This window comes from Artemia franciscana, chromosome 20 (assembly GCF_032884065.1).
Source record: "Artemia franciscana chromosome 20, ASM3288406v1, whole genome shotgun sequence".
Taxonomy (NCBI): Eukaryota; Metazoa; Arthropoda; class Branchiopoda; order Anostraca; family Artemiidae; genus Artemia; species Artemia franciscana.
The window spans coordinates 27,910,687-28,054,865 of record NC_088882.1 but is presented as its reverse complement, the minus strand read 5'-3'; the positions used below and the strand labels follow the sequence as shown (position 1 = coordinate 28,054,865).

The window sequence follows — 144,179 nt, the reverse complement described above, 5'->3', positions numbered from 1 at the left end:
GAGATCAGAAGAAATAGAAACCTGCAATAACTCAAACTCAAAACAACTAGAAATAACTATTAAAGAATAAATAGAACCCAAAACGACCATAAATTAAATAAACAATCATATCAAAAAACATACAACAGGTACTAATATAAATGAATTTGTCATTTAATTGAAAAGTTTGTGTTTTACCAAAATATTTCAAAATATGCAGCATTGTAACAGGGCCTATCAATTGTACCAAAAACCGTGAAAGTGTACCGCTTTAACAACACTGGTGATACAATTAATGCTAAATAATTCGATTCCGTAGGGTAAATGTTTATTTATGATAATATATGTGTCTGGTTACATTAATTTTTTCGATGATCATTAAGTCGATTTGCTGTTATTACCTTCTGTCATTTTTTGTGACAACTATTACTTGCTATTATTTTTTTAATTAACTTGTAAATGAAAACGATTGGATATACCTAGGCATAATTTTTACCTTCTAATAGTTCCAAAACGCCCAGGTTTCCAAAACTTTAAAATAATTTTGAAACTGTACATCGTAAAAATGATGACGGGAAATTCTGAGCTGATTGAACAACTGGAAACCATGTTGGTTATAACAACTATTTAATACTCTATTAATCAGTCCTATTAAAATAGCGTAATTTAGTTTTGATGCAGAAAGATTTTTTCAAAATTCCCAAGAAAAATTCGAAGAAGTATTCTGTAGAAACAATAACTGAAAATTCTGAACTGGTTGAATGACTGGTAAACGTGATAAATTTTGCCTGTAAATTGAAACTTGGCGAAAGCATTTCTATTAAGTTGCGTAATTTAAATTTTAGTACAAGAAGAACTTTTTGTTCAAAAAATTCAAAAAAGCTTATTCAAAAAGGTTAATTCAAAAAAAGCTTATCTTAAAACAGTGGGTGAAAATCTGACCTGATTGAACGAGTGAAAACATTGTAAATTCTGTCTCCAATATAAAACTCAACGTAGAAAGTCCTATTAAAATTATATAATTTAGTTTTCAAAGGGAAATCTAGGTCCTTAATGTTATGTAATTCAAAATACAATGCCTTTTTGCCCCGTCAGAATTTTCCTCTTCCCCTCCCCCAAAAATCCTAAGCCATATATAGAAGCAAGACGCGCAGGGGAAGGATCTTTAAATCAGCACACCTTCATGAAAGATTTGAATATTTGTTTCGGTTCCTCTTGTACTTTCACATAACTGAATGTCGTTTGTTTTTGTTTTTTTCGATGTTCCGCCCTCTCCCTCAGAGGACATTCCTGCGAATTTCCCTGGTTTCCTTGCAAATTTTCAAATGTATTTTAAGGAATATTGAAACTTAAATGAAATGACAGCAGTCTTCACATTGTTGCAGTTTCATTAAAAATCTCATAGAGATTAAAAGGGTTATTCAAGCACGGAAGGAAAACATACAATCCCTGCTCATTAATTCAAAGGGACAAAATCACTAGCGTATGAAAAGACCCCCCAGTGGAAAAAACGCGGAGTTGTGTTTTTTAACAATTGGGAAGGCGGATCTAAGTTTTCCTAAGGGAGGAGGGATTTATTCAAATTTGAATAGTTTTGATTGGTGTTTTACGCTAGAAAAAAAATCATGTATGCGGGAGGCTGTATAATATATGCAGAAGCACACATAGAACTTAAAAGGAAGTATATCTTCAACAATATATTTTATATATTTTTTTTTCTTTAACTGTGTCTCATACTCATAACAACCGCAATAGTTCCGATTAACAGATTTGCCATATGCCATACACTGTTGCCATACATATTGCCATACATATTGCCATATTGCCATACATATTTGCCATTTTGCCATACACTGTATGTATGTTGGGGTGAAAGTGCTAGGTAGCGCAGTGGCAACATAACCAACCTTATGTTTTGCCAATGGCATTGGAAGACAAATCAGTGACAAACAAGACTTAAAAATAAAGCACTTTTCCTTAAAGAAATAACAGGCTTCTTTGAGATCCTGATTCTTTTCCTTTTTTATACTGGGGTGATAAGTAAAATTGTCACTAGTCATACTTCTTGGAGGGTGTGGGGGCCATACACAGTATTTTTTCTGGAGGACGGATGTAAAAACATTCAAAAACGTACCCAGAATGTGTTTAAATTTATGTTTGTTACTTTTTTAAGAGTCAGACCAAATGGTGGGCTCAAATCCCATAACTTCTTATCCTGGATGGACCTGGGAGGGAGGATGTGGTGTATTTTATTGATTCGTCGGTCCTCCTTAATGACTAATTCGGTTTTATCAATAGCTAATATAATACCTTTTTCTTTTATACTAATTAGTTGAAAAAGCTTTCTGAAAAAGAAGTTTTTCTAAGAAAAGTAAAGGCCGTATTAAACCTAAGATCATAAAAAACAAAGATCTATAACCATTCAAACTTTGCGACCAGAAATTACTATTAAAAAGATGAAACGAACAAAACAAACAGAAATCTTTTACTATTCACGAATAAAAAAGCAGAAAAACGAACAGAAATTAAATAAACAAGCATAGCTAACAAATATACAACAGGTATTAATATAAATGATTAAATAAATCCTGAAACAAGTAACATTAAATTGAATATGCAAAACAAGCTTAAAACGAACAAAAATCATTATAAGCAAGAGTTTGGCCACTGTTCCCTTCTCTAACTATAAAAGTGCGTCATTGGCGCTTTACTGAAAACGAATTGTATTACAAATATTTTCTTTTGTACTTCATTCAACACTGAAAAAAAAAGAAATGAAAATTACAGTGAAATAAAATTTGAAATGATGAGCTTTCAGCAATTAATAATGTACAGTTTAAATTTATTAGTTCTTTACAAGACCGTTCAAGACACATATGGTCTTCACTACAAACAAGAGTTTGGCTACTGTTCCCTTCCCTAACTATAAAAGTGCGTCATTGGCGCTTTACTGAAAACGAATTGTATTACAAATATTTTCTTTTGTACTTCATTCAACACTGAAAAGAAAAGAAATGAAAATTACAGTGAAATAAAATTTGAAATTATGAGCTTTCAGCAATTAATAATGTACTGTTTAAATTTATTAGTTCTTTACAAGACCGTTCAAGACACATATGGTCTTCACTACAAACAAGAGTTTGGCAACTGTTCCCTTCCCAAACTATAAAAGTGCGTCATTGGCACTTTACTGAAAACGAATTGTATTGCAAATATTTTCTTTCGTACTTCATCCAACACTGAAAAAAGAGAAAAGAAAATTACCGTGAAATAAAAATTTGAACTGATGAGCTTTCATCAATAATTAATGTACAGTTTAAATTTATTAGTTCTTTACACGACCGTTCAGGACACATATGATCTTTACTGCAAACAAGATTTTGGCTACTGTTCCCTTCCCTAACTATAAAAGTGCGTCATTGGGGCTTTACTGAAAACGAATTGTGTTGCAAATATTTTCTTTCGTACTTCATCCAACACTGAAAAAAGAGCAAAGAAAATTACCGTGAAATAAAATTTGAACTGATGAGCTTTCAGCAATTAATACTGTACAGTTTAAATTTATTAGTTCTTTACAAGACCGTTCAAGACACATATGGTCTTCACTACAAACAAGAGTTTGGCTACTGCTCGTTTCCCTAACTGTAAAAGTTTAAAGCCTACAGCGCATTTGGTACTTTATTAAAACAATTATGTTAAAAATATTTTCTTTTGTAGTTATTACAACATTGAAATAAAAATAATAAAGCTTATGGTGCTTTTAGCAGTTAATATCATTATATACCAAATGTTCAGTTTAATTTTAATAGTTCTTTTCAGGACACATATAGTTTTCAGTATAGCACAAATAAAGTAATAGGCCTTATAATTTTACCTTTAGGGAAGGGGGTAGCAGCCAAGCGATAGAACATTTTGAACAACTTATCAGCCGCCTAGCATGGGGGATTTCAACAGTGCTAGGCAGTCTTAACTAATGAATGATATTTGACACTAAACCTTGGGGTTTTGCAAAAAAAAGAAAACAAAACGAAAAAGGAGTATTAAATTAAGATGTTTATTTATAGCCAATCACTTAATTTCATTTGAAATGTTTGCTGAGAAAATTTTTATTAGCCTAATTTTGTTCTTTGTTATTGATACACTTCTGTTGTTGTTTAATTAAAGGAATGATAATTATAGCAAATTCATTATAAGCCAAACAAGGTGATACAACAAGGGTATTCAATAATACACGTGCTAAAAATAATATAAATATTTATTTTTGTTTTCTCCACTTTTTCAAGAAAACAACCCAACTCAAGCAACCAGCCCTTTCTTACAGTTTAAACATACTTCTACAAACCGGAACAATCGTTAGTTTCTGTGTTGCATGTAGGAACTCCCCTGAATCCTGCAGGATCATCGGCCATCACTAAATTTATTTCTTGAATCCAAAATCAGTTGGAACACTGCAAGAATTTCGGCCAGATTCTCAAATCCTAAATTACATCAAACAGTGGAAACGAATTGCAAGTAAGGAGTGACTCTGGCCAATAATAACCGAACAGTCATTTCAAATATGTAATATCAATCAATTTTAAGTATTCCCATCAAGAGCTACGAGCCTGAAAGAATTTGCCTGATTTTCAAAAAGGGGGGAAGAACCCCCAAAAATCAAGCGACTGTAATAAAAGTCATTAAAACACTTGCTAGATTTACCTTATTAGGGATCCTTACTATAGACGTTCAAAGCTACTACCAACAAAAACATGGAATTTAGTATTTATTTCCCAGAAAAAGATCACGGATTTTAATTTTTCCCTAGAGGTAATTGCATGGAATCAATAGTCATAAAAGATAAAAAAAGACTCGTTTGAAACGATATTAAAATTTTTAGCATCCTTTCTAAGTAACCAAACGATTTTACCACGGGAAAGTGGCGTTTTCTTTCATTTCATGGCATTCATTACGTTTTTATCCAAAAGAGGACCAATTTACTATCGATTGAAAATTCCGAGATAACCAATCGAATTAAAATTATTGATTAACTATTTATTAACCTCCCAGTAGCAGAGGAATCAATTTGACAAGGTAGCATATTCTCATGAAAAGTCACAAGATTATTTAAGATAAGTCGTCAATATACACATTTATCTTAATGCTTTATTTAACTAAGTTCACTTGATTTTCCAGAAATCACATTTAGTGATATATATATATATATATATATATATATATATATATATATATATATATATATATATATATATATATATATATTGAAAATAAAGATAAACATCACAGTGAACTAAAATCTTGGAGTGCAAATCTTTAAGCACTTAAAGCACTGTATCATTTTATATCAAACGCTCAGTTTAAATTGATTAATTTTTTTTTTCAAGGGACTGTTCAAGACACATAGAGTTTTCAATAAAATGCAAATGATTACAGTAAGCTTTACACTTTTAGAGTTAGGGGTTGGGGCGTATCCTCTGTCGTTCTCGAGATATTGCTGAGGTGGCTTTTTGGCAACTATACACACAGTGCCTGTTGATTTAGTTTTAAGCAGCGTTTAAGTTTTAAAGCATAATTGACAAATTGATTGGCTCGGGGGGGGGGGGGGGGGCTGATATACCCAATATTCCTAGAGACATTGTTACTGGACCGTTCGACTATGTTGAAGAAAAAGGCGGTCTCTTATTTAGATTGGATGTATTTGAAAAATTAATGGGCTTGGGAGGAGGGATGCTTGCCCTTCCATTACTTTTGACTCTTAAAAGGAGAACTAGAACTTTTAATTTCCAATCAAAATAGCTGCTTTGAAAGTCTCAATGATATTTCTGGATATTATAAAGTGGTGCTGCCTGTGATATTGCTTAATGCCCTTTTGAAAACCTGCATGCACATAGTTTTTTCGTTTAATTGAAAAAATTCATCTTAATACCCTCAATGCTATTAGTTACAGTAACTGTAGTGGTAGTATTAATAGTATGTACCTAGTGATTTGTGGATAGTTCAAACCCACCACAACTCACCCTTAAAGGTTTAGCTTAATAAAGGGAGTCGCTCTTGAGACTTTGCTTTGTCACCTTCTTGAAAATCTATATGCCCGTGGTTCGTTTTGATTTAGTCTAATATCCTAGTCTAATTTCTAAATTCTAATATTGCTAATGTTTCTTTAGATTCTGTTTTAAGCAGTCATGTTTTCTGAAAATCCTACCCACAAAACATTTTTTTGAAGAATCCGACCTCATTGGCAACGACAAAGGCATAAAGCAAGTAGTTCCAGAAGCTATTGGAATCAGACTTAAGAATAATAGTAAGATTTCACTAAATGGGGACTTGGGGGCATATTCACTGAATATTCCCCCAATATTCCAATGAAAAACCATCTTTTAAAATATTAAAAAAAAAAACAGTAGACATTGGCACAGAGCCAGCTGCAAAAAGACCTTTGAGGTTAAGTACCAAAAACGCAAGATTAGCAGTAAAAAGTGGTTTCAGTTATTCTTCTTTTATTTCAACGAATTGCATGGTTTTACCGCCTTTTATTTATCAGTCCTGGTAGAACTTCGCTGAAGTAGGGATGCTACGACTGATTTAAAAAAAAATTCATTTCAGTTTTATTGGTCGTATGTTGTTGTAAGTTTTTTTCTCTTATATATTTATGTTTTGCTGATGACGGCCCTCGGACAAAGGGTCAGGCCAAAATATTCATTCAAGTTAGAATTCCACTGTCTTCCAAAAATAATTTCCTATTGTTCTTTTATTTTTGATGTTTGCCAGCACTACTCATATTAATTTCTGCCGGTTTTTAGTTTGACTCGGTTGTTTATATTTAATTTCTGTTCGTTTTGGTTTACATTTATTTATTGATGGTGATTTGCGATAGTTTTACGTTTGGAAGATTATTTGACTTTATTTTGCTCTTTTTTTGTCTAACGGAGCTCTTACTTTTATTTGAAAAACTTTTTTGTGAAAACAGTTTTTTAATTAATATACTAACAAGATAACTGTTGCTTAGCATTAAACAATAATCGGTGTCACATCCTTCAAGTTTCCTTTGCCAAAATTCCTCTTAGAATTCAGACCTAAGGGTGATTCCTTCTTTTTTCATAGACCTTTTGTCGGCAGGCGGCCTTTTGGCCGAGTCTCAAAGAGGCGGTAGGTTCTTGTGATGTTTAAAGGTGACAAGTTGAAAGTTGTTTTGATGGTTGTTAGCATTTAACACACCTGATTGATACTTTCCGCATTCTAAGCCTCCTGAATTGCAGGCAATTTCTTTCAATAGGAAACCACTTGTCTTTTATTTTTAACAATCTTAGAAATAAAGAAGTTCTTTTGATTATTCATTTGGTAGCCAATTTAAAAAAGGAATCGCGTTTCAGGATGACGTTAGTGTGGCACATATACGAGAATCAGTGGCTTCAATTGTCAATTTGAAATATTGACAGTATTCTCTAAGAAGAGGTTCTGAGAAAAGAAATAAGATCATTCTTAAGGGCATGAAGAGGAGGATATTGGTGGCTGGAGGGCAACCAGTACCCCTTCCATTCCTTCTTATCTGCCCTCCCTTCAATTAAAACTGATCAAAACTTTGGAATTGCCATCTTGTTCAAACTAGTTCATAAAGTCGAATAATAACACCTCCTGTGGTGACTAATCCCTTAAATCCCCTGCGTTATATTGTTGCTGTCAGCTATATAAGTTGCCATTGTTTGTATAAAAGGTTGGTTATTGGGGAAAGGTGGCAGGTTTGATCTTGAATCTCCAAGAAGGCTATAAATATTAAATCAAAACATATAGAAAATGCTGAGGGGGATGTGAAACAAAATCAAAATATTCTTAAAGGGATTGAATTTTGACTGAGTCTACATTATCTTACTGATTCTCCCTTTAAGAACACCTTGGCAACAAGTTTTGCCATTTATTTCAGGTTTTCAGGGAATATATAAAATATCAGATACGAACTTTAGGCGCAGACTAACAGTGATAATTTAAGACGATGTCTTACTTTAACAATCAGTTTGTGACAGTGTTTCCACTTTCTCGTTTCTTAAATCTCTAATAAAGAGCTGACAAATCCCTAGAAATCCCTATCTTCAGTTCCAAAATCCCTAAAAATCTCCCATTTTCTAATTACTCCCTGAACCGCTTCTCCCTATCTCATTTTAACTGTACCATTAAAAGGTAACATATTTTCTAGCTATCACTACCATAATAGAATGTCTTGTGATGCCGTTTAAAGTGCTTTTTAATCATCAGCTAAATACAAATAGCTTCAAATACATTTCAAATAATATTAAGCAAATAGAAAAGAATATGTAATACTGTAATATAGATTACAGTACAAGGTGTTTAATACTGTTCAATCGTAACTTGTAAAACGTAATCAGACCTTATCTTCCCCTGATGTGTCTTCAACATTTTTTGTATGGTGGCTGAAGCTTTCACCATTCTCATGTGGTGAAGTAACTGATCATCTTCACATTCCCCACTTTCTTGGGCCATTTTCATTCCATATTTTGTTTTTAGAATTCCCGCAAAGTTTATGTTTTCAATTTATTCTGACGGTCAGTTTTTACCACTTTTACAGCACTGAAAAACTTCTCGATATTGACATTTGAAAATGGAACAGTGGAAATAAATAATACTGCCGGTTTCAGGTTAGGATACGAATTCTGTTCCGGCAGCATTTTTTTTCACCAATACCAAACACCAGCAGGTCACGGCATCCATTGTTTTGACGTTTTCAATATCGATGAAGCTCTGCCTCCTCCACTCTTGCTCGGTTTTGGTTCCATCCCAAGGGACTTGTCCATACTTCCTAACAAAAGGTAGCAGAGAGGCAGGCTGAAGTGATTGGACTGAAACCGGGTCAACCATTTCTGCATATTTGTAAATGTCGTCTTTGAAATTGAACCTTTTCTGTATCTGGCCTACTGCTTTGATATGGAACGCCCGTGCAGCTTTAAGAACTACTTCGATTGAATCAGGGGGGACGGTGGTATCTGATCTTGACGTACAGAGAGAATCTTGTCCGTTCGGACCCAAGTAAACGCTTTCAAGGGGAAGTTTAAACTTCCGATTGTTCACATCGATTTCTAAAGCACTAGTTGATTTTACATAGTCCTTTTGCAGGAAGTTCAGGAAGACCAATGTTTTAAGCTTTGTTTATACCCCAAAACAAGAAATATTTTGGTTTCAAGAGCTCAAATTGTGCTTAAATTTGAATTTTGGGACAGAAGTGATTGTTATATTTGTAAAGAACATAAAAAGACATCGAGTGGTATGTTCACTTTATTTGTAAGTAAAAAAAAATGAAAAACAAAAAATTTACCAATTATAGTATGAAGGTTCATGATTTTCCCCTGGGTACGTAGGCTTGGCAAAAATACACAATTCATTTATTCGTACATGTGCCATTGTTTTTAAAAAATGGCTGTCAGTTTGTTTGTCTGTTAAAAACTAGGGTAATGAAACGGTAGGAGAGGTGTTCAAATAGTTATAGCCTACCTCTATTATTCACGTCAGTACTTATAAAGCTGGCTACAAGTTCGAGTTCAAGTTTTTTTGATTTTACACAAAAATCGTAATCATACAAGTACTGTGGAGAAAAAGAATCGTACATGCAATGCTTGTCAAAAAAATTTACTACAGTAAGAACAACTACGTACCCTATAAAACTATCAAAATATATTATAACTTTATTTATCTGAACTGTAAAAAATGACATGCTATCTACCAAATAATCTTATGAAACAACAGCCCAAGAATGACAAACCATATGATTTCATCAATCGAGAACAGTCCAAGCTGAAATTATTGTTTGAAGCCCACATGAGCATGGAATTGTTTCAAACAGTTATTTGTTGCTAGTTTGTTACTTAGGACTCCTGTACATCTGAAAATCTGTGTGGTGTTAAAATTTTTTAAGCAACTGAAGAAGTTCTTCTCTGTTATTCCAATTCACAAGTTCAATTCGCAAGGAAACAGATCCTAAATCGAATTATCCTGCTTCACTGATCAAGAAGATGATGATGATGAAAAAATTAAAGGAAACCCCCAAAAAATTTCCCTAAAAGTCCATGGGAGAGGCAAAATCCCTAGAAAATCCCTAAAAAAACTCTTGCCCCTAAAAGACTTAAAAAATCCCCATTTTAGGGGAGAAATCCCCATAGTAGAAACACAGGTTTGTGAGCCTTCGCATCGACTGACTGCCAAATAAATATATGGTCCATCAGCGAATTCTCCCATGGGACAAGTTATCATCAAAGGCCGTCGAGAACTTGTGGTTTGACTGTAAAATTTGACTTCTATGACAATTTGACTACTATGTCAGTTAAATTTACTCTTTTTGATTGCAAGTTTGTCAAAGCAATTGGGTGACACCGCAGGGAGCTCCTGAAATTGCAAATTACTTAAATGATAATTCTCTTGAACTGATTATAGTGTTTTCGAGCACCCCTTTTCCAGAACATCGTTAGTGACTTTAAAAGAGAATCCTGCTCAGTTAAACAGCCCTTGTGTTTGAGGAAATTTTTAAGAATTTGGAGAAAATGTTTTACTTTTGCGTAAAGAGAGGAGCATTGAGGAGGAGGCAGCCCTCACACGGAGTAATCTCTATTTGTTTCAAGTTTTATTGTTGGTCCTTTGAAAAGACTTGTTATTTTTTAATTTAATTTCTAGTTATTTTTCAAGTAATGCTGGAAAACCTGCCTCTCCCTCCACCGGAATTTCCACCCCTAGAAAGATTCTTCCATGTAAAGCTCCCCCGGGAAAATTACCCCTATACAATTTCATCCTTACTGCAAATCTTCCCCAGAAAGTTTCTTGCCCATGATTCCACCTGAAAAACTCTCCTTAGCATACTCTCATTCGAAACTCCAAATGGATAATTTTCTCCTTAGTAGGGGAAATCTCCTTAATTTTCTCCTTTCCCTACAGAAAATCACCCCTATAAAAATATCTGTATACTTCTCAATAAACCAAAACCATGTGTAAATAATGGGCAAAGTCCTTCCCTTTGGGGTTATGGGGCGTCTAGTCTGGTGGTACGCGTACCCCAGGGGGTACGCGAAACCCTCGCAGGGGGTACGCGAAGGTCCCAAAATTAATTTAGTCTACATCTTTAAAACTTGTTTCTGACTCAGTTCCAACATTTCCCTCAAAATCAGATAACATAACCCATTGTACGTAATTTCAGACTCATTTTCAAAACTTTCGCTTTCAGTAACCCGCTAATTTTTCTCCATAGCCGTAAGGTCTCGATTTAAACTCAGCGAGTTCAGTATCTTGTCATCTGTTGAAACACGAAGTTCGTGAATTGTGGTTGCAAACAAAGATGGATAGATTCCTGATCAGGAATAACAAGAAGCCGAATGATGGTACCCAAAACTCTGAACCTGCACCTAAGAAGAAGAAATATGACGAATCATCGGTCAAAGTGCGTCGATATTTGTCAGAATACCTAGGGCTCGGATTTAGTGCGACAAAGTCTGATCCAGTGAATGCACAGTGCGTTCTTTGTGGTCAAGTCTTGGCCAACAGTTCCATGAAACCTGCGCATATGAACCGGCATCTCAGTACTGTGCACCCTTCTCATGTCGGTAAGCCCATAGAGTTTTTCAAGCGTAAACAAGAAGCATTCGCTAGTAATTGTTTGGAAATTGCAAAAGTGGCATCAGTTTCTTCAAAGGCTCTCCGGACTTCGTATGCTGTTTCATATTTAGTTGCGAAACAGAAAAAACCGCACACCATCGCCGAATGTCTGATATTACCAGTACTAGTGAAAGTCAGTGAAATAATGTTTGACACGAAAACTGCTACTGCCCTTCAGTCTATACCTGTGTCGAACAATACCATTTCAAGAAGGATAGAAGACATTGCAAGCGATATTGTCATGCAGGTTATTGAGCAAATAAAGTTGACGAAGATGTTTGCGTTACAGCTTGACGAAAGCACGGATGTGTCAGGTGAAGCCCAGGTGATCGTCTTTGTTCGATATCAAGATTGTTCTGACATAAGAGAAAATATTCTGTTTTGTCAAAACCTACAGTCAAGAACAACAGGAGAAGAACTATTCAAGGTGATTGACAAATTCTTCGCAGAAGGGGGCATCTTGTGGGACTGGTGTCTATCAGTTTGCAGTGATGGAACTGCCGCCCTAACAGGGAAGAATAATGGGCTCATGGCCTGGATAAGGAAGAAAAATCCAAAGGTGAAGTGGTTGCACTGCATCATTCACAGGCAAGCTCTTGCATCGAAAAGGATGAACGCACATCTGCACGAGACCCTCAACGAGGCTGTAAAAGTGATCAACTTCATCAAAGCCCGACCACTGAACTCAAGAATGTTCAAGTTGCTGTGCCAAGAGATGGGTTCAGAACATCAACATTTACTTCTGCACACAGAAGTTCGCTGGTTGTCTCGTGGGAAGATTTTAAACAGATTTTTCGAGCTTCGACAAGAAGTTCATATGTTTCTTCTGGAGCAAAAATCTGCATTCAGTTCACTTTTTGAAAACCAGGACTGGGTCTGCAGGCTGGCTTATCTTGCGGATATTTTCGACAAACTGAATGACTTGAATCTGTCAATGCAAGGTTTCCGGACGGACGAACTCTCCCTGAATTCGAAGATGTGTGCTTTCATCAAGAAATTGGAGTTCTGGCTTAAAAAGTTTCAAAGAAACAGCGTTAGTGTCTTCCCGACCCTTGACAAGTTTGCGGACGATAGTGAAATTGATAACCTCAACAAAATCTGTGATTGTATTCGGGAGCATCTGACAAAGTTGCGAGATGAACTTGTGTCATATTTCCCATCGATTATGAACCAAGATAGAACGCAGGATTGGATCCAAAATCCATTTGTTGAAGACGTGACCTCAAGCTCCGGTCTTAGTGACAAGCTTACAGAGAATCTGATCAAACTTGCCAGTGATCGCGCCTTAGAACTGAAATTCCAAAATGTAACTGTTTCCCAGTTTTGGCTGGAGGTGAAAGGAGAATACAAGGAACTAAGTGAAATGGCCATGTCTGCTTTGTTACCATTCGGATCCACTTACCTTTGTGAAGTGTCATTTTCGGCAATGTCATTGATCAAAACCAAACACAGAAACAGACTGAGTGTACAAAATGACCTTATAATTGACGTTAGTGACATCGAGCCAAGATTTGATAATATTTTAGCAAAAAAGCAGCCTCAAGTTTTTCATTGATTTTGTAAGTACATTTAAGCACCGTCATATTGGACAATAAATCTCCTGTTTTTGAAAATCTGATTTTAGTTAAGAAAAAAGTAAAACAACGATTCTCAAGAAAGGGGTACGCAAACTTTTTGGGCCTTGACTAGGGGTACGCGGACCGAAAAAGGTTGGGAACCACTGCTCTAAGACATAGTTATGAGATCTTCCAACTATGGTGAACATAATGGCTATCTAAAAATCTTGGTCGAAAAACTGTGGTTAAAAGAGAAGTGGGAGGGAGTTTAGTTGCCCTCCAACATTTTCGATCATTTCAAAAGGGCACTGGAACATTAGATTTTCGATCAAATGAGCTCTCTCTGATCTTTTAGGATCAGAGGTTTTATGCAATCATTTCTGGGAAAAAACAACAACAAATAAACAGGCAACTGTGATGTTTCTTCTGGCGAAAATTCAGAAATACACATTTTTGTTTGGTACTGATCGGTTATATAATAGACACTCGGGAAGTGAAGTTCGATTAATGCTACTGAAATTAAACAAAATATGATGAATACATAGTTTAGAAACACATTTGGGCTATATATTTGCACATTAGGGGGTGGGGCTAAAGGAAAGAATATATTAAATGCGTAAACTAACCATTGCTCTACTTAATATATGCTATGCTTTACCCCACCTCACCCCTAGTGTGCAACTATATAGCCCAGATTTAATTGGCATAAACCTAACCAAACTAAAATATCAACTAAATACTCAAATAAGATATACCTACGACTTATTTTTCAACCAAGCCAAAGCTAATTGTGTGGTATAAAGAAGTTGCTTGACCAGTTTCTTTTGTCATGTTCACATCATCCGCGATTGAAATTCTATAGTGTCTATTATATAACCGATAAGAGCATTTTGTTTATTGGAGCTTGAAACCTCTACAATATCATCAATTTGATGATGTGATTTTTATCAAAATAGCTTGATGTTTTGGGGTGTATTCCTCTTTTTCGAAAAATGGGTAAATTTTAGCAGACTCGTAGCTTTTGATGGGTAACAGTAAACTTGATTAATTTTAAGTTTTTAATTATCATCAAAATTTAATTCTTTTGAAGTTTCTGTTATTATCAAGACTCTGCTTCTTAGTCTGTTACCACAAACTGTTTGATGTACAATAATTCTTAAAAAAATGAATAAAAAACAGGTTTTTTCAATTAAAATTAAGGGAAAACATCAAAACTTAAAACGAAGAGAAATTATTACGTGTATGTGGGGATTTTACCCCTCCTCAGTACCCCACTCTCCAAATTGAAGTTTCTTAGAATTTTTAAAAAAGCTTCTAGTTGTTTTAGTTAAATGACCCCCTGTGTTTCAGAAGTCGTTCATAAAGAATTGGGACAAAATTTATACTTTAGCATAAAACACGAGGTAATGAGGAGGGGGAAACACTCTTCATATAGGTAGAAACTTCTGTTCGTTTAAGTTTGAATGTTGTTCCTTACTTTCAATTGAAAAAACTTGTTTTTTATTTAATTTTCGATGTTTTTTTTTAATAATACCAGGAAATCTGGCTACACCTCCACAGAAAATTCTCTCTCTCCCCGAAAATTATCTCTAGGCAATTTGATCCCTGTGAAAATTTGCCCTCAAAAATTACCCTAAACATCTCGACACGTAAAATCGAGTCAGCAAAGAAAAAGTAAGACAAATAAAAATAATTTCGTATAGGAATTCTGGCAAATTCCCCCAGTGTATCATTTCCCCTGAAAAGTTCACCTCCTGGCAACTTCCATTCCTATAGGAAATTCTCCTATGGGAAATTCCCCCAGAAGAATCTTCACACCCCCCTCCCCCATCCAAAAAATATGTGCATACTTCCCAGTAAGAAGTCCCATACGAAAAATCTGAGAGAATTTCATAAATAAAAAAAATATTTCCCAGGGGTTGTTGGGGGTCATATTATCTCTAAGGGTATGGCTATTAAACCTTTCAACTATATTGAACAAAATGGCTTTCTCAACTTTTGAGCGGATCATTTTGAAGAAAAAAGGGGCGCAGGAGAGGGGATAGCTGCCTTCCATTCTTTCTGGTCACTTAAAAAGGACAATAAAACTTTTAATTTTTGTTTGAATCAGGTGTTTTTTCACAGTTAAAAAAAGTTTGGAAGAATAGAAAGATAGGTCTTCAAACCAAGATTAGAATATTGGAAGCTACAGCGATGACGGTGGTCAAATATGGCTCTGAAGCATGGGTGCTCCGAAAAGCAGATGAAAACATCAATTTACTTGATGTTTTCCAGAGAAATTGCCTAAGGATTGTTCTAGGTACCCGGCTGACTGACCGTATTTCAAACAGTAGGTTGTACGAAAAATGTGGTTCAATCCCGCTTTCTAGGGCTATAATGAAAGAAAGGTTGAGATGGCTAGGCCAAGTTCTGCGGATGAAGGATGACAGATTGCCAAAGATTGTCCTTTTTGGCCAGCCGTCTGGGGCAACACAGAAAACAGGTCGTCCTTGTCTGGGTTGGGAGGATGTAATAAATAAAGATTTAAAGGAAATGGAAGCTTCCTGGGAGGGTGTAAAGAGGGAGGCCTTGAATAGATTAGGTTGGAGAAGGAGCGCTCGTAGCTGTGTTGGCCTCAGGCGGCTTGGTGCTGCAGTGAGTTATTATTATTAGTAGTAATAGTAGTAGGTGAATAAACCCTATCCCAAAAGTCTAGGACAATGGTTCGAAACAGTCACCCCCTGAAAAAAACACACATCCGTGAACTTTCTTCTGACAAAATATACAAGATTCCTTATTTTTGCAGATAGGAGCTTAATACTTTTACAGTCGAGTTCTGTAATATTTTGAATATGTTGGTGTGATTTTCATTAAGGTTCTTTGACTTTTAGGGCGTGTTTCTACCTTTTGTGGAAATAAGCTAAATTATTCTAATGATTGCCCCTGAGCTTTGTTGATGGTGATTTCTAATCGAACATTCCCTGTGTCCCTGTCGTCATTTATATATACCCCTGTGCCCCCCGGCGTCTCCGTTGTTGTTGTTTCCCTGTGTCCCGGTCGTCATTTGTGTCCCGGTGTCCCAGTATGTAATTTCTCTTTAAGCGTCGCGGGTCCCGGTGTCCCGGTCGTCATTTGTGTCCCAAAGTCCCGGTGTGTAATTTCGTCAATCAACAAACATGACGTCAGTCGACACACAAACATGACGTCACTCGACACACACACAAACAGACAACTATATATATATATATATATATATATATATATATATATATATATATATATATATATATATATATATATATATATATATATATATATATATATATATATATATATATATATATATATATATATATATATATATATATATATATATATCGAACATCCCCTGTGTCCCCGTCGTCATTTATATATCCCCCTGTGCCCCCCGGCGTCCCCGTTGTAGTTGTGTTCCTGTGTCCCGGTCGTCATTTATATTCCGTGTCCTGGTCGTTATTTGTGTCCCGGTATCCCAGTCTGTAATTTCTCTTTGAGTGTCCCGGTTGTCATTTATATTCCCTGTGTCCCAGAGTCCAGGTCTGTAATTTTTCTTTGAGTGTTCTGGTCGTCATTTATATTCCCTGTGTCCCGGTCGTTATTTGTGTCCTGGTGTCCCGGTCTGCAGTGTCATCTCATAATGCATCATGATTGCCCTTGAGCTTTGTTGATGGTGATTGCTAATCGAACATTCCCTGTGTACCGGTCGTCATTTATATATCCCCCCTGTGCCCCTGATGTCCCCGTTGTAGTTGTATCCCTGTGTCCTGGTCGTCATTTATATTCCCTGTGTCCCGGTGCCCCAGTCTGTAATTTCTCTTTGAGTGTTCCGGTCGTCATTTATATTCCCTGTGTCCCGGTCGTCATTTATATTCCCTGTATCCCGGTCTGTAATTTCGTCAGTCGACAAATATGACGTCAGTCGAAAAACAACTTCATGACGACATACAGCTCAATCCTTATGACGTCAGTCGACAAACATGACATCAGTCGACACACAAACATGACGTCGGTCAACAGACACACACAAACAATTTTTTTTATATATATAGATTAGTATCAAATTTTTGGTTTTAAAATTTTTGTTAATGTTAAAGCTTGTTTGTTTCCACGAACTGGATTTAATTATAGACAATTTTGTTTGCTTATAAATAAAATTCGTTAATATCCAATGATAGTATAATCACCAAATCAAGTGATTTAACACATTTAGGAAAAAACAGATCCTCATAATATTAAGGGTGAATTAGCTTGGAACTCCGTCTGTCACTGGCTTTATTGATGTGACAGCCTGACCCAAGCTAGGATAAACTAGGAGGGTTTGGCGTAAGGTTAGCTACCTGTCCCTGTAAAAAAAGACCAAGAAATGGAAACGTCGACAGTAGCCTTGGATGAATCATCTTCTTCCCTGATGATGAACCTGGTGTGCCCCTGGAAACGATTGTTGACTCTGAAACAACCAACAAAATTTGTTTTTGGGATGTGAGAACTTTGAGTCAGTTGTTAAAGACCGAGCAGGTTCTCAGAAAAATAAAAGAGTTTAATATTGACATACTGGCCATAAGTAAAATTCGGTGGAAATAAATGTGCCAAGATAACCTATTTGTTGTTTTATAGTGGTGATGACACCCGTCATTGGTCCCTTGAAGCTCATAAATCTGTTCTCAAATGGAAACTTGAGAATGATTTGATAATATTAGCTCGATTCGTTGCAGAGCACGCGAAGTTCTCAGAGATCGCGTGCTATGCACCAACATCTGGGGCCGAGGAGGATGTCAATGACAGTTTCTACAGAAAATTACAGGTTATTACTAAAGACAACCACAAGCTTGATGTACAGTGTGTTTTTGGTGATTTAAATGCAAAAATGGGGAGTGATTACCAGTATCGTCCTGAAGTTTTGGAACAGCATTGACTTGGTGACATAAATGAAAATGGCACGTTACTGGTAGACTATGCACTCTGTAATGACCATGTCGTTGGGTGTCCCCAATTTGAGCTATCTGGTGACATGGTTGTCACCAGACGGCTCAAACTGAAATCGGAGAGATCATTGTCTGTTCTTCTGATGGTAGCTCACAAGCCTTTTAAATGTATGTGGATACAGAGAAGCCGACACACAGTACGATCACACGCTTATTGTCGCTCGCTTGGAGATAAAGCTTCGTGCTCCTCAGAAACCCAGTTCAATCCTAATGAAACCATACAATACGGAAAAACTACATAACCACAAGGTACACAGATAGTTTTTTTATGACTCAACAAAATAAGTTTGATACCCTAGTAGAGGTACCAAGTGATCTGGGAAGTACTGAAATGAATTGGGGCACCGTAAAAAGTGAATGTACTACGGTTTCAAGAAGAAATCAAAGAAAAGATGGATCCTGACACCTTGTGAAAGCTGACTGATGGTTATAAGATACTTAGGTAAACTTTACTGCCTTCTGCCACACGGTATACACAGTCAGCTTCACAGCTGCTCTACAAGGGGAAAAACAAAGAAATTAAAAAGACTAATAGGAAGGATAAAAGACTTTTCCTTAAAAAACAAAGCTGCTTTAGCCGAAGAAGCTGTTTGAAAGGGTTTCTTAAAACTGTCTACCGTCTGATCAATGAGATAGTTGGGAAACAGAGCAATATAATCAGTCTGACCAAAGACAAGAATAGAATGATTTTATAAGATCCAGATAAAATCCACGAAAGGTGGGCTACCAGTTTCGAGACACTAATAAATTCACTGAGACCCAGTGACCAAGAAAATATACCTGAAATCCCTTTTTTACGGATCAAAATCAATTAAGACCGACCAAGCTTATCCGAAGACATGTATGTAGCAAAAAGCTAAAAAATGAAAGAGCTCCTCGCATCGATGGAATCTCAGTAGAAATGATGAAGTATTCAATAAGAACAAGGATCTCAGTCTGGCTTTCAGTAATATATGGAATATAAGGAGGGTTTTTTCTGTACAGACCGAGGGAATATTGGTGAAAATCTTAAAACGGGAGACGCAATGTTGTGTGATAAAATGACAAGTATCAACCATCTGCCTGTACCGTTTAAACTATTGGCTCGTATTATTTTGTACCGAATTTGATATGCACTAGATACACATCTGTGAAAAGATAAGCATGGTTTTTGAGCCAGCAGATCATTTCAAACTTGATTTTTGTACTGAGAGCACCTGTTGAAGAATTAAAATAGTGGAATAACAAGTTACATTCTCTCTTTACTGACTTCAAAAAGTTGTTTGACTCTTTTGACCAAGAATGTTTGTTGATAGTTTTCAAGTATTATGGGGTGGCAGAAAAACTAGTGAGCATGATTATTTCCCTAGAAGAAGAGACCGATCGCTGAGTTATGACCAAATATGGCAAAACAATAATTTTTAAAGATCAGTCTGGTGTGTGTCAGGGATGTGTAGTTTTCCCATTTCTTTTTGTAGTTATAATGGACTACCTATTAGAACAAAACTCTGGATATGGCCTAAAAGTAATCAGTAAGCAAATCTCTGATTTCGATTTAGTGGATAACATAGGTTCTTCGAAGATTCTAAACAAAGACGCAATGATAGAAGATGCGAAAAATATCAGGCTAACAACTAACGTTGACAAATCAAAGAGGATGTTGATCAAAAACTCACCGCTTGCTCTTCATCAGAAAAATACAAAGGTAAAGGATGGTGGAATTTTAATCAAATCAATATGACGCTTGGAAGACAGGTTTTCATCAAAAGAATACCCAAAAAAAGAACATATCGACCTTTAGATATATGAAATACACCATTTGGCTTGTTGAATTCAGACAAGTTGGAATAAAACAAAAGAAAAACGAAAAAAGCTGGACTTTGAAATATTTAGGGTAAGATAATTAGCATAAATCTATAAAGTTACTCTCTTAAACACATATTCAAATTTAATCGAAGCTTTGATTTGCAATTTTCCCGAAGTTCCAATTGAAATGTCATCACCAAAACGAATAAGGACATCAGAAGAAGGCGAACTATAGTTATCAGTATGGGCAAGGGAATGCTTTAAATGACAAAGTCTACAGCAATTAATAAGTTCGTTCTTTTTTACTACATGAAAAAGATAATTTTTTTTACTCTATCAAAAACTTAAGTCAAAGAAGTGTTGCAAAATCAAAATAGTTGTTCCTTAGACCATCAAACTTATCATACATTAAAATTAAGATGGGTTTACATTCATATTATCGATGACCTGTAGCAAGCAAATTTGGTTGATATGCAGCAGTATAAAAATGAAAATAATAATTTTAATTATATTCCTACAGTCATCGATTGTTGTAGCAAATAATCTTGGTGTATTCCATTTAAAAATAGAAAACCTAAGAAATTACAAACAGATCATACGGTTTAATAGAACGATCAAAGAGAAACTATGGAAATGTTTTACTCATAACAATACAAAAAATTGGATAGATGTCTTACCCTCTTTAGCTGACAATTTTAACAATTCTTATCATTATTACATCAAATGAAACCAATAGAAGCGAGTAAAAAATGAAATGTGAACAAGATGTACACCAGTTTATTTCCTGATGTAGAAGTTCAAAAACCATCCATAAACAAATTTAATGTTGGTAATTTGGTTAGTAATCAATAAAAGTAAGGATTTTTTTTTATAAGGGTTACATACCACATTACACAACTGAATTGTTTCAAATAGCCGCAGTGAGACATACAACCTCTATAACGTATGAAATGTCGGATAAAACTGGTGAACTCATTATTGGTGGTTTTTACGAAAAGGAACTCGAAAGCTATTTAATAAAACTTTCGTTCTATAAATGGACTCCAGAAAGCTTAAAAAATTGTTAGCGAGTAAAGTGAAAAGTAGAGAAATACAAAGAAAAATATTTTATGAACGTGCCATAGAGCAAGCTGGATTTCGTGAATATGCGGAATAATTGGTTGCTCCAATTGTTGAAGCAGAAGATAGAAATACAAACATTTTGGCTGATAACATGCATGAAAACAACACTAATTTAAGAAGACGATCACAACGACTGAATCAATCTTTAAGCAACAGAGTAAGTTTTCCATCAGGTCCCCAAGCTCACTAAGTTAAGCTATTTTACCCCCAAATAAGATAAATTTGATTGCTAATGTCGATTCTGGGATAGATTACATAAAAAAAACTAGTTTTTTTTAACTGAAAGTAAGGAGCGACATTAAAACTTAAAACAAACAGAAATTACTCCGTATATGAAATGGGTTGTCCCCTCCCGCAATCCCTCGCTCATTACGCTAAAGCTTTTAATTGTTTTAAAAAGCAGAATTGTGGCAAAGAGTCAAACTTTAGCGTAAAGAGGGAGGGATTGCGGAAGGCACAACCCATTTCATATACGGAGTAATTTCTGTTCGTTTTAAGTTTTGATGTCGCTTCTTACTTTCAGTTAAAAAAAAAAATAGTTTTTTTATGTAATTTCTGAATGTTTTTGAATTAATGCATGTTTGATTTTGGCTCTCCACACATAAATTATTAAAATGAAATTTACATATTAATTCCTTTTTTTGGCTAAATGGCTTTCTCTTAGTTTTGATCAGACGATTTTGAGAAATAAGGGATGGGGAAGGAGGCCTAGTTGCCATGCAATTTTTCGGTTACATAAAAAGGCAACTATAACTTTTAATTTTTAACGAATTTTTTTATTAGTAAAAAATATACGTAACTTAAGAATTATCTTACGTAACAAACTTTTATATTCTTTAATTTTTATTATTTATATGAGAGGGTTTGTACGCTCGTTAATACCTCGTTCTTTACACTAAATCGTAAGTTTTCTCTCAATTCTTTAAGAATGACCCATTGAATCAGAAAGCCCGTAGAATAAATAGTTGAAATTACTAAAAATACTATAGCATAAAGAGCGAGGTATTTATCTCCTCCTAAATACCTCTCTCTTTATGCTAAAGTATTTTTAGAACCCCTCATATGCGTAATAATCTCTGTTCGTTTTAAGTTTCAATGCTACTCTTTACTTTCAATTGAAAAAACTTTTCCATGTTTATTTTTTCATTGTTTTTTATAGTAATTTTAGAAAATCCTGCGCCCTTTTCATTGAATTTCTGTTCCCCCATGACATATTTCTCCAAGTAAAGATCCTCCCACATATCCCCTCCCCTCAACCCCACCCCCAAAGCCAAAAAAATCACATGAAAACGACTGTACACTTCCCAATAACCATTATTATATGTAAACACTGGTCGAAGTTTGCAACTTGCAGCCCCTTCCCCAGGGACTGTGGGGGAGTAAGTCATTCCCAAATACATAGTTATTATGGTTTTTGACTATGCGGAACAAAATGGCTATCTCAAAATTTTGATCTGTTGACTTTGGAGAAAAAATGAGCATGGGAGGGGGCCTAGGTGCCCTCCAATTTTTTCGGTCACTTAAAAAAGACACTAGAAATTTTCATTTCCGCTAGAATGAGCCCTCTTGCGACATTCTAGGGCCACTTGGTCGATACTATGACCCCTGGGGAAAAGAAAAATAAACAACAAATAAACACGCACCCGTGATTTGTCTTCTGGCAAAAAATACGAAATTCCACATTTTGTAGATAGGAGCTTGAAAAATTTGCTCCAGGGTTCTCTGATACGCCGAATGCGATGGCGTGATCTTCGTTAAGATTCTGTGACTTTTAGGGGGTGCTTCCTCCTATTTTCTAAAATAAGCACATTTTTTTAGGCTCGTAACTTTTGATGAAAAAGACTAAATTTGATGAAACTTATATATTTAAGATTAGCATGAAAATCTGATTCTTTTGATGTATATTTTAGCATCAAAATTCCGTTTTTTAGAGTTTCGTTTACTGTTGAGCCGGGTCGCTCTTTACTGCAGTTCGTTACCACGAACTTTTTGATGAAGAGCTTTTGAAAGAAATAAATAAGGACTATAATCCTAAACGATTCTAATTTGAAATGCCTAGTTTTTATTTAGAAAATTTTCCATATTTAAAAGAGGTTATAAATGAGTCAGGAAAGGAAAACGAAAGGGAAGGAAAGTCAGGAAAGGAAATGAGAAAGTCAGGAAAACACTTAATCAAAGATAAAGAGGAACGATGAAAGGTGCAAAATCTAATGAATTAAAAAAAAGTCTCACTTCTTAAAAATCTACAGAAGAAGGTTAAAAAATATTAAAGATAACCTTTATCTTGTACAACCTCGGCAAGGAACTGGGATTTTGAATGAATACAAATGATATGATTGAAAAATTATATAGTTTGCTAGGTAGCAGATCTGCTGGAAATACATCTGATAAAGTGAGAAATGAAACTATTAACCTGCTCGATTCAGTATTCTAGATAATATTATTAAGAAAAATGAAAAATATACGAAAATAATAAAATATACTATTAAGAAAAATATATTAATATTGACAACACCTATCTCAGAATTTGAATTTTATGAAGACAAATACTTTTCTAATAAATGGTTTTAATTATTATCAATAATAACAAAATTGAAATCGAAAAGTCCTATACAAGTAATGCGATTTTTGTTCATTGTTTACGTGGGTATATATTGTTGGGAAAATATCCACATATTTGACCTTTATTTTCCAAAAAAGAAGAAATCAAGTAATCAGTTCAAACAATTTGACGGGGAGTGTTGGCCTAAACCAAAACACTTTATGTGTATACTGGTTGTCAAAAGAGCGTAACTCAGGAACGACTGAGTATATTAACTGGGATTTTTCAGGAAAGGGTGAGGGGGATGCAATTGACCAAAAAGGCAATATTTGTAGGCTACTAGTACTGCTACAAATTACGGCCACTACTACTGCTACGACTGCTTCTACTGCTACCACGCTACTTAATTTACAATATTGGGGAGAAATTTGAGCTACATCAAAAGGAAAAGATACTATGTGCATCTGCATTTTCAAAAGAGTGCATATCGAGAATCGATTTGGGTGATAAGTTTAAGCTGTAAAAGAATACTTAAACGGGAAAATCATTTGACCAAAATGCAATGTGTGGTCACTACTACTAAGATTACTGCTGATACTTTTATGCTACTACTACGACCACTTCAACTACTACTTCAGTTGTAACTACTTGTATGGCTAAGATCACTAAGATGAAAATTTCATGAAATATATGAAAATACAGGTTATTTAAAGAATATGTTAGCAGTGTTATAAAACAGTTCGTGGTAACGAACTGTAGTAAGGAGCGACCCGGCTCAATAGTAACCAAAACTCTAAAAAATGAATTTTTGATATCAATAGCTACATCAAAAGAATCGCATTTAAATGCTGATTTTAAATATATAATATCGTAGAATCTTAACGAAAATGACACCATCAGATTCAGCGTATCAGAGAATCCTACTGTAGAAGTTTCAAGCTCCTATCTACAAAATGTGGAATTTTGTATTTTTTGCCAGAAGACAAATCATGGGTGCGTGTTTATTTATTTGTTTGTTTTTTTTTGTTGTTTTTTTCCAGGGGTTATCGTATCGACCAAGTGGTCCTAGAATGTCGTAAGAGGGCTCATTCTAACGGAAATGAAAAGTTCTAGTGCCCTTTTTAAGTGACCAAAAAATTGGAGGGCATCTAGGCCCCCTCCCACGCTCATGTTTTTCCCAAAGTCAACGGATCAAAATTTTGAGATAGCCATTTTGTTCAACATAGTCAAAAACCATAATAATTATGTCTTTGGGGATGCCTTACTCCCCCACAATCCCTGGGGGAGGGGCTGCAAGTTACAAACTTTGACCAGTGTTTACATATAGTAATGGTGATTGGGAAGTGTACAGACGTTTTCAGGGGGATTTTATTTTGTTTGGGGGTGAGGCTGAGGGGAGCGGGCTATGTTGGATGATCTTTCCTTGGAGGAATCTGTCATGGAGAAGAAAACTTCAATGAAAAGGGCGCAGGATTTTCTAGCATTACTATAAGAAAACAATGAAAAATAAACATGAAAAGTTTTTTCAAATGAAAGGAAGGAGTAGCATTTAAACTTAAAACGAACAGAGATTATTACGCATATGAGGGGTTCTAAAAATACTTTAGCATAAAGAGCGAGGTATTTAGGAGGAGATATATACCTCGCTCTTTATGCTAAAGTACTTTTAGTAATTTCAACTATTTATTCTACGGCCTTTCTGATTCAGGGGTCATTCTTAAAGAATTGGGACAAAACTTACGATTTAGTGTAAAGAGCGAGGTATTAACGAGGGTACAAACCCCCTCGTATACAAAATAAAAATATAAGATTATGAAATTTTGTTACGTAAGTTAATTCTTAAGTTACGTATATTTTTTACTAATAAAAACGTTCGTTAAAAATTAAAAGTTCTAGTTTCCTTTTTAAGTAACCGAAAAATTGGAGGGCAACTAGGCCTCCTTCTCCACTCCTTATTTCTCGAAATCGGCTGATCAAAACTAAGAGAAAGCCATTTAGCCAAAAAAAGAATTAATATACAAATTTCATTTTAATAATTTATGTTCGGAGAGCCAAAACCAAACATGCATTAATTCAAAAACCTTCAGAAATTAAATAAAAAAAACTAATTTTTTTACCTGAAAGTAAGGAGCGAAATTAAAACTTAAAACGAACAGAAATTACTCCGTATATGAAATGAGTTGTCCCCTCCGCAATCCCTCAAGGATAGATAGAAACTATAACGACGGGGATATTTCACGTATATGAAATGAGACATCTCCAACACTGATAAAATAAAGATGAAAATAAAATAACCTAAAAACACATCAAATCCAAAACCAAGAAATAGAAACCAACCAATATCAATATCTATAATTGTCGCTAATGTGACTGAGCTAGTAGAAGCAAAAATAAAAAGAAGCAAAAATCAAAAATTTAAATAAAAAGAAGCTAATAGAGCTGCTTCAATGAGTATATCAAAACAACTGGATAAAATAAAACAAAATGAAAACAAAGTTAATTACTCTGTTGCTAAATAATCCTCTTATTTACTACTACTGCTTCACTTTTTGTAGGTTTCTATTTAATCTTGTTCCCTGTTTATTCTATAAAACTTTGTTATCCTCTGAATTTTATACAACGGGTTAATATTTAAATTACCTATGTCTCTATTGAAATACTAGCAAAAATATGTTTTTATTATCAATTTCGATTGCCTCCCTATCCCACCGCATGAATTCTCTATCATTAGAAACAGCCGTGGCATCGTCATGTTGTACGTCATGATCAGGCTAATAGAGCATAACTTCTTTCAAAGCCGAGACAAAAGTTTCAAGAGGCCTACTCAATTTTGGAGCGTTTTCCAATGTTACAATGCTCAATAAGTCGCTCAGCAAGTTGTTCGTGAGTTTGACCAATGTTTGTTGATGAGTTAGGTTTTTTTTTAGTTTTTGTCTTTGTTTTATCAGAGTTGAAGATGCTGCGTTTTATACAGGCAAAATATCCGCGTCGTTTTAGTTTTTATTTTTTCCTTCTAGCTGCCGTAAGTCCGTTTGTTTCTTCATTGTTTAGATTTCTCTCTTTGTTGTTTTTTTGTCAGGTCCGGCCAGTTTGGCTTTAGATCTTTCATTGATCTTTCAATTGCCAAAAGTCAATAGATTAATACTACTGCTGCTACTAGTACTAGTGCTATTAAAATTGATACCACTTTTAATAATACTAATACTACTTCTGTGACTACCATTACAACTATGTAGTTGGAATTTTAAGGAATTCTAAGTAGGAGTGTGAACTAAATGACTGCACGCTGTGTGTATGCAGGTTGTCAAAAAACCGCATAAGGAATACCTTAGGAACAGTTTTTTTTTTGTGTGAAGCTGAAAGTAACAGGGCTTTTTGTGGGGTATGTTTAACTGATCCAAAGACAAGATTTACTTTAATTAATATTTGTCCCTTGTTATTTTTTCCCATCATATTCATTTATAATATTTACATATTACACATCATCGGTAAAAATGTCAACAAACACAAGACACGTTTTGTGTTCTCAGTTGGTCTTGTGTTGGAACAAAATTTGCTAAAACATTTCTTATTTTGACCTGGTGTCTTTGTTCAAAACCAACATAAAAAGTGTAATTACACAGTTAGCTTTTTTCTCTCATTAATGCTATAGTTTGTATGATTTCTATTATGTTTCTCACAGCAATTTGTAGAAAAAATTGTCATCCTTCACGGAGGTTGAAAAGTTAGTGCAGGAAATAACTTGTAACAAAAATTCATAGCTTTTTCATTCAATTCAGAGCCAACTCAATTGCTTTCACTCATACTGCTACAACTGCTAATACTATTACTGTAGGTAACACTACTACTGCTACTAAAGCCAAAAAATTGGCTTTATTAAGGCAAAAAATCGGGGAAATATTGAAACTGTATTGAACTAAATCGAAAAATACTGTGCCCACTCAAGTTGGCAAGAGGACGTGTCACAAAAGCTTCAGCAGGTTGACTGCTATTATCCTTACTACTTCAATTGCTACTACTTCCACTAAAGCTAAGGCAACTACTATTAATTTTACTACTACTAAAACTACTTCTATTGCTATTACTGTAGGGAACACTACTACTGCTATTAGAGCTAAAAGTATTAAGACAAAAAACCTGAGAAATATGGAAACCGTATTGAACTTAATCGAAAAACCCTCTGCCTACATAGATTGGCAAGAGAATGTGTCACAGACGCTTCAGCAACCTTTGATAGAATTAAGTTGAAACTTTCAGCGTGTGTTACAGGGGATGATTAAGAAACCAAAAGTGCACATGTTACTAATGCTACTACATTTATTACTACTACGTAAACTTTGAGTACTAAGGAGGAACTTTCAATGAATATTTAGGCAGATGTTGAACTAAATTAAAACGAACTATGTATATTACTATCAAAACGAACTATATATATTACTATGCGTACTACGAACTAGTGTGTATATTTTCAAAAACATGACAAAGCAATATCCTGAGAACAGCTTACACTAATAAGTTAGACATTTTAGGCTAAGTAGTGGCGGATTCCGAACTAGCGAAAAGGCACTATGCATGAAAAATACTTCCACTACAGTTACTGAAACTACTGACGCTAAGAAAGGAAGAGTTTAGGGGGATTTTCAATTAAACAAAAAACTATAATAATAAACGATAATAATCTATTTATAACCCACAAAATACATTAAACTGTGGAGTAAACACACAAAAAAAGAAAAAAAAACATAAAAGCATAACAACATACAACATAAGTAAATTACCTCACTACAAAAAATGGCCAAAGAGGGTCAAAAACACTAATCATTTGGTGAGTTTTAAGAGATATATCTTTAGATAAATGTTTCAGTCGCGAGGGCGCATCAACGATGTCAAATTTAGAAACGACTGTATGACTCCGATACCACCGAGGGAGACGCAGTAAATACTTGCAATACTTAAAATATCCTGAGCTTATTTTATTTGTATCCTTCTTGCGAAGGAGGAAAGCAAAACCAGAAAGATAAAAAACAGCAGGGCCACAAAAACTAGAATAAAGACGGCATAGTCCTTTTCGGTTATACCTACCACGATTTGGTGAAAATTTTCCGTAACATACCCGCATACTTTTCAGCACGCTGGACGTAATAGCGGAGTAAGTAGACGAAAGTGACGTGGAAAAAGAGAGACCCAACCATTTAATACTTGCTGAACATGGAATAGTTGAAGAACCCAAGCAAAGAGGTGATGCTGGTGGAGGGCTCCCGAAACACAAAAACTCACATTTGGAGGCATTAACTGAAAGGCCTACTGTGGATAGTGCGGCTGAAAGCCGGTCAAAGTTGGTAATTAGACTATGTTTTGTCTGGCTAAGAAGCAAAACATCATCAGCATATGCAACCTGACTAATGCCTAAATTATCATTGGAAAAAATTTACGGTTGAAGACGTTGGAGAGACGAAGCTAAAAAACATTTAAATATGCTCGGGGATAACACGGCACCTTGCCTAACGCCGTTTTTAACAGGAATATACCCCCTTATAGTACCATTCCACTTCACCTTAACTGAAGAATTAGCATACCAATACTTAAGCACGGAAACAATAGAAAGGTTAACACCTGAGGCTGCTAGAGAAAACAAAGCATTTGAATGAATTACGTTGTCAAAAGCACTATATATGTCAACAGTCAAACAATACAGTGGACTTTTTTGAGCAACAGCTTGTTTCATTAGCCGACCCACAATATCGTGAGCTTGAACGCAGTCCATACCTTTTCTAAAACCAAGCTGGAAGGGCGTAAAATTGCACTTGCGAGTTAATGGCCGGTAGCAGTACATGTTCAAATAGCTTACTAACAAAACAAGACACAGTCATTGGACGGTAGTTAGTGCAAGCACTGGGGTCCTTACCCCTCTTGACTACGGGAGATATACAACCGGACAAAAAACTATCTGGCACAACCGAGTGTGCCAATCACATCTGAAACAATAACTGCAAATGCTTCAGCAGTTCAGAACAATCATAAGCAAAAAACTTGAAGCAAAGACCATCACTATCGAGAGACTCAGACTTATTCACTTGCTTAAGAGCTCGGAGTATAACACCAGATTCCACCGATAACACTTGAGATTGGTTGATACGAATTGGGAGGATTGAGTTGACAAGCTTTGTAAAATGATTATGGAGATTAATATTAAATGAAAGCAAAATATTTTTATAATGAAAAAAGAAGTCACATAGCCGAAGAGACGAATTAATTGGAGGTGAACACTTTACACTATTTATAACACGATCCCAGGATTTCTTGTCACAAGGACCATCCCAGACATTCAGTCTCGTTCTACGCAGGGGGAATATTTGTACTCTCGTTTGGCTTTCTGTTTTATTTGATGTACTGCACCAGAAGGAGGACGATTACAGGCTATCCACATACGGAGCCAGAACTTAGATTTTTGTTTAGCCATCTTCACTTTAGGATCAAATTTCCAAAAGGGATTGCGAGTATCCGTTCGCACGCACTCGGAGGGGACAGCTTTTTTAGAGGCAGACTTTAGACAGAACACTATTTACTGATAATACGAGTTGATATCTATCCGAGTTGAAGTTGTGCATACAATAAGTGGAAAGGCACTTTAATAGATGATAATATTTGGGACAATGTCAATACATAAAATGGAACACTGGTATTTTCCCAATTTAACTTTGAGAACCACTTGGGAGAGTTACGTTGCACAGAGCTCGCCATGGAGCAAGATAGTTGGCACGTGATTGGTAAATGATCGTTGTCGATTTTAGAGTCGTCCACATGAACTCTTGATGAAAGTAGAATTGAATCTGACACAATTACATGATCAAGGTTGGAAGTATAAGTAAACAGAAGATCTTTATCAGCAAGATGGAATCCTCCGGGTAGTGAATCGAGAAAGATTTCAGATCGGTCAGAATTAGAAGTGTTCATGTTGCCGGCGAGAATTCATTCGGTATTTTGTTTTGAAAGGTCGCTAAGTAGTGTTCGTAGGCGATTACATGCTTGTAAAAAACTAGACAATGACTGCACAGTCTTTTTATTACAGGGGAAATTAATGTTTATAAATGCAGTATCACCATATTTTATTGCTAAGATGTTAGCGTCACATTGCAATAATAATGGCTGAGTCTTATGTCTGAAATAGATGGCCAGACCTCCTGATGGTCTACCACGGGTTTTCTGGTCGGCGCTCAAGAAGGTATAATGGGTCTGAAAACGCTTTAGGCTATCAACATTCACTTTAGAGTTAAAGTGCTCCTGTAAAAACAAAATATCATTTTCAAGCATCAGTAGATCCTTGTCTTTTGTACCATTAATATTGAGAGACACAAAGCTAAACGGAGTTTGAGCATGCATTTATTAGCATTGTTGAGAGCCGATCAGAGAACTTTGCATTTCAGACCAAATTACCTGTTCCATAGTGCAAATTGCATATTTTGGCGAGGATTGGCAAGGGTCTTCCTTGGAAATCACATGAGGACCAGAGCATCTCGAACACTTGGGATGTGCTGGTGAGCGGGGACAAGCTCCTATCAGGTGATCAGTACTTTAACAGCGAAAGCATCGACACGGAATGGATTGAAAGGGCTTATCGCGAAAAATTTCGTACCTAATATGCATTCCCGACTCCAGTACCGCGCTCAGAGCGGCTTTGTCGATAAACTCGAGGCAAAAAGTGCGAGAATTGCAGATTTGATTAGCACTAATAAGTCCCTCTACTGAGGCCTCAACAGGGATCATTGGCACTTCGCTGGGACATTTGATAACAAGGTCCGGAAGCTTCATGTTCTGGGAAGCGCACTTTACAAGCGAAGAAATAATGTCCGAAGTACAGTTCAATGCAGCATTGGCTCCTACGCGCTTCGATGGAACTTCATTCGGAAAAAGCTTTAAAAAAAGCAATTTATCGGTCTCACAGAGAGAAGAAGGCTCGAAGAAATCAGCCATGTACTCTTTTATCGTATCAGGCGAAACTCCTTTAGCAAGATTTTTCTGTACAAAGCACAGGATAGGACTGTAGAAAAGTTCATCTTCGCACCAATTACCAGTTCCCATTTTCTCCAGATTGAAGGTTCACTTGCGAGAGAAGTAAGGAAAGCGTTGGAGGCTGTTTACCTTGTCCCCATAATTTAAGGACAAGCCCACGGGCACCACGGTACATACAGTAAATATATACATACAGGTTTTTAAAAATGTACATACATCTATGTACATACAGGGTTTTAAATAAAGCATATAAGGAATATTATAGGCAGCATCACTCTATAATAGCTAGCCATATCATTAAAACTATTAAAGGAGCTAATCCAATTGGATATCCAAATTTTTAGTAACTTTTTCAATATTCAAAAGTGAGTGGGGGGTAATCATCCCTCCTCTCAAGCCAATTTACTTTACAAATACATTTAATCAAAATTTTGAGACAGCCAATTTGCTCCACATAGTAGAACGGTTCATAAGCTATGTGTCTTGGGATGTTGGGCATGTAAACCCCCACAGTTATGCAATTTGCAGATTCTACTTTAAAAGTAAATGTTGTTTTAAGGCTTAATCAAAAGGCACTTTGTGCATGATTGCAAATAATACCCCCAGCAATATCTCGAGAACGACTGGAGGCATTATGTAGAAATTTTCAGGGCTACTACTATTACTACTTCTGCCCTTATAAGTTAAATCAATCCAAAAAGTTTAAGTGTATCCAGGTTGTCAAAGAGCATAGATATAATTTCCTGGGAATAGTATTATGGTTTTATTTTTCAGGTCAGCTTGAGGAGGCATAAAATTAAATTTGAGAAAATTTGTGTCTCGAAAAAAAATTATTGAAAAGTATTTCCAACATAACAAATTTCAAGTAAATTTCCAAACCTTTGTCTACAAAACAAGTTTTTTAAAGAAAAGTAAAAAGCTCCATTAAACCAAAATAGGCAAAAAAAAGGTCAAATAATCTTCCAAGCATAAAACTACCATAAATCACCATAAAAAAATGAAACCCAAAAACTAATCGAAATTACAACAACTAGCCGAGTCAAACTAAAAAAAAGCCAAAATTAACCTGTGTAGGGCTAACAACACGAATATATTCCCAATACCAGGAAAAAATTTTGAGTGAAAAAAAAAATAACCATCGATTGTCAGTTTAATATACATATGCTGGTATTTATCCCTTACAGTGTTGATCACTTTTTATTTATTAAAGTAATAAAAAAAATATTTAAAACGTATTTTGTGTTCAAAAGACAGAGTAACAGAGCTTATAGTGTCAAATTCAATTGTGAATTTGTCAAAACACTGTTAGGGTTTCAAATGACGGGTTTAGTATTAGCAATTTCCTCCAAAAATTTTGAGAAAAATTTTCATTGGGTATATTTTTTAGATGATGAAAAGGATTTGAAGTATAAATTTGTTTGGTACCTTCATTTAAAATCGAAAAAATCCTTCCAAATACGGTTTGGTTAATTGGCACTACTGAAGTGGCGCTGGCTCTACTGTATTTTTGGTAGGACAGCCACTCTTTGAAGCGTTTTTCAGATAAGGTAATTTAAGCTCTAAGTTTGGAATCTTGGAAAATAATTTTTCAATGCCCCCATAAGTTGGGATTTATTTTTGCATCTTGTATTGTGTAAGTAAAGCTTAATATATCTTTTGCTACCAACAAGAATCATAAAAAGATCATTCTGTACATTTGACTACTTTTAGTAGAATGGCTTACACTGTAAATTTCAAAATAAACAAGGACAAAAAACTTTGAGTTGATTTCTAAACCCTCAAAAACATCCTTTTCTCAAAGAAATATGTTAAATTTAGCCGAGGGAACAATCCCTCGTTTGAGCCAATGAGACACCCAACACGTCCCTTTTCCTGCTATAAATTCTGTAACAATTGGTAATTTGCATAATTTAAAGCCATTGTCCCAGAGGATGGGGAGTCATTTCATCCTTGAAGATGGGTGGCTTTACCTGTTACACTTCAGTCTTAGCGTAGTGTATCGACATTTTATGAAGATAGCTTAAAAGCTTGGAAAAGCAGTGCAATTATTATTGTTCTAATTTTATTTTATTTTTTGATGAATCCAAAAAAGTATAGAATACGTTACAAACACTCTTGTTTCATTAACCGAGAGATAAACTGCTTCAAAATAACGTTACCTACTTTAATATTCGATTAATGAAAAACGGGACAATTCAGATTAAAATTACCCCTAATGAGTGCTGAACCAAGTTAAGGCAATTTCGAAGTGTACCCCAATTGACCAGACCAGTAAGCTATATTTTGTCGTTTTGAGGTTCAAAGGATTGAGGTATCCTTTAACAAAGCTTTTAACTAGCATCAAAGTCTTTGTCGGTAAAAAATTGAGCCTCAAAACTTGGAATGGTTCTTTGAAGTCACTTTGATCTTAAAAGGAAAGAAATAGCGACTCTGGTACTTTGATATAGAAACCAATGTGCTATGCTAAGTAATCAAAGGGGATTTCAGAACGTACAAATCGCTAAAACACTTATCAAAAGATATATAGAACAGGGTGGAGCTTTAAAAGAGATCAAAGACTGCTCTTTGAGATCTGCTACTCAAAGGAATCAAAGAAAACGCGCTCAAAATGCAATCTGAGACTAAAGCAGAAGAAGGAAAAAGTTTGATGAATTTTCAAAATAGATTTCTCTATCCTCAGGCAATTAGTAACGTAAATCCAACGAATATTCTGTTTGATGTTATCTCCACATGCCGCTGTGACTTAGCAAGAGTCTGTCTCGTTTCTTTTTTGTCAAAGGGAGTATAAAAGAACTATTTAAACTTTTTTAATTTATTTTCACAAATCCAAGGTAAAAGCAATTTTTTCACAGAGGAAAGGAACTTAAGGAAACTCAATTGCTCAGGTAATTTTTTTTTCTGATAGTTGAGGGTCCTTTGTTTTCTTAAATCATTGAGTTCAAGATTAGATTTTTTTTTGGTTGAAAACTTTCGAAAATGAATAAAAAACACACCCTCTAGAGCAAATAAATATATGCAAGAAAATATGGAAATAACTAATAATATACACACAAGCATAAAATACAATGTAATATTAAACAATTAATTTTTGTTACACATAAAATATTATAAAATAAAAAAGAAATAAAACATTCACAAATCTTTGCATACGGACATCGCACATTATTTATTATAACGCAGAGTTTGACTAGAAAAAAATATTTCAAATAACTTAAAATTTTTCAAAAAAAGAATTCTCATTTCTAAAGCAGTATCGACTTTTGGAATCAACGGTTGCTATTTTAAGTCTTAGCACTGAAATGAAAAAAACTAGTGATAATTATTAGAGACAACATTTCTTTTTTTTTGTTAATTTTTTCTACCGGCCAATAGGCATAGAAAGGGTGGTCATTGAAACTTGGGAAAGGACTGACTCAACTGTAAATTGAAAGATCTAATGCCCTTTTTTGAATTGCAAGTGTTTGGAGGGTGGCCAGACCACTTTTTCATGTCAATAATTTACGTCCAGCTTGTGACATCACAAAATATACATAATCAACTTTTTTTTACTTAGACTTTATACTTTAGACTTGACTTTATTAAACAAGAAACGATATACGTAAATCTTATACAAAGGAGACAGGGAAACAACTCGTTTTGTCCCCTTTAAGAATAGAGAGAGAGAGAGAGAAAAAAGAAGGAATTACGCCTTAATAACTCACATTAAGTACACAGGAAAGGGAGAGGGAGAGAGAGAGAGAGAGAGAGAGAGAGAGAGAGAGAGAGAGAGAAGAAGAGGAAAAAAATCGACTCATGGAGACATGGATAGGACTTATAAACTAATTTATATATAAATCACTTTTCATTCAGTCCCCGCTACTATAGGCAGCGGGACTATAGGCACTTTGGTGGTTCTTGAAAATATATTTTTATGATCTGCTAGATTACATCGCAAAATTGTTCTGAGATAGTTTACTTTCCTCAGCTATGAATGTGTTGCATTGACACCATGCACAACAAGAAGGGAACAATTTTTTCAAAGGAAACTAATGGCATTTTCCCAAACCTTACTGGAACTGGAAGTGCTCCCTCATATCATGACCCACATAACCAAGAAAATTTCGAATTTGCGTATTTTACCACTTCAACTGAAAGTAAAGAGCAAAATTTAAACCTAAAACGAAACAAAAGTGTTACACATATGAAGGTGTTTTCCCCTTCGTCAACACCTCGCTCTTTACACTAAAGTTTGAATTTGTCCCAATTCTGTAAGAATTAACCCTGAATCACAAGGGCAGTTTCATTAAAATAACTTTGAGAGCACAGAAAAAAAAAAACTTGACGTAAAGAGCGAGGTATGGACGAAGGGGTGAACACCCATTTTATAACAGATAAATTAATCTCATTTATCTCGTTAAAATATATGTTTTTCACTGTATGAATTATTTGAATGTACATATTGAACTTACATCTGTCAACTATTTGGGCTTAAAGCGAACAGTCGGTGTTGTGCTAATTGTGTGAAAAAAATGCATTCTTAACAGTTGGTAAATTTGAGTGTTCTCGTATTATGAGGATTTTGTAATTTTTAATTGTCTTTTTCTTTATCAAATTGACCTAGGTAGGGTTGAACATAAGCTTTGATTCGTGAGAGGAGCGAAGGAGGCTATGATTACTAGTTTCATATAAAAAATGTGATTAGACCTAATTTAACTAGTCAACATCTGTTTTAGGAAGGGAGCATAAACCGAGTGTTAGTTAATTCCGAAACATGGTAACTTTTAACACCTGCAATGTCTGCTAAATTTCATTTATGAAAAGGGAACACCATTTCAATGGAGAAAGCAGATTATTTTGGCTAGAATTTGGAGATGAAGATTAAATTTAAGTTTAGATTGAAATGCTCCGAAGAATTCGACTTATCTACGTGTTAAATGAAAGGGATGGATAACATTCTTTCCTTATACTATATAAAAATATGTAGAACAGGGAAAATTTGACTATAATCATGAAATATTATACGAGCCCCCCTCCATAATAAGGTCAGATAAAAAACAATTGGCCCTCTTTTGGGCCCCCAGCCCCATGGAGACGAATTGTGGGCTCTTCTAAACCCATCGTAAATAGAATTATTGATATTTTTTGTAAATCTTATTTATTGAACGATAAAAAAACCTACCATTTTTTTCTAGCCAGTGCATATTCTGCATAATTTACTATAGGGGGTCTTTCTCGATAATTCATGGGATCATTTGGCCCTAAAGGAAATGAAATTTTCATTAGGATTTAACGCTAAAATCTTAATTTTTATGCGACATAAGCTTCTCAGGCTGTTAGAACACTGATGCTAACTCTAATCTTTAAAAACCAACATATTCTTTTAGTTTACTATACAGGTCGTTCACGTTAGTTTTGAGGGGAGGTTGAAGAGCTGCTTGGCCTCCTATGAGAGAAATAACTAAAAATAGAACATTTTTTCCGGTTAATAAAAGGGGGAATAACTAGGATCTTCCTGCTTCTAAGAATAATGAATTCTTGTGTTGAAATTTAGCGTTTTGCTGTTCCCTCTAAGAAGAGAGATATGAGGAGTCACTGGTCCTTCCTTAAATTAAAATTCTTCTTTTCAGCATAATAGCATACGCTTTTCACAACTTTAAATCATAAATGATCCAAGGGAGTAAGAAACACTTAAGGGGATGGACATATTTTAGAGCACAAACGTGCATTTAATGATTGAAGTTTCAGTGCTACAGTATGATAAAGAGTATGAAGAGGGGAAACTTAAAGATAAAGGGGGGTATATTCAGTGAGGAATCTGTCAATTGAATTAATGAAATACTGGGCATACCTTCTCTGTGAGCCTGCCAACTACTCTGATTCAATTGAAAGTTTCTGTCCAATTCCAAATATTAGTCTGGTTTTAAGGTAAAGTAAAGGGAACAAAGGGGGTACTTGCTACTGTTGTCCAAGGTTTCCGTCTCGATTTCCCACAGAGTAAAAATTAAAACACCGCTTGAAGCACTATAAGCGTTATTGATACCAGTCCGCTGAGCCGGCTTTGGGCGAAAATACTATCTTGCGGTTCAAAAATTTTCAGAGTTTGGTTTTTCAAAGCTACGAGATGGGATTAAACATCGAAGCCAAACTAATGGATGTTTTTGATCCATCAGACTTTAATCATTTTAATGAACTTCAAGCCTTTTTGGTCTTTAATGCCCACACACAAAAACTCGAGTAATGTCATCCAAACGGCAGAGGTATTTGAGACATTGGGGTGGAGAAGATTTTGCAGGTGCAGCAATGGCTGCACTCATTAAAATAGATAATAAGTAAATTTCATGGATTTGCAACCTAATTTATCGAATAATTCTAACACCAGAGGACAAATTTGTGATTATAAATAAATACATGTGTTTGGTTTGTAAGAAAAAATTTGTCGAGGGATGTGGGCAAATGTCAGTCCGCGAACCATGACCCTTTGACTAATCCTATTTTATCGTGCAGGGGGGGAGGAGTAACTTTCGTTGGTTGGCACATATATCTTGTAATTTAAACGTTAAACAGCAGTATTATCAACTGGTTTACATGCACAATTCCAAATATGATTTGAAATTCATATGCCAGCGTCAGTACGTTTGCAGAAAGTTGATGTTTTAGATGGCGTGTGGGTAAATGGTTTTTTTCATATAACATCATACCCAAACCATCTGAGGAGTTGCTGTTCTTAGAGTTCAAATGGAAGACATTTGAAAATTATTATACGCATTTGAATAAAGTCCATTTCTTAGATTCCTATAGTTTCTTCGTTTTCCCTCCTCAAACTGCACTTTCAAGATGATGAAATGTATGAAATATTAGGGAGTGAGAGCAAATACCCGTATAAGTATATCGATGAAACTTACATAATCCCAATTCCTAATTATCCAGAACGATCACTTACATAATTTTTTTCGGTGTATTAACGAATTTATTATCATGTCTTATATGCAATTTATATTTCATAACTCTCTGATGTTTCAATGGTAAACTTACCTTCTTGTCACAAGGAAGACCAGGGATGGATTCCCCGTCAAGGATAACTTTTGATATATTAAATTAAAGCAATATCTTTTAAGTTTAAAACTTTAAAATGATACTAGTGTTATTTACCTCCTAGCTAAAATAATGACGAAAGTATGAATGGACCGCAGAATTCAGTTTCTTTGGGCTTGAATTGTCTCTTTCTTATAATCCTCTTGAAGGAGTAGAGTCTTTATGTAATTGGACGTCATTGTCTCTTTCTAGATTTCTTGCCACACGGCTTTCCCCTTTTGGAATAGTAAGAAATGAGCTAAAGAATGAAGCAGCTAAATAAATCCTAATGTAATACCACGGTACTAAATAATGTACTAAGCAACTCCTAATGTAATACCACAGCTACCCAGATTAGGGTCCGTTCTTATTCGTTCTTTACTATAGCTCACTCAGTATAGACTAGAGCTCATTATTTGCTATAAAAAATTTATAAGCACCTATACCGACCTTTTTTGTAATGATCGTCCCATGCTAGGTTTTTAGCTACTGCTGCAACCCAGATCTAACTTAAAATTACTAACCGGAAAAGTTTACGTTTTTTCTTATTTGTAATAGGAAAAGAAGAACTTAAGAGAATTGGGCATCAAATTAAACCCAATATGTGCCAAGATTTGTTGTTTGCTAGGTTTCAATCATCTACATAGTCGTAATACCGATTGACAATTACATAATCCCCATTTAGAATTAACCAGAGCGATTTCTCAAATAATTTTTTTAGTGTTTTAGGGAATTTGTGGTTATATTTGTAACTTATATTCCATATTTTTCCGATGGTAGAATAGTAAGCATACCTGGTTGTCGTGTGTGAGACCAGGGTTCGAATCCCCGTCTGGGAGAACTTTTAGTATACTGAATTTAAAACAATATCTTTTAAATGAAAAGTCAAAAAATAAAAAATACTATTTTTAGTTACCTCCTAACTAAGATAATGAATCTAATATGAATGAACCCCGAAGTTTAGTTCTTTCGGGCTTGAGCTGGCTCTTTACTAAAATTCTCTTGAAAGTTTTTCGATCCCTGATGTAATTGGACGTGATCGTCAATTTCTAGGTTGATGGCTACCGCTAGAATGGTAATTGCGATTCTCACTTTCACAAGTTTTGCTATGCTTCATTTCAATCAATCAGCCCTTTATACATTTTAAATGACCTTAATTTAGTAAAATTACTGCTCACTTATAGAGAAACGTGACTATTAGCAGGAAAAAGTCTATGGTTTTTTCTCTTTTTGAATAGTAAGAGACGAGCCTCAAAGAATGAAGCAGATAGACAAATCCAATATATGCAATGGTTAGATCTTCTGATGATTGTCTTTTATTATAAAATCACTTAACACGGGCTAAATGTCAATTTTGACTCCATCAGGGATTGTATATACTTAAGATACTGTCAGAAACATGAATGCTTAGCTTTGTAATATCCTAGTCTTGAAATAATAAACAAAGCAAAATAATATGTTCTATTTGTTTTCTACCAGCTCATTTGAGCAAAATCATTTGTGACAGCAATATGCCTATGGTTGGCTTAAAATCTCTCTAAATGCTATAAAACAGAAGGAATTTTAAAAACAAATATACTGATCAGAAAGAAGAATATTAACATAATTCTCTAAATTTGGCAGTTTTTAAGAAATGTTTTTAGCAAAGCAAGTGCATAAACCTGGTTTTCCTAAAGTGAGAACTTCACTCTGCGGTCTTTGTTTGTGTAAGCCCGGGTTCTTGAAGAAGAAACAGAAAATGCCACCCAAAATAAACAATTAGAGTTCAAAAAATAATTTGGATGAATGTGGTGGCTGTCAGGTTCGACTTGATGACAAGTTTTCAGTTTACCATGTGAAGGTTGTGACAAATGGTTGTGGACAGGGTGTATCAGGGTGTTAAATCATAATATACACTATTCAAAAATGTGGCTGATAGTCTCATATGTTCTTAGTTTTGCCCGGTCTGTAAAATTAGTGGAAATACCAGACTAGGCTCTGACACCACCCAAAAGCTAATTGAAACAACTGTTTCTAGAGCTGTGACGGCCTCGCTTGATCAGTTCCAAAAAAAATCTCAAGCAAGAACCAGTTAGCATGAATAGTAAAATTTCGAACTTGGAAAGCACTGTCGTAAGCAAATGTTCCCTAGCTGAGGTGGAAACTAAAATAGAAGACATAGTTACAAGTAAGCTGATCCAGTCTCATAGTGATAGTAGTGGGAAGTTTGAATGTGACGTGAGAAAGACAGAGAAAGAAAAAACATTAGCTTTTTTCATCAGCAAATTTTGTCATGTGGAATAACAGAGTCTTGTGAAGAGGCTGCTGATAATCAAATTTTTGCTAAGGGCCATCTTTCCCAACGGTCTAGTCTGTTATCTGTCAATGCTCTGTAGCCGACTTGGAAATGCTGTGGAGGCGACTTGGAAACTATTCTCCAAAACAAGGTAATGTAAATGTTATTTCACCTTACATCACCTGCGATGTAAAATGTTAGAATGCTTCAAACACCACAAAATTCCACTAACAGCCAAGAGTCTTGCTGACCATACTTTCTCGCAGAGCACAGAGCTCAATATATATTCTCTTATAATTCAAATGCTGGTATCAAAAGATATACTTCAAGAAATCTGAGCAGATACAAATCATATAAGACAAACCAGCTCCATAGCTCTGTCGATCCAACAGAGTGAGCCAAAAGGAAAAGGGCTAAATAGTATCGACTTAAAAGCCAGTCTGCTGAATAACAAGAAGAACATCCATGACAGTGTTTCCACTATGGGGATTTCATCATCATCTTCTTGATCAGAGAAGCAGGATAATTCGATTTAGAATCTGTTTCCTTGCGAATTGAACTTGGAACCACAGAGAAGAACTTCTTCAGTTGCTTAAAACATTTTAACACCACACAGATTTTGAGTCAGGAGTACAGGAGTCCTAAATAACAAACTAGCAAGAAAGAACTGTTTGAAACAGTTCCATGCTGATGTGGGCTTCAAACAATAATTTCAGCTTGGACTGTTCTCGATTAATGAAGTCATATGGTTTGTCATTTTTGGGTTGTTTTTTCATAAGATTATCTGGTAGATAGCATGTCATTTTTTTACATGTCAGATAAATAAAGTTATAATATATTTTGATAGTTTTATAGGGTACGTAGTTGTTCTTACTGTAGTAGATTTTATTGACAAGCATTGCATGTACAATTCTTTTTCTCCACAGTACTTGTATGATGTTTACGATTTTTGCGTAAAATCATAAAAACTTGAACTTGTAGCCAGCTTTATAAGTACTGACGTGAATAATAGAGTTAGGCTATAACTATTCCAACACCTCTCTTACCGTTTCATTACCCTAGTTTTTAACAGACAAACAAACTGACAGCAATTTTTTAAAAACAATGGTGCATGTAGGAATAAATGCATTGTGTGTTTTTGGCAAGCCTACATACCCGGGGGAAAATCATGAACCTTCACAACTATAATTGGTAAATTTTTTGTTGTTCATTTTTTTTTTTACTTACAAATAAAGTGAGCATACCACTCGATGTCTTTTTTTATGTTCTTTACAAATATAACAATCACTTCTGTCGCAAATCCAAATTTAAGCACAATTTGAGCTCTTGAAACCAAAATATTTCTAGTTTTGGGATGTAAACAGAGCTTAAAACATTGGTCTCAGCATTGAACTTCCTGCAGAAGGACTATGTGGAATCAACTAGTTCTTTAGAAATCGATGTGAACAATCGGAAGTTTTAACTTCCCCTTGAAAGCGTTTACTTGGGTCCGAACGGACAAGATTCCCTCTGTACGTCAAGGTCAGATATCGCCGTCCTCCCTGATTCAATCGAAGTAGTTCTCAAAGCTGCACAGGCGTTCCATATCAAAGCAGTAGGCCAGATACAGAAAAGGTTCCATTTCGAAGACGACATTTACAAATATGCTGAAATGGTTGACCCAGTGTCAGCCCAATCACTTCAGCCTGCCTCTCTGCTACCTTTTGTTAGGAAGTATGGACAGATCCCATGGGACGGAGCCAAAACCGAGCAGGAGTGGAGGAGGCAGAGCCTCATCGATATTGAAAACGTTAAAACAATGGATGCCATGACCTGCTAGTGTTTGGTATGGGTAAAAAAAAGGGTACCGGAACAGAATTTGAATCCTAACCTGAAACCGGCAGTATTATTTATTTCCACTGTTCCATTTTCAAATGTCAATGACGAGAGGTTTTTCAGTGCTGTAAAAGTAGTAAAAACTGACCGTAAGAATAAACTGAAAACATAAACTTTGCAGGGGATTCTAAAAACAAAATATGGAATGAAAAGGGCTCAAGAAAGTATGGAATGTGAAGATGATCAGTTACTTCATCACATGTGAACGGTAAAAGCTTCAGCCACCATACAAAAATGTTGAAGACACATCAGGGGAAGATAAGGTCTTATTAGTTTTACAAGTTACGATTGAATAGTATTAAAAATTTTGTACTGTAATCTATATTAAAGTATTACATTTTCTTTTCTATTTGCTTAGTATTATTTGAAGTATATTTGAAGCTATTTGTATTTAGCTGATGATTAAAAAGCACTTTAAATAGCATGACAAGACATTCTATTATGGTAGTGATAGCTAGACTTCAATCTAAAAAGCCAAAATATGTTACCTTTCAATGGTACGGGTAAAATGAGATAGGGAGAAGCGGTCCAGGAAGTAATTAGACAATGGGAGATTTTTAGGGATTCTGGAACTGAAGATGGGGATTTCTAGGGATTTTTCCGCTCTTTATTAGGGATTTAAAAAATGAGAAAGTGGAAACACTGATCCATGAAGAATCCAGAAGAAGAAGAATCCATATTGGAGAATCTTGTGGATTTTGGGTGTGTTCCAGGGACTTACTGTAGTAACCGAATGGTTACTATTTCCGTTCCTAGCGGGAAAATGGTTACTGCCCAACCCACTGGGAACGAGAATAGTTACTGCCGGCAGTAACCGCAGTAAGTGATTTTCTTACCGTGCTCAAAAGAATGGTTAGCGCAGTAAGTACATAATTCACCTTCTTCAACAAAAATCTCATTCAACAAAAAATAAATATGGACAAGAATGAAGTAATGGAATATGAAGTTATTTGCTTGGAAGAAGGTGGGACAGTGATTTTGCAAAAGAAAGAGGGATCTGAGCCAGGTTAGTAAATCACCATATTTTGGGATCAACATTAAAGGACACCCTGAGTAGTGGGCTATCTATTAGCAAGTAGGTTAAATCAATGAAAAACTTATTATTTAATTTAAAGATTTCCATGTTTTCTGGCATATCCAGGCATAATTATTACCTTAAATTGCCATTTGGAATCATTCTAAGGATTGACTTCTTCCAGGTAACATTGAGGCTCCATTAAATTGCCACATGGTAGCATTTTAAGCATTAACTCCTTTTAGGCTCTGTAAACAGGCCTAGGTGAAGTATTACAGATAAGTAGAGGATTTATGGGCTGCCAAATCATTATTCTGAGACTGTCTTTAATCCTATTGAAGAAGTAGGCTAGGGTAGACTATTCAGAGTCTATTCCAAAGGATGGTAATTTTATCCAGTAAAATTCTAGTTGATTGACTTCTTGCTATCACTGAAATGGGTTAGGTTAGGAAAACGAAACTTTCAGGGATGGGTCTACAGGCTAAAGTATGTCCTGGGAAGGTATTTCAAAGTACACATTTCTACTCATTCTTGCTCTAGAGGGCATTGACATTTGATGACCTCCAAAAATATTTATAGCTGAAGTTACATGTTTCCCATTGATTCTGCCAATCTATCCCTCAACCTTTAACTCCCTGTTAATTGAAGCAACTTTAAACAAAGCAAGAATGGGGGAAAAGGTAACAGGTGACAGAATACATTGGAACTACATAATTTTGGCTATATATTTGCACTTTAGGCAGGTTGGAGGTAAATTATAGTATAGAGATGCATGCTTTTCCCTTGTGTATGTAGGCTAAGTAGAAGGTCACTTGTACCTGATTCTGTCTGTGTTGTTTTTAGTTGGGTGGGAAACATCCAAAGAAAGTTTCCTTTGAAAAGGAAAGGTGAGAATGCCCAAAAGTGAGATTGAATTTGTCAAAGCTTGGAGGTTTGCCCCTTCAGTCTGTTTAAAGGAAAATGGATTCATAATTGAAGCTTTGTTCATTTCAATCTTAAGGGTGACCTATATTTGTGACAATTCATTAAATGGTTGTAAAGGGGTTACTTTTGTTTATTCATTTGTCTTCTTTGTTTTCTAACAATTTTTTTAATCTTTAAATTGATATCCATTTCTTACAAATTTTTATTGATACCAGAGAAGTCCCTTCGTTGTCAAACACCTTTGGTCCTTAGTTTTATCGATTATGAGCAAGCTTTCGATTCTGTTGATAGAACAGCGTTAACAAAGGTCTTATCGTTATATGGTATACCAGAAAAATACATTAAAGTGATTTGCGCTATGTACGAGTATAATACTGCTGCGGTTAAGGTAGGAAATGAGGTTAGCAACTGGTTTTGTATTAAATCAGGAGTTAAGCAGGGTTGTGTTCTATCCCCCTTTATATGGATCATTTTGATGGACTTCGTCTTAAGGAGCACAGGAAAGGCAATTGGAGACCATGGAATCAAATGGGGAGGAAGAACGCTCCTGGACTTAGATTATGCTGATGATTTAAGCATATTAGATGAAAGTGTGAGCAAAATGAATGAATTTTTAGAGGTTTTACGAGTTCAGGGTGCTAAAATAGGCTTGAAAATTAATGTTAAGAAGACTAAGTCACTAAGGTTAGGAATAAGTGAAGATGAACAGGTGACCTTAGGTAACGAAAAGATTGATCAGGTTGGGAGCTTCAGTTACCTTGGTAGTATTATTAGTAAAGATGGTGGGAGCAGTGAAGATGTTAAAAGTAGAATAGCTAAAGCTCAGGGTGTTTTTTCACAGTTAAAAAAAGTTTGGAAGAATAGAAAGATAAGCCTACAAACCAAGATTAGAATATTGGAAGCTACAGTGATGACAGTGGTCAAATATGGCTCTGAAGCATGGACACTCCGAAAAGCAGATGAAAATTTACTAGATGTTTTCCAGAGAAATTGCCTACGGATTGTTCTGGGTACCCGGCTGACTGACCGTATTTCAAACAGTAGGTTGTACGAAAAGTGTGGTTCAATCCCGCTTTCTGGGGCTATAATGAAAGAAAGGTTGAGATGGCTAGGCCACGTTCTACGGATGAAGGATGACAGATTACCGAAGATTGTCCTTTTTGGCCAACCGTCTGGGGCTACACGGAAAGCAGGTCGTCCTTGTCTGGGTTGGGAGGATGTCATAAATAAGGATTTAAAGGAAATGGGAACTTCCTGGGAGGGTGTAAAGAGGGAGGCTTTAAATAGATTAGGTTGGAGGAGGAGCGTGCGTAGCTGTGTTGGCCTCAGGCGGCTTGGTGCTGCAGTGAGTTATTAGTAGTAGTAGTAGTAGAGGCTCATTTGCAAGTTTTCACCTACTTTGTAATCCCTGGTCTCACAATTACATTTAAATTTACTGAAGCTAGGAAACATAGAGCTACTATCTATTTAAAGAAAATCAATGGATATAAGTAGGTTTTATTGTATTTAAGCCCTAGGGCCATGGCAATTAAAGACAAATTAAAGAAGATTAACTTTAAAATACTGGACATTAAATAAGCATGATAGTCACAAACAAATAACAAAATTATACTTCTGTGTTCAGTTTCCAACCTGAGCAACAGTCATAATTTTTTTAAATCTTGCAGAACATTCACCCCAATTACATTCACAAGCTATCTCTCATGACCCACACTCTTGTCCATACATCCACATTTCAGGGAAATAGAAGGACCATCATGCTGGTATTCTTCATTTTTACTTATATTTAATGGGTTTGAAAGAAAGTCTCTATGGCTAAGTCAGTAGGCCAGTAAAGGACCTGGTGGTCCTTTAGCCAGTTAGTGCAATAGGAAGCTAGGGACCAGTCAGCCTATGCTATTGCATGCCCTTCCTTCTTACTGTCCCTAGATTTCCATCTGTACTCATTTAAAGTTAGGCCAATTCTAGCTGAGGTTAGTCATATCACCAACCCCTATCCAAAACAAAATAAACTGACAATGCCAGGAATTAAACCTGCACCCCTTGGACAAAGCATTCCAGTCCAGAGTGCCTACCACTTAGCAAGGAACACAAATTTGACCAGATAATAATAATTATTTTTAAAAAAGTAGAATATTGAAAAAAAACTTGCTATAGTTGTCCCACTACTATCCTGTAAATGCTATAGGCCCATTTTATTTAGACAAATCAATTTAAGAGAGGTATCAACAACACTCCATCAGGGATTGTATATGCTTAAGATACAATCAAGCTATTTGAATGCTTAGTTATGTGATATTCTAGTCTTCAAATAATAAAAAAAGAGAAAAAGTATATGATCTACTTATTTTTCACCAGCTCATTTGAGCAAAATCATTTGTGACAGCCAAATGCCCATGGTTGGCTTAGAACCTCTCTAAATGCTATGAAACAGAAGCAATAAAAAAATTATACTAATCAGCATTAAACTGTCCCTTAAATTTAAACACGTGCATTTAATTCGAAAATGACGCTACTGCTAGTCAGCTTACTGTGCCGCTCCCACTGGCTCTACCGCAGTTAGAAATGGGCAGTTACCGCGCAGTTACTGCAGCTACTGAAAAACCGTCAGCTGGAACACACCCTTTGTAACATTAAAGAAATGGATTAATAATGAAACAGTGAGTTTGAGATCAATGTTTCAAGCCTGTTTCATCCCCCATATTTATGTCATTTTTAAGAGCTCAAAAAGTGTTTAGATTTGAATTTAAGGCAGAAGTGATTAGTCTATTTGTAAAGAGCATACAAAAAGACGGGGTAAAATTCTAGTTAATTGACTTCTTGGTATCTTGGAAAGGGTTTAGGTTAGGAAAATGAAACTTTCAGGGCTGAATCTACAGACTAAGGGTTTTCCCAGGAAGGTAGGCCTATTTTGAAGCAACTACCTCCACTCCTCCCTCTAGAGGGTCCTAACCTTTGTTGACCTTTAAAAATATGTGTGTTATAAAAGTGAAACCTTGCAAAATAGATCTTCTGCTTGAATAAAGTGCAATAAAATTGTTTTCAGCTTCACAGCTTTGCTGAATCCCAATTTGTAAGGTTTCAAAGATATGCAAATACATTTCATAAACTTTGAATAAAACAACAACAGTGATATGGCTCAGAATTCTACCCAAATAAGAGGAATTGGATTTCCAGAACTAAAAACAGAGAAAAAGTAACTGATAACTAAAAATTAAGGTAGGCCTAAAATGTTGTCTTGTCAAAATTTCAATAGGTATAGACCTGTCATTTAGGCAAATTTCAGGGCCCTCTAGAGGGAGAAGGAGTAGAGTTGGGTACTTTAAAATAACTTCCTAGTACATACTTTAGCCTGTAGATCCATCCTTGAAAGTTTTGTTTTCCTAACCTAAATCCTTTCTGAGTGAGCAAGAAGTCAATTAACCAAAATTTTACCAAAATGTATCAAGTGGTATATTCACTTTATAGGAAAGCCAGTTATATGAACTGCTGTAATTTTACCAAAATTTGCCATTTTAAGAGCTCAAAAAGTGCTTAAATATGAATATTGCAATAGAAGCAGTTAGTTTACTTGTAAAGAGTATGAAAAAGGTATTGAGCAGTATGGTCACTTTATTTGTAAGTCAGTAATATGGACAGTCATATTTACCAAATTCATTGCACATAGGCTATACAACTCAGGGTATAATGGTTGCCAGCAGAAAATTTTTCAGAGAGGGGGTGGACAAATGCCTGAATAACAGTATTGGTTTGGGGCACAAGGGATATATGTATTCTAGGCTTTGCTTTAACTTACTTAAAGTACTACTTAAGTAAAATTTTCCATTACTTGTACTTGTACTTAAATAAAAACTCTAGGGTGTACTTATTACTTGATACTTAAGTAAGAATACAAAATACTTATTACTTAAGATACTTTTAATGTACTTGTTTTTCAATTACTTTACCTTTGATGCCAAAATTTTGTGTGTGTGTGCTTTGGCAATGTACAAGAAAACATCACCTTTATATTTAGAGCAAACTCAGATATAGCTTTTGTGTGTGTGTGCATTGGCAATGTACATGAAAACATCACCCTTTAGATTTAGAGTAAACTCTATAGCTCCATGCCCTTTTTTTGGATATGAAATAAGGTATTTGTTTTTGACAAAAAAAAATTATAGTATGATGACACTTGGTTTAATTTTTGTTTAAAAGTTATATAACAAAGAATATGGAAATTATTTCACAGTTTACTGGTTAACAGTGAGCTAAAATCCCTTGTTGTGTGCTAAATGTTGCATACTGTAGTCCATTTGGGCTTATATTTCCAACATTAGTATTCAAGTTTTGTCATCTTGTCAACTGAACCAAATTTCAACCATTTCATCATCTTCAGGACCATATTTATTGGTAAAACAACTGAAGCTATGAATCTTTGCCCATCTAAATGTTGTCTGCAATAAACAAGTCCAGGGAATTCTAGCTGGATCCAATGTAGTGGTATTTTGTCAAATTCATTCCAGCAACTTCAGGTATTCAGACAAATCTGACTTCAGATTTGTCACTTCATTCATAAGTTATAGGCCCTACTTAATTAAAGGAAAACTCAACTTTCTTAAGACTTGAAACCCTCTCCCCCTTGCCTTATTTGATATAGGGTTTGTGATACCAGAACTTGAATCAGGTCTTAGGCATCTTTGGTCTAGTTTTCATTTGGATCTGTTACTCCATTTGTGAGGTATACTAAATTAAACAGAAAGCTTAAATTTTTCAGGAATTAAAACCCACTACCCTTGTTAAATTTGAGCTAGGGTCTTCATCTTTGAACTTGACATGTCTCATAGTCCTTGACACCAAATCTGCCATTCAAAATTTTCATGCAAATCCAACCAGCACTTCTCTGCCTATATGTGATTACACAGATAGATGGACAGACAGACGGATGGATTTTGCAACATCTTAGGTAGCCATGTTGGCTCACTGGATCCAAAAAAAGGAAAACAATAGCATATCATCATCAAGGCATCATCACCTATATTTGGATAGGGGAAAATATCCATCAAGATAGCTTTTTGAGATCTGTATGTCTGTCTGCCCATCTGTGCAATCAAGTATAGTGGGAGAACCACCAGTCAGATTTGTATTAAAACTCAACTATTTGGATTAAAATTGAGCTTAATTAGGGTGATGGGGCTTTAAGTGTTAAAGAAAATCTGAGTTTTTCATTTAACTCACTGTAACTTGCAAATGGAGAGATAAATTTTGATGAAAATTAAATTAAGATACCTTAGAGTATGACATGCATTGAGTTCTGGGATGAAGACCCAAGCTTAATTAGGGCAAGGGAGAGGGGGCTTTAAGTGCTAAAAAGTTGAGTTTTTTGTTTGACTCAGTTCAACTTCTGAATGAAGTAATGGATCTCAATTAAAGTCAAGTCAAAGATGCCAAAACCATAGGACACATAATGTTTGGAGATGAAGACCCTAGCTTAATTAGGGGGAGGGGGCTTTAAGTACTAAAAAAAGTTGAGTTTTTCATTTAATTCAGTGTAACTTGTGAGAGATTGATGGATCTCAGTGAAGAGTGAACCAAAGGTGCCTAAGACCATGACAGACATCAAGTTTTGAGATGAAAACCCTAGCTCAAATAGAACAAGGGGGAGTGGGTTTTAAGTGCTGAAAGCTTTGGGTTTAATTTAGCATAACTTGCAAATGGAGCAACAGATCCAAATGAAAGCTAGACCAAAGATGACTAGGATCAGGGCTCATATCAAGCTCTGATATCACAAGCCCTATCTAAAATAGGGTGAGGGAGAAGGGGTTTAAAGTTTGAAGAAAGTCAAGTTTTCCTTCAGTTTAGTAGGGCCTATAACTACTTCCACCTTAGATACATGATTGACATAAACAGAACGAATTAACTCTCTTTTGGGGAGTTGGGGGGAGGGTTAATTCTGAAAAATTAGAAAAAATGAGGTATTTTTATCTTACAAAGGAGTGATCAGATCTTCTTGAATTTCATCGGATGAAATTTTATATTTAGAAGGACCTCAAAACTCAGATCTTATGTTTTAAACCCCGACCGGATCCAGTGTCATTGGGGGGGGGGGGGGCTCAGAATATCTTGAAAATGCTTAGATTGGAGTGATCAGGATGAAACTTGGTGGGAAGAATAAGCACAAGTCCTAGATACATGATTGACATAACTGAAATGGATTTGCTTGCTTTGGGGAAGTTAGAGGGGGTGTTAATTCAGAAAAATTATAAAAATTGACATATTTTTAATTTAAGTGGGTGACCATTTGTGAGGTATTCTTGAATTTGATATTAAGAAGGAACTCATGTTGCGGATCTCTTATTTTAAACACCAACCAGTTCTGGTGACATTGGGGGAGAGTTGGAGGGGGAAACTGGAAATCTTGGAAAATACTTAGAGTGGAGAGACCAGGATGAAACTTGGCGGGCTTGGTGGTGTCATCAAAGTGTTAATCAAGAATTCATTTTCATACTCTTCTTTTCTTTCACCACACTGAGAGCCAGCAACCTTCAGCTAGCTGCCAAAAGTGTGGATTTTTGCTGCTCCATTTTATTGAGCTTTGATTTTGCTTATTAAGAAAGTCTGCAACTGACTCACTTGGCTTCTTACTTTTAAATTTGATTTTTTTTTTTTTTGATAATGTTTTTACCTATTGAATCAGAGAATGTACTACTTTATTACCTTTTATCTGTTTTAAAGCCAATCCAAAGTCTATTTTCCTATTTTCAATATTTTTTCCACCATTCTGACATGTTTCAGAATAACCCTGTATTTTTTCAAACGTGCCAGATTTAACTGAATATTAATTGCCAGATGTTTAACTCTATGTGCACTGTATTAATCCTGTCATGTGATCTGTCTGATCCAATCAGAAGTTTTTTGACTGCAATTAATTGTTTTGAAAGTCTTTTGAGTTCAAGCCATTGTGTTGAAAATTGGTTCAAATTATTTTTTTGGACTTCAATGGGTGTGTACCAGCCAAACAATATCAATATTTTTTCCATCATTTCCACAGGTTTCAGAATAACCCTGTATTTTTTCAAACTTGCCAGATCTGATTGAACATTAATTGCCAGAAGTTCAACTCTACATGCACCATGTTAATCCTGTCATGTGATATGTCTGATCCAATCAAGAGTTTTTTGACTGCACTTAATTGTTTTGATAGTCTTTTCATTTCAAGCCGTTGTGTTGAAAATTGGTTAAGATTATTTTCTTGGACTTCATTGGGTGTGTACCTGCCAAACAAGGGAAATAGTTAAAAACAATGAAACAGAAAATCTGGTTCTTGATTAAGATTTCCAAGAGAGGAATGACAGGGGACATTTTATAGGTAAGGGAAGGGGTAAAGAAGCCTTCAGAATGGCTTTAAAAAGGTAGCATAGGCTTGACGTCAGATATATATATATATATATATATATATATATATATATATATATATATATATATATATACTTTAGCAGGCAAGGCAAAAACAAAAAAGGTGCATGTTTATGCAATTGTTTTTTTTTTTAATTTTCCAGGGTTAGCATGGTCTTTTTCACTAATTTTACAATGAGAGGAGCATCAGTTTCTGCACAGGCATGATCAAGTCTTAGAAGCAGAGGATCCCAGCCAATTTTTAACAAAATGTGCACTAATAAATAACATTTTTTTTGGAAAGAAGAGGTGCAGACAGATACTTTAAACACCTTCCCAGAACATTATTCAGGCTCTGGATACATTCTTGAAAACTTAATTTTAATAACTACTTTCCAAGATATAAAACAACCTCAATATTTTACCACTATCAAGCCCATAAGACAATGACCAGCCAGTACAATTAGAAAATTTTAAATAATAAAATCAGAATTTCCAGGGGGAAGGAGTTGCACCCCTCCTGAAAATCAGGAACTATAAAGTAATAATGAGGGAACCACAGAAAAGATAGCAAAATAAGGAAAAATTATAGAAAAAATGTCTGTTACCCTGTGGTAGGCTGCCTGCCAATTAGTTTTAACCCTAAAAAAGGGTTTAAACCCTAACCTCATTCTGTGACAAGTGATCCCTTTCCAGTTTTTCTAACATTTTTTCTTGCAGTAAAAAAAAAAAACAAAAAAAAAAAAAATCCTTAGTAATAATGAATAGTAATTAAATAGCAATAGCTTATCAATAACAAAATCATAAGAACCTAAATAGTGATAAAATCAAATCAAAGAATCAGCTTTTTATGGTGATTAAAGATATGTATTTGTTTCTAGTTTGAAGTTAAAAATCCCAAGTTATTAGTAATTTATGATTGTTTTCCAAATCATGCCCAGGCCTAACCAAGATATAATGTGGGGTACTGGCACCTAAAAACCCGGTTAATTGCTGTTAAAATCTGTGGATCAATAACTGTAAATTGATTTTTACCAACCTGTGTTTAACTTTGCGCTTCAAATTTTGGACAAAACTTGAATATACTTAAAACAGTTGTGATGAACAGTATTTTTAGTCAAAAAGTCCTATTTATAGTTTCTACTGCAGAATTTTGGTTGGATGAAGGGGTGTATTATTGTTCATATGGCGAAATTCTCTGAAGCTTTTGATCTTCCATATAGCTGAAGCCAATCACAATCAAACAGTTAGTGTAAACCAAATGTAAGTAAGGAGCAACCCAGCTCAATAGCAGCCAAAACTCTAAAAAACGGACTTTTGATACCAATAGATACATCTAAGAATCAAATTTTTATACTGATTTTGAATATATAACTTTTATCAAATTTAATCTTACCAATCAAAAGTTACAAGCCTGAGAAAATTTGCCTATTTTCGAAAAAGGGCAAAACACCCCCTAAAAGTCATCGATTCTTAATGAAAATCACACCATCAGATTCAGCATATCAAAGACCCCAACTGTAGATGGTTCAAGATCCTATCTGCACAAATGTGGAATTTTGTATGTTGTATTTTTTTTTGCCAGAAGAAAGATCATGGATTGGTACTTATTTGTTGTTGTTTTTTTCCCAGAAGTGATTGTATTGACCCAGTGGTCCTAAAATTTTGCGACAGGACTCATTCGAATGGAAATTAAAAGTTCTAGTGCTATTTTTAAGTGACCAGAAAATTGGAGAGCAACTAGGCCCCCTCCCACGCTCATTTTTCCCAAAGCACTGGATCAAAAATTTGAGATAGCCATTTTGTTCAGTATAGTCGAAATGTCTAATAACTATGTCTTTTAGGGTGACTTAGTCCCTGCAGTCCCCAGGGGAAGGGCTGCAAGGTGTGAACTTTGTCTATTGTTTACATATAATGTTGGTTATTGGTAAGTATACAGACGTTTTCAGGGGGAACTTTTTCTGGTGGGGAGGTCAGGGGGATCAGGTTATGTGGGAGGATCTTATCATGGAGGAAGAGAATTTCCAAGGAGGGGCACTGGATTTCCCAGTATTATTTGAAAAACAATCAGAAACTAAATAAAAAAACAAGAATTTTCAACTGAAAGTAAGGATTCAGGGCATTCAGTTTGATATAATCACCCCTGGAAAAAACAAAAAACTAATAAACATGGATCAACAATCTATGCAAATTTCAAAAGGCTAGAGCTGGAGCCAATGTTCCCAAATCAAGTGAAAATTGAAAAATGATCCTTATATTACCATAAAAGCAGAGATATACCTAAGAAAACTGACTGACCTGTCTCTCTAGATACCCTACTTGAATTATTCAGGCTTATTTTAGATTTGACAAGATTTTTTGCAGAAACTAAATTTCAGCTGGGGGGGGCATACTTGGGTCTGGGGGCAGTTGCCCCTTCTGCCCCATAGCAAATTACTTCCTTTTTCTGTTGTTGTATCAATTATCATAAAAATTTTGTTTTTAGTTTTGGCAGAGGTCACTTTTTATTTAGCTTATTAGTGTTGACTATTTGATAAAATAACATTATCATAATTTGTTGTTTAAGCCTGTTCATATTATTCAGTTGAATTGAACAATCAAAAGAAAGAGGGTCAATTTTACAGCTGGGCTGTAGGTTTAAATTTGATTTTTTTTTTTCTATTCTGTAATTTTTTAAATGTCTAAAGAAGGGATTTTAGGGATTAAAGGGATTTTAATTCATGGGAGAGTATAGTTCTGATATGAAAAAGGTGCATTTTAAATTGTCCATTATGAAATAAAAGCATGGTATCTATGCATGTAGAATGATTTTTAAGTATCTCTACTCCTTTGGTGACATATTCTAAGGCTTAGGATATTGCAAAAGGGCATGTCTACATTTGTTTATATCTTTAGAAGCAAGAAAATTTTCTGTAGTTTTGGTTTGAGCCTGATCTTAAAGATCAAATGCATAATAATTAGCCTAAATGTATTACTGATTAAATAGATTGATTATTTTGCCAGGAATCCTTGATGTATAAATTCTAATCAGTTTTGCTTCATTTTGCACAAAAATTAAGGTGCTCTCTTTATTTGAGACTTTTTTTTCCTAAATGAATTTAAAGGTAAACTTATTCTTACAAAAATAATTCCCTAGAATCAGTGCTGCAACAAGTACTCCAAATTTTTACTTAAATATCCAGTATTAAGTACTCATTGTTTTTTTTACTTAAATATCAAGTAATAAGTACTTTCCAAATTCTTACTTAAGTATCAAATATCAAGTACTTGCCAAAATTGTACTTAAGTATTACTTCAAGTACTATATATATATATATATATATATATATAAATATATATATATATATATATATATATATATATATATATATATATATATATATATATATATATATATATATATATATATATGTATATATATATAGAATAAATACATGGAGTAGTACTTGAAGTAATACTTAAGTACAATTTTGGCATCACAACTGTTTTAAGTATATTCAAGTTTTGTCCAATTCTGAAAGTGAAATTCTGATTTTATTATTTAAAATTTTCTAATTGTATTGGCTGGTCATTGTCTTATGGGCTTGATAGTGGTAAAATATTGAGGTTTTTTGATATCTTGGAAAGTAGTTATTAAAATTAAGTTTTCAAGAATGTATCCAGAGCCTGAATAATGTCCTGGGAAGGTGTTTAAAGTATCTGTCTGTACCTCTTCTCCCCACAAAAAATGTTATTTATTAGTGCACATTTTATTAAGAATTGGCTGGGATCCTCTGCTTCTAAGACTTGATCATGCCTGTGCAGAAACTGATGCTCCTCTCATTGTAAGATCAGTGAAAAAGACCATGCTAACCCTGGAAAATTAAAAAAAAAAAAACAATTGCATAAACATGCACCTTTTTTGTTTTTGCCTTGCCCGCTAAAGTATATATATATATATATATATATATATATATATATATATATATATATATATATATATATATATATATATATATATATATATATATATATATATATATATATATATATATATATATATATATATATATATATATATATATATATATATATATATATATATATATATATATATATATATATATATATATATATATAAATGACCCCCCCTCTACCGTTTTCTGTGAAAGAGTTATAGCTGTAGACCTATAACTATCCTTCAAATAGTATAAAGGTTTGCCATGTTTTTAGCTGGGGGGGGGGGGTAAGAATATGCACTCCCATAAATATATTCCCTAATTTCCACAGTACTGTGTTTTCCTTGGGTATTTATTCGAGTTAGCAAATATCTATGGAATGCCCTTTTTGTGTAATATTGTTGAAAATTTCACTTCTGAAATAGGTACATCAACAAAACTGAATTCTTATTACTATAATTTCATAAATTGTTCTTTTATAGGCACCACAAACAATGTTTTGCTGGTCTTAACAATGATAGAAAACTTTTTGCTTAAAATTTTAAAATGAGATATCATGAAATGTTGGAATAAAAAAGGTAGAACATTTAAACAAATACAAAAAAAAAACAACAAAACAAATTTTATTTTCAAGGCATTTTAGCAGCAAAGTTAAAAGAAGTTGTTATGTTAAATTAATATTATAAGGTAAGAATTTGTGTGTTGTTTTTAGTTTAAAAGGGAAATGCTTCAACAAGATAACTCCTTTTGGACTTAGATGAAGCTTTCTCCTCTTTATTATTCTGTCATGTTCAGTTGAGTCTTAGTTGTCAGTGCAAGCTATGGTCTGGCGACTTTGGGAGCTGACTATTGATATCTTCTTATAGGAATGGGTGATGAGGAGCCAAGTGATCAGCAGATCAATGCTAGTCATGATACCATTTGGAAGCGAATCAACACACTTATAGAAGTGAAAAGAAAAGAAGCAGATATCGCGAACGTTTATGAATTTTGTGGAGAAGCTCAATCCACAGCCTGTGCCCGAACGTCTGCTGTTCTTTACAAAAGGAAAGATGGAATATCACATCTTCGGAGGTCTCGGGTTGAGAACCCGTACGGACCACAAACTGATCCGTCTCTTACCTATGAAACTAATTGGGCCCTTCAGGAAAGACTAGGTGCAGTCGAAGAACACTTGAATATGAAACCTGTTGCAAAAGATATCTATCAAAGACTTCAAAATGTTGAAAATAAACTGTTACTTTTGGAATCAGTAACTCCCGAGTATGGACATAATTTGAGCAAAAAAATTATGAGTGAGAATGTTGCTGAAGCTAAGAATAATGATACTTTAGAAAGAATAATCGAGCTTAAAAGAAGACTAGTGACAAAAAAATAGCTTGTGTTTGATAATTTTATACAGAGAATTTGTTTTTTTTCTGAATTGTGTAGCTGACAAAAAGATTTTTTCTTGTTCATTTTCAAATACACACCCTCTTATCTTTTTAGATTTGGTGTATTTTTAGAGAACAAATTAAAATTATAAATGTCATTTTTTAAGTGCAGACATTGCTCTAGGTGGCTGATTCTATGTAGTAATTAAATAGAAAAAAGAGTTTTTTTTTAATGTAAAGTAAGGAGCAACATTAAAACTTATCAGAAATTATTACGTTTATAAAGGGGATTGCCCCCTCCTCAACACCTCGCTCTTTACGCTAAAGTTTTTAAGTACTTTCAAAAAAATTCTTGTTGTTCTGTTCAAGAATTGGGACAAAATTCGAACTTTAGCGTAAAGACCTAGGTTTTGAGGAGGGGTCAGCCCCCTTCATATACGTAATAATTTCTGTTCGTAATAAGTTTTAATGTTGCTCCTTACTTTACCTTGAAAAAACTTAATAATTTCTAAGCAGTTTTTAAATAATGTGAAGAAATCTGATCCTATCTCTACGGAGAAACTCCCCTCCCTGCGGAAATATCCTCTAGACAATTCAATCCCGGTGATAGTTCTACTACTACTACTACTAATAACTCACTGCAGCACCAAGCCGCCTAAGGCCAACACAGCTACGCACGCTCCTCCTCCAACCTAATCTATTTAAAGCCTCCCTCTTTACACCCTCCCAGGAAGTTCCCATTTCCTTTAAATCTTTATTTATGACATCCTCCCAACCCAGACAAGGACGACCTGCTTTCTGTGTAGCCCCGGACGGTTGGCCAAAAGGACAATCTTCGGTAATCTGTCATCCTTCATCCGTAGAACGTGGCCTAGCCATCTCAACCTTTCTTTCATTATAGCCCCAGAAAGCGGGATTGAACCACACTTTTCGTACAACCTACTGTTTGAAATACGGTCAGTCAGCCGGGTACCCAGAACAATCCGTAGGCAATTTCTCTGGAAAACATCTAGTAAATTTTCATCTGCTTTTCGGAGTGTCCATGCTTCAGAGCCATATTTGACCACTATCACAGGTGAACTGTGATAGTTCACCCCGGATAATTGCCCTTAACAACTCCGCGTATAAAATTGAGAAGGAAAAGAGAAAGCAAGACATATAAGAAGATTTTCTATAGGCATTCTGGCAAATTTCTTGTGACAAGTTCATCTCCCTGGAAATTTTCGCCGTGGAAAACACCACTCAAAATGTATGCATACTTCCCAATAACAAATACTATGTGTAAACAATGGGCTAATTTCATTATTCAAAGATCTTCCCCCTGGGACTGTCGGAATCATGCTATATCCAAAGGCATAGTTACTAGGTCTTTCAACAATGATAAACAAAATGGCTATCTAAAATTTTGATAAAATGATTTTGAGAAGAAGGACTGGGGGGGGGGCCTAATTGCCCTCCTATATTTTTGGTCCCTCAGAACGGACAGTAGAGCGTTTAATTTACATTCGAATGTGCTTTCTCAGGATGTTGTAGACCAACGAGTCAATACGATTACCCCTGGAAAAAAAAACACGCATCCCTAATCTTGCTTCTGGCAAAAAAGAAAATATTAAATTCCACATTATTTTACTGTTAGGGGGTGTTTCCCCTTTTTTCGAAAACTAGGTATATTTTCTCAGGCTTATAACCTTTGATGAATAAAACTAAACTTATAAAGCTTATATATTTGAAACCAGCATAATAGACCGATTTTTTTTATATATCTTTTTGTATCAAAAATCCATTTTTAGAGTTTTGGTTGCTATTTAGCCGGGTCGCTTCTTACTTACAGTACCACGAACTGTTTAGAAAGGTTGGGACTGAAAAAGAGTCCCCAGTTTCTGCGAAAATGTTTGAAAATGAATATTGTTTAAGATGAGCAAAGACTGAATGATGAAAATCTTTGATAGATATTTTAAGTCAAAGTATAGCGAAGAAAAATCAGACTTATTAATAGTCTTTAAATCTCATTAAGTGTTATCGGACATTCAGTATGGAAACACGTATATGTGTTAGAATTTTTGTACCGAAAAAGAAATTCGATGTATCGAATTATCAAAATTTTGGAGCGAACTTCAGGGAAATAAAAACGAAAAGTAACTTGGTGGAGGAGGCAAAAGGAGAACAGAAAATCTCAAAAAAGAGCACAGAATTGAAATCGTATTCTGGAAAAATATATTTTAGGAATCAATTTGTCTAATTGCAGCTTATTAACATCCCAATTTTCTTCTGTCCAAAGAGATAAGAATTTTGATCTTTCGAAGAGATGGATCGTGGTTTTCAAATCCGCATTATAGTCTTATGGTAAGACATTTAAAGGGGATAGTTAGGTGATTCTAGTGAGGCAATATCCAAAAAAAGAGAAAAAATGGCAGATAAGAACTAAAATTATATGCTCTTGAAATTAAAAGACTGGTAGGATAGGGTGTAGTGAATGGAACTGTATTGCACCATTTAATGAATTAAAATTGAATTCGTTAAATTGAAATAAATACAGACGGCTCGAACAATATAATGAAATACCGATGTTGTTCTATTACGGTTTCTGTGTTTGAAAGGGGTAGGAGGGACTGGAGGGAGACTGAGGCGAAAGAAAACGAATTATGCTTCAAAATAATAATTATATCGTGGGTGTTACCAGTAGTACGTAAAAAACTTCAGCTTCAACAATGAACACAGGTGCCCTGTAAAAGGGATTAACACACTATTTACAAAAAAGAAGTATGAATATCCTCAGTTTCTCGGTAAAAAATGAAAATCTGTAAATCCCTGGAAAAAGCTACGAGGTTTGAATAGCCTTAACAAAGAAAACAATGAAGAACTATGAAGAAAGTATAATCTTCAAAGTCTGTGAGTCTAAATCCGAAGCTTTTCAGCAATGTTTAATCAATTGGAATTTTCAGTCGATGAAATTTGGCGCTCATTAGGTAAAAACGTTCAATTTACGCTCCCTCAATGAAAATGTTACTTCGGGTGCCTCGCGACAAATCATTGCATGAAACTTATAACTTGTGAATTCTTAAAACGATAGAATCAGCATGAATTTGCACGATAGAAAAATGGAAAACATGAATTTCCTTGACCAAAAAATGGGAAAGTGGGAAGAAAGTATATACAGGACATCATAAGTGCATTTCTTTTTATTTGAAATGAAACTAAGATTTGAAAATAAATTCCACAGCACACTATGTTCAACAACCGTTTTTGGTCCTGGATCAAAATCAACCAAAATTTTAATATTAAGGGTACGTTAGGTTCAATAATATTTTTTAAATCAGTCTGTTAGTGAATAGTCAGGAAAAAAAATATCAAGATAAAATTACAATGGATTTTTAACCTCAAATTATTATTATAAAATTAAGAAAAATTTCTGTGGGTCACCCTGCAGTGACCCTTTGATCATAGATTGCCGATTCCTGTTCTACATTTCATATTCTCTATATATTTTAGAATACAAGTAAAATATTCCAAAATCCTTATTTTCTTCAGTGCTTTCATTTGTTTTTCTGTGTGTCTGCCCAATTTTTTTATTGGGGGGGGGTCTTGGGGGAGTAAGCCAAGCACCATCAACTCAAACGTGGTCCTATCATTAGCGTGTATACAGCCACTCGGAGAAGATTGACATTGCTGCTAACAATTGCACATGCGCTGGTAGCACTACTGTGGAACAGTGTTGTCAAGTAAGTTTTTCCAATTTTATTTCCTAAATTCAAGCATAAAAATAGATGGCATTATGAAGCTCTCAAGGATCAAGTTTCTTATCAACTTATTTGTCCCTTATCTCAGTTAGGCAAGCCTGGATAAAATAATAAAGAGTTCTAATTAGTACAATCAATTTGGTTAAGGAAAATATGAATTTCTTCGCTTTGTCGAAAATAAGAGTGTTATTCAAGCTCATAGAGATTGTAAGTTATTTTTAATAATATTATATTAATGAAAAGCGACAGGGAAGACGTAATTAGTCAATGTGCTGGGATTTCCATTGTATACTTCTTTTTGTGTTTTCTCTTTAAATTTTTCTAATAACAGTTGCAGTAATTTGTAAAATGGTACTAGTAATAATTTTAAGGAACAATAAAATATTTTCTTAATTACACCATATAACTTTTTGAGTATCCCTAATGTGTCGTAATGATGTTTTTACTATTTTTCTGAAAAGGGGAAAGTTTTCAAATAGAATGACTTGTTCTTTTTTTGCTCAAATTTTAGCAGAAGAAAAAATAAACATTATTGTAGTAGGCTGTTAGCAAACACTTAAAAATGTGACTGAATAAATGTAATGACAGCTTATATAGTTATCCTTAGAGCAATGAGCCTAGAAACACCATACCCCCCTCCCCTTTTGATTGCTACCTATCAGTTTGGTTTTTGACGCCGTCTTTTTTTGCGGAATTTGTTGGAAGGATTAAGCAAGTAAGACGGCACTAGACCCTTAAGGTCCAAACCGGCGGTGCTGATCTCCGTTTCATGGCCCTTCAGCCAGGAAGTGCAATGGGGGGCTGGGGAACAACCATCCTGTGCTTTCGCACACCCTTCCTGCTACCTGCAATCTTCGGATTGCAGGCTATTGGAAGGATTGGAAATGATTTGTTAGGAAAGCTTTAGAGGCCCGAAGTGACAGTCGATTATTACGTTATATTGTATAGAGAGGTAGTTTTTGCAATAATTTCCTAACAATGATTTCTGTATGTTAAAGTTCCAACTTCGCTTGGTACTCATACATCTTAAAAACCTTGTTTAAAAGAAAATAATCCTTGTTCGTCTTGTTTTTTAAATGCACAGAATAAACCTTGCTATAATATCTTCGTCAAATCTAAGCGATGAAAATAAAACAGTCAACATGAGTTTTCGTTTAAAGATATTAAGAATAGGTCTAACTTTGTATCTCTTAAAATATCTCGGGAAGTATTCGTAACCTTGCCCTGCTTGTATTTTTGTGACATTTTGACAGTTAGTTGACATTGATTTTAATTTTTTTTTTACAGTATTTGACTCGGAATACGAATTTGGCTTTTTTTTTCTTTTACTCTATGAACAGTCAACATGAGTTTTCGTTTAAACTTTTTGAGTATCCCTAATGTTTTGTAATGATGTTTTTACTATTTTTCTAAAAAGGGGAAAGTTTTCAAATAGAATGACTTGTTCTTTTTTTGCTCAAATTTTAGCAGAAGAAAAAATAAACATTATTGTATTAGGCTGTTAGCAAACACTTAAAAATGTGACTGAATAAATGTAATGACAGCTTATATAGTTATCCTTAGAGCTATTTTCGTTTAAAGGTATTAAGAATAGGTCTGACTTCGTATAGGAAAATTTTCAAAGTTGCAGAACAAAGCATAGCTCGTAAAAACAGGGGAAGAAAGGAAGGGGTTTTGATCCCAGACCTACACCATGTGTCTCATATTTTAAAAGTTGTTTTCAGACAAACTTCTTTATCTAGAAATCCCCAACAAGTGAGCGCCTTGGGCCAAATAACCATCAGCAGTGCTTCTAAAACAGTTTTTAGTGTGAATAAATTGCTTCATCTATAACATCTATATATATATATATATATATATATATATATATATATATATATATATATATATATATATATATATATATATATATATATATATATATATATATATATATATATATATATATATATATATATATATATATATATATTAGCTTTCAGAGTGAGAACATCTCAAATAACTGGATTATATTGACTCGGAGTTCAAAGTAAAAGGATTTGGTTTGAATTGGATATTTATGAACTGTGAGTAAAACCGGTCTACTTTAGTGTGACGAAAATAACGAATTCAGTTACTTTGAAAAGGATTATTTTGAAACTAATTTTATCGGATGTTAGCTGTTTGACAGCATGGTGAGTAATAATTTGATTTGATTTTGGACTTTGGCTAATTGTCCATATTTGTTGGTTATACCATTATGACGGAATATGTACATTCGTCGGTGTTGAATTTCGTGCAATCAAATCTTAAAAAAGGAGTAAGTGATGAAGTTATTGCTAACCATGCTGTTGGGTTTTTCGATGAGAAGTCTATTATGGCGGCTAAAATAGAACTTTGGTCTCATGTTTACGAGGGTGAACGTGTGCAAAGACGCCAAGGCGATCAAGCTAATTACCGTCACATTAAGGACATGATGGAAATCTTCCAGAAATGCGACAGCGAAAATTTGCCTTTGCCTACATACGTGATTATTTTACCTACCGAGGTTCCTGTTATTCCTGCTGTGGCTTATTCTAGCTTCGCCTCAAAGCTTGTAAGCATTGATTCGGAACTTAAGCAAATCCGTGAGAAGATTTCGTCGTATGATCTTAAATTCCCCCCTCTTAGCAGCCCTGGCGCTCAGTCATTGAATCCCGATCTGACGACCGTTGTTATTTCTAAAGTCCCATCAGAATTAGATAATCCTGCCAAGCGTCGCGAAATAATAGACTCTATTCCAGGTCATGAATGTATTCACAGCATTAAGCCCTCTGGCGATAAGCTAGTGGTACGAATTGACAAGATTGCTGCAAGGAACTTTTGCAATGCCGTTCCAAATGTAATGAGAGATTGTGACGTCAAAGTAAAAGAAACGAAATATACTGGAATCATTAAGGGTATACCGACCAATTTTGATGAGGAAATGTTAATTGATTGCAATAATATTACTCATGCGAAGCGAATAGGCAATTCTTTGGCTGTTAGAGTGTTTTTTGAAAACGCTGTTGCGCTGGCTAATGCACTTCGACTTGGTATAAAGATTGGGTATGAGATATATTGAGTTTACGAATACCAACGCCCACCCAAATGCTGTTATAATTGCCAATCACCAAATCACTTAAAATCAAATTGTGATAAAGAAAAATGCTGCTCCCGTTGCGCAGGGCAACATGAATCCTCGCCTGATTCTCCGTGCCAGGCTACACCAAAATGTGCGAACTGTCAAGGCAATCATGTGTCATTTTCAATGAAATGCCGAATTCTTCGTGAACTTCTGTCGAAACGATCGTCCTATACTAGAAAATGAGTGCTAAGACTAATTTCACTATATGTTCGTTCAATATTAACGGTACTAAGGATAAAGACGTTTCTTTAGATCAGAAATTAGAAAATTTTGATGTTTTATTCCTCCAGGAGCATCTCCTACCTTTAGTGAGCTTAAACTCCCTACAGAGAAGTAACGAACATTCAGTTTTTTCTAAAAGTGCACGCAAAACCTCTGGCAGACCATCAGGTGGCCTAGCATGTTTAATAAAAAAGACGCTGTTTTCACCACCCCCTTTATGCTATCACGAGAGTGATTGTTATATTGCTATTTGTCTTGCCAACCTTGTCCTCATTAATGTTTATCTCCCCTGCGACCAGAAATCCCTCCGAAGTTTAACTAAATTTACAAAATTTTGCGCATTAATAAAAAGTCTTTTGAATGGCATTGAGAGTAGTGGACTGGATTGGTTATTAATCGGTGATCTGAACTGTAACATTCACTCTTCATCAGTGCGGACTGAGCTTCTGTTAGATTCCTTACCGAATAGTTACAAAATTTTGAAGAAAGATGCCTCCCATTCCTATATCCATAATAGTGGCTCACTTTCAGACATTGACCATTGTATCGTTTCTTCTGGTCTCATCTGTGGCGAAGTCCATGTTGATCAGGATGAGCGTGATTACGACCATCTCCCCCTATCCCTCACTGTTACCCTTAATGCTACTGCGGAGAAGAACCTTCGTCCCAATTCTAGAAAATGGATTTCTAAAAGAGAATGGAACAAAGCTGACTGGCCTCTTTATTTTTCTACGCTTGTTAGCCTTCTATCAACGATTAAAGTCCCTTTTAATCTGTTGTGTACAAGCGTTGGGTCCCCACAAGCCAGAATTCAGCTTAATATTTATTATAGCCACATTGTATCGTGCTTAAAGAGGTCTGAAGAAGTAGCTGTTCCCCTATGTCGCTTTAGAGCAAAAACAAGAAGTTCAATTTGGAAGAATGACCCAGAGCTCAAAACAATAAAAAATCGGGCTAAGTTGTGGCTAAAAATTTGGATAGCTTGCGGCCGCCCCTTAAGGGGTAATGTTTTCGATATTAAACAAAAAACAAAACTTGATTTTAAACGCTATCTTCGAAAAATTAGGTACAATGGTGCTGAATTTCCTAAGTCTCCTAGCCAGTGGAAAAAAGTGATCAATGTCGCGAAGTTTGATAGATCGCCTACGGCTGACCGAATCCCTAATGTATCATGGATCAATCATTATAGTAACATTTTCGATACAGTGATATATGCGGTTCATTTTCGTTTTGCCAAGCTCTGTTCTAATCTGTTGCCTAACAAAATCATTCAAGGTCATGTACCTCCCGTTAGTGTTGACCGTGTCAAAAGAAGTGTAGAGAGACTTAAATCGAAATCTTATGATATAGACGGGATCAGTGCTTTTCACCTCAACACCGATTCGGAGGAATTAGTTTATCACTTGCAGTTACTTTTTCAGATGTGTTTATGCTCTTCTTTAGTCCCTGATTCTTTTTTAGTTGGTAACATTACGTCAATTTTGAAACGCGGTAAGGACCCAACTAGTTGCGCTTCGTATAGGCCTATTACGGTTGCTTGTACTTTAAGTAAAGTATTTGAATATGTTTTGCTCCCTGATCTCCTGTCTAATGTAGATTATATGTCTAATCAGTTTGGCTTTAAGCCGTATATAGGATGCCAACATGCTCATCGTGCTATAGTTTCGCTATTACTTGAAGCGCATAAAAATGGTTTTGAGGTTCATTTTTGTGCACTCGATGTTTCAAAAGCTTTTGATTCAATTTGTCATAGCCAACTTTGGTATTCTTTAATCCAACTTGGTGCAAATGTGTCTATTATATCAACTCTTCGTTTTTGGTATGCTAATTCATATGTTCGACTCAAGTCAGGTGACACCTACGTTGGTAATATCCCCATCCGTTCTGGTCTTAGGCAAGGAGGAGTCTTATCCCCTTATCTTTTTAATGCTTGTCTTTATTCTGTTTTGCCACGTATTAATCCATCATGTTTTTTAGGCCTAACTAATCTTTCGTACATTGCATATGCAGATGATTTACTTTTGATCAGCCGCACTAAATCTAGCCTAATTAAGTCGACCCAGCTTGTTTCTAAGTCTTTTGAGGAAATCGGCCTCAAACTTAATACTGAAAAATGTGAATATTTAGTTTTTAATGCTAAGCATCAAAGTAGTGATCTTGATTGTGGTTATTTTTCAGTTAAGCTCGTTTCTTCGATTCGGTGGCTTGGTATTAATATTTGTTCATCTTTATCAGCTTTTCGATCCTGTGGGCTAAATGATATTAAAAGTAAACTTAAAAAAGGGTACGCGAAAATTGTCCCGAACCGAGGCAGATTTTCACGAAAGGCTTTATCCAGACTTTATTCTACATATTGCGATCATTCTATATTGTTTCTTTCCGGTTTGCGCCCGTTGTTTAATAATCAAGATTTGCAGGGCATAAGAGTTATGTATTTTCGTTATTGTAAATATTTATTGTATCTGCCGCGTTCTTATAGAAATCAGAAGATTATCAGAAAGTTTTGTGCCACTGATATTATTTTCGTTTATAAAAAACTCTATGCTAGATTAGGTGCTGAGGCCTGTCAACGCTTGGGCCCTTACCACCCTTTGATTAGACTGTATTAATTGTATTGTTTGTGTTATTTCGTTTTTCTTTCCTTAATGTTTTTACTCCGCTTAATTTGTCAAAACAAGCGGGTAACAAATAAATTATTATTATATATATATATATATATATATATATATATATATATATATATATATATATATATATATATATATATATATATATATATATATATATATATATATATATATATATATATATATATATATGTGTGTGTAATGATAAAGTTAATTATTTTCACTTCTTTAGAATAATCTGTCATAAAGCAGAACTAAAGCAGATAGTTGCACGGTAAGGGTGAAAAAAGTCATTTTTGAATTAAAGTCAAGTTGCTGGCATCAAGCCATGGCTAATTGTAGAAAAACCCAAGACAGATTGTCTGAGTGAGAGGCAGATCTGTCATAAGACTTTTTTATTGTATAAAAATTCTGCGAGCCATTTGAAAGCAAGTTGAGACCGAAAAATGATTCAAAAGTTTATGACCCATTGTTTTTTTTTGCAGGATTTGTATACATTTCCAGAGAGACAGGGGGGAAGGGTTCAGTGAATGTCGTTATTATGCTTAAAATCCTCTTCACTAAGCGAAGCTCAGTTGCTTAGGACTGCACGTTAAAACTTTTAACAATAGAAAACGAGCATAAGTTGATATCACTTATGTGTGCACACGAAATTTCTAAATGTGAGTATATTATGCGTATAATAATAAAAGTTTATTCCAGAAAAAGCCCATGGGCCATAGGAATTTTACATAAAAAACAAAACAACAAATTAAACTAAAATAAATTAATACTATTTAAAGAAAATGCTTATGATGTGCAGCTGCAATCCTGACAAACCTTGCTATCCTTTTAATACTCAGAAAATTTTAAATTATTGAAATTTACCTTATCTTACTTATAGCAGACATTCCGTGCAGCCTGCTGACGCAAAAAAAATATCCTGCAATAAGTGCTGGTGCTGCGAGGAATGCAACTAATTTCAGAAATAATTCTTAGAACATTTATGCCACTTCTTGTGTTGGAACTGGTTAAAGAACTACATAGAAAAACAAAAATAACGAGAAGTCAGCATGGTATTATGAATAGACCCAATTCTAAACGTAAAGAATAGTACGTTGGCAGTTCTTATTCGGTGTTCCATTACGAATGTAAGATAATTTGAAACATTCTTGGATTTAAAATTAATTGAAGGCAAAAGTTAAAACAACCAAATGATTCTTGGAGTAGATCCCCTCCTCTTCATGCTCACTACCAACTTCTATGAGTCCTATTTTCTTTTTCATTCAGAAAATTATGCTCACTGTATATCCCTACAACCTTCTAATTCTTCGCTGATTTCATTTCTGTTCTAGTTGCTGATTAGAGGGTGCTTTAAAGCTTTGAAACATTTTGAAAGCTTTAAAACAAGAAAACCTAATCTTGAACAGAGGGATTTTAGAGAGTAGAATAATAATAACTACCAGGAAAAAGTTTTGACCTGAGCAAATACTGCAAAACAAGAAGTATGGAACATCATGTAATTTTGCCATTACCTAGGCTCACTTTTTTTTTATATATATAAGGCTCTGGGGTCTATGGTTTGGAATCAGAAGTTATAAAGGCGGTATATTCGCATAAATGTTAATGTGAAACATTCTTAAAAGTTTAATGGACCCAGGGTTGTATCGACATTTTTTTTTTTTGGGGGGGGGGGGGTTCAAAAGTATTTTTTGGGGAGAGGGCTAGAAAAAACCTTAAAGAGCATCAAAAATATGTTTAAATTCATTTTGTCGCGTTTTACGAGCCAGACAAGCATTTTTGAGAAAGGGCAAACCCCTCATTGATACGGCCTTGAATGGGTCCCTCTTTTTGCGTTTTTTCTATATTAAAAAAACCTCTTTACACCCTCCCAGGAGGCTCCCATTTTCTTTAAACCTTTCTTTATGATACTCTTCCACCCCAACCACGGACGACCAGCTTTCCGTTTAGCCCTAGACGGTTGGCCTATAAAGACAATGTTTGGTTATCGGCCGTCCTTCATCCGCCGAACATGCCCAAGCCATCTCAACCTTTCTTTCGTTATAGAAAGCACGATTGAACCACACTTTTCGTACAGCCTACTGTGTGAACTAAGGTCAGGCAGTCAGGTACCCAGAACAATCCGTGTCATCCGCTTTTTGGAGCGTCCATGCTTCAGAGCCATATGTGACCACTATCATCACCGTAGCTTCCAATGTTCTAATCTTGGTTTGCAGACTTATTTTCCTATTCTTCCAAACGTTTTTTTTTACCGTGAAAAAACACCCTGAGCCTTGGCCATTCTACTTTTAACATATCGCTTATCCCACCGTCTTGACTAATAATAGTACCAAGGTAAGTAAAGGTTTCCACCTGATCAATCTTAGCGTAACCCAGCGTCACCTGAAAATCTTCACTTATTCCTAGCCTTAGTGGCTTAGTCTTCTTAACATTTATTTTCAAACCTATTCTAGCACCTTGAACTCGCAAAACCTCTAAAAGTTCATTCATTTTGCTCATACTTTAACCTAGGATGCTTAAATCGTCAGCATAATCCAAGTCCAGGAGGGTCCCCCGCCCCATTTGATTCCATCGTCTTCCATTGCTTTTCGTGTGCTTCTTAAGACAAAATCCATTAAAATGATCAAACAGTTCGTGGTAACGAACTGTAGTAAGGAGCGACCCGGCTCAATAATAACCAAAACTCTAAAAAATGAAATTTTGATACCAATAGCTACATCAAAAGAATCACATTTTAATATAGATTTTAAATGTATAAGTTTCATCAAGTTTAGTCTTACCCATCAAAAGTTACGAGCCTGAGAAAGTTTGCCTTATTTTAGAAAATAGGGGGAAACACCCCCTAAAAGTCATAGACTCTTAACGAAAACCACACCATCAGATTCAGCGTCTCAGAGAACCCTATTGTAGAAGTTTCAAGCTCCTATTTACAAAAATGTGGAATTTAGTATTTTTTGCCAGAAGGCAGATCAGGGATGCGTGTTTATTTGTTTGTTTGTTTTTTTGTTTTGTTTTTTTTCCCAGGGGTGATCGTATCGACCCAGTGGTCCGAGAATCTTGCGAGTGGGCTCATTCTAACGGAAATGGAAAGCTCTAGTGCCCTTTTAAGTGACCAAAAAAATTGGAGGGCACCTAGGCCCCCTCCAACGCTAATTGTTTTCCCAAAGTACACGGATCAAAATTCTGAGATAGCCTTTTTATTCAGCGTAGTCGAAAAACCTTATAACTATGTCTTTAGGGACGACTTACTCCCTCACAGTCCCCGTGGGAGGGGCTACAAGTTACAAACTTTGACCAGTGCTTACATATAGTAATGCTTATTGGGAAGTGTACAGACGTTTTCAGGGGAATTTTTTGGTCAGGGGGAGGGGTTGACAAGAGGGGGATATGTTCGGGGAACTTTCCATCGAGGAATTTGTCATGGGGAAAGAAAATTTTCACGAAGGGAGCACAGGATTTTCTAGTATTATTAAAAAAAACAATGAAAAAATAAATATGAAAAGTTTTTTCAACTGGAAGTAAGGAGCAGCACTAAAACTTAAAATGAACAGAAATTATTACGCATATGAGGGGGCTCACCTCTTCCTAATACCTCGCTCTTTACGCTAAAGTATTTTTAGTGATTTCAACTATTTATTCTACGGCTTTTGTGATTCAGGGGTCATTCTTAATGGATTTGGACAAAATTTAATCTTTAGTGTAAAGAGCGAGGTACTGACGAGGGGGTGAAACCCTCATATATGTAATAAAACATGAGATTACAAAAGTTCGTTACGTAAGCTAATTTATAAGTTACTATTATCTTTTACTAATAAAAACATTCGTAAAAAATTAAAAGTTCTAGTTGCCTTTTTAAGTAACCAAAAGATCGCAGGACAACTAGGCTTCCTCCACCGTTCCTTTTTTTCTCAAAATCATTCGGTCAAAACTATGAGAAAGCCATATAGCAAAAAAAAAAATGCAAATTTCTTGTTAATTATTCCTCTGCGGAGAGCCAAAATCAAAACATGCATTGATTCAAAAACGTTCAGAAATTAAATAAAAAAAAACAAGTTATTTAACGGAAAGTAAGGAGCGACATTAAAACTTAAAACGAACAGAAATTTCTTCGTATACGAAAGAGGCTGCTTCCTCATCAACGCCCCGCTCTTTACGCTAAAGTTTGACTCTTTCTCTTAACTCTACTTTTTAAAACATTAAAAAACATTAACGTAAAGAGCGGAGCGTTCATGAGGAAGCAGCCTCTTTTTTATGGCACTTGGTATTAACCAAGTGACATATAGCAGTCGCCAATTCTGTCGGTCTGTCGGTCCCGGTTTTGCTACTTTAGGCACTTCCAGGTAAGCTAGGACAATGAAAATTGGCAAGCGTATCAGGGACCGGACCAGATTAAATTAGAAATAGTCTTTTTCCCGATTTGACCATCTGGGGGGGGAGTGGGGCCCGGTTAATTCGCAAAAAATAGAAAAAATGAAGTATTTTTAACTTATCAGCGGGTGATTGGATCTTAATGAAATTTGATGTTTGGAATGATATTGTGTCTCGGAGCTCTTATTTTAAATCCCGACCGGATCTGATGACATTGGGGGGAGTTGGAGGGGGAAAACCTAAAGTCCCGGTTTTGCTACTTTAGGCACTTCCAGGTAAGCTAGGACGATGAAATTTGGCAAGCGTATCAGGGACCGGACCAGATTAAATTAGAAATAGTCGTTTTCCCGATTTGACCATCTGGGGGGGGGAGTAGGGGCCGGTTAATTCGGAAAAAATAGAAAAAATGAAGTATTTTTAACTTATGAGCGGGTGATTGGATCTTAATGAAATTTGATGTTTGGAATGGTATTGTGTCTCAGAGCTCTTATTTTAAATCCCGACTGGGTCCGATGACATTGGGGGGAGTTGGAGGGGGGAAACCTAAAATCTTGGAAAACACGTAGAGTAGAGGGATCGGGATGAAACTTGATGGGAAAAATAAGCGCAAGTCCCAGATACATGATTGACATAATCGGAACTGATTTGCTCTCTTTGGGGTAGTTGGGGGGGGGGGAGTAATTCTTAAAAATTAGAAAAATGAGGTATTTTCAACTTACGAACGGGTGATCGGATCTCAATGAAATTTGATGTTTAGAAGGATATCGTGTCTTAGAGCTCTTATTTTAAATCCGACCGGATCTGGTGATGGGGGCGGGGAGTTGGGAGGGGGAAACCTAAAACTTGGAAAACAGAGTGGAGGGAGCAGGATGAAACATTGTGGGAAAAATAAACACTAGTAAAAAATAAGTCCTAGATAGATGATTGACATAAACGGAACAGATCCGCTCTCTTTTGGGTAGTTGGGGGGGGGGATTTCTGAAAAAAATGAGGTATTTTTAATTTACGAACGGGTGATCGGATCTCAATGAAATTTGATATTTAAAAGGATATCGTGGCTCAGAGCTCTTATTATAAACCCGACCGGATCTGGTGACATTGGGGGGGGGAAGTTGGGAGGGAGAAACCTAAAAATTGGAAAACACCTCCAACGAGTGGAGGGATCGGGATGAAACTTGGTGGAAAAAAAACACGAGTCCTAGATACATGATTGACATAACCAGAACGGATCCGCTCTCTTTGGGGTAGTTTGGGGGGGGATTAATTCTGAAAAATTAGAAAAAAATGAGGTATTTTTAACTTACGAACGGGTGATTGGATCTCCATGAAATTTGATTTTTAGAAGGATATCGTGTCTCAAAGCTCTTATTTTAAATCCTGACCGGATCTGGTGACATTGGGGGAAGTTTGGGGTGGGGAGACCTAAAATGATGGGAAACGCTTAGATTGGAGGGATTGGGATGAAACTTGGTTGGAAAAATAAGCAGAAGTCTTGCATACGTGATTTACATAATTGGAACGGATCTGATCAATTGCGGGGGGGGGGGGGGTAATTCTGAAAAATAAGAAAAATGACGTATTTTTAACTTACGAAGGAGTGATCGGATCTTCATGAAACTTCATATTTAGAAGGACCTCGTAACTCGGATATCTTATTTTAAATCTCAACCGGATCAAGCGTAATTGGGGGGGGGGGGGGCAGTTGGGGGGACCGGAAATCTTAGAAAATACTTAAAGCGGTAAGATCAGGATGAAACTGGATGGGAAGAATAGAAACCTGTCTAAGATACGTGACTGACATAACTGGACCGGATCTGCTCTCTTTGGTGGAATTGGGGGGGGGGGTAATTTTGAAAATTGAGGTATTTGTAACTTACGAAAGGGTGACCAGATCTTAATGAAATTTGATATTTAGAAGGATCTTGTGCTTTGAAGTTCTAATTTCAAATTCCGACCAGATCCTGTGACATTCGGGGGAGTTGGAGGGGGGAACCGGAATTCTTGGAAAACATGAAAATTGGAGTATTTACATCTTACGAATAGATGATCGGATCGTAATGAAATTTGATTTTTAGAAGGAATTCATGTCTCAGAGCTCTTATTTCAAATCCCGACCAGATCTTTTGACATTGTGGGGATTTGGAGGGGGAAATCTTGGAAAAATACTTGGAGTGTAGGAATCGGGATGAAGCTTGGTGGATAGAATAAACAAATGTCCTTGATACGTGATTGACAGAATCGTACTGGATTCGCTATCTTTGGGGGAGTTGGGGGGAGGGGTTCAGTGATTTGTTGAGTTCGGTGCTTCTGGACGTGCTAGGGCGATGAAAATTGGTAGGCGTGTCAGGGAGCTGCACAATTTGACTTGGTAAAGTTGTTTTCCCAGATTCGACCATCTGGGGGGCAAAAGGGAGAGGAAAAATTAGAAAAAATTAGGTATTTATAACTTACGAGTGGGTGATCGGATCTTAATGAATTTTGATATTTAGAAGGACTTTGTGACTCAGAGCTCTTATTTTAAATCTTTACCGGCATTAAGCCTCTTATTTTCCGTTTTAAATCAATCTATTGATTCATAGAATTTTGTTAGAGCTCATACCATATGATCTCTTGGCTCTTAGCTCTTCTCGCCTCGTCACAAGTGCCATATGAGCTCTTAGCTCTTGTTATACGAAGTAATTTCTGTTCATTTTAAGTTTTAATGTCGCTCCTTACTTTCCGTTCAAAAAACTTGTTTTTTTATTTATTTAATCCAAATAAAGGGGCATAGAACACAGCCTAGCTTAACTTCTGATTTAATATGAAACCAGAATAAAATAAAAATTTACTTTCAGGTTTTAGCGATTGTAAATATAGGTGTCATAAGAGATCATTTTGTCCTTGGCTGGATGCCGCTTGCCTTGATGTATGGATATTCTCCTGATCCTAGATATGACCTCAGAGAAAAGGATCAGATATACGCCCCCTATGTGGATCTAAGTTTCTTAGCAATTTTCACTGTTAGTGGTCAAATTCTTATTATTTTACCTCTGCTTGTGCTACACATTTGGAAAGAAAAAGTATGCAAGTATCTTGTAAGTATACCAGACCCGAACTGCTAATTTATTTTATTGAATAGTTCATAGAAGAAAACGATTAATAGTGAGAGGCAATGCTCCTTATGATGGTGGTGCTATAAAAACGCATTCGAAATCACTACAACAGCATAAAAAATATCAGAAAATGGCCACTCGCCGGTGTCTACACTTGTCAGGCCATCTGAGCTAGTAAGTAGCTAAAAGGCGCACAGCAAGCACATTTGTACTTATCTTCCATGATTGAACAAGGTCAAGCCGGAATTTTACTAAGCAAGAACGCGTGATAAACACGCACGGGAACTTTATTTTTTCATGATTTTAGTTGTTCGGAAAATTCTTGTTTTCCCACATAAGAACCTCATGGTGAGGCCAACCACGGTGGTGTACCTGGTAATTAACAAAAACCTATTTGTACTGTAATAATAGGAATATCAAGGTTCTATTAATGATTTTTCCTTCAAATTACAACTCCCCCCACATGTTTTATTTTTTGCTCAATATAATATTTAAATTTTCTTTCAAGTCTAATTTTATCCTTCTTTCATGTCCTATTAGTATTTAAATAAAAAAAAGAAGTTTTTCCAACTGAAAGTATAGAGCAACATTAAAACTTAAAACGAACAGAATTGGTTACGTATATGAGTGGGGTCACCCTCTCCTAAATACCTCGCTCTTTACGCTAAAGTTTGATTTTTTGTTCCAAATGTTTAAATATTACTTCTGAATTAAAAAGGCAGTTTAGTTAGAGTAATAAGTTATTTTATAAGTTCTAAAAAAGCTTATCTTGAATACTTAGATCCTTACGTCGGCATGACACAAGTGTATATCTGATTTCTGTCATGTCCGTAGGATTAGTGTCACCGTTTCTGCAAGTATTTTCAGTTGTGAGTTTTTTGTTTTTTTTAACTGTTTTTTTTTTCGCTGCTACGTCCTTTTTTTGTATATGACAGGTTTTCAATAAATAATAATAATGATAACTACAGAGACAATCATAAGACAGTAAGGGAATACGGAAGCCTATAAAGGAAGTTGGGTGGGACTAAGGAGGGTGGAGGAGACCAAGAACATGGAAAGAACTGCCAAAGTCGGAGTGGCCTAGAGACAGCACGAGGAGACCAAACACATCAGAAATCAACCAAATAAAATCAGGTGGAGGGATAGTGGGACAGATTGAGAACGTCAGAATAGGGGTAGATCAAGTCAGAAGGCAGGAACAGAAGCTGGATGGGAATAAAAACAGTTTTAGGAGACGCAAATGTCGGAAAAGGACTATAAGAATTCGTAAGGTAGTGAAGGAGGTTGAAAGATAGAAATAGAAGTTGAGTGGGACTAGAAGATATATGAAGAGACCAAGAACGTTGCAAAATATCATGGAAGTCCAAAGAGCAAAAGAGGAATCAAAAATGAACTTTAAAAAAGTCAGAAAGAAGTGGAGGAACTTGGAAGATAAGAAAAAACAGAATGAAGTAAAGGAAGTCGAATGGAACGAAACGCTATGTGAGGAGACCAAGAATGTTGGAAAGGGATTATGAAACTTGGAATAGCTTTGGAGCGGCCGGAGAAGACCAAGTACGCCGGAAAGGAGATAGAAAGTAAGTTGGCCCCATTTCTGATTTTTTCAAAAAATTACTGAGGTTGACTTGTTACCTAAGAGACATTAGCCTCAAGCCTTGGAGACAGAAATGATGAGTAGGGAGACTAAGGGCTGCACAGATGTGGTTGACAGAGCCTCTTATAAGTTTGTAGAGAGATATACAGTGTCTTTTTATGCTTCTATAAAATTCAGGATATTAGGTTATAGAGCTAGGTTTTTTGAGCCTAGTTTAATCAACGACGATTTACGATTACATCTTTTAACATCAACAATTTAGAAAGGAGGAGAGGTCATCCTTTTCCAAGCTGTCTATGCTATTGACTTTCTAGATTTACTTATGTAAAAAGGACTGAAAGTAAATTTTAGGTTTTTCCAGACTTTTTATTCAGCAAGTTCATTTTATATCTGAGGTAGGCTACCCCTTCCTCAACTCCACAGTAGGCTAAGCATTGACTTTTTGTCCCAATTCTTTAAGAAAGATTGATGAAATACTTGTGCATTGGGTTGGAACAAGAAGCTTTATTAAAGTTCTTAACCACTAGCGAAAAGAGCGATGGGTTAAGAAAAAAATACTTATAAAAACCAAACTAGAGTGATTTTCAACCCTTGAAAAAAAGACCAAAAAGATAAAACAAGTGTTTTGACAAGGGCTCTCGCTAATAGTCCCTGGCGTGGCTTAATTTCCAGCTCTTTCTATATACCAGTATATTAGGTTAATGGTCGAATTTTATTATTGATTTCGCACTAGTGGATAACTACAAAAACTTTCACAGTGCCTCACCCAACCTTATTCGCCGGCCAGTGCGATTTAAGGTAATTTAAGGTAATTTAAGATACGTTTTTCCTGAATTCGCTGTCCAAGTTTTCTCTTGAAAGATTTTTGTTTGGCAACGTGTGCTCTGCTTTCATTACTGTTATTTTTAGGAAAGTATATACTTGTTCGTCCTTGCTTTAATGTCAATAGTATCTGGAGGATTAGTTATCAATGCATTTGGTAAGGACAAGCACTCATTGTTTGTAAGGAAAGAAGAAAAAGATGCATTTTTTGCTTTTGGGGTAAGTGTTTTCTGTACAATCTATTTTTTTTAAGGTGATACAAGTCAAGACTATAGGGTTATGTCAGAGTGTAGTCACTAAAAAAAAATTTGAAGATGAAAACTAGCTACTTTTTTGAAACTTTCCATTTAAAAATTTGTGAATTTAAGAAAATTGGGCTATTCAATGTTTTCTCTCTTCTATTCATGATTTTAAGATAAGGCCAATGCTTTGGGCAACTTTTGTCGCACTTCTCTAGTCAGTCGTGCCTTGTATGACGAGGCTACGCAGAATAACTTCAATACTCTAGGTCATGACGGCATATGTTACGTCTACTACAAACAGCCAAACCTTAGAATATTGTTTGGGTACTATGGGATTACAGTCTCTGCAAATTGCATTGGTATGCCAGATTTTAGATATCTGTAGGATAGTAAGGATTTTTGTCGGGAAAAATTCTTTGTCAACAAAAATTTTAATATCTTAAGCATCTTGGCTAATGTTTATCTTATACCGAAGTAAACAAGTGTTAAATGATACGAAGATGTATTTTTGCCATTCTAAAATGAGCTCGGATTAAAATAGAATCCTGTCACTGAAATACTCGCAATCAATTTATCTTAACCCCATTATTTGAGGTCTGTGCCTCTAAATCTAGACAATTTTTCATCCTTAAGAAATGCTCTGGTTGGGGTATTCTGGTACAAACATGAACAAAAAAGATCTTTTCAGGTATACCTTGGGGCTAATAGTTTAGTTTGCCACCCAACTCTTCCACAATTTAATTGAACTAATAAGATTAAATGCTTCTTTTGATGAGATAACTAATCAGCCCATTTCTCTTTTCATCTGGCCAGTCAAACGACACAGCTTTGTACCAAAAAGGTGCGTTTTGTCGCCATCTATTAAATGGGTGAAAATCACTCGAGTTCGACTTTTACTTTACAAATTCCTTAGCCCGAACCACAATCATTGCCAATAATAAAAACAGATTTGGCATTAAACAATTACAAATTAAGTTTATTTTGTTTTATATAATTTACAAAGCAGATTGTTGATGTAAAATATGAAACTGGGCCAAGAAACATTTTGTTCCTTATTACCTGTATTTCGAGTGAGAATGCATGGACTGTTGGCGGAATCAATATTTTTCTTGTTTCCCAAAAATATATACTATTAAAAATACAAGAATGCCCACGAACCCTAATAAATCAAAGGACGATATCTCTACATGGTTTTTATATTATTGGAAATATCTCAAGAATACCTTTCAAGATTGAATTAAAACTTTGAGGTGGAATTGGGAAGAGAAGAGGTGGTCGAGTGGATCCTAAAATTGGGGGATAAGGCCCAGGTAAATTATTATTTTTTATTTTTACAGAGAATGGCGGCTGAAAAGATCTTTCATCGTTAGATACTTCATCTAAATATATAAAAGTCAATTTCAGATGCGGAGTCCTTTTAAATAGTACTCCTTCCCACCAGAAAAATGAAAATATATGGTTATAAACTCAAGCTATGAATACAAATAATGAAGAAGACCACACTGCCTTTCCACAATACAAATACAGAAGAGAAAATAATGAAGACTTTTTTTTCCCAAGATAGTGAATGAACAAAACCTATCTGAATGTTTTGGCCCTATATCTAAGGGCCGTCAGAAAAGAAAACAATAAACAGTAACAGACTTACAATAAAAAAGTGTTTTTTCATTTGCTGTCTTGGGAAAAAAGTCCTTATTATTCTCTATCTGTATTTGAGCTATGAATATATGTCAAAAATATCAGATTTAATATGGGGGAAAGAGGCTAAACAACATTTGTCTCCAATCCAGGTAAAACTTGTATTTTGACACTATAAGCTGCTTTGAGGCTTGTATCTATGAATGGTTAAGTAGCTAAATAAGCTAAAAAATGCTATGTGATGACAGGTTTTCGCAATTGCGCTTCTTTAGTATCTCAGGAACTGCTAATGGTATTAAGAAAAAGCTTTTGGGGAATGTTGAGCAAAATCAAAAGACACCAGGTTTTCAAGTACATCCAGGTTTTTAGTTGAGCATATCTAAATTGTCTTAGGTTATGGTTAAGGTTATTATGTTGAAGCTTTGAGGGCTACTGCTGCAACAACTTGCAACAAAAAAAGTAAAGTTTGATAGAACTAGACCCTCAAGGTCCAAACTGGTGGTGCTGATCTCCATTTCGTGGCTCTTCAACCAAGAAGTGCAATGAGGGAGCGGGGGCAGCCATCCTTTGTCTTAGCACAACCTTTTTGTGACGTATACACACGAAACTTGCTCAGAATTTTACGTTAATTAAGTTTTTTTTTACGTTATAGAGAATTCAACATTACCTGAACAAAATGAAATAGTGTTTAGGGGAGTATTTAGTAAATTTGAAAAGTAATTACTAAGCTTTCATGCCTGATTGCAGAATCTTCCTCTATTTTCTGTATTTTTAGTGGTATCAACAAAACATGAATTTGATAATATTTTATTATGATTGTTATATATCTTTGAATTTGTTCGCCAGTCAGCGTGAAAGGACTTGTCAAGATGTGAAAGGTTATCTGTAACATGGCGTAACGCCGCCATTTAGCATTGAAAATCACGCACACCATTGAACATTTTTTTTTTAATTTCAATAAATTATTTTTTATAAATTATTTTTATGATAAATTACTTTTTAATAATTAATTAATTATTAATCTGGTGTCTTCTGATTTGCTCAACATTCCCCAAAACCCTCTTCTCAATACCATTAGCAGTTCCTGAGATGCTACAGAAGCACAATTGTGAAAACCTGTCATCACATAGCATTTTTTAGCTTATTTAGCTACTTAATCAAACAGTTCGTGGTAACGAACTGTAGTAAGGAGCGACCCGGCTCAATAGTAACCAAAACTCTAAAAAATGGAATTTTGATACCAATAGCTACATCAAAAGAATCGCATTTTAATGCTGGTTTTAAATATATAAGTTTCATCAAGTTTAGTCTTACCCATCAAAAGTTACGAGCCTGAGAAAATTTGCGTTATTTTAGAAAATAGGGGGAAACGCCCCCTAAAAGTCATAGAATCTTAACGAAAATCACACCATCAAATTCAGCGTATCAGAGAACCCTACTGTAGAAGTTTCGAGCTCCTATCTACAAAAATGTGGAATTTTGCATTTTTTGCCAGAAGGCAGATCACGGATGCGTGTTTATTTGTTTTTTTGTTTTTTTGTTTTTTTTTTTTTTTTTTTTCCCAGGGGTGATCGTATCGACCCAGTTGTCCTAGAATGTTGCAAGAGGGCTCATTCTAACGGAAATGAAAAGTTCTAGTGCCCTTTTTAAGTGACCAAAAAAATTGGAGGGCACCTAGGCCCCCTCCCACGCTAATTATTTTCCCAAAGTCTACGGATCAAAATTCTGAGATAGCCATTTTATTCAGCGTAGTCGAAAAACCTTATAACTATGTCTTTGGGGACGACTTACTCCCCCACAGTCCCCGTGGGAGGGGCAACAAGCTACAAACTTTGACCTGTGCTTACATATAGTAATGGTTATTGGGAAGTATACAGGCGTTTTCAGGAGGATTTTTTTGGTTTTGGGGAGGGGTTGAGAAGAGGGGGATATGCTGGGGGAACTTTCCTTCGAGAATTTGTAATGGGAGAAGAAAATTTCCATGAAGGGAGAGCAGGATTTACTAGCATTATTAAAAAAAAAACAATTAAAAAATAAAAGTGAAAAAGCTTTTTCAGCTGGATGTAAGGAACAGCAATAAAACTTAAAACAAACAGAAATTATTACCCATATGAGGGGCTCACCTCCTTCTAATACCTCGCTCTTTACGCTAAAGTATTTTCGGTAATTTCAACTACTTATTCTACGGCTTTTGTGATTCAGGGGGTCATTCTTAATGAATTGGGATAAAATTTAAGCTTTAGTGTAAAGAGCGAGGTACTGACGATGGGGCGAATCCCCTCATATATGTAATAAAAACATGAGAATACAAAAGTTCTTTACGTAAGCTAATTTATAAGTTACGTAAATCTTTTACCAATAAAAAGATTCGTAAAAAATTAAAAGTTCTAGTTGCCTTTTTAATTAACCAAAAAATCGGGGGGCAACTAGGCTTCGTCTCCCGCTCTTTTTTTCTCAAAATCATTCGATCAAAATTATGAGAAAAACATTGAGCCAAAAAAAAAATATGCAAATTTCATTTTGATCATTCCTCTGCGGAGAGCCAAAATCAAAACATGCATTGATTCAAAAACGTTCAGAAATTAAATAAAAAAAACAAGTTTTTTCAACTGAAAGTAAGGAGTGACATCAAAACTTAAAACGCACAGAAATTACTTCGTATATGAAAGAGGCTGCTTCCTCATCAACGCCCCGCTCTTTACACTAAAGTTTTTTACTGTTTTAGAAAGAAGAATTGAGAGAAAGAGTCAAACTTTAGCGTAAAGAGCGGGGCGTTGATGAGGAAGCAGCCTCTTTCATATACGAAGTAATTTCTGTGCGTTTTAAGTTTTGATGTCACTCCTTACTTTCAGTTGAAAAAACTTGTTTTTTTTATTTAATCATCCATAGATGCTAGCCTCAAAGCAGCTTATAGTGTCAAAGAACAAGTTTTACCTGGATTGGAGACAAATGTTGTTTAGCCTCTTTCCCCCATATTAAATTTGATTTTCTTGACATATATTCATAGCTCAAATACAGAAGAGATAATAACGAGGATCAAATAAATTTTTTAAGATAATTTCATCATAAATTCTGGCACAGTGATGTACCGATGACACGTTTATTACAAAGCCAATTATCTCAAATCGAGGTTTATTTTTTAGATTTTTCTAAGGCAGTAAGGCAGAAAGAATTCTTTTTCTAATTTACCCTTCTCCGAAGCTTCCATGATTGGAACTGCTAATTACCCTAATTACCCGTATGAACTCACACCGTAGTCCGTTTCTCTGTGAATTTTCATTACAATTTTCATAGAGCAGTCTGTTCTTCTAGCTAGTGCTGCTATGCTATCTTGATGCTTGTGCAATTGCTAGTTACCTATGTAACTGCTAGTAGCCTGTATGGACTCACTTCGCAGTCTGTGCTCCTATATTCTTTCTTTTAATCATAATTTTTAAGACGTATTTTTGGTGTGTTAGCTAGAAAAACTAGTGCTGCTATACTAACTGATTGCCTGTGCAATTGCTAATCGCCTGTATGAACTTACTTCGTAGTCCATGCGTGTGCATGTTTTCTTTTTTTCACAGTTTTTAAGGAGTAATTTTGTCGTGCTAGCTAGTGCAACTAGTGCAAGCCAGTGCTACTATACTAGCTAGTAGCCTGTACAATTACTATTTATCTGTATAAACTTACTCTACAGACCCTTCATCATTAATTTTCTTTTTCATAACAATTTCGAAAGAGGGGTTTTGTGTGCTAGCTAGTTCTGATGTGCCGGCTAGTTGCCTGTGCAATTACTAGTTACCTATGTGAACTCACTTCGTAGTCCGTGCGTCTGAACTTTTGTTTTCATCACAATTTTAAGGAGTAATTTTGTTATGCTAGCTTATTCAACCAGTGCAAGTGATTGCTGCTATACTAGCTAGTTGCCTGTATAATTGCTACTTACCTGTATAAACTTATTCTGCAGTTCGTTCATCAATAATTTTCCTTTTTTTACAATTTTGAAGGAGTGGTTCTGCTGTGCTAGCTAGTGTTACTTTGCCCTGGGCGATTGCTAGAACTCGCTCCGCAGTCCAAGCGTCGATACTTTTCTTTTTATAAAGAGTAGTTTTCTTGTGCTAGCTAAAACAACTAATCAATCTAGTCCTGCTGTACTCGCTCTGCAGTCGTTGTAATTGGTGTTATGGAAGCTGGCTGTGCACTTGCTAATTCCCGGTATGAACTCATTCTGTAGTTTGTTTTTCTAAAATGTTTCTTTTTATTACAGTTTTGAAGGAGTGGCTTTCGTGTGCTGAGCTTTAGTGACTTGCGTTTTAGTGACTAAATGTATCTTCTTTCATTATTCTAGTCCATAATGATCATCACCGGGATCATGTACATTTTCGACTTGATAGTGACGTTGAGAGAACGAGAAGGACAACAACAAAAAGAACCAACAATGGAGAGTGGTCAAAGTCTTTAGATATTATGGTTCGTAAAGGAAAACGTAACAGTATTTTACTGAGGATTGAAATTCAAACTAGGATGCACAGATGTTTTGGATTAACGACACCCACCACTTGCAAAAAAAAGCATTTCAGAACTACGTTTTAAATTTCTTTTCAGTATTTTTTTCTTCTCAATAGTTTCAAGTAGAGATGACTAAGTGAAAGATACATGGCGATCAGAACTTTGAGATATACGTGTTCCCTCTAAATAATGATTAAAACCTATCGTAGGATTTGCAGTGAAAGGAAATATCCCTTTCCTTAAGTGTTTAAAAGGGAAAGGATATATAGGAAAAAATGAAAAGAAGACTTCTTTAAATAACGATTAAAATTTATTCTAGTATACAAGTAGGCCTATGCCTCTGCTCAATTATAAATATTGACCTCAAATAGAGATGATTTTAAAATAATACTTGAAGTTATTTTTTTGACGATTTTCTTGTACTTGGTCGCAGAAGATGATTCAGTGCAAAATTCAGTGTTATCACAACCTCTAGATGTGATGGCTGAAGAGGGAAAAAGAAATACTGGTCCGAAAGACGGTTAAAATTCATAGTAGGCTCTATATGTGTCCTGGATTCACAAAATATATTGAGACTAAGTATTTATATGATTTTTTTCAATAAAAAAAAAAAAATCTGTAGTAATGATTGATCCGCAATTTCAAACATGTATAGTTATGCAAAAGATTTGACGGTTTTGCCCTCTCAACCTCTTGTTGCAATATGCAACAAGTGACCTTATGCCCCGCTTGTTTGTGAGCACAACCTACCGTCAACTCCTAAAAGGCCAACAGTGCAGAAGTTTAAATTTAAAACACTTGAAATAACAGGTTTTTCGGATTGAACAAACCTGTTTTCTGAATTTTGCTTCTCTGAAGTTTTTGCACGCTCAAGTTATTCTTATTTCCTTAGAATATCCTTTGCAATTTTATTGAGTTAAGAGGAAATCAAGTATTTTCATACTGTTTGAATTGAAGGAATTTCAGTTGATAGAAACTGAACCTCTGGAGGGAACCAGAGCTGGTGCTTTTGTTGCCATATCACAACTAATTCAGGTCATAATGTCACGCCTAGAACCAAAAGGTGTCAATTAAAACTTTTCAAGAACGAGCTATTGCAATTCTGGTAGGTATCTAGTGCTTTATCTGCAGACTTATTTCTGCAGAAGTGTCACAAATGATGGTGAAAGCCTACTCATTGTTTTTCCTTTGGAGCAATAAGTGCAAACATAATAGTTGAACTTGTAGAGATTAAAGCTTACAAACTTTGGCTAAAGTTTAAAGTTAAAGCAAATATTATTGAGCATTTGTCTTAAATACAAGTCTCTACATTGATTTTCTCGATTTCAAGAAGTCCCCTCCCCCCACCAAAAAACGAAATTGGTTAAATTGTCCAAAAAGTCAACTAATGAGCCATATATTAAGGTCTCATAAGACAAACTGCATTAATTTGATTTATTGTTCAATATCTGAAGAAAATGAACAACAAGAAACCAAAATTTCCTTATCTTTTATTCAAGAAACTATCTGAAACTACCCATCTAAGGGGTATTATGCATAGGGAAACTACCCCTAGGGAAACAACCCATCTACCCAACTACCTATCTGACATACCCATGAATGGCTTAAACGGTGATTGTTATCCACAAATTTCTGACGCTACTAGAATATTAGTGACTAAACATTAATAAAGGAGAAAGAAGGCAACAGTCAAAATGAAACCTTTTTTTCGTATTACTCATAATAGCAAGCAGTACATTTCAAAATGTTGAAACCAGACTTCATATTTTAATACTACTGATGTTTTATTTGTCTACTCTATGTACATTTTCAGTGTTCAGATTCCAGATCAGCTCATAAAATTTTCTATTTTTCATCATGCTCTTGGTTGGTTATTCCGTAGTGACAGCTATGTTTCAGAAGTTTAAAAGTAGTTGCGTTCCGCTTCGGATCGTTCTAATTACTGGTAATAAGATGTGGTGCTTCGTGACGTTTTATTCGAAAACGCACAACACTAGCAATTTAGCAATTATGTTATGACAACACTGGCTTTTGAGGCAAAGACTTTTTCTGTCATGAGATAATCAGACTTTATATGATCATGAGTTTCAGTTTTAGAATTTTATCGACTTTTTATTCAGATAAGAATTATATTGTCCCATCTAGGCTATTTTTGATTCAACTCCCGACTACAATCCAAAATAATTCATTATTCTATAAAAGTGAAAAGTAGTTTTTTAATGAGTTGGATCTTGCTATAAAAATTAGTGACGCAGAAGAGATACCAGTAAATCAGTAAAAAGAACGAATCATCATTAGTGATGCGACATAGAAAGCATCTAATTATATAGCGTCGCCAAATCTAACTCAGATGTTTGCTTCGATACACCTCAAGTATGTATGCCTTCTCATTATGTAGTAACCACAACTTGTATTTTATTTTTAAGAAACCCTTACAGGTTGGGAATGTTGATGTCTAGAAATCTATTCTAGCAAAAAAAAAAATCAAAAAAAAAAAATCTTGACTCACTAGTCTGAATTTTATCCGTAACTTCTCTCTGAACATTTTCTTTTCAAATTATAATCGTAATCATAATCGCAATCATAGTATAATCATAATCAGTAAAACATATAATCAAATTGTTTGAATTTAATACATATTTCCTTTTCAATATATAAAAAACCAATCGATTAATTATTTGTTGATTAATAAGTTCTAAGTATTGCTTTAACAATAAACTAAGTAGGCTAACTCAAATAGACCATTTTTTATTTTAGTAGTTTTATTTAAGAATTCAGCTTACTGAATACAATAATTAATTAGAAGCAAAGGAAATTGTTGATACTACTACTGTTAACAACTCACCGCAGCATCATCCGCCGGAGGCCAAGACAACTACGTAAGCATCCATCCCAATCTATTCAAAGTCTCCCACTTTGCGCCTGCATAGAAAGTTCGCATTTCCCTTAAATCTTTCTTTGCAAGATCCTCCCACCCCAACCACAGACGATCTGCTTTTTGTTTAGCCCTAGATGGCTGGCCGAAAAGGGCAATCTTTGGCAGTCGGTAATCCTTCATCCGCAGAACGTGCCGAATCCGTCTCAGCCTTTCTCTCATTATAGCCCTAGAAAGCGGGATTGAAACACAATTTTAGTCCATCTTACTGTTTGTAACACCGCCAGTCAGCCAATTACCAAAAACAATCCTTAGGCAATTTCTCTGGAAAACATCTAGCAAATCTTCATCGATTTTTCGGAGCTTCTTTGCTTCGAAATAAAGTTCGACTGCTGCCATCACTGTAACTACCAATATTCTAATCTTGGTTTCCAGACTTATCATCCTATTCTTCCAAACTATTTTCAAATTTGAAAAAAAAAACCGAGTCTTGGCTAATCTACTTTTGAAATCTTCACTGCGTTCATCGTCTTTTCTAATAATTAGATAAAAGAACAAGTATTTTCAAGTGAAAGTAAGGAGTGACATTAAAACTTAAAACGAACAGAAATTACTCCGTATATGAAAGGGGCTGTTACCTCCTCAACGCCCCGCTCTTTACGCTAAAATTTGACCCTTTCTCATAACTCTACTTATTAAAACAATAAAAAAAAACTATAGCATAAAGAACGGGGCGTTGAAGAGGTAACAGCCCCTTTCATATACGGAAAAATTTCTCTTCATTTTAAGTTTTAATGTCGTTTCTTACTTTCAGTTGAAAAAGCTTGTTTTTTTTTGTATTTAATTTCTGAACGTTTTGGAAAAGTTTTTGAAAATGTATGTTTTGATTTTGACTGCACATGAATAATTAAACCAAAATTTGTACATTAATTTTGTTTTGGCTAAGTGGCTTTCTCATAGTTTTGATAGGACGATTTTGAGAAAAAAAGGGGTGGGGGAGAAGGCCTATTTTCCCTCCAACTTTTGGGTTACTTAAAAAGGTAACTAGAACTTTTTTGTTAGTAATAAATATACGTAACTTACGAATTAACTTACGTAACGAGCTTCCATGTTCGTATATTTTCATTACGTATATGAGAGGGTCCCCCCCCCTCGTCAATACCTTGCTTTTTACACTAAAGATTAAATTTTATCCCAATTCTTTAAGAATGACCCCTGAATCACAATGGTCGTAGAATAAATAGTCGATATTACAAAAAATACTTTAGTGTAAAGAGCAAGGTATTTAGGAGGAGATGAACCTCCTCGTATACGTAATAATCTCTGTTCGTTTTAAGTTTTAAAGCTGCTCCTTACATCCAGTTGAAAAAGCTTTTTCATATTTATTTTTTCATTGTTTTTTTTTCAAGAATGCTAGAAAGTTCTGTGCCCCCTTGATGGGAATTCTCTTCCCCCATGAAAATCCTCCATATAAACATAATTCCACGTAACCCTCTCTCCTCGTTCCTCCTCCCCCCAAGCAGAAAAAAATCCCCCTGAAAACGTCTTTACACTTTCCAAAAAGAATTACTATACGTAAACAATGGTCAAAGTTTGTAACTTGCAGCCCCTCCCCTGGGGACAGTGGGGGTGTAAGTCACCCTCAAAGACATAGTTATCAGGTTTTTTGACTATGCTGAACAAAATGGCCATCTCAACATTTTGATCCGGAAAAAAATGAACTTGGGAGGGGGCCTAGGTGCCCTCCAGTGTTTGGTCACTTAAAAGGGTCACTAGAACTTTCATTTCCGATAGAATGAGTCTGTTCACGACATTCTAGGACCACTAGGTCGATACGATCACCCCTCAAAAAAAATAAAAGAAAAAAAACACGCACCCATGATCGGTCTTCAGGCAAAAAATACAAAATTCCGCATTTTGTAATAGGAGATTGAAACTTCTTCAGTAGGGTTCTTTCATACGTTGAATGTTATGGTGTGATTTATGTGAAAATACTATGACATTTAGGGGGTGTTTCCCCCTATTTTCCAAAATATGGAAAATTTTCTCAGGCTCTTTCTCAGAATAAATTTGATGAAACTTATATATTTATAATCCGCATGAAAATCCGATTCTTTTGATTTATCTATTAGCATCAAAATTCCGCTTTTTAGAGTTTAGAGGTCTTCGATCTTTTCGTTACCTAGTGTCGCCTTTACGTATTCAATAATTCCTAGCCTTAGTGACTTTGTCTTTTTATCATTGATTTTCAAACCTATTCCAGCACCCTAAGGTCACAAAACGTGTAAAAGTCCATTCATTTTTTCACACTTAAGTCATCAGCATAATCTAAGTCCGAAAAAGCGACTCCTCCCAATTTTATTCCATGTTCTTCCATTACCTTTTGCGTTCTCCATGAGACAAAGTCCTTCAAAATGATCCACATGAAGAGGAATAAAACATGAGCTGGCTTAAGTCGTGATTTAATGCGAATCCAGCTGCTAATCTCATTTCCTACCTTAACCGCAGTAGTTTTATTCTTGTACATAGTACTGTAATTATCTAGTATACAATACAAGGATAATACATTCAATAAAGCCCTTCTGTTGACACAACCAAACGCTTGCTAATAATCAGGCAACGTGATAGCGTTGCCTATAGTAAAAGCCATACGGCCCCGACGTTTTATTATTATAATTTTTTTCCCAGATGCCCTTCATGTGGAAAATGTGATCATATACACTTTGGAGGGTGCTCATTTGACTGTAAATCGGAAGCTTTAGCGTCCTTTTTAAGAGTTATAGAAGATAGGAGGGCACCTAGCCCCTCCCATGCCCTTTTTCCCTAAATACTTGAAAGTAGTGACGATTGGGCTAAAATACCACCGTCTTTTTTTAAGGCAGTCGAGAAGTCCAAAATCCTGGGCCTCGACTGCGAATGGGTGCCCGAAAATAAAGAAGTGCCGGTTGCATTAATGCAACTTTCTTCACATTCTGGAGAATGTCTTTTAGTCCGACTCTGCAAAGTTAACGAAATTCTGCCGAAAATAACAAATATATTAGAAAACGTAAATATAATCAAAGTCGGAGTTGGGATTCTAGGTGATGCAATTCGAGTCAGACAAAAATGCGGAATATCTCTTCGTGGTTGTTTAGACTTGTGCTATCTTTATGTTAGCCGTCAAGACAAAGAAGAAGAACAAAGGGGATTGGGACTAGCAAGACTATCACCTCAAGTTCTTGGAGTCCCCATCGCGAAAGATCTAAGCATCGTTTGCTATGACTGGGCATCCCTACCACACGTGGGATTGAACCTGGCAAACTTTGTTCACAAGGTGCGGCTTTATCCACTACGTTATCACAAGTTATTATTTATTTTAATTCTCTTGTAACTTCATTAATTTACTTTAGTCAGTGAGAATTTAATGTCTAATATACATAATTTAACTAGGATAAACGCGAATATACAAATTGATGCCTTTTTCTTCCTCTTTGGTAATTTAATAATTGCTACTGGAGGAAATCAAATTTAGAGTCGCGAATCGGGTCCCAAAAGGTAAAACAGTTCTCGAAAAATATAAATGAAGGTAGAAGCCAAGAAAGCATCGTCATGCTTGTGGACTGTTTGGACCATCCTTGCGACACGTGGGATTGAACCTGGCAAGTAAACCTGGAAGTGGAAAAACGATCCTTATGATCGTCTTGTTAAATTTTTCTCTATAGTTAATATTTTTTGGTTTGTATGTTTTGCATTTCTCACGTGTATTATTAACCTCTTTTTTACTCCGCATTTTAATCCTTCCTGTACAGATTTTGTGGGTTATAAATAAATTATCATATTATTATCATTACACCTATGTATACAAAGAAACAGAGAAAGACAGAATTTCAATATATGAAAGTGAATAGAGCTTTTACAATGAACCATTAACCCATCTGAAGAAACGATAGCTTGTGATAAGGGAGAAATCATTTCATTTGACAATCTCTTTATCTTAAATTAATCTTCCTGAACTTAGCAAGTCCTTGTAATTTCAAATCGAATGCTAGCTAACAGAGATTAGCATATTGAGATGTTTTCAGTTGCTTAAATTCTCTGTTTCGTTGCCACGCTCGGATAATAAGAGGAACAAGCGGCAACCACCTTTTTTAAAAACAGACCAAGTAAATGTTTGTAAAATTAATTTATTTTTAATGATTTCAATGAAAATAGAGATAGAGACGACACGCCCTTGCGACACGTGGGATTGAACCTGACAACCTTTGTTCACAAGGTGCAGCTTTATCCATTACGTTATCGCAAGGTATTACTTACTTTAATTCTTTTGTAACTTCATTAATTTACTTTAGTCAGTGAGAATTTAATGTCTAATGTACATAATTTAACTAAGATAAACGCGAATATACAAATTGATGCCTTTTTCTTCCTCTTTGGTAATTTAATAATTGCTTCTGGAGGAAATTAAATTTTGAGCCGCGAATCGGGCCCCAAAAGGTAAAATAGTTCTTAGTAACCCAAAATGAAAAATATTTTTCCGTAAAAAAGTGTTTACCGAGGAAAATAGCCATTTATAGCCGATTTAGAATTTATAATTGGGGGGGGGACCTAAAATCTTGGAAAACGCTCAAAGCGGAGAGATCAGGATGAAACTTGGTGAGAAGTTTAAGCACAAGTCCAAGATTCACAACTGACATAACAGGACCAGATCTGCTGTATTTGGGGGGGGGGTTGGGGGGGAGTAATTCGGAAAAATTAGAAAAAATGAGGCATTTGTAACTTACGAACGGGTGATGAGATCTTAATGAAATTTGATATTTAGATGGATCTTGTGCTTTAGAGCTCTCATTTTAATCCCAACTAGATCAGGTGACATTGGGAGATTTGCAGGGGCAAACCGGAAATATTGGAAAACGTGAAAATCTCGTGAGGTATGTTTATCTTACGATTGGGTGATCAGATTTTAATGAAACTTGATATATAGAAAGATCTTATGTCTCAGATGCTCCATTACCAATTCTAATTGGATCTAGGGACATAGAAGGTTGGAGAGGGGAAACAGAAATCTTGGAAATCGAAAATCTTGAAAAACGCTTAGAGTGAAGAGATCGGGATGGAACTTGATGGACAGAATAAGCACAAGCTCTAGATATGTGATTGACATAATTGGAACGGATCTACTCTCTTTGTGAGAGTTAGGGCGAGGGGGTCCTGTGCTTTTGCGAGTTCGGTACTTCTGGACGTGCAAGGACGATGAAAATTGGTAGGTGTGTCAGGGACCTACACAAAGTGACTTGATAACAGTCTTTTCCCTGATTCAACCATCTGAGGGGCTGGAGGGAGAGGAAAAATTGAAAATAATTAGAGGTATTTTAAACTTACGAATGGGTGATAGGATCTTAATGAAATTTGATATTTAGAAGGACCTCGTATCTCAGAGCTCTTATTTTGGATTCTGACCGTATCCTGTGATACTGGAGGAGTTGGAGGGGAAACGGGAAATCTCGGAAAACGCTTAGAGTGGAGAGATAGGGATGAAATTTGGTGGGAAGAATAAGCGCAGGTTCTAGATACATATTTTTCATAACCGGACTGAATCTGCTTTCTTTGGGGGATTTTAGGGGAAGGGGTGTTAATTCGGAAAAAATAAAAAAAGGAGGTAAATTTAACTTCAGAACGGGTGACCGGATCTTAATGAAATTAGGTATTTAGTAGGAACTCATGTCTTGGAGCTCTTATTTGAAATCCTGGCTAGATCTGGTGATAATCTTGTGATAATATCGATCATTTATGTATACATGTAAATATTATTTTTTTGCGAAAAATTGATTCTATTATAGAAATTATTTTTGTAAATTTATTCCTGAAAAAACTGTTTAGTGAGAAAAATAGCCGCTCATAACCGGTTCAGAATTGGTAATGCTTATTTCAAGTAAAAATCGATAAAATAGAATTGACGTCACAGTCAAACTGACGTCATTACTGAGGGGATTCTGGTTCTTAAAAATTTCTGAAAATTTAATACAATGATAGCATTACAATATTGAGAGTACTAGAAATAATAATTACAAATTCTCAATCGGCTATAAATGGCTATTTTTCTCACTAAACGCTTTTTTAAGGAAAAAAAACTTGCAAAAAAACTATATTTACTTGTATACATAAAGGATCGATATAGGTGATCACAAACGGCGCTATTCAAGTAGTTACTAATAAAATTATCCGGGTTGCAGAGGTAGCTAGCAACCTAGTAGCATCAATAAATCGTCGCTTCTATAAATCGTCACTTCAAGAAATCATTGCAATAACCCTGGGGTTGACGGGAAGCTTCTACAAAGTTGATTTTTCTCCTTCTATCTATATTAACGCAAAGAAAAGAATTTCCAGCTTCTTTAATTTGGATAGTTGCCAATATCTTAATTGTAGTTTCAATTAATAGTCACTTTAACAAAATGTCGCTTCGATGAATTGTCGCATTATTAAATCATCGCTTCAATAAACCGTCCCTTCAATAAATTGTCACTTTAAAAACCGGCGCTTCAACAGACAGTCGCTTTAATATATAGTCGCTTCAATATATCGTCGTTTCAAAAAATCGTCACTTCAATAAACCATTACTTCAATCAACCGTCGCTTTAATAAACTGTTGCTTTAACATACCGTCGTTTTAATATACCATCGCTTCAATGTATTGTCGCTTCAATAAATCGTCACTTCAACAAATTGTCAACTCAAAAAACCGTCACTTCAATAAACCATTACTTCAATCAACCGTCGCTTTAATAAACTGTTGCTTTAACATACCGTCGTTTTAATATACCGTCGCTTCAATGTATTGTCGCTTCAATAAATCGTCACTTCAACAAATTGTCAACTCAAAAAACCGTCACTTCAATAAATTCTCGTATCAACGCTGGGGTTGACGGAAAGCTTTTAAAAACTTGATTTTTCTCCTTCTACTTATATTGCTTAAATAAATGAATTTTTATGTGAACACACACTCTCTTTTTCCCAAATGTGTCAAATCAAGATTTTGAGATTGCCAGTTTGTTTGAGATAGCCCAAAGATCAGACAACAAAAACTTTGGGGTCAATTACCCCCGATCCAGGGCGGAGGGTTTTAACTGTGCCCTGGGGACAGAAATATTTTATGGAAGAAGTGGTCGAAGAAGAACTAGCTTATCCAACACCCTTGTATAAGAAAACTAACTGTCCCTTGATTTGAATAAAAAGGAAAACTCATTGGCTTGAAAAACAAGAAATAACGATATTCTGCTTCGACGGTATCTTTTTTCCCGTGTTTTCTGCAACTAGCGGGGCGCTAAAAAAAACCCATAGATTGCTGCTAAATGGCTCACTTATAATGTCATTGATGTATTTAAAAACCATTCGTAATAAAAAAAAAAAATTAAAACAGAATCAATTTTTTACGAAAAACTGCTTTTTTCTATAACACTGTAGTAGCAAATGTTTTTAACTTCTTCTTGTATCAAACAGTTCGTGGTAACGAACTGTTACCACGAAAAAATGGAATTTTGATACCAATAGCTACATCAAAAGAATCGCATTTTAATGCTGGTTTTAAATATATAAGTTTCATCAAGTTTAGTCTTACCCATCAAAAGTTACGAGCCTGAGAAAATTTGCGTTATTTTAGAAAATAGGGGGAAACGCCCCCTAAAAGTCATAGAATCTTAACGAAAATCACACCATCAGATTCAGCGTATCAGAGAACCCTACTGTAGAAGTTTCGAGCCCCTATCTACAAAAATGTGGAATTTTGCATTTTTTGCCAGAAGGCAGATCACGGATGCGTGTTTATTTGTTTTTTTTTTTTTTTTTTTTTTTTTCCAGGGGTGATCGTATTGACCCAGTTGTCCTAGAATGTTGCAAGAGGGCTCATTCTAACGGAAATGAAAAGTTCTAGTGCCCTTTTTAAGTGACCAAAAAAATTGGAGGGCACCTAGGCCCCCTCCCACGCTAATTATTTTCCCAAAGTCAACGGATCAAAATTCTGAGATAGCCATTTTATTCAGCGTAGTCGAAAAACCTTATAAATATGTCTTTGGGGATGACTTACTCCCCCACAGTCCCCGTGGGAGGGGCAACAAGTTACAAACTTTGACCTGTGCTTACATATAGTAATGGTTATTGGGAAGTATACAGGCGTTTTCAGGAGGATTTTTTTGGTTTTGGGGAGGGGTTGAGAAGAGGGGGATATGCTGGGGGAACTTTCCTTCGAGAATTTGTAATGGGAGAAGAAAATTTCCATGAAGGGAGAGCAGGATTTACTAGCATTATTTAAAAAAAAACAATTAAAAAATAAAAGTGAAAAAGCTTTTTCAGCTGGAAGTAAGGAACAGCAATAAAACTTAAAACAAACAGAAATTATTACCCATATGAGGGGCTCACCTCCTTCTAATACCTCGCTCTTTACGCTAAAGTATTTTTGGTAATTTCAACTATTTATTCTACGGCTTTTGTGATTCAGGGGGTCATTCTTAATGAATTGGGATAAAATTTAAGCTTTAGTGTAAAGAGCGAGGTACTGACGATGGGGCGAATCCCCTGATATATGTAATAAAAACATGAGAATACAAAAGTTCTTTACGTAAGCTAATTTATAAGTTACGTAAATCTTTTACCAATAAAAAGATTCGTAAAAAATTAAAAGTTCTAGTTGCCTTTTTAATTAACCAAAAAATCGGGGGGCAACTAGGCCTCGTCCCCCGCTCTTTTTTTCTCAAAATCATTCAATCAAAATTATGAGAAAGCCATTGAGCCAAAAAAAAAAATATGCAAATTTCGTTTTGATTATTCCTCTGCGGAGAGCCAAAATCAAAACATGCATTGATTCAAAAACGTTCAGAAATTAAATAAAAAAAAACAAGTTTTTTCAACTGAAAGTAAGGAGTGACATCAAAACTTAAAACGCACAGAAATTACTTCGTATATGAAAGAGGCTGCTTCCTCATCAACGCCCCGCTCTTTACGCTAAAGTTTTTTACTGTTTTAGAAAGAAGAATTGAGAGAAAGAGTCAAACTTTAGCGTAAAGAGCGGGGCGTTGATGAGGAAGCAGCCTCTTTCATATACGAAGTAATTTCTGTGCGTTTTAAGTTTTGATGTCACTCCTTACTTTCGGTTGAAAAAACTTGTTTTTTTTTTATTTAATACTAAAAATAAAATGAGATTTTTAACATTATAAAAAGAAGTAGATATAATTATGTAAAATCCAGTAAGTTTTGGCTTTAATAAAAATTCTGATTTGTCAACTGAAACTAGGATAATTCCTGAAAATTTTATTTAAGATAATACTATTTTAGCTCTCAGTTGAAAAATATAATTGTGTCCTGGAACCAAACCTTTTGGCTTAACTCCTAAAGTGCTTATCTCTACAACGCTGTGCTATATTTCCATAGAAAATTCATAAACAATCGATATAGTTGATTATAAATGGGGCATATTTAGGCTTCATCATATATAGCTGAAGCCTGGTAAATATCAAACCACAGCCCATGGTAACTAACAGTTTACATAATACAAGCATCTTTGAAAATTACATAAAAACCAGTATAGATTATAGTAAAGAGCAAAATCTAGCCCACCTTATTTTTCTTCTCCGCAGCAAGCTGGGAACTAGGACATCATAAACGCTGGTTAAGGACTCATTTTAAAGGAAATTGCTAAACCAAATGTCTTTTGTAATTAATACAAGGGCTTCTGAGCACTTGTGACGAGGTTGGAAGAGCCAAGAGCTCATATGGCATGAGCTCTAGCAAAATTCTAAGAATCAATAGATTGATTTAAAAGGAAAATCAGAGGCTTAATGCCGGTCGGGATTTGAAATAAGAGCTCTGAGACACGAGGCTCTTCTAAACATCAAAATTCATTAATATCTGGTCACCCACTCGTAAGTTAAAAATACCTCATTTTTGGTAATTTTTCCTCTCCCTTCAGCCCCCCCCCCCACATGGTGGAATCGGGGAAAACAACTTTATCAAGTCAATTTGAGCAGGTTCCTGGCACGCCTAACAATTGACATCGTCCTATGTCAATTTTGGACGAGATGCTTTGGACGCGATTGCGCGTCCAAAAGCACCGAGCTCACCAAAGCATTAGACCCCCCTAACTCCCCCAAAGAGAGCTGATCCAGTCCGGTAGCGTCAACCACGTATCTACGACATTTGTTTATTCTACCCAACAAGTTTCATCCCGATCTCTCCACTCTAAGTGTTTTCCAACATTAATGGTTTCCCCCTCCAACTCCCCCCATTATCAACAAATCTAGTCAGGATTTAAAATAAGAGCTCTGAGACATGAATTCCTACTAAATATCGAATTTCATTAAGATCCGGCCACCCGTTCTTAAGATAAATTTACCTCCTTTTTATTTTTTCCGAATTAACACCCCTCCCCCTAAACTCCCCCAAAGGGAGCGGATTCAGTCCGGTGATGAAAAATACGTATCTAGGACTTGTGCTTATTCTTCCCACCAAATATCATCCCTATCTCTCCACTCTAAGCGTTTTCAGAGATTTCCCGTTTCCCCTCCAACTCCCCCAGTATCACTGGATACGGTCAGAATCCAAAATTAGAGCTCTGAGACACGAGGTCCTTCTAAATATCAAATTTCATTAAGATCTGATCACCCGTTCTTAAGTTATAAATACCTAATTTTTTCTAATTTTTCCGGATTAGTCCCCCCAACTCCCCCAAAGAGAGCAGATCCAGTCCTGTTATGTCAGTCGCGAATCTTGGACTTGTGCTTATACTTCTCACAAAGTTTCATCCTGATCTCTCCGCTTTAAGCGTTTTCCAAGATTTTAGGTCACCCCCCCCCAATTACAAATTCTAATCGGTTATAAATGGCTATTTTCCTCACTAAACACTTTTTTACGCCAAACTATTTTTCATTTTGGGTTACTAAGAACTATTTTACCTTTTGGGGCCCGATTCGCGGCTCAAAATTTAAAATCCTCCAGAAGCAATTATTAAATTACCAAATAGAAAGAATAGGCATCAATTTGTATATTCGCGTTTATCCTAGTTAAATTTGGTACATTAGACATTAAATTCTCACTGATTAAAGTAAATTAATGAAGTTACAAAAGAATTAAAATAAACTATACCTTGCAATAACGTAATGGTTAAAGCTGTACCTTATGAACAAAGTTTGCCAGGTTCAATGCCACGTTTCGCAAGGATGGTCGAAACATTCTACAATCATGATGAATTTTTTTGGCTTCTACCTTCATTTATATTTTTCGAGAACTGTTTTACCTTTTGGTATCCGATTCGCGACTCTAAATTTGATTTCATCCAGAAGTAATTATTAAATTACCAATGAGGAAGAAAAAGGCATCATTTTATATATTCACGTTTATCCTAGTTAAATTAAGTACATTAGACATTAAATTCTTACTGATTAAAGTAAATTAATGGAGTTACAGAAGAATTAAAGTAACTAATGCTTTGCGATGACGTAGTGGATAAAGCTGCATCTTGTCATCGAAGGTTGCCAGGTTCAACCCCACGTGTCGCAAGGAAATTGAATCATATCCGGTTTGAATATATGACACAAATAATTTTACAATTACCAGTTTTTTGCTCTTTAAATAAAAAGTGTGTGTTTGTGGGGGGGGGGGAGGTTGATACCCCCAATCTCTTTTGACTCATGGAAAAGTAATTAGAACGTTAAAGTTCCTGTCAAATGAGCCACCTTTGAAGTTTCTATGACTGCCCCTTACATATAGCCTTATATGCCCCTGGGACATAACTTAAAACTTTTGCGCCAGGACTCTGGGGATTTGTGTCGACCCCGGAATTTTTGCTATCCGATGTTTGAAGTAATTTTAGCAAAATGCCCATCTCAAAATTTTTATCGGATGGGTTTGGGGAAAAAAGGATTGGTAATAGTTGCCCTCCGATCTATTTTGACTCTTAAAAAGTGAACCAGAACTTTCAATTTCCTGTCGAATAAGCCCTTTTGAGTTTTATTTTATGTGAGCATCCCTTCCAAAAGAACTATATGTGACCCCAGGACATAACTTACAACGCCGGCTCCCGAGCCCTGTGGGGTTTTGTCGGCCCAGGAACTATTGTTATCTGATATTTTAACTATTTTTAACAAAATGGCTACATCAAACGTTTAATTGGAAGTATTTAGGGAAAAAGGGCATGGGAGAGGCTACTTGCCCTCCAATCTTCTATGACTCGTTAAAAGTTCTAAAACTTCCGATTTACAATCAAATGAGCCCCTCCAAAGTGTATATGATCACACCAGGGACCAGACCAGATTAATTTAGAAATGGTCGTTTTCCCGATTTGACCATCTGGGGGGAAGTGGGGGGCCAGTTAATTCGAAAAAAAAGAAAAAATGAAGTGTTGAAAAAATGAAAATAATTAGAGACACGAGGTCCTTCTAAATATCAAACTTCATTAAGATCCGATCACCCATTCGTAGGCTAAGTTAAAAATACCTCTAATTTTTTTCAATTTTTTCTCTCCTTCCAGCCCCCCAGATGGTTGAATCGGGGAAAAGACTGTTATCAAGTCACTTTTTGTAGGTCTCTGACACACCTACCAATTTTCATCGTCTTAGCACGTCCAGAAGTACCGAACTCGCAAAAGCACAGGACCCCCTCCCCTTAACTGTCACAAAGAGAGTGGATCCGTTCCAGTTATGTCAATCACATATCTTGGGCTTGTGCTTATTCTTTCCATCAAGTTCCATCCCGATATCTTCACTCTAAGCGTTTTCCGAGATTTTCGGTTTCCAAGATTTCTGTTTCCCCCCTCCAACCTTCTATGTCCCCAGATCCAATTACAATTGATAATGAAGCATCTGAGACATAAGATCTTTCTATATACCAAGTTTCATTAAGATCTGATCACCCAGTCGTAAGATAAAGATACCTCAATTTTCACGTTTTCCAGTATTTCCGGTTTGCCTCTACAAATCTCCCAATGTCACCGGATCTAGTTGGGATTAAAATGAGAGCTCTAAAGCACAAGATCCTTCTAAATATCAAATTTCATTAAGATCTGATCACCCTTTCGTAAGTTACAAATACCTAATTTTTTCTAATTTTTCCGGATTACTCCCCCCAACTCCCCCAAAGAGAGCAGATCCGGTCAAGTTATGTCAGTCGCGAATCTTGGACTTGTCTTATACTTCTCACCAAGTTTCATCCTGATCTCTCCGCTTTAAGCGTTTTCCAAGATTTTAGGTCCCCCCCCCAATTACAAATTCTAAATTGGCTATAAATGGCTATTTTCCTCACTAAACGCTTTTTTACCGAAAACTATTTTTCATTTTGGGTTACTAAGAACTATTTTACCTTTTGGGGCCCGATTCACGGCTCAAAATTTAACTTCCTCCAGAAGCAATTATTAAATTACCAAATAGAAAGAAAAAGGCATCAATTTGTATATTCGCGTTTATCCTAGTTAAATTTTGTACATTAGACATTAAATTCTCACTGATTAAAGTAAATTAATGAAATTACAAAAGAATTGAAGTAAATGATACCTTGCGATAACGAAATGGGTAAAGCTACACCTTGTAAACAAAGGTTGCCAGGTTCAATGCCACGTGTCGCAAGGATGGTCGAAACATTCCACAATCATGATGAATTTTTTTGGCTTCTACCTTCATTTATATTTTTCGAGAACTGTTTTACCTTTTGGTATCCGATTCGCGACTCTAAATTTGATTTCATCCAGAAGCAATTATTAAATTACCAATGAGGAAGAAAAAGGCATCATTTTATATATTCACGTTTATCCTAGTTAAATTAAGTACATTAGACATTAAATTCTTACTGATTAAAGTAAATTAATGAAGTTACAAAAGAATTAAAGTAAATGATACCTTGAGATGACATATATAAAGCTGCACCTTATGATCAAAGGTTGCCTGGTTAAACCCTACGTGTCGCAAGGAAATTGAATCGTATCCAGTTTGAATATAACAACTTTTCTACTTCTAAGGAACATACAAACGTAATAAAAGTATTTCCAGAAGCCTCCACAAGCATGGAAGGCTATGGACCTTTCTCAGCTTCTACGTTCATTTTTATTTTTCAAGAACTGTTTTACCTTTTGGGCCCGATTCGCGGCTCTAAATTTAATTTCCTCCAGAAGCAATTATTAAATTACCAAAGAGGATGAAAAAGGCATCATTTAATATATTCACGTTTATCCTAGTTAAATTACGTAAATTAGCCATTAAATTCTTACTGATTAAAGTAAATTAATGAAGTTACAGAAGAATTAAAGTAATTAATGATTTGCGATGGCGTAGTGGATAAAGCTGCAGCTTGTCATCAAAGGTTGCTAGGTTCAACCTCACGTGTCGCACAAGAATGGAAGGTTACGGACCTTTCTTGGCTTCTACGTTAATTTTTATTTTCCAAGAACTGTTTTACCTTTTGGGGCCCGATTCGCGGCTCTAAATTTAATCTCCTCCAGAAGTAATTATTAAATTACCAAAGAGGAAGAAAAATGCATCATTTAGTACCTTGCGATGACGTAGTGGATAAAGCTGCATCTTGTCATCGAAGGTTGCCAGGTTCAACCCCACGTGTCGCAAGAAAATTGAATCATATCCGGTTTGAATATATGACACAAATAATTTTACAATTACCAGTTTTTTGCTCTTTAAATAAAAAGTGTGTGTTTGCGGGGAGGGAGGGGGGCTGATGCCCCCCAATCCCTTTTGACTCATAGAAAAGTAATTAGAACGTTGAAGTTCCTGTCAAATGAGCCACCTTTGAAGTTTCTATGACCGCCCCTTACATATAACCTTATATGCCCCTGGGGCATAACTTAAAACTTTTGCGCCAGGACTCTGGGGATTTGTGTCGACCCCGGAGTTTTTGTTAGTTACGGAGTTTTTGCCAACATGTTAGTTACTTTATTGAATCATATATCTACGTGCCTATTCCAATGTCTACTCTTATGTCAGTGCTTGGGGAATTTAATGTTTCTTCTAGGAAACAAGCAAGGCCGATGTACTCATTCAGTAATGGGTAAGCAAATAATGCACATTAGTCAAGCAGTATTGTATCTGCTTTTTCATTTTTGTTGTTGATGAAGATTTAATGTAATGTTTAAACAAGCTTTTCTCTTAACTCTTATCCTTAGGTAAGGCAGATCCAAAGAAGGAATAGAAAAATTACTGAATAAAACAATAAGGTTTTATAGAGATCATACTCAAAAGATCAACTTCCATATCCTAATATATACTGATGCTGCATTGATCTGCTTTGTTTTTGCACAGTATAAAAGAGAGGTTATAGGTCTGAAGCCAAGAATGATAAATTGCATGTTAAACCGTAGGAGCTGTCATAATAATATAACTTGGAATCTAGCTAAGGCAAAAACGAAAATAAAAATCTATTTCTACTATGCTTGTATAGCCATTATTATGGCTGTTATGTATCCTTCCTTCTTGGTCAGTTTTGTAAATATAGCCTTTGCTATTACAGAATCCTTCAATTTCTCACTAATAATGATCAATTTTGTAATTTGTATAAGTATTTGACACTTCAGTACTTAATCTAGCTAGATGAAATTTATATACATGCACTCAAGAGGTGGGTTCTTCCTTTTACTGGTCCATAGATATTTCATTTCAATAGAATCTAAAATTAGCAGCCCAACACTAAATTTTTTTCTAGATTTCATCCACTTTACCCAACTGTGAAGAACTAGACGTGTATGTTTTTTTGACTTTTTTTTAGAAGATACGTGTTGTTTTCTGTTGTGTATACCTAGCAAAATAATTTATCAAATGTTTCAGATCGCTGCCAAGGAGCTGTGTTATGGATGCCTTTTCAGAATGCTGCAGAAACAGTGACAGCATTGTATAAAGGTAATTTCCTTATTTTTTTACTTATTCGTTTTAATCATTTTTAATTCTTTGGTTTGTAATTTTTAATTCTAATCTTTCTTTTTGATAATTTTTAATGACTCATTATAATGAGATTCAGCTAATGTCGAGCTTCTGATCAGATAGTGTTGTGATTCGGTAGTTACATATCAGGCTCAATCAGCAAAACTTTTACCTTAGAAATTCCGTCAAATTGACGCATGTGTGACAAGCTTGATGTTTACTGTACCATAAAGAATATTACAAATGTATGTCAAGTGTTCTTGGTTGAAGTTCTTTTTCCTTTTTATTTATATAACTAAGGATTGATTATGCAATTCTAGTTAGCTGACTATACAGCACACCGCAGTATGAGAGGTGGCTGTAATGTTAGCTGGAATAGTTAGATTCATTGACCATGTTTATGTGCTGTACTTAATATAATTTTCATTAGTGTGATAAACATATGAACCCCTAACTGTAGAAAGAAGACATTTGGAAAATCATGTAAAAAAAAAAAAAAAAAAAGCAGATGGTTTTCTATTTGTCATCCCATTGAACTTGATGAAAGTCAATAAAAAAATATGATTTTTCAGCTGAAAGTAAAGAGCAATATTAAAATGTAAAACGATCAGAAATTTTTCCGTATATGAGGGGGATTTCCCTCTCCTCAATAACTTGCTCTTTACGCTAAAATTCGGCTTTTTGACCCCATTCTTTAAGAATGACTACTGAAACACCTCCCACCTCCATAGAACAAGAAGTTTTTTTTATAAGTTCAAAAAATTCTAGCATTAAAAGCAAAGTATTGAGGAGGGGACAACCGCACTCAAATACAGAATGATTTCTGTTCACTTTAAGTGTTTATGTTGGTCCTTATTTTCAGTTGAAAAAACCTTGTATTTTTTTTAAATTCTGATCGTTTTTCAAATAATGGTGTGAAATCCGGTTCCCCTCCATGGACAATTCCTTCCCTCCTAATAAAGTTTTCCCCGCGTAAATACTCCCCTTCCTGAAAGTTCCTCTTGGATAGTTCCATCATCGCTGAAAATTTCCCCGGAAAATTTTTGGCGAACAGTTCCGCCTGAAAAATTCCTCTTTGCATACTGTCATTTGAAAAAAACCTAACTGTTTTTAAAATCATGCCAGAATTCCCCTTCCGTCTAGGTTCTTACCCAGAAACCCCTCACCCTCCAGGAAAACCGATCCCGCGGAAAATTTTCCATAGTTTCTCCCGCGGAATTCAACTATGAAAAATTTTCCCGTGAAATTTCTCTGGACATTTCCTCTCGCGAAAAATTCCTCCCTGCGGAACAATACTCCGGACGATTTTAATCCTCATTGAAAATTTCTCTGGACATCCCCACATGTAATATTGAGTAGCAAAGACAAATCTAGAAAAAAAGATGTATGGTAATTCTGGTAAATTCTTCCAGTGTAAAATCTCCCTGGAAAATTTATCTCCGGAAACTTCTCTCCCCATGGAAAATTTTCACCATAGAAAAATCCCCAATACAAAAAAATTCTCCCTCTTCTCCCTTCAAAAACACCAAAAACAAGAAGAACAATAGGAAATTTCTCAAGACAGTGGGAAACAAATTGGAATGAATATTTCGGCCCTATATTCAAGGGTTGTCCTCAGCAATACAAAAATATATAAGAGGAAACAACTTACAACAGGATGTTTTTGGTGTTTGTGATGGAAAGGCAGTGTGGTCTTCGTCGTTATTTATCTCTCCTTAAAAAAAAACGCCTTTATATTTCCCAGTAATAAGTACTATATGTGAATAGTGGACAATTTTCGTAATTCACCTCGGTTTCCCCAGGGGCTAGTTGCCCTGGGAGGGGGGCTAGTCGTTGTCCAATCTCTTTGGTCATTTAAAAAGGGCTCTAGAACTTTTGATTTCTGATCATATGAACCTTCTCCCAGTCTTCTGGCATCACTGGTTTGATGTAATTACATCTAGGGAAAATAAGCAAACAAACAAATAAACACGTATCCGTGATCTTTCATCAGACAAAAAATGAGAAATTCCATATTTTTGTATTTGGAAGCTGGAAACATTGCAATTAAAGGAAACTGGAAACATTACTGGAAACATTAAATTCAGGCTCGTCACTTTTCCTGGGTAACATTAAAATCAGATTAACGCCCTGAGACTAGGGCGACATGGTGTCACAAGAAGTCTTTTTAGTTTTTAATTCAGTTGAAGTGATTTTTTCTTTTATTTCTATTCTAAATTATAAAAAAAAAATATGGAGCTGAAAGTCAGTCCTGTTAAATACATCCCTGTTTCGGTGGTTTACACAAAGGCGGAGCATTTCCCTGTATATTATAAAATGTGTACTGCTACTACTGTAGTTCTGATTTGTTCGACACATTTTTGGTTTGCCAGATTTTATATAATTGACTGCTGATGATATATTGGTAATCATTTTGTTCAAAGTTCTTTTTGTCTAAAATGATTGAAACTCTACATGATTTGTTTTGTAAAAATGGCTTAATTTTGAATATTGAAAAGTGTTAATGTTTGTTTTTGAATTCGCATAATATTCCATCATCTCTTTTTTTGTCTGAAGTACTTACGTTTAGTCGTGGCATCTTTTACAGGGCCACAAACCTCCCTTTGTTAAAACCTGGCAAGGGTGTATTTCAAGGTTGTTGACCAAAAGAGCTTCAAAACAGTTTTTCAGAATAGCTGTCATGGTTTGCTGTTATTTCCTGATCTATTCGTTTTTTGTTTTGTTTTAGTGCTTTAGTTTTTGACGCCTCATCTACTATCTACTATGATCTTATCTACTATGATCTACAGCCTTATCTACTATGATAATCGATCTACATTTATCAACTGCTCTCGTTTAGATTTCTTGTGCAATTTCCTAACTTGAAACAAAGTTGCCGTAACCTTTATCCTTCTGTTGGCTCACTGCCTTGGGACAGTAGCTTGCTTTGTAACGACCTCCATCTTCAGCCGTAAGAAAAATCATAAAACTCAAACAAGGAAATGCAACAAATTTTAATTGTAAAGAAACGTAATCGTTCTCTTGACCATCCTCGAGTCTATCATTTTAGGTCAAACAAAGAACAGGGCCAAGGTGTAACCTCTTGTGTTTTCTCTTTAAACTTATCACATGTATGCCCTTATGTGCAGCTGTCAGCAATTGAGATGACTTTAGAGATATCACCTTATATACCTGAGTAGAGTGACTTTTTCTGCCCATGACGCAGGTGCAAAGGCAATCAGTACTCTAGTTTGCAAGTTAATAAACAATGGCAATCGGATCAAAAGAAATAAACCTGCAGATTTATTACAAAATGATGCAGCAGACATCTGCGTCTTCCACAGAGCAACCCTCATTATTTGTTAGCCATGCATAAGGTAAAGATAAAAGGTCCATCATTGCCACGTGCTATTTTCTGTCAGTCAATGGATTAAATCATGATTTATTGCCAGTGTTAAGCTCGATATCTTCTTCTATATTGTGTCCTGTTTATTTAGTTTACGTCGCTTTGCTGTCTACCGTGATTGAATCCAATCTAAAGAGAACTTTCTGTATGTTTTGTTCGAATACCCATCTGATTAGGGATTCAGGCACTTTAAAACATCCAGGATACAAAAAACCAAGCAAACTTTTGGGCTGTTGCTAATCGTCACTCCCCCTTCTCTTAAATTTAATCAACCGTCTTAAATCCTAAACAAGAAGATGGTATACTTAACATCGAATAGTTCGTACCAACTACAATAGATGTTCTATAGATAATACCAACGAGCTGAAAGGAGATTCATTGTGGCTCATGTACCCCCTCCCCCTTCAAAAGAAAACAGAATTCATTGACTGGAAATAAAAGAATCGTCTCCAAGGTATCAAATATTGAAATAAGTTTATAACCTGCATGATAAAGTGTTAGCAAGAGTTTCTGGACAACTATAATTGTAGTTCCAGCTGATTAAAATACTTTTTTATCTTATTATTTATTTATTTTTTTTATAATTTGCTTATAGTGTTGGTTTCTTTATGTAATGTTGCTGTTTTGTGTGGTTTCTCTTTTAATCTGCTTTTCAGAAGCGCATGTGTAGTGAATTTATAAGTAAATTGTTGCTATCATTAAATCCCCACGCACAACTATTATTGTTTAGTTCTTGGTAGCATCTGGATTCCTTTTTATTATTGTAACATAGATATACTTAAATGTGCAATAATTACGTGATAGTTATGTGTATTATACATATATAAAGTATTTATCAATATTCATGTTTGAATAATCTGCAGCTCAATTATTTCAGTGTCAAATGATTCAGTTCGAATATCAATGGATAAAGGGATCCAGGTGGGATACCAGCGTCGAAACAAGGAAAAAGCCCAATGGGCAAAAAGGAAGAGACGCAATATCAAGCGAGATGAGCTGCTGAGCTTTTTGGCTGGAAAACCCCCTCCACCACCGCATTCGTCTTCCAGGTTAGTTATGATGATTTAAATATGCTAAGATTGCTATTGAATAGTTTTTATTGTTCAACCAATTTCCACGTTTCTTATTAGGCATTTTTCTTGTTCCAGAAACTTCTGATTACATCCATTTCTTCACAAGATGCTTTCTTCCAGCAAATCCATTAGTCATATTCTATTGTCAATACAGTAAATCCAGACAGTGAAAAAAGTTTATCAAAAAGTAAGGCGTGAGTGACAATTTCGGGTGTGTACTCTATATTGAATGATATTGTATGGCTTTTTTCGATGCTTCTTATCTCCTGTTGTGTTAATGAAAAATTATTGCAAAACTTACGTAGGTTATACAATTTACTAGACTATAATTTCTTCGAGGTCACCCTGCAGTGCTGTTTGAAGTCACGGTTCTGGTTAGACAAACTCGTAAGAGGTCAACCCTGACGCCACTATTTGATCACATAAGCAGGATTTCCCATCGGGGATAAGGATGGAGGAAGGAGCTGATGGCAGAACGGAGACCCTAAACCATGTCAAGTCGTAACAAATGAAAATCTTGTTGTCCCTGACTTGGGAAATGATCACTCTTTGATCATTTCGTCAAATGTTTATAAGGAATTCTTCATACCACAGTTATGAGACTAGAAATATGGATGATTTGGTATATGAGTGTCGCAGCTCTCAGAGGGGAAGTTTTGGTCCCAAGTTTGCAGGACCAGTAGTGTGGAATTCTTTACCAATGAGTATAAGGTTATCTGAAAATGTTAGCCAGTTTAAGAGTAGACTGAAGAATCACCTTCTGAGTAGAAAATAAATAAATAATTTAAATGGGATGGCTTATTGATTTGTTTTTTTAAGTGTTGTTGTTTTGTTTTTTTTTTGTTTTTCTCTTCTTATTCTTTGTTTTCCTGTTGGTTTCTTTTTCCCACTTTTTTTGTTTCATTTTGTTTCTTTTTTCTTTTCTTTTTTTTTCTTTTTTTTGTTAATGTTGTTGGTATTGGTTCTCATTAATGTTTATCAGCCACTACTAAGAAGTCTCTGACTTTCTAAAGTGGCTGATGTGGGTTTTTTTTTTTTTGTATATTGATGATATGTATAATAAAAGTGTCTCTCTCTCTCTCTTTGAAAGAATGTAAAGGAAGAGGCTTCGAATAAATCGTGATGAGGGAGGAGTGTGCACAACTGTTTTGCTTCTTACAAAACATGGGCATTCTTCAAAGAAACAAAAAATATATAGATAAATGAAACATTTGGAAAATTAGAATTACCGTATTAAAAAGTAATAATCGTGATGATAGACAATAATCCTCAGACAAGTAAGTTGAAAATAAATGTTAGGGCTAAAAATGTATTTTTTCGACTGTATTATCTTCCCCCTTCAAGATATGTTTTTGTTGCTTCTTCCTCTCTCCCAACTAATATCAGAGATATATATATATATATATATATATATATATATATATATATATATATATATATATATATATATATATATATATATATATATATATATATATATATATATATATATATATATATATACATATATATATATATATATATATATATATATTAATAGCTAAACGTGCTAAAATTCAATTTTTTTTATGCAATTTCCATGTGTTTTGTAGTCGTCCGCTCTTTCTGGAATAAAGTCGAGGAGCTGGAAATCACACTCATACAAATCACATCGACGTGGCTGGGTCGTGCACAATGTGGTCCTTATCAGAATCGTGCACGGTTATTTCCTGGTATGATGTTTATCTGCTCCCAAGGTCAAATAAGAACAGAGCCGTTGGGAGCTATGGTGGCGGTGCAGATTTTCTGTGTAAGTTTGAGGTACCCTATTGAGTCCAACATATACCATTACCTAGGAGACCAAAGTTCAAAATTCTGTGGCTTTGGCCAAATCTACAATACCTACCAAAAGAAGTATCGTCAATTATCTTTGACATAGTCTAATACCTGCCAAGGGTGTTGTGCCAAGAGGAATTGTAATTTACCTGGAGTTTTCATTTGACTACCTAAAATCCGGACTCCCAAAGCTGTCATTAAAATCCTGGGTGACTTTAATGATTTAGAGGCTTTTTATGATTTAGAGGCTTACCTACGTAAGTCGCGCAGGTCCCAACACACCAAAAGAAAGTACTTGAGCTTATCTTTACCATTATTAAGGTATTGCGTATGCCTTCTACTGTCTCCTTGCTATTGGCATGACTGAGTTCCTTACTACAATATGGAATACCAAACACACGCATTGCCGAAATCTGTAACTTTTTCGTCTTAAAACAAAATCTCGTGATAATATCTCCTTTTTTAGAATTCTTTATGGCTTTTGAGATCTTTAAATTATTGCTGTTCTGCTTAGAAGAAAGCGAGATTTATGAGCTGACAGTATGGTTTCCGCTCGCCTTTCATAAGGTCTTATTTTCCAGAGGGTAAAAACACTTTAAGTAAGTAGAGAAAAGGAACCAACATGGTTTTGACATGAAGCTGTGTTTTCCTCAGGTAACCATGGACTGCATGTGTTTATAATAGTAGAATAGTCCAATGTCAATTGAGGATTTCTTGGTACTTATTGAAGCCTAAGGTTTGGCTATCATTAATTACCAATTGTTTATTTTATTTTGATCATAATCACCGTTAACTAAATGTTTAACCCAACTCATTGATCATCGAAACTATGCCTTCTTTATTAGTTCAGGAATACTCAGTAGTTCAATTAGTAGCCCAATTATGTAGCCCAATGAGTTGTTCCCAAGTATTTAATTTTATTTTGGTTATAATCGACGTTAATTAAAGGTTTTGCACAACTAAATGGATAATCGAAAATGTATCTTCTTTATCAGTTCAGTATAGTTATAAAGAGTATACTTAATTAAAAATTGAAACACAACTGTATCGTTTTGGAATTATTCTCTTTTTTTAAAAGATACTGTGGAATTGATACTTCTTTAGAACCACTAAAAATAACACATGGCAGGTCATAATAGTGGATATATCCTTATTTTGAGTAAGCTTACTTGTCCAACCTAAGCTCTAAGAACGTTTTCCTTTTCTCTGTCAGTGAAAATTTAGGACACGAATGAAGGTGTTCTCTGTTTCATTGATATTCTTTGTCCCCCACTAACGATAGTCATGATCAGCTCACTGGAAATATTGACTTTTAGACGGTGAGTATTTTAAAAAGCTAGAGTTTCCATTTTATACTCGGGATAAAAATTATCTGAATAAATTATGTACCTTAGCCAAATGCCATGTTTAAAAAAAAACGAAAAACTTAATACCAGTTCTGAATTACGTTTTATAACCCTATAGACGCAATTGTTGTAGAAAAACAACACCGTACTTTTCGAGCTTAGACTGCCATCTTGCTGCAAAAAACATTGTTTTTAGCAGCATCTTTTGATGGTGCAGAAAGATGGCATTCGATGGATGCCTTTGGGGAGCTGCTGTGTGAGACGTAGTCTAAGGAGTGAGTCACCGAACCAAGGGATAAGAAATAAAAGAATGAAAAGTTAGGCATTTTCTAAGCTAGAAACTGGAAACAAAACGATAGGTTGGAGACTCCTGGCATATCCTATGTGTATAAAATATATACTATTTTGAATTACTGTAGATGAAATTGATGATTTGTTAAAGAATTCAGATCAGTAGCAAGATACATTTCATTGTGGTGTAAAAACAAAATATCGGACAATCGTGGCTCAAAATTGTGAAACGAACGACTAAATAAGACAAACAAAAAGGATTAAAAAAAAGTGTAATTTTATATCAGCTACTATATAGGAGGGTCCCTCCTGCATAATAGCCCACACCACCCCTCAGAGGTGAAGAAACCTTGGGTAGGCAGGGTGTGTCAGATTTCTTTTTTTCTTTATAGAGGGAGAAATCTTCCGGCAGACTAAGAAAATGAGCTCAAAAATGCCAAATTGACGCAGAAAAGGCAGACAAGTATATTTTTGACATTCCAGAAGAGATGTTGTCGGACTTGTTGGATGATGATGATCCAGACTTCCTTTTTCCAGAAGATCCTATCAATGATCCTGGTGCATACTTGTTGCCTCTTCTGGACAATCGCCACTTCTTTTTGGAAAAGGATGACGTGGAGGCTAGCCGTGAACCCAGCTACGATGATTCGGGGGAAACTCCACCCTCTTGTCAGCAACAGCAATCGGTAGCAGCAAGTTCTGAAAAATCCAAGAAGAAATCGAAAGTCCAAGAAAAATTCGGCTGGAGGAAAGTAGATATAGAAAAAGTTGACCTATCTTGGAAAGGAAAACCTCGCCAAGGTTCAGGCATCTTGGAGACTCCACTCAAATGCTTCCCAAAATTCTTTGACAATGAACTTATTGAGCTGATAGTTGATTAAAGTAATGTCTTTGCACTTCAAACTATGGGATGCAGCCTCTGCTTCAATGTCGAACAGCTAAAAGTTTTTGTGAGCATTATTCTATTATTGGGGGTGATAAAAGTTCCCTATTATTGAATGTATTGGTAAGTAGCTACTAGATACCCTGCAATTGCCGACTAGATGGGCCGACAAAGGTTTGGCAAGATTAACTATTTTCTTCATTTCAACGGCAACGACAAAGCTTGTAGAACAAGGATTTGACTAGCTATACAAGATTTAGAGAGAGAGAGATCGGTATATTTAAAAACTGTCGTAGCATAGCTAAATTCAGTTTTTTTTTTACAAAATCATTCTTTTAAACAAAAATCACACACTACAACTCAGCATTAAAAATTAATGTGGAGAAAGGCACAGACGAGTTGGCGTAACGATAGTCCGTACTTCAGGGGGTAGATGTTAATTTTGTATCCAAGTTTGGCTATTGGGAGGGGCTGGTTTTGGGAAAGGAGTGATCGGTGGCTCTTATTGGCTAGGACGGAATTTTCAAGGCCAGCCATTGTTTATGAGTACAACCGTCATATGGGTGGCAAAGATTTATTACAGATGTTGGTAGAGACGTGCCGAACTCATCTTTGGAGACGAAAATGGTATATGAGAATCTTCTGGTGGCTTATTGATACATCAGTCTGCAATTGTTCGTTTCTTCTAGCTCAGACGTCAAAACACTTACTTCAAGGACAAACGAACCGATCATCTTGAGAGCCTTCAGGTCTGAAGTTGCAGCAGGGTTGTATGCCTTGCTACGTGTGATGTCCCAACGTAAACGCGGTAGACCATCCGCAGATGTTGAAGAAAGTCCCAGCCCCATTCGAAGTCGCAATCGAGTCCAACCGGCAACTTCTGCTCATGCCGATAAATTTGATCACTGGCCAAAAAAACTGAGAAGCAGGGCCGCTGCAAACAATGCAAATCAGGATGTGCCACTTTTGAGTCTGAGAAATGTGAACTTCCACTGTGCCATACTGACAAAACCAATTGTTTTAAAGCCTTCCACAGCAAATAAAAATGCCCTGTTTGTATATACTTGAAAGGAGAATGTCATGTTTTTACAATGGGGTTTAAAATTGACAATTGCAATTAAAATTGCAAATTGAAAAATTGACAGTGCAAAAACTTCTTTTTTTCAATAGTCTGACCTAGAGATTGCATGGGAGGTCCTGGAGATTTCTCCTTGTCTTTGCTCCTATAGTGGCCTGTCTAGGGTTAAAAGACGTTGAATAATTTTAAATTTCTTTGGTAGGATTCATCGATCTAAGAATAGTCCAACTCAAAGCCGAGAAGCACTAGAGTCAGGTGTTGAAAGTTTTTCAGGTTTTTCACGATCATTAAAAAATACCCATGCCGGAACAACCAATACCACAGACTTAGCAAACGCACTTGGGGATTAACGCACTATTTCTACTTTTTTCTGCCAGTTCTTTAGTTTATGCAACGGTGGTTACATGGTATTCAGTGGTAGTTTATATTGTTCAATTACTACTTATTAAATAATTACTAATAAAATAAGCAAATAAAAGTTTGCTGATTTAAAGGGATTGTTTTGTTTTTGAGTTTATTTCTTATTAACAATTGGTTTAAAACTCAGGATAAAGCAAATAAAAAAACAAAAAAAAAACAACAATAATCTTTTGTGTATAGCTTAACGTTTGTCCTGTCCTATCAGGTGGGAGAGGGGCTGGTATAGAATTACAATTGTTAGGATTATTGTATTTGGAGAGAACGTGGAATATAGGTCTCAGATGGTTTTTTTTTATCTGATTTCCTAATCTGATCCAATTTGATCGATTAGTCCTATCTAGTCAGTTCCCTCTTCTGAGCTAAACATTAAAACAAAGAAAATTGTACCTTCATTACGTTCAGAAAATTATATTCTGATCAATTTTTGTTCCCTAAGTTTGAGCTGCATCCGAACCCCATAAACATCCCATCTCTTCTCATCTCCCTACCATTTAATGGAGGCGGATATACCCCCGAGCTTTTTTTTTAAAAAGGTTATTTATTTACTTGCTAAAAAATGACAACTCTTACCATCAGTAAAGTTTTATTTAACTTGAAAAGCTGGGATACAGTTAAGTTAGCAACTCCGGAAACCAATCAAAAAGAAATTTTCTAAATAAAATCAAGTAATTTTTTTATTTTATTATATAGTTTAGGACTGACATCAGACAAAAAAAGCCTATCATATATTAACAATTAAAACCAGAACTTAGTTCTTGCCTAATGGGACCAAGTTAGGGCGCCCCTTAGGAGCCCTAAGCTACATAAAAATTGCCTGATATTTATTCAATTGTCCTCATTTCAAGTTGAAAGCAGCGAGATAACCTAAAAAGTAATGAAAACTTACAAAATCAGCGAACCTATGTATAATGCTGGGGGTGCGGCGCTTGATAGAGTCAATCTGAAAGCAACCAAGAAAGTCAGTTCAAAATAAGTTTTCTGGAAGTAATGAAAGGTGATATTTTTTTTTTATAACGTTAAGTTCAGAAGAGGGGACCAACTAGACTGGGTTAATATATCCTACATAATAGAAAAAAGTGCACATCAAATACCATTTTAATTACATCTTCCTCCCCTCGCCCCTAACAGGACCAGCTGTAACCGTAAGCAATATAAAAATAGTAATCTTTGATTAAAAAAAAAGAATCTATATAACGTTAGGCAATATATAAAAGATTGCTGATTTTATCAGCAAACCTGTCACTTTAGGCTAGAGCAGTATCTGGCCCTATTAGGAAGTGGGATTAAATCCAACGAAAATAATTCTCGGGAATATTATAGAACTAGAAATCCAGTAATATATATATATATATATATATATATATATATATATATATATATATATATATATATATATATAAATAAGTTGTCTGTCTGTCTGTCTGTGGATCAGGTGACGTCATGTTTCTGTGTCGGCTGACGTCATGTTTTCGACTGACGAAATTACAGACCGGGACATCGGGACACAAATGACGACCGGGACACCGGCACATAGGGAATATAAATGACGCGGGACACTCAAAGAGAAAGCGACCGGGACACAAGGAATGTTCGATTAGCAATCATCATCAACAAAGCACCGGGACACAAATGACGACCGGGACACAGGGAATATAAATGACGACCGGGACACAGGGACACAACTACAACGGGGACGCCGGGGGGCACAGGGGGATATATAAATGACGACGGGGACACAGGGAATGTTCGATCAGCAATCACCATCAACAAAGCTCAAAGGCAATCATTAGAATCTTGAGGTATAACTAAAAAAACTAAAAAAAAAGGTAAAAAACTAAAACCTAAAAAAAAGACCAATTCAAAAACGAATGTATATACAGACCGGGACACCGGGACACAAATGACGACCGGGACACAAGGAATATAAATGACGCCCGGGACCCTCAAAGAGAAATCACAGACTGGGACACCGGGACACAAATGACGACCGGGACACAGGGAATATAAATGACGACCTGGACACAGGGACACAAATACAACGGGGACGCCGGGGGGCACAGGGGGATATATAAATGACGACGGCGACACAGGGAATCGTCGATTAGCAATCACCATCAACAAAGCTCAAGAGCAATCATTATAATCATGAGGTATAGATCTGAATACGGATTGTTTTCCCATGGACCATTATATGTTGCATGTTCAAGAGTCGGTAAACCTGACAATCTATTTATATGCACAGACAATTGGACAGCAAAGAATGTTGTATATTCGCAAGTTTTACGTAGTTAAAACATATATATATATTATATATATATATATATATATATATATATATATATATATATATATATATATATATATATATATATATATATATATATATATATATATATATACCTATCTATATTCACAGGTGGGACATAGGGACACAACTACAATGGCGCGTAACTAATATGGCGCGTAACGACTTACGCACGCGGGGGGGCTTGGGGGGGGGGGCGCGAAGCGCCCCCACCAACTTGGTGTTGGGGTGGCTTGAAGCGCCACCCCAACAGCTAGTATATATATAAAAATAAGTTGTCTGTGTGTGTGTGTCGAGTGACGTCATGTTTGTGTGTCGACTGACGTCATGTTCGTCGACTGACGTCATTATAAGGATTGAGCTGTATGCGTCATGAAGTTGTTTGTTGACTGACGTCATGTTTGTCAACTGATGAAATTACATACCGGGACACCGGGACACAAATGACGACCGGGACACAGGGAATATAAATGAAGACCGGGAACCTCAAAGAGAAATTACTGACTGGGACACCCGGACACAAATCACGACCGGGACACAGGGAATATAAATGACGACCGGGACATAGGGACACAACTACAACAGGGACGCCGGGGGCACAGGCGGGATATATAAATGACGACCGGGACACAGGGATTGTTCGAATAGAAATTACAGACCGGGACACAAAGGACGACCGGGACACAGGGAATATAAATGACGACCGGGACACTCAAAGAGAAATTATAAACTGGGATACCGGGACACAAATGACGACCAGGACACAGGGAATATAAATGACGACCGGGACACAGGGACACATCATTAGAATAATGAGGTATGGATCTGAATACGGATTGTTTTTCCCATGGACAATTATATGTTGCATGTTCAAGAGTCAGTAAACCTGACAATCTATTTATATGCACAGACAATGGGACAGCGAAGAATGTTGTATATTCGCATGTTTTACGTAGTTAAAATGGGACACAGGGACACAACTAATATGGCGCGTAACGACTTACGCGCGCGGGGGGGGGGGCTGGGGGGGGGGGGGGTGAAGCGCCCCACCAACTAGGTGTTGGGGTATATATATATATATATATATATATATATATATATATATATATATATATATATATATATATATATATATATATATATATATATATATATATATATATATATATATATATATATATATATATATATATATATATATATATATAATATATGTATATATTCTTTTCTGTTTCTTAAGCAAAAACAACCATGGATTGCCATCTTATTATCCACCCCTATGTAACTAAAGTTGAAATTCCGTATGGATTTACCAACACAGGCATGAATGTCTCTTGAGTTATTCTGTCTATTTAATGAAAAATTTCCTTCTAAATAGTCTATCTTCTGCTTACATACCCCAAGCCTGGTTAATCAGAGTATTCGAGTAATAAATGGCTAAACATGTAGCTATAATTATTGTTGTATTCGCCGGGGATCAGTAGCAGATAAATTAGGTTTGCAAATATTTACTTGGGTCTGTTTTTAAAAAGAGGGGGGGGGGTGCCGCTTGTTCCTCTTATTATCCGAGCTTGGCAACGAAAAAGAGAATTTAAGCAATTGAAAACATCTCAATACGCTAGTCTCTGTTAGCTAGCATTCGATTTGAAATTACAAGGACTTGCTAAGTTCAGGAAGATTAATTTAAGATAAAGAGATTGTCAAATGAAATGATTTCTTCCTTATCACAAGCTATCGTTTCTTCAGTCAAATTTTGTCCATTCATTAAATGAACTTGTTTTGTAAATGAACAAACCCAGCATTTTGAGTTCCGTGGTTTTGTTTGTGAGATGTAACTATGTTGGATAATGGTTACCAGAAAAATCGTAGAAAATCTCAGTTTTTTAATTTGAATAAACCAAATATGGAACCAAGGGCCAAAAAATGTTTTAATTTTGATGTCCTTGGTATTTAAAACTTGGAGCTATGTGGGCACGGGTTGATGGTTCATTGTAAAAGCTCTATTCACTTTCATATATTGAAATTCTGTCTTTGTCTGTTTCTTTGTATATATAAGTGTAATGATAATAATATGATAATTTACTTAGAACCCACAAAATATATACAGGAAGGATTAAAATGCGGAGTAAAAAAGAGGTTAATAATACACGTGAAAAATGCAAAACATACAAAACCGAAAAATATTAACTATAGAGAAAAAATTTAACAAGACGATCATAAGGAGAAAGTCGATCAAGAGCAGTACTATTACGTAATAATAATGTAATGATAGTAATAGTGTAATAATGAGATGCATATGGAGAGCATAAATTCTATACATACTATGGATAGCATAGCATACATTCTCTTAAATCTCATGGATACTTTAGCTCAAACTTACCTAGAACCAAACAGAAGTCATTGCAACTTTTTTTTTACCTGATTTGTGTAAAGATTCCACTCTTCTAGCTGTATGAGGTTTTGCCCATGAGTGTATCGTTGAAAAAATTTGTCCAGAAATTTGTTGAAAAAATTCTCAATATAGCTTCTGAGCCGGAGTTATGGAGATCCCTAGGGTACCGCAGAAGAGCTGTCCAGCAATCATGAAACAACATGAAATGATTATAAAAGAAATATGAGAGATACATGTTATGGATTGGTCACTGAATCCCTGACACATGTAATTTATTTCAAGCACCCTGAAAGGGTACAGAAGATAAGGAGTCTAGCCCAGCAGAAGACAGAGGCTAAGAAAGCTTTTCAAGGGGAGTGGGTTAGTAGTTAAAACTCTGATTTATTACGCCTTAATCTCTGCACATTAAAAAACTTTCTTTAACTTTTCTAATGGTCCATGGATGGGACTTCAGGATAATCTTCCTTGCAAATAAGAATAGATAAATGAAATACCGCATATAATGTATAATATAATATTGAATATAATAATAACCAATTAATGCACCACAAAAACACCGTAGAGTAAGTATTAGAGTGTGGAGTAAAAAAGAAATTAAAAATACGTATAATAATGCAATCAAACAGTTAGTGGTAACGAACAGTAGTAAGGAGTGACCCGGCTCAATAGTAACCGAAACTCTAAAAAATGGAATTTTGATACCAATAGTTACATCAAAATAATCGTATTTTCAAGTTGATTCTAAATATATAAGTTTCATCAAATTTAATTTTACCTATCAAAAGTTACGAGCCTGAGAAAAATCGCCTTATTTTAGAAAATAGGGAGAAACACCCCCTAAAAGTAATAATCTTAACGAAAATATGCCATCAGATTCAGCATATCAGAGAACCCTATTGTAGAAGTTTCAAGCTCCTATCTACAAAAATGTGGAATTTTGTATTTTTTTCCCAGAAGACAGATCACGATGCGTGTTTATTTTTTTATTTTTTTTCCAGGGGTGATCTTATCGACCCAGTGGTCCTAGAAGGGTCGCGAGAGGGCTCATTCTAACGGAAATTAAAAGTTCTAGTGCCCTTTTTAAGTGACCGAAAAATTGGAGGGCACCTAGGCCCCCTTCCACGCTCTTTTTTCCCCGACGTCCTCTTATCATAATTCTGAGATAGCCATTTTATTCAGAATAGTCGAGAAACCTAATAATTATGTCTTTCGGGACGATTTAATCCCTACAGTCCTCAGGGGAGGGGCTGGAAGTTACAAACTTTGACCATTGTTTACATATAATAATGGTTATTGGGAAGTGTACACACGTTTTAAGGGGGACTTTTCACGTTACGGGGAGGGGGTTACGTGGGAGGATCTTTCCCTGAGGAATTTATCATGATGGAAGAAGATTTCCATGAAGGGGCCGCAGGATTTTCTAGCATTATTTATGAAAAAAAAATATAAAAAAAGTTTTTTCAGCTGGAAGTAAGGAGCAGCATTAGAATCTAAAACAAACAGAAATAATTACGTATGTAAAGGAGTTCGTCTCCTCCACAATAGCTCAATCTTTACGCTAAAATATTTTAGCAATTTCAACTATTTTCCATTTAGCCAAAAAAAGTTAATATGCAAATTTCGTTTTAATTATTTATGTGCGGTGCGGTATTATGTGCGGCCAAAATCAAAACATGCATTAATTAAAAAAACGGTCTGAAATTAAATAATTTTTTTTAATTGCAAGTAAGGAGCGGCATTAAAATTGAAAACGAATAGAAATTATTCTGTATATGAAAGGGGTTGCCCCCCCCCTCAACGCCTCGCTCTTTACGCTAAAGTGTTTTATTGTTTTAAAAAGTAGAGTTGTGAGAAAGAGTCAAACTTCAGCGCAAAGAGCGAGGCGTTGAAGAGGGGAGAGCCTCTTTCATATAATAGTCAGGGAGCCACTCAACGAAAATGTGTCGGGTAGGTGATCAGTGAGCAGCAGAAGGTTTGACAACGGAATATGGGGTAATCGATAGCGCTGATCACGAAAATGGGCGTTATATACTCGGACGGGGGGGTGCTTGACCCCGAAAGTTGAAAATTTCGCGTTTTTTTTACTATTAAATCACGTTTCGGAAAAATTTCCACAATGATCGCCAAATCTTTCGTAACTGATGCCAGAAGTGACGAGTACAGTAGGGACCATCGCGAATGACCTTGAAACTTGCAATTTTATTTTTTTTTTATTCGCGCTGGAAAAGATTTCACGCCTAGATTCAGCTGGTAGCGGATAGTTTTATTATCTCAGACAGGAAGATTGCCACTATACTCAACAATGACCTTGATTACAACTCTCTTTCATTCCTAATCAGAATTGTTAGTAAACTTGACAAGATTATTATTCAATAAGCTTGAATAAACAAAAAAAAGATTACTATACTAACACCTGCTACGGATTTCGTGAACGGCACTTGTTACTACAAAAGTTAAAAAGTAGCTCAGCATATCAAATTATCCATCAAGCATATCAAACTCGTCCATAAAACACTTCCCACCACAGCCACAAAGTAAATCGCAAGGTCTATTTCCAGCACATGAACATTTTTTTGTACAGCGCTTGCACGAGCAGTACTGGGGGACCACACCTTCTGGAAATGCCTGAAGGGTAGACACAACTGGCCTAACCCCACCGTCTTGAAACATCCAGCCAAATTGCAGGGGATCCAGAAACTGTGGCTTTGCTCGATTTGCTTGCAAAAAAATGTCCAACTGCAGGTACACGCGCTTAGCATGACACTCAAAGGCAGCGTCAGATGGTGGCAAATACTTAAGCTCCCGCTTTCGAGGGTACAGATGCACTCTTAATTCATTAAGAGAGGTAAAGTGGTCTGGGTCTTTTCCGTGTGAGGCAACAACGACCTTTTTGCAAATCACACTGAATTTTTCTAGAACCGCAGGGTCGAGCTTTGACTTCTGTATCTCTTGGACAAGCAAAGCAATCGGTTTCTCCAATCCCCATTTCTCGACAGCCTTGGCCACCACTCGTTTTCCTTCAGAAAACATGAAACCCACGGTATCACACCCTGAAAGCGTATGAAGAAGGCAGATGGAGTGAACAAAATCGTTCGGTAAATTGCTGCAAAGCCGATGTATAGGCACTAAATAGCTGTGGAACATGACATAAACTTTCCGCTTTTCACAATTTGGGTGGTTCCCAAGGAATAACTTGTAGTGATATAGCAAGACGACAACTATGTCTGTGTCATTCGCATCGACCAAAACGACATCGAAACCCCTCTCCAAACAGCTTGACTATTTCTAGTGGGGTATCTCCCATGAGGGTTATTTTCACCGGGTAGGTCAATTTAGATATTCCATGCACCGCTCAAAAATAAGTAAGTGAAGTCAATGCAGAGATCAAGGGTTTGAATTTGAATTTAAAAAAAAGGGAATAGTTGTGGGAAAAGTCAGTCATTGGCCAATTGTAGAAAAAAGCCAAGACAGATTGTTCAATTAAGTGGGCAGCCCAGTCAAGGGTTAATTTTATCCCTTTGATTGCCGTTGTTACTGTCCCCCATTTATGCTACCCCTTTCCGTGCATGTGTGTCCCTTCACAAATGCCGAACTAGAGTCGTACCTGTTGGAGGTTCTCGCTGGGGAACACACGCAGGTTGACTTACTTGAAAATTTTCCTCCATGGCTATCACTCGACAATGCTGAACTAGAGTCAACCCTCTCATGCTAATTCACGGTGGGTTGGGTTCAACCTGTTGGAGGTTCTCTCTCAGGTTAATTCACGGTCGAGGAAGGGGGAAGCAGTATATTGACAAATTTGGCAATCTATTTACAACTGATTACCCCGCCAAAGAAATGAATATGAATGGAAATAAGAGTCCAATTCAAGGCCTACAAGGGTCTCGTGCAATCTGCCTTGACTCTTATGCAAGTGAACTTGCAATTATAAGCCAAGGGATTTGGGCCAGAAACAAAAAATTCAACTGTCTGTAATTGACTACAAAAAGTGGAGTAGACATGGGCTAGATGGGAACCCCATATGAGAATGAGCATATTGTTGGTATGTGTGAAGCGGATGGTTACTACCACTTGAGCAAGGGTCTAACCATTGACGGCTTTAAGGATTCGTGCCTTAAGCGGCAAACATGGGCTCAATGAAATACCCTATGAAAGAGGAATATGGTGTTGGTATGTGCCTATAGCAATGGCTTACCGCTAGAGCAACGGGTCTAACTAGCCTCGGCTTGAAGGCATCCGTACATTTAAGCGGTGAACATGGGCATAAGAAAGGACTATATTGTTGGTATATGCTTAGCAATTGATTGCCGCTAAGGAAACAGTTTAACCATTCGACGGCTTTAAGCATCCGTACTCTAAGCGGTGGGCATAAGCTAGATGGGATGACTGTCTGACTGTCTGATATTTATTAGCGAAAGAGAGAGAGCGAGATGAGAAGCTTGAATGCTCTACAGTGGACATGGGCTGGATGGGAACCCCAAAGGAAAGCTGACTCCTTTGCTTGACTTTTTCTATTCAGCTTATCTTGGAAAATCTATCTGGCCGGGTGAACCCTGACGCATTCACACTGGATAGATGCCGCTGCTTATCCGAGCTAAAAATTGGGTCAATCCGCTTTTCTGTCAATAGTTCAAAAACGAGAAGAGTTAGAGAATTTCTGGATCAGTCATTTTGTAGGACAATAGATTTCCTACAGAAGCCATTAAAAAAAATACACCTCAGTCAGGCAAATTTTCAAGATGGATCAAGATTAATCCAAAAGAGAGATAAACTGTGTTAACTTTTTCGTCGAAATTTTGTGATTACAACTGAACGGCAAAAGATAAAAATGTTTTGAAAAGAGAATATGATTCCTTATTTAATTACCTTCGATCTGAGGTATAGCTGAACAATTTTGGAGTAACCTGTAATTTTTTATCGATTTTAATATAATTTTTGCCAGTTAAGATGGATTTTTAGGGAATTTGAAAAAATGTGGATGTCGCACCCATTTGTCGACTATATAACGCCGATTTTCGTTTTCAGCATGGTCGATTGCATTAGATTGCACACTCAAACCTTCTGCTGCTTGCTGATCACCTCAATCCTTAAATATCAACATTTCTCTCGTATGGCTCCCTGACTATAAGGAATAATTTCTGTTCGTTTTCAGTCTTAATGTCGCTCCTTACTTGCAGTTAAAAAAGCTGTTTTTCTTTTATTTAATACATACAAAGACGAAAAATATTAACTATAAAAAGAATTCAAGAAGACGATTATAAGGAGAAAATGGATCAAGATCAGTACTATTACGTAGTAATAATGTAATAATAGTGTAATAGTATTAATAGTGTAATACTGAAATGCTTACAGATAGCATACACTCTCTTGAATCTTGTAGATTCTTGAACTCAAACTTACCTAGAACAAGACAGAAGTCATTGCAACTTTTTCTTAGGTGATATATGTACAAATTTTGTAGCCTGTCTAGCTGTATGCCCAGAAGTACCAGACGATTTTTTGCTCAGAAGTGTGCATAACCCACTTACTCCAGAGTCAGAGATGTTAGATTCTCGACTAATGCTGCTAGTTTTGACATAGAAATCTATCCTTTTATTTTTCTATATATTTCTAAAAATCACTGTTTGTCTTAAGTCAATAAGATGGGGACCAGTCTAGTTTATATCTCCTTCTAAACTAATGCAAATAATTAGTGGTTGACTTCTTCTGGAGGAAACATGCCAAACAAACAGTTATTACTAATTCCAAATATCATGGACAATGTCCTTATAATGTACCCCGCCCCCTCCCTTATGGTTCATATTTAGGTCTAAGAAGAAATAATGTATGGACAGAGTATAGCATAAAAATTTAACCATAGTTTTATATTATATTAGCATCTTTCGTTTAGACGTGGTCAACCAATACTTTTTATCATTTGATGATTTCTTGCACATTTTCTCAAATACGCTCTCGAAATAAATCTATTGTGCATAAATGCAGTACACGTATATCAGAAAATCTAAAAATCTCACCGCAACTTAGCTGTGAACGAATTTAGTATATCATTCTGACTTCAATTTCTCAAGTTCGGCGTGCAACGAATGAGAATATTTCTCTTCAGCTTCATACGAGTGAGTAACACTGAGCGAATGAATGCTCATACTGAAAGTGTGAATAGATGGGATTTTATTAATTTTCTCACGGGAAAATAATGGCTGCTCATAAAATGAACAACTTGTGGATTTCTCAAAGACATAACATAAACGTGATTTCGTTGGGCTGTAACACAGAAAGGTACTTCTAATATAAATTGTAAAAAAAGGTAACAAACGTAATGTCCGCGGGAAACCTGACTAAGGATAATCTGACCAATTTACGAATATCCTGGATCCTTATTTTTTTCTTGCCAGAGCCAAAATCTGAATTGACGGAAAAAGTCCGCCAAGGTGGAAATACTGCTTTAAATGGACCCATTTTGGCAGTAAAATAATTTTAATGTTCGCGGGTCTTTTGTTTAAATCCAATTCAAGGTTGAAAAAACCCTTGTGTGCATCTGCACTTTTTCTTATTCTCCAGAAAGACACAATCATAATGAAACGCACTTGGGCGTTTTAAACTATAAAATGTAAACTATATCCTATTTGAGAAATGATAAAAAAAGAACAAAGTGAAAAAATTACAGAAATAGTATAAAATACACTAGATAAAAAGTGTAATCTATTTTCTACTTTCTGTTCTTTTTTTTTACATTGTTATTATCATTATTATCAAAACAGGGCTAAAAAACAAGAATTAACTGCACTGATACTTAGTCTCGTTCCAAATTTGAACATTTTTTTACTCATAGTTGTAAATAGCTCTATTGTAATAATTGATCTGTTTTAATTTCGAATGTCTTACTTTCTTAACTACCTTGCTTTTTTGTGTTTCCTTTTTCCAGAGTTCGGAGTATGTCGCTGTCCTATCACAATTTAAGTTCCACTATGCTTTGGGTATTCCTGTTGATGTGCTTGATGGAGAGAGTTCTTCGTAAAAATATTTCTTGTAAAATAAAAGCTGTGGAATCTAAAAAAAAATTAAAAAATTAAATGACTGCTTCTGCATAGGCAGGAGGTTTATATGTATTTTAAAAACATTTGTCATCCATATGAAATATTTTGTCCAAATTTGCTGAAATTTTGCTGAAAAAAATTATTATATTCTGCTGGCAAAAAGGAATTCTTTAATTTCAGTTAATAATTATCTGTCTAGCTTCAGGGTCTCCAGTCTCTGGTCGTCATAGGCACAATCTTTAGCAATCTATCATCCATCATCCTTAAAATATTGCCTAGCGATTTTGACAATTCTTTCATTTTGCTTTATAAAGCGAGGTCAAACCACCATTTTCGTACACCTTACTGTTTGGCATCGAAAAACTAGTAAAAACAAGTACCTATAGCTATCCTTTGAAAAATTCTTTTAAAAGATATTTGATAAATCTTAATTATTTAAAACGAGTTATATTCTGCTGGCAAATAGGAAGTCTTCAATTTCAATTAATAATTATCTGTCTAGCTTCAGGGTCTCCAGTCTCTGGTCGTCATAGGCACAATCTTTAGCAATCTATCATCCATCTTCCTTAAAATATTGCCTAGCGATTTTGATAATTCTTTCATTTTGCTTTATAAAGCGGGGTCAAACCACCCTTTTCGTACACCTTACCATTTGACATCTAAAGACTAGTAAAAAAAAAGTACCTAAAGCTATCCTTGGAAAATTCCTTTGAGATATTTAATAAATTGAAAATTATTTAAAACAAATTATTAATGGCAAGCAGGAAGTCTTCAATTTCAATTAATTATTCTCTGCCTAGTTTCAGGGTCTCCAGTCTCTGGTCGTCGTAAAACGCCACCCATGAGTTCTGATCTGGTGTCTTTTATGGCAATGGAATTTCAGCGAAACGGAAAACGTCCTGGTAGCACATCTCCAAAAAGTGATAATACGATGGATTGCAGCCCTACACATAAAAGACAACGTTTTTATTGAATATGAGCTATTCGCTTTTTTGTTTTTATCGGTTTTTGCGTTAGACGTTGTATAACCGCGCGGAGTGAGTGATTACTACTTTTATTATATAATGGTATCTTTAATAATTTCTCTTGCTGTTAAATCTTTGAGTAAAATTGAATCGTTTCTTAACAATTCAATTAATGGGCTTCATCAGCATCAGTAAAAGTCTATCTAAAATTATTGCACCATTAATTGACCGTAAGGCTAAAATTTTGTATCGATGTCCCAAATACAATTTTATAGTTAAAATATAATCAATATTACTGAAATGTACCCAAATGATATCGAAAATTAAGTTTTCTATTGGAAATAAGGATATCAAATTATTAATTTTACTTTTTGTTAAATTCAAAAGTAAATATGGAGTTTGGTAGAATACTGCATAACTTGATTGTTTTTACTTGTGCAATACTGTGATTTTAAGGAAAAAATGATGAAGAACTTGAAAGAACCTGGAATTTTATATATGTTTTATTTTGTGCAAAATAAATATATCAGCAGTAATACCAATTTGTTTTTCTTCTTTTTAAGTTAATTCGTTGCGTTGAGATATGACACTGATAGCCAGATTATTTTTAAACAAAAGCTATGTTTGAATTTATATTCAACAGTTATATGAAAAAATCCTATTGTAACGTAAAAGTCTATTTATGAAGTCAAAAATTGAAAGGTTAGTTAAGATAAATAGCTATCATGCTATTATCTATCTATATTCACAGGTGGGACACAGGGACACAACTACATTGGCACGTAACTAATATGGCGCGTAACAACTTGCGCGTGCGGGTGGGCTTGAGGGGGGGGGGCGAAGCGCCCCCACCAAATAGGTGTTGGGGCGGTGCGAAGCGCCACCCCAACAGCTAGTATAGATATATTTATTTTTTCTCTTTTTGAGAAAAAAGTTTTCTCTTTTTTCTTTTTTGAAGAAAATTGTTATCCTGATATTTTCTGGCCTAAAAAATATCTATATAGGTCAGAAGTTTGAGAAAATTCGTTAAAGCCTCAATTTTGGACAAAAATATTTATTTGAATGATGTCATTTTTATGTACATCAGTATTACAATGACGTCATGTACCAACATAATTGAGCATCCTTGCGACACGTGGGATTGAACCTGGAAACCTTTGTTTACAACCTGCAGCTTTATCCACTACGTTATCGCAAGGTACTATTAACTTTAATTCTTTTGTAACTTTTATAATCCTCATCATGCTCGATTGTTCAGGTGATTGTGGTTCCATAGAATCATCATTTGTAACAATTGAAAATGTTTGTTGTTTTAGTCTTCCTACAAGCATTATGTTGCTGGTTGCGTTTAAAACTGTAAGCTTACTAGTGTTTATTCTGTCGTATTTCTCTTTATGCTACAAGGAATTTAACCTGATAGAAAATGAAACTTCTTTTTAAAAAAATCGGATATTTCTCTAATTTGAATTAAAATAATAATTTTTGATGAGACACCATAAATATTTTCCAATTTACAAAATGGCTTTAGAGATTTGGAACTGAAAACTAAGATAAAATATCGATAATACTAAATATATATGTATATATATATATATATATATATATATATATATATATATATATATATATATATATATATATATATATATATATATATATTTATATATATATATATATATATATATATATATTTCTCTTTGAGTGTCCCGGTCGTCATTTATATTCCCTGTGTCTCGGTGTCCCGGTCGTCATTTGTGTCCCGGTGTCCCGGTCTGTAATTTCTATTCGAACAATCCCTGTGTCCCGGTCGTCATTTATATATCCCGCCTGTGCCCCGGCGTCCCCGTTGTAGTTGTGTCCCCGTGTCCCGGTTGTCATTTATATTCCCTGTGTCCCGGTCGTGATTTGTGTCCGGGTGTCCCAGTCTGTAATTTCTCTTTGAGGTTCCCGGTCGTCACTTATATTCCCTCTGTCTCGGTCGTCATTTGTGTCCCGGTCTGTAATTTCTCTTTGAGTGTTTTTTCTTTTTAGTTTTTTTTTAGTTTTTTACCTTTTTTCTTTTTTCAGTTTTCTTTTTCTTCTTTATTTTTCAGCGTCACTATGAAGTTTCAGCGTCACCACCCCAACAGCTAGTATATATATATATCTACTAGCTGTTGGGATGGCGCTTCGCGCCACCACAACACCTAGTTGGTGGGGCGCTTCGCGCCCCCCCAAGCCCCCCCGCGCGCGTAAGTCGTTACGCGCCATATTAGTTACGCGCCATTGTAGTTGTGTTCCTGTGTCCCACCTGTGAAAATAGATAGATTTATATATGTGTTTCAAACTACGTAAAAATTGCGAATATACAACATTCTTGGCTTTCCCATTGTCTGTGGATATACAAAGCCGTATGTACTAATAATGACGTCATATGCAAACGCTCTTTTTACAAACAAACAAACATGCATACACACAACTCGTTTTTATATAGATAGATAGATAGATAGATACAATACAAATTAACTGCGTAAAACTTGCGAATATACAACATTCTTCGCTGTCCAATTGTCGCTGCATATAAATAGATTGTCAGGTTTACCGACCCTCGAACATGCAACGTACAATTGTCCATGGGAAAAACAATCAGTATTAAGATCTATACCACATTTTTCTAATGATTGACCTTGAGCTTTGTTAATGGTGATTGCAAATGCTAATCGAATTGGGAATTGCAATCTTTTAAATTGAAAAGGCAGACCCGTTGGAATCATGGGAATGCGAGGAATAAGAACAGCCTCACCCTCAAAAGGCCCTGTCAAGATTGTGGCCTCTATTAGGTTTTCCATTGTTTTTTTTACGGCAAGTCACGTGCCATTGCAAAGCTTTGGTGGGTTGATATTTCTTAAAAGTATTATTGGTACGCCTATTTTAGTTGTAGCACGTGTGGTGGAAACCCTGAAAGATCTGTGGAATTTAGAAATTCAGATGGATAATTAACCGCTTCATTTGGTTCCAAAACTGTGTCGACTGACTTGTAAAGGACTGCCTGGTCTCGAATCTTGGTCAAAACAATATTGTTGATTTCGTGGACGTCTATATTTTTGGGTGCGAGAATCGCTCTTTCACTTAGCCATTTATTATTTTTATAATTTTTTAGAATATTCGGAAATACTTTTTCAATCAATTCATTTTTGGACGTCACTAAATTACAGAAATCAGCAGGTAGTTGTATACGTCCTGAAATTGAGTCTACTGGGAGCTTTCCGTTTCCAATTGCCAGCAATTGATCTGAAAATGTTTGACCAGAGTCATCGTTTTGCAATCGGACACGCATATTTGTAGTTAATTTTAATATTTTTAGGTGTGCCCATAAATTAGAATTTTTCAGGCAAGCATTCATTTCCTTGCTGTTCTTTTGATTCCTCGGCACGCTTTCTTTTCTGACTTTCTCTATCAGCAGCAAGTTTTTTGGCATAGACTCTTTGAGCATCTTCATCGGCTTTTGCCATTGTAAGTTCATCAGTCATTGTAAACTTAAACATTAATAGATTTCTACGTGAACATATGTCTTAAATATCTTGAATGACGTCACCGTCAAAGCAAAAATGACGACAACTAATTTCATGACGTCAGCCGACACAGAAACATGACGTCACCTGATCCACAGATCCACAGACAGACAAGTTATATAAGACATATGTTCACGTAGAAATCTATTAATGTTTAAGTTTACAATGACTGATGAAGATGCTCAAAGAGCCTATGCCAAAAAACTTGCTGCTGATAGAGAAAGTCAGAAAAGAAAGCGTGCCGAGGAACTACCAGAGCAACGCGAAAGCAGACTTGCTGCTAAAAGAGAAAGTGAAAAAAGAAGGCGTGCCGAGGAATCAAAAGAACAGCAGGGAAACAGGCTTGAGGCTGATAGAGAAAGAAAGAACAGAAAGCATGCCGAGGAACTACCAGAGCAACGCGGAAGCAGACTTGCTGCTAAAAGAGAATGTGAAAAAAGAAGGCGTGCCGAGGAATTACAAGAACAGCAAGAAATCAGGCTTGCTGCTGATAGAGAAAGTAAGAAAAGAAAGCGTGCCGAGGAATCAGAGCAACCTAAAAGTTATCGCCTGGCATTCAGGTACAACCCAGTCGATGATTATAGCTTGAGTAGATGTGTTCAAATCGGGACAATGTCTAAAATTTGTCCCTATTGCAAGGGCTTGAAATTCAATGGTGAAACAATGGGAATGTGTTGCGCCTCAGGAAAAGTTAAACTTCCTCTATTGGCTGCACCACCAGAGCCATTGAAGACTTTCCTTACTGGAACTACGTCAGAATCTAAGCGTTTTTTGTCAAAAATCAGACAATACAACTCATGTTTCCAAATGACGTCGTTTGGAGCCCAAATCGAAAATCCAGATCAATTTATGTCTACTTTCAAAGTAAAAGGGCAAATTTATCATAAAGCAGGGTCCCTTCTACCATTCTCAGGCGAGAATCATAAATTTTTACAATTGTACTTCATCAGTGATAGAAATTCTGAATTGAATGCACGTTGCGAAATTTCTCCCAACGTTGAAAGGACAATCGTTTCCCAATTGCAACATCTTTTCCACGAAAATAATAATTTAGTGCGTCTGTTCAAAACAACCATCGATTTGATGCCTACTGATACGCATAAAATTGTTATTTCCGCTGACAAAACACCTCCTGGCCAACATGTGCGTAGATACAATGCTCCGACTATCGACGAAGTGGCAATCGTTATGGTCGGTGATCAGTTTTTACCTCGAGATATTATTCTTCATAAGCGAAACGCTCAGTTGTTAAGAATTGCTGAAACTCATCGATGCTACGATGCCCTACAATATCCTATCATTTTTTGGGATGGAGCCGACGGCTATCACTTTAATATTAAATTGATGAATCCAGCCACTAACTAAGAAATGAATAAGAAATGCAGTGCAACGCATTATTATTCCTATAGACTAATGATTCGGCAGGATGAAGAAAATTATATTTTAAAATGCCGTGAATTGTTTCACCAATTTGTCGTGGATATGTATGCTAAAATTGAATCAGAACGTTTGCTATATATCCGCCTGAATCAGACCAAGCTCCGCTCTGAACAATACATTCATTTGCGAGATGCAGTTATAAATGACGGTAATACCACAAACGTTGGAAGATTAACAATTTTACCTTCGTCATATGCTGGCAGTCCCCGTCATATGCATGAATATGCTCAAGATGCTATTGCGTATGTTCGTCTCTATGGTCGTCCAGATTTATTTATTACATTTACATGTAATCAATCTTGGGACGAGATACTGCAGCTTTTACTTCAAGGACAATCGGCGGTTCATAGGCATGACATTACGGCACGTGTCTTCCGGCAAAAGTTGAAATCACTGATAAACTACCTTGTAAAACATGAAGTGTTTGGGTCAGTGCGATGCTGGATGTACTCAGTGGAATGGCGAAAACGAGGTTTGCCACACGCACATATACTAATCTGGCTACATAAAAAAATTACTTCGAACGAAATTGATGATGTGATTTCCGCTGAAATACCTGATAAAAATGTCGATAAGGGGTTACATGATATTATTGTAAAAAATATGATACATGGACCTTGCGGTGCACTGAACGAAAATTCACCATGCATGGCCAAAGGAAGGTGCACAAAGCAATATCCTCGACTTTTAGTACCCAAAACAATTACTGGCAATGATGGTTACCCACAATATAGAAGAAGATCTACTGAAGATGGCGGTAAAACAGCAATAATAAAGAGGCGTAACGGTACCACCATCGAAGTAGATAACCAGTGGGTTGTTCCATATTCCCCATTATTATCAAAAACATTTAATGCACACATAAACGTTGAATACTGTAACTCCGTAAAGGCAATCAAATACATATGTAAATACGTCAACAAAGGCAGTGACATGGCAGTTTTTGGCTTGCAGTCCGAAATCAAAGATTTCGATGAAATCGTAGAATATCAGGCGGGAAGATACATAAGCAGTAATGAAGCTGTTTGGCGAATTCTTTCATTTCCGATACATGAACGTAGTCCAGCTGTTGTTCACTTAGCGGTACATTTACAGAATGGTCAACGTGTTTATTTCACGGAAACCAACGTGCAACAAAGAGTCCTGAATCCACCGGATACAACATTAACAGCTTTTTTTCGCTTTGCAAAAATGATTCTTTTGCAAAAAAACTGCTGTATACTGAAGTGCCTTCGTATTACACGTGGAATACTAAAAATAAAGTATTTGAACGTCGAAAACAGGGTAAGTCAGTCGACGGCCAACCTACCATCTTCAAAGATACCACGATAGGAAGACTCTACACCGTTCACCCCAATCAACATGAATGCTTCTTTCTACGCCTGCTTTTGGTGAATGTACCCGGTCCGACATCCTTTGAGTATTTGAGGACTGTAAATGGTACTATACATGACACTTACCGTAGTGCATGCCAAGCTCTGAATTTATTGGAGAATGACCAACACTGGGATAACTGCATCAATGACGCGTGCGAAACGTCAACCCCAAGTCAAATTCGTGCATTGTTTGGCATCATTTTAACAACTTGCTCTCCATCAGCTCCTACAGAGTTATGGGAAAAATATAAGTCAAAAATGTCCGAAGATATACTTCATCGAAAACAGTTAGAGACGTCAGATATGAATTTTGATTTTACATCAGAAATTTATAACTACACTTTAGTTGTTATAGAAGATTTGTGCGTAAGTATGGCAAACAAACCTCTTCAGGATTTGGGAATGCCTTCACCTAACCGTATCGCTGCTGTTTCGACATGTGTAGAATTGGATCGTGAACAAAGTTACAGTACGAGTGATCTATTGTCGTATGTACAAAATAACATTTCCAAGTTAACGTCGGAACAAAAAGACATTTATGATACGATAATGCATTGTGTCGATAACAACGTTGGAGAAATTTTCTTTTTGGATGCGCCAGGAGGTATTGGTAAAACGTTTCTGATAAAACTGATTCTGGCATCAATTCGATCAAAAAATGATATAGCGTTGGCAATTGCGTCGTCCAGAATAGCCGCAACATTGCTGCCTGGTGGAAGAACTGCTCATTCCGCTTTGAAATTGCCTCTGAACTTGCATTCTACAGAAACTCCCACGTGCAATATTTCCAAATCATCTGGGATGGGTAAAGTATTGCAGCAATGCAAACTTATTATTTGGGATGAGTGCACAATGGCACACAAAAAATCGCTCGAGGCTCTGGATCAATGCTTGAAAGATTTGCGAGGGAAGTTGAAACCCTTTGGCAGCACCTTAATATTGCTTGCGGGAGATTTCAGGCAAACATTACCTATAATACCTAGATCAACTCCTGCAGACGAAATGAATGCTTGCCTGAAAAATTCTAATTTATGGGCACACGTAAAAACATTAAAATTAACTACAAATATGCGTGTCCGATTGCAAAACGATGACTCTGGTCAAACATTTTCAGATCAATTGCTGACAATGGGAAACGGAAAGCTCCCAGTAGACTCAATTTCAGGACGTATACAACTACCTGCTGATTTCTGTAATTTAGTGACGTCCAAAAATGAATTGATTGAAAAAGTATTTCCGAATATTCTAAAAAATTATAAAAATAATAAATGGCTAAGTGAAAGAGCGATTCTCGCACCCAAAAATATAGACGTCCACGAAATCAACAATATTGTTTTGACCAAGATTCGAGACCAGGCAGTCCTTTACAAGTCAGTCGACACAGTTTTGGAACCAAATGAAGCGGTTAATTATCCATCTGAATTTTTAAATTCCATAGATCTTTTAGGGTTTCCACCACACGTGCTACAACTAAAAATAGGCGTACCAATAATACTTTTAAGAAATATAAACCCACCAAAGCTTTGCAATGGCACTCGACTTGCCGTAAAAAAAACAATGGAAAACCTAATAGAGGCCACAATCTTGACAGGGCCTTTTGAGGGTGAGGCTGTTCTTATTCCTCGCATTCCAATGATTCCAACGGATCTGCCTTTTCAATTTAAAAGATTGCAATTCCCAATTCGATTAGCATTTGCAATCACCATTAACAAAGCTCAAGGTCAATCATTAGAAAAATGTGGTATTGATCTTAATACTGATTGTTTTTCCCATGGACAATTGTACGTTGCATGTTCGAGGGTCGGTAAACCTGACAATCTATTTATATGCAGCGACAATTGGACAGCGAAGAATGTTGTATATTCGCAAGTTTTACGCAGTTAATTTGTATTTTGGAACCAAATGAAGCGGTTAATTATCCATCTGAATTTTAAATTCCATAGATCCTTCAGGGTTTCCACCACACGTGCTACAACTAAAAATAGGTGTACCAATAATACTTTTAAGAAATATCAACCCACCAAAGCTTTGCAATGGCACGCGACTTGCCGTAAAAAAAAACAATGGAAAACCTAATAGAGGCTACAATCTTGACAGGGCCTTATGAGGGTGAGGCTGTTCTTATTCCTCGCATTCCCATGATTCCAACGGATCTGCTTTTTCAATTTAAAAGATTGCAATTCCCAATTCGATTAGCATTTGCAACCACCATCAACAAAGCTCAAGGGCAATCATTAGAAAAATGCGGTATAGATCTTAATACAGATTGCTTTACCAATGTACAATTGTATGTTGCATCTTTGAGGGTCGGTAAACCTGACAATCTATTTATACGCACAGACAATGGGACAGCGAAGACTGTTGTATATTCACAAGTTTTACGTAGTTAATTTGTATTGTACCTATCTATCTATCTATCTATATAAAAACGAGTTGTGTGTATGCATGTTTGTTTGTTTGTAAAAAGAGCGTTTGCATATGACGTCATTATTAGTGCATACGGCTTTGTATATGGACAGACAATGGGAAAGCCAAGAATGTTGTATATTCGCAATTTTTACGTAGTTTGAAACACATATATAAATCTATCTATATTCACAGGTGGGACACAGGGACACAACTACAATGGCGCGTAACTAATATGGTGCGTAACGACTTACGCGCGCGGAAAAAATTATAAAAATAATAAATGGCTAACTGAAAGAGCGATTCTCGCACCCAAAAATATAGACGTCCACGAAATCAACAATATTGATTTGACCAAGATTCAAGACCAGGCAGTCCTTTACAAGTCAGTCAACACAGTTTTGGAACCAAATGAAGCGGTTAATTATCCATCTGAATTTTAAAATTCCATAGATCTTTCAGGGTTTCAACCACACTTGCTACAACTAAAAATAGGCGTACCAATAATACTTTTAAGAAATATAAACCCACCAAAGCTTTGCAATGGCACTCGACTTGCCGTAAAAAAAACAATGGAAAACCTAATAGAGGCCACAATCTTGACAGGGCCTTATGAGGGTGAGGCTGTTCTTATTCCTCGCATTCCCATGATTCCAACGGATCTGCTTTTTCAATTTAAAAGATTGCAATTCCCAATTCGATTAGCATTTGCAACCACCATCAACAAAGCTCAAGGGCAATCACTAGAAAAATGCGGTATAGATCTTAATACAGATTGCTTTACCAATGTACAATTGTATGTTGCATCTTTGAGGGTCGGTAAACCTGACAATCTATTTATACGCACAGACAATGGGACAGCGAAGACTGTTGTATATTCACAAGTTTTACGTAGTTAATTTGTATTGTATCTATCTATCTATCTATCTATATAAAAACGAGTTGTGTGTATGCATGTTTGTTTGTTTGTAAAACGAGCGTTTGCATATGATTTACCAACCATGGCATGAATGCCTCTTGAGTTATTCTGTCTATTTAATCAAAAATTTCCTTCTAAATAGTCTATCTTCTGCTTACATACCCCAAGCCTGGTTAATCAGAGTATTCGAGTAATAAATGGCTAAACATGTAGCTATAATTATTGTTGTATTCACCGGGGATCAGTAGCAGATAAATTAGTTTTGCAAACATTTACTTGGTCTGTTTTTAAAAAAGGTGGTTGCCGCTTGTTCCTCTTATTATCCGAGCGTGGCAACGAAAAAGAGAATTTAAGCAACTGAAAACATCTCAATATGCTAATCTCTGTTAGCTAGCATTCGATTTGAAATTACAAGGACTTGCTAAGTTCAGGAAGATTAATTTAAGATAAAGAGATTGTCTAATGAAATGATTTCTCCCTTATCACAAGGTATCGTTTCTTCAGATGTTGGATAATGGTCACCAGAAAAATCATAGAAAATCTCAGTTTTTTAATTTGAATAAACCAAAGATGGAATCAAGGGCCAAAAAATGTTTTAATTTTGATGTCCTTGGTATTTAAAACATGCATTAATTAAAAAAACGTTCTGAAAGTAAATAATTTTTTTTTAATTGCAAGTAAGGAGCGACATTAAAACTGAAAACGAGCAGAAATTATTCCGTATATGAAAAGGGTACGGGTTATGTGGGTACGGGTTAATGGTTCATTGTAAAAGCTCTATTCACTTTCGTATATTGAAATTCTGTCTTTCTCTGTTTCTTTGTATACATAGGTGTAATGATAATAATATGATAATTTATTTATAACCCACAAAATCTGTACAGGAAGGATTAAAATGCAGAGTAAAAAAGAGGTTAATAATGCACGTGAGAAATGCAAAACATACAAACCGAAAAATATTAACTATAGAAAAAAATTTAACAAGACGATCATAAGGAGAAAGTCGATCAAGAGCAGTACTATTACGTAGTAATAATGTAATGATAGTAATAGTGTAATAATGAGATGCATATAGAGAGCATAGATTCTATACATACTATAGATAGCATAGCATACATTCTCTTAAATCTTATGGATATTTTAGCTCAAACTTACCTAGAACCAAACAGAAGTCATTGCAACTTTTTTTTTACCCGATTTGTGTAAAGATTCCACTCTTCTAGCTGTATGAGGTTTTGCCCATGAGTGTATCGTTGAAAAAATTTGTCCAGAAATTTGTTGAAAAAATTCTCGATATAGCTTCTGAGCCGGAGTTATGGAGATCACTAGGGTACCGCAGAAGAGCTGTCCAGCAATCATGAAACAACATGAAATGATTATAAAAGAAATATGAGAGATACATGTTATGGATTGGTCACTGAATCCCTGACGCATGTAATTTATTTCAAGCACCCTGAAAGGGTACAGAAGATAAGGAGTCTAACCCAGCAGAAGACAGAGGCTAAGAAAGCTTTTCAAGGGGAGTGGGTTAGTAGTTAAAACTCTGATTTATTACGCCTTAATCTCTGCACATTAAAAAACTTTCTTTAACTTTTCTAATGGTCCATGGATGGGACTTCAGGATAATCTTCCTTGCAAATAAGAATAGATAAATGAAATACCGCATATAATGTATAATATAATATTGAATATAATAATAACCAACTAATGCACCACAAAAACACCGTAGAGTAAGTATTAGTAAATATTCCATATTAAAAAATAGAATTTTGATACCAATAGTTACATCAAAATAATTGTATTTTTAAGTTGATTCTAAATATATAAGTTTCATCAAGTTTAATTTTACCTATCAAAAGTTACGAGCCTGAGAAAATTCGCCTTATTTTAGAAAATAGGGTGAAACACCCCCTAAAAGTAATAATCTTAACGAAAATATGCCATCAGATTCAGCATATCAGAGAACCCTATTGTGGAAGTTTCAAGCTCCTATCTACAAAAATGTGGAATTTGTATATTTTTTTCCCAGAAGACAGATCACGATGCTTGTTTATTTTTTTATTTTTTTTCCAGGTTTGCTTTTATCGACCCAGTGGTCCTAGAAGGGTCGCGAGAGGGCTCACTCTAACAGAAATTAAAAGTTCTAGTGTCCTTTTTAAGTGACCAAAAAATTGGAGGGCACCTAGGCCCCCTTCCTAGCTCTTTTTTCCCCGAAGTCCCCGGATCATAATTCTGAGATAGCCATTTTATTCAGAATAGTCGAGAAACCTAATAATTATGTCTTTTGGGACGATTTAATCCCTACAGTCCTCAGGGGAGAGGCTGGAAGTTACAAACTTTGACCATTGCTTACATATAATAATGGTTATTGGGAAGTGTACGCACGTTTTAAGGGGGACTTTTCACGTTACGGGGGAGGGGGTTACGTGGGAGGATCTCTCCCTGGAGGAATTTATCCTGATGGAAGAGGATTTCCATGATGGGGCCGCAGGATTTTCTAGCATTATTTATGAAAAAAAAACAATGAAAAAAAAAATCTAAAAAAAGTTTTTTTTCCTGGAAGTAAGGAGCAGCATTACAATCTAAAACAAACAGAAATGATTGCGTATGTAAAGGAGTTCGTCTCCTCCATAATAGCTCAATCTTTACGCTAAAGTATTTTCAACAATTTTCCATTTAGCCAAAAAAAGTTAATATGCAAATTTCGTTTTAATCATTTATGTGCGGTGAGCCAAAATCAAAACATGCATTAATTAAAAAAACGTTCTGAAATTAAATAATTTTTGATCCAAAAATTAGTCTTAATATGAAAGGGGGTGCCCCCCCCTCAATGCCTCGCTCTTTACGCTAAAGTTTTTTATTGTTTTAAAAAGTAGAGTTGTGAGAAAGTCAAACTTCAGCGCAAAGAGCGAGGCGTTGAAGAGGGGACAACCCCTTTCATATAAGGAATAATTTCTGTTCGTTTTCAGTCTTAATGTCGCTCCTTACTTGCAGTTAAAAAAGCTGCTTTTTTTAATTTAATACATACAAAGACGAAAAATATTAACTATAAAAGAATTCAAGAGGACGATTATAAGGAGAAAATGGATCAAGATCAGTACTATTACGTAGTAATAATGTAATAATAGTGTAATAGTACTAATAGTGTAATACTGAAATGCTTACAGATAGCATACACTCTCTTGAATCTTGTAGATTCTTGAACTCAAACTTACCTAGAACAAGACAGAAGTCATTGCAACTTTTTCTTAGGTGATATATGTACAAATTTTGTAGCCTGTCTAGCTGTATGCCCAGAAGTACCAGAAGATTTTTTGCTCAGAAGTGTGCATAGCCCAGTTACTCCAGAGTCAGAGATGTTAGATTCTCGACTAATGCTGCTAGTTTTGACATAGAAATCTATTTTTTTTTCTATATATTTATAAACATCACTATTTGTCTTAAGTCAATAATATGGGGACCAGTCTAGTTTATATCTCCTTCTAAACTAATGCAAATAATTAGTGGTTGACCTCTTCTGGAGGAAACATGCCAAACAAACAGTTATTACTAATTCCAAATATCATGGACAATGTCCTTATAATGTACCCCGCCCCCTCCCTTATGGTTTATATATAGGTCTAAGAAGAAATAATGTATGGACAGAGTACAGCATAAAAATCTAACCATAGTTTTATATTATATTAGCATCTTTCGTTTAGACGTGGTCAACCAATACTTTTTATCATTTGATGATTTCTTGCACATTTTCTCAAATACGCTCTCGAAATAAATCTATTGTACATATATCCAGTACACGTATATCAGAAAATCTAAAAATCTCACCGCAACTTAGCTATGAACAAATTTAGTATATCATTCTGACTCTTCAATTTCTCAAGTTCGGCGTGCAACGAATGAGAATATTTCTCTTCAGATTCATACGAGTGAGTAACACTGAGGGAATGAATGCTCATACTGAAAGTGTGAATAGATGGGATTTTATTGATTTTCTCACGAGAAAATAATGGCTGCTCATAAAATGAACAACTTGTGGATTTTTCAAAGACATAACATAAACGTGAGTTCGTTGGGCTGCAACACAGAAAGGTACTTCTAATATAAATTGTAAAAAAAAAGGTAACAAACGTAATGTCCGTGGGAAACCTGACTAAGGATAATCTGACCAATTTACGGAAATCCTGGATCCTTATTGTTTTCCTGCCAGAGCCAAAAATCTGAATTGACCGAAAAAGTCCGCCAAGGTGGAAATACTGCTGTAAATGGACACATTTTGGCAGTAAAATAATTTTAATGTTCGTGTGTCTTTTGTTTAAGTCCAAATCAAGGTTGAAAAAAACCCTTGTGTGCATCTGCATTTTTTCTTATTCTCCAGAAAGACACAATCATAATAAAACGCACTTGGGCGTTTTAAACTATGAAATGTAAACTATATCCTATTTGAGAAATGATAAAAAAAAGAACAAAGTGAAAAAATTATAGAAATGGTATAAAATACACTAGATAAAAAGTGTAATCTATTTTCTACTCTCTGTTCTGTTTTTTTAATTTCGAATGTCTTACTTTCTTAACTACCTTGCTTTTTTGTGTTTCCTTTTTCCAGAGTTCGGAGTATGTCGCTGTCCTATCACAATTTAAGTTCCACTATGCTTTGGGTATTCCTGTTGATGTGCTTGATGGAGAGAGTTCTTCGTAAAAATATTTCTTGTAAAATAAAAGCTGTGGGATCTAATAAAACATAAAAAAATTAAATGACTGCTTCTGCATAGGCAGGAGGTTTATATGTATTTTAAAAACACTTGTCATCCATATGAAATATTTTGTCCATACTAGCGAGAAGATGAAACCAGTAACCGAGGACATTCAGTTTATATTCGCTGGAGAGGAGAGGTGTGTAGGACCCTGGATTCCTATGTGGAATTCGGTTCGTGTTAAAATTTGCTGAACAAATTATCATATTCTGCTGGCAAAAAAGTTTTCTTTAATTTCAATTAATAATTATCTGTCTAGTTTCAGGGTCTCCGGTCTCTGGTTGTCATAGGCACAATCTTTAGCAATCTATTATCCATCATCCTTAAAATATTGCCTAGCGATTTTGACAATTCTTTCATTTTGCTTTATAAAGCGAGATCAAACCACCATTTTCGTACACCTTACTGTTTGGCATCTAAAAACTAGTAAAAACAAGTACCTATAGCTATCCTTGGAAAAATTCTTTTAAAAGATATTTGATAAATCTAAATTATTTAAAACGAGTTATATTCTGCTGGCAAATAGGAAGTCTTCAATTTTAATTAATAATTATCAGTCTAGCTTCAGGGTCTCCAGTCTCTGGTCGTCATAGGCACAATCTTTGGCAATCTATCATCCATCTTCCTTAAAATATTGCCTAGCGATTTTGATAATTCTTTCAATTTGCTTTATAAAGCGGGGTCAAACCACCCTTTTCGTACACCTTACTCTTTGGCATCTAAAAACTAGTAAAAACAAGTACCTATAGCTATCCTTGGAAAATTCCTTTGAGATATTTAATAAATTGAAAATTATTTAAAACAAATTATTAATGCCAAGTAGGAAGTCTTCAATTTCAATTAATTATTCTCTGCCTAGTTTCAGGGTCTCCAGTCTCTGGTCGTCGTAAAACGCCACCCATAAGTTCTGATCTGGTGTCTTTTATGGCAATGGAATTTCAGCGAAACGGAAAACGTCCTGGTAGCACATCTCCAAAAAGTGATAATACGATGGATTGCAGCCCTACACATAAAATACAACGTTTTTATTGAATATGAGCTATTCGCTTTTTTGTTCTGATCGTATTTTGCGTTAGACGTTGTATAACCGCGCGGAGTGAGTGATTACTACTTTCATTATATAATGCTATCTTTAATAATTTCTCTTGCTGTTGAATCTTTGAGTAAAATTGAATTGTTTCTTAACAATTCAATTAATGGGTTTCATCAGCATCAGTAAAAGTCTTTCTAAAATTATTGTTCCATTAATTGACCGTAAGGCTAAAATTTTGTATCGATGTCCCAAATACAATTTTATAGTTAAAATATAATCAGTATTACTGAAATGTACCCAAATGATATCGAAAATTAAGTTTTCTATTGGAAATGAGAATATCAAATTATTAATTTTACTTTTTGTTAAATTCAAAGGTAAATATGGAGTTTGTTAGAATACTGCATAACTTGATTGTTTTTACTTGTGCAATACTGTGATTTTAAGGAAAAAATGATGAAGAACTTGAAAGAACCTGGAATTTTATATATGTTTTATTTTGTGCAAAATAAATATATCAGCAGTAATACCAATTTGTTTTTCTTTTTTTTAAGTTAAGTCGGTGCGTTGAGATATGACACTGATAGCCAGATTATTTTTAAACAAAGGTATGTTTGAATTTATATTCAACAGTTATATGAAAAAATCCTTTTGTAACGTAAAAGTCTATTTATGAAGTCAAAAATTAAAAGATTAGTTAAGATAAATAGCTACTCAGTTCTTTGTTCCAGCCCGGGCCGTACACAGGACTTGTTTTTTTGGGAGTGGAGGTGGGGAGGGGGTACAAAAAACTTTAAAAAAGGAAAAAAATTGTGCATATTCATTTTTGTTACGTTTTTACGAATCGAACAAACATTTCGGTGGGAGGGGGATTCGAAATAAATGGCAGTTCAAAACCAATTCAAAATCAATGACTTGTAATAAAAACTTGCGTTGTTTATGGCCTCTTTGTAGGTTTGTACTGAGTTTAGCGCCACATTTTGTTGGCGTCGAAGATTGGGATGGCGTTGTCCTTCTAGTGTTATATTTCGGTCTTCTTAATTTTCATTTTTTATACGCACTTGTCTTTGCTCTTCATTTTCAATTTTGACACGTTTTGATTCTCGTTGTCGCTTATGTTCTAACCACTTTTTCTTTTTTCTTCATTTTGAATTTAGTTGTCTCTATTTGTCTTGTATTATTTGATGTTCCAGGTTGTTTATTTTCACCCTTGGTGAATTTAATTTGTTCAGACCTGTTTCTTGGTCTGTCTCATCATGCTCGATAGTTCAGGTGATTGTAGTTCCATAGAATCATCATTTGTAACAATTGAAAATGTTGATTGTTTTAGTCTTCCTACAAGCATTATGTTGCTGGTTGTGTTTAAAACTGTAAGCTTACTAGTATTTATTCTGTCGTATTTCTCTTTATGCTATAAGGAATTTAACCTGATAGAAAATGAAACTTCTTTTTAAAAAATTCGGATATTTCTCTAATTTGAATTAAAATCATAACTTTTGATGAAACACCATAAATATTTTCCAATTTGCAAAATGGCTTTAGAGATTTGGAACTGAAAACTAAGATAAAATATCGATAATACTATATATATATATATATATATATATATATATATATATATATATATATATATATATATGTTTGTAAATTTGTTCACTAATAAAAAAATTTATGTACAAAACTCTGTGTTCTTTAAATTTGTTCTTCCATGTTTAGGTTTTTAGACTTTCGGTTACTATTGATCCGCGTATCTCTTTAGTTACAATTAAATAAAAAAAACTAGTTTTTTCTAACTGAAAGTAAGGAGCGACATTAAAATGTAAAATAAACATAATTTTTAAAACTTAAAACGTAAAGCGAACATAAATTACTCCGTATATGAAATGGGTTGTCCCCTCCGCAATCCCTCGCTCTTTACGCTAAACTTTTTAATTGTTTTAAAAAGTAGAACTGTGGCAAAGGGTCAAACTTTAGCGTAAAGAGCGTTGGACTGCGGTGGGGACAACCCATTTCATATACGGAGTAATTTCTGTGCGCTTTAAGTTTTAATGTCGCTCTTTACTTTCAGTTAAAAAACTAGTTTTTTTATTTAATTTCTGATCGTTTTTGAATTAATGCATGTTTGATTTTGGCTCTCCCCACATAAATTATTAAAATAAAATTTGTATAATATTTTTTTTTTTGCCTAATGGCTTTCTCTTAGACTTGATCAGACGATTTTAAGAAATAAGGGGTAGGGAAGGAGCCCTGTTGCCCTCCAATTTTTAACAAACGTCTTTATTAGTAAAAAATATACGTAACTTAAGAATTAACTTACGTATCAAACTTTTATATTCTTATATTTTTATTATGTATATGAAGGGCTTCGTCTTTTCGTTAATACCTTGCTGTTTACGCTAAATCTTAAGTTTTGTCCCAATTATTTAAGAATAACCCCTGAATCAGAAAGGCCGTAGAATAAACAGTTTAAGTTACTAAAAATACTTTAGCATAAAGAGCGAGGTATTTATCTTCTCCTAAATACCTCGCTCTTTATGGTAAAGCATTTTTAGAACCCCTCATATGCGCAATAATCTGTGTTCGTTTTAAGTTTTAATGGTACTCCTTACTTTCAACTGAAAAAAAAACAACTTTTTCTTGTTTATTATTTCATTGTTTTTTTATTTATAGTAATGCTAGAAAATCCCGCGCCCTTTTTATTAAATTTCTCTTCTACCATGACATATTCTTCCAAGTAAAGATCCTCTCACATAGCCCCCTCCCCTCAAGCCCACCCCCAAACAAAAAAAAACGTCTGTACGCTTCCCAATAACCATTACTGTATGTAAACACTGGTCAAAGTTTGTAACTTGCAGCCCCTCCTCCAGGGACTGTGGGGGAGTAAGTCATCCCCAAAGACATAGTTCTTATGGTTTTCGACTATACGGAACAAAATGGCTATCTCAAAATTTTGATCCGTTGACTTTGGGAAAAAATGAGCGTGGGAGGGGAACTAGGTGCCCTCCAATTTTTTGGTCACTTAAAAAGGGCACTAAAACTTAATTTCTGTTAGAATTAAATAAAAAAAACTAATTTTTTTAGCTGAAAGTAAGGAGCGACATTAAAACTTAAAACGAACAGAAATTACTCCGTATATGAAATGGGTTGTCCCCTCCACAATCCCTCGCTCTTTACGCTAAAGCTTTTAATTGTTTTAAAAAGTAGAATTGTGGCAAAAAGTCAAACTTAAAAATACTTTAGCAATACGCTGAATCTGATGGTGTCATTTTCGTTAAGATCCTACGACTTTTAGGGGGTGTTTCCCCCTATTTTCATAAATAAGGCAAATTTTCTCAGGCTCGTAACTTTTGATGGGTAGGACTAAACTTGATGAAACTTATATATTTAAAATCAGCATTAAAATGCGATTCTTTTGATGTAGCTATTGATATCAAAATTCAATTCTTTAGAGTTTTGGTTACTATTGAGCCGGGTCGCTCCTTACTACAGTTCGTTACCACGAACTGTTTGATAAGCCCTCTTGTGACATT

At 35.5% G+C, this 144,179-nt stretch overlaps 3 protein-coding genes and 2 long non-coding RNA genes across 10 annotated transcripts in view; 4 read left to right on the top strand and 1 right to left on the bottom strand.

Moving 5' to 3' along the window:
• Positions 1-27,970: 27,970 nt before the first annotated feature.
• On the bottom strand, positions 27,971-47,267 carry LOC136040071 (uncharacterized). The gene is made up of 3 exons (XR_010620614.1): positions 47,118-47,267; positions 38,763-38,943; positions 27,971-35,761 (listed from the first exon to the last, which is right to left on the bottom strand). It is a non-coding gene; the product is annotated as an uncharacterized LOC136040071 (long non-coding RNA).
• Positions 47,268-47,317: 50 nt separating this feature from the next.
• On the top strand, positions 47,318-57,572 carry LOC136040070 (MAP3K12-binding inhibitory protein 1-like). Of its 2 annotated transcripts, none has more exons than XM_065724142.1 (2): positions 47,318-47,433; positions 56,952-57,572. In XM_065724142.1, the coding sequence occupies exon 2, from the start codon at positions 56,954-56,956 to the stop codon at positions 57,461-57,463; it is 510 nt and encodes a 169-aa protein (XP_065580214.1). In that variant the 5' UTR covers positions 47,318-47,433; positions 56,952-56,953; the 3' UTR covers positions 57,464-57,572. The 2 variants fall into 2 exon arrangements, with proteins under 2 accessions (XP_065580214.1, XP_065580215.1); XM_065724143.1 differs by lacking the exon at positions 47,318-47,433 and adding an exon at positions 48,236-48,364.
• Positions 57,573-61,253: 3,681 nt separating this feature from the next.
• Positions 61,254-85,291, top strand: LOC136040069 (uncharacterized). Of its 2 annotated transcripts, none has more exons than XM_065724140.1 (4): positions 61,254-61,402; positions 74,392-74,631; positions 77,153-77,284; positions 83,276-85,291. In XM_065724140.1, the coding sequence occupies exons 1-4, from the start codon at positions 61,349-61,351 to the stop codon at positions 83,387-83,389; spliced, it is 540 nt and encodes a 179-aa protein (XP_065580212.1). In that variant the 5' UTR covers positions 61,254-61,348; the 3' UTR covers positions 83,390-85,291. The 2 variants fall into 2 exon arrangements, with proteins under 2 accessions (XP_065580212.1, XP_065580213.1); XM_065724141.1 differs by having other exon boundaries at positions 83,195-85,291.
• A 13,662-nt stretch (positions 85,292-98,953) lies between these two features.
• Positions 98,954-144,179, top strand: part of LOC136040068 (HUWE1-associated protein modifying stress responses-like) — a 133,952-nt gene continuing 88,726 nt past the window's right edge. Inside the window, exons 1-4 of one of the 4 annotated variants that reach the window (XR_010620613.1) lie at positions 98,954-102,165; positions 106,449-106,620; positions 108,237-108,433; positions 125,009-125,709. Coding sequence is in view for 3 of the 4 variants with exons in the window: in XM_065724137.1 (XP_065580209.1) it covers positions 102,120-102,165; positions 106,449-106,620; positions 112,260-112,312 (271 nt within the window). In the remaining variant the exon portion in view is untranslated. Of the gene's footprint in view, positions 102,166-106,448; positions 106,621-108,236; positions 108,434-112,259; positions 112,313-125,008; positions 125,710-144,179 lie in introns of those variants that run through there. The other 3 variants (XM_065724139.1, XM_065724137.1, XM_065724136.1) reach the window with 3 other exon arrangements.
• On the top strand, positions 138,819-141,176 carry LOC136040323 (uncharacterized). The gene is made up of 2 exons (XR_010620687.1): positions 138,819-138,954; positions 140,476-141,176. It is a non-coding gene; the product is annotated as an uncharacterized LOC136040323 (long non-coding RNA).

Excerpts from the sequence above, each read along its gene's own strand:
- LOC136040070 (XM_065724142.1), top strand. The coding sequence starts at position 56,954 with ATGGGTGATGAGGAGCCAAGTGATCAGCAGATCAATGCTAGTCATGAT.
- LOC136040069 (XM_065724140.1), top strand. The coding sequence starts at position 61,349 with ATGAATTTCTTCGCTTTGTCGAAAATAAGAGTGTTATTCAAGCTCATA. Across the intron at positions 61,403-74,391 it reads TATTCAAGCTCATAGAGATT|GTTTTAGCGATTGTAAATAT; the intron begins GTAAGTTATTTT and ends ATTTACTTTCAG. Across the intron at positions 74,632-77,152 it reads AAAAAGTATGCAAGTATCTT|GAAAGTATATACTTGTTCGT; the intron begins GTAAGTATACCA and ends TGTTATTTTTAG.